Source organism: Carassius carassius, chromosome 31 (genome assembly GCF_963082965.1).
Source record: "Carassius carassius chromosome 31, fCarCar2.1, whole genome shotgun sequence".
Lineage (NCBI taxonomy): Eukaryota > Metazoa > Chordata > Actinopteri > Cypriniformes > Cyprinidae > Carassius > Carassius carassius.
Window position 1 is genome coordinate 21,155,186 of NC_081785.1, and position 144,179 is coordinate 21,299,364.

Sequence of the window (144,179 nt, forward strand, 5' to 3'; positions counted from 1 at the left end):
AGTTAGTAAGGTAGTTGTTAAGTTTAGGAATGGGATAGGATTCAGAGATATAATATATGTTCCTGCAAAATAAGGTATTAATATGTGCTTAACTAATATACAGCCCAAATGCTAGTAATATGCATGCTAAAAATCAACTATTCAATACTGAGAATTGGTGCCTAAACTAAAGTGTTACCCTATATTGATATTAAAATAGAATGTCTTGGAATAGAGTAATAGATCATCCACAATTTGCATGGGGTCAGAAGATTTGGAAAATAACGCACAGGGTGTTCCAAACTTCTAATGTTAGGACCCTCAGAGATGCAATCACAAGACCCACCAAAAACACTTTGAAGTGAAATATGACAAAAAGAATAACAAATCATTTTTTGTTGTGTCTCTGTTTTATATTCCTTTTCATACTTCATTGGGTAAGCCTACTTATCAATTTGCATTATCATGAGGATATGTTAAGCTAAAAATGAGAAAAAAAAACATGAGCTTGAAGTAAAGGATACAAATTAAGATAATAGCATACAATATATAGCTATGAAATTAAAATAATTTATAGATAGACAATATATTATTGTTTTCTTGATGGCACATCAAGTAAGAGCAGGCTAATGGCTTTTTTAAATAAACGATACAATGGCTTTAAACTTAAAATTATGTGAGTGAGTCATTTGTTGATTCAATAGATGCTCTGACTGATTCGGTACAGTTCATTCAAGTGAAGTATTCGTCAGAAAGATTCATCAGAGGTTTAAACAACAACGATATACCAAAAATGCTAATGTTTTTCATTGCTTTTGAAAAGGTTAGTGTACAGACAACAACGCTTTCAAATGATCCCTGTTCACACAGATCCACGCAAACAACTACATTTTCTGTTTGTATGCCAGGCCAGTAGTTGGCGCTGTCACTTTGTAAAGAAACACTAAGCCTGCTCACATAATGAGTGAAGTTTAAACGACCAAATTACATGAAACATTTTCCACTTTTAGTTGAAAATGGTGTCATGTGAACACCCCCTGATTCAATCCAGTGGCTGAATCCGAAACGGCATACTCTCTGAGCAGGTACTTCAATCTTTGAGTGAATAAGCTATTTATCACCTTGTGGTAACCGAGATCAAAGTTTGAATTTAAAACTGAACATTCCAACTTTCAAAAGCTAACTGTAACAGTTGTGGATTACTGTAGGTTCAGTTGCTGTGTGGTTCATTCGACACCTTCCACGAGGAGTTGGTGGCACCTTACTGTACCTGTCAGTCTCTGGTGTTGATGTTCCTTCTTCTAATGAGAGTCCTTCTGTGACACAGCCTCTGCCAAAGTCTTCACAACTCTCCTCGACATCTCCAATAGTTTCCCTCAGGATCCCACTAATGACAGGAAATACAAGACTGCACACAGTAAGCGCTCACATGGTTATCAAATACTCTCTGCACATTTAAAGTTGTCATGGTGTGTTTGCCAAGAAAATTGCAGCAGACTGTAACAGTAATTCCCAGAACGAGTTCACACCACACATTCATGCCAAAACTGAAAAGCAATGTGTTTTGACACATTTGGGACAAGTTGAAAATTACATTACTTTTATAGTTATAAAGGGCGACAAATCATGGGCGTTTCTTACTCTTTTTAAATAAAAATGTTTGATGTAGAAAACTTTGTGATGAAATATTCACAAAGCAAGGCTTTCTTCCTAGTCCATTTGTACCGTTTATGGAAATTAAGCTGCTAAAAAGGTTCATTCATAATAAATCATAATCAGCACAATTATGAAGTCACAACCATGACCGTGTTAACATGACCATCAATATTTACTTCATCACATTTTGTATTCAGCAACATGGCTCACACTATTAAAGGGATAGTTCATGTGAAAATGAAGATTTGGCCATCATTTACTCACCCTCAAGTTTTAACCAGTGTTGGTGACCAAACAGCTGACAGTAGCCATCAGTGTTGAGGGTAACGCATTACAAGTAATCTGAGTTATGTAATCAGATTACTTTTTTCAAGTAACTAGTAACGCATTAATTTAAAAGAAAATATCTTAAATAACTTTTTTCTAAACAGTAACCCCAGTTACTTCGTTTTCCCATTTATTGAATGACAAATCTGTGTTGTGTAAACATGATGTAGTTCTAGAATGAATGTGAATGTGCATTCATTCTTCCCACTCCCAAAAAATAAATAAATAAATAAATAAAAAGATTTAGTATTAATCAAAATTAATTTAAACAGTGAAACAAAAACTCAGAATAAGATGCAAACCTGCTATAATTAAATATGTTAAATAACACAAATGTATCTAATCCCATTTTATTAACTAATTTCTTTGCTGCTGACTTTTGATGATCCAGTTCAACCATACTAATAAGCAAAAATGACTTTTGATAAACTATCAATTGTGCTTCATTGTTTATTATTATTATTGCTGAAGAGTGTTTTATTCACACCTTCTTCTCCTGTGTTCTACTCTACAGACGTGAATTTCCTTTTCCTTCAGCTTAAGGTTTATTCATTACACTTTTTGGTGTGTAAGGGCTTTTACCTTTGCTATAAATATACATTCTTACAGTATATTAAACAATCAAGCCATGCTCATATTTAAAAAGTAACGCGAAAGTAACGCAAAAGTATGTAACACATTACTTTCCATACAAATTAACTAAGTAATGTAATTAGTTACTTTTTTAGGAAGTAACGCAATATTGTAATGCATTACTTTTAAAAGTAACTTTCCCCAACACTGGTAGTCGTTGACATCCATAGTGTCGAGAAAAAAATGTTCAACAGAAGACAAAACGTCATACAGGTTTGTAACAACATAAGGGTGAGTAAATTATGACAAAATTGTCAATTCTGGGTGAATTACCCCATTAAAAGATTAAAATTAGCCAATTATAAAATTATTTACAGTACATGCAGAAGCCTTAAAGGTACAATAGCAAAACAGTTTACTTAAAAGAGTAGTTAATCTAAAAATGAAAAATCTGTCATCATTTATGCATCCTCATGTCATTCAAAAACTTAACATATGTATATTTTTTGTTTTGTTTTTTGCCCATCCAATGGCAAAACTGTTTTCTTTCAAATTAATTCACCAAAATATAAGCGACATGAGGGTGTGTAAATAATGACTAATTTAAAACTGGTAACGAATGTTGAGTATAGTACATAATAGTGCAACAAGAAAGATGAACTTGATCAAGATTCATGTGCTGATAAAATGCAAACATTCTAACATAACAGCTTGGTTTATAACAAATCAAGCTGTTCAGATGCACATGCACAGCAGGGGAGACAAACACAGGTAGCAGTCAAATCGGGAAAACAGCAGCAGTTCTATTCCAAGCATATGGCACAGAGGAGAAGAAAGCAGCGTGTTCTGTTCCCAGAGGTATTCACCTTCTGAAGACTGCCTGCTCAGGAAGGTTGCTTAGGAGACAGAAGGAAAATATCAAGCAGATTTCTTTTTCTTAGTTTTTCTTTTTTTTCTCCTGTTCACTTGCAACTGTGGCAGGTGAATGAAAAATTGCATTCTCCACCGTTCCCATGAGCGGAGCACATCACTGATGAAACATATCTGTGCTTGGTCTTATTTTGCTACATGGTTTATACAACATTGATCATTTTTTTTATCATCATATAATGATAATGGAGGCATTTTGTTACTAGACACTGCCTATACATTGATGAGCTTTGTCACCTCTACATTACATACCTTCCCTATTTGTAATTCCATTGGTATCCGCTACTTGTTCGAAAAAAAAATTAAGGTCCGTTCACACCGGCAAAGATTTGCAGGGACAAAGTAACAGAAAGACCTTAATTTCAACAGGAGTTGAATGACTACAGCTGATAATGAAAATATAATGAAAGTTTAGCAGAGATTAACAACAAAAAGGAGCACATGAAACCTTAATGCCACCTCAGTGTTCCATTAACCAGTCTATGTAAATGAACATTTCATATATTTTTTGCTACTTCAGGTGCTGTTTTTGTGGCACATTTGCAGTGTAAAATGTAATATTTAGTATTCATACGTGACAGCTGAACCATAGTTCAAAACCATGACTCTTACTTTCATTTAAACTGGCCATTCTCCATCTCTCTATAGCAATACACACTCACACAATAATAATGAGGTTGACTGTGCAGGGCCAGGCCAAACTGCACTAATTAGTATGCAGACTCACTGTTCTTCACAGCCTGTCATTACAGAGGTGAGCCGAGGCATATACTCAGCCACATTTGATGCCTCCAACATATTAATCACTGCAACCATCAGGGAAGATGAGATCTATCTATCCATCTATCTATTTCTGTCGAACCATTTGGAATGCCATTTTTTTTATCTGAATGTGCATGGACACATGGTTGGGTCAGTGTCCTTGCATAAGCGCATCTCAGCACATACTGGCAGTGGCACAAACAAACAGCCCATAAAATCATACAATGTTTTCTGTCTCCCGGTTGTTACTTCTGGAAAAATGTTTAGAGATTTAGATGTATCCACATTTTGGCCTTGTGTCAGACATTCCTGCCAGTTCTGCAAAAGAACGGAAAATAATAGCCGAGACAAAAACCGCTGAATACCCTAAATAAACCAAAGACTGCTTGTGGATGGACATTCACAGCGATTCAAAGCGCAAATCAATTAAATATCAAAATAGCTTCTATTTTTATGGGTTTATTTCATATTTCCACAAGCATCTGATGGTGGGACACGTGTAATTCCATATAACTGCACTACTTAATCTATGGAAATTTCCATATAGAACTGTGATCCTGGAATGTACTGTAACTTGATTCCTTTCTAGTAACCTACTGTTGTGGTCTTTAAGGAACAGATATTTACAAAGGAATAAATCATGATTTTTTTTTTAAAAGGACGTATAGAAGCTATTATAAGAAGTTTATTCAGCTCTGTTATGATTAAGCATGCATGTCCTACTTTTTGGAACCATTTCACATGTGCAGCTTCACTTGTTTAGCTGCTGTGGGTTCACAGACACACAGACACACACACACACACACACACACACACACACACACACACACACAAACACATGGTAATGACATCTAGTGTGCAGGAAAAACATAATTGTTTTCAAGTGTTGACCAGCCAAGTGACCACTGGCTGTCTACTGGCATGACAAGAGATTTAATTAAGAGTCGACGTTTCATTTTCTGAGACAGAATCTGAAAAACACTTACATTTTCTTCTGAATAAAATAGTTTGAACTTGCCCATGCCAAAGTTGCCAGCAAGATTGCCAGGGCTAGTGACAAAACATCCAACCCCATGTCTCTATATCTCACTATTTCAGTCTTTCAAGTTTAATTCAATGTATAACTTGCTGTTTCTTGTAATTCACTTAAATTTATTAGCAGTTTCTGAGTAAAAATTGTTTCTACACCAAAAGTGTAGCACAAACAGTGCAGGGCAATTCGTTAAAATACATATAACGATTAAATAAAGACACTACTTGACACTGTAAAGGTTTTGTAAATGTAGTTTTTATACCCTTAAGAGCTGTGCTGCTGCAATGTAACAGGATGCAGCAATTTTCCGTGTCATAAGCGCCCCGTCACATGACACGGCACCTCAAGCCACTTTCCATTAACCAACACTAAATAACGAAAACACAGTTGTGTACACCAACAGCGAATACAAACGGAACAAAAGTAAATATCAAAAAGCATCTCACAAGAGCATTTTATCAGGTAGGTATTGAAGACATTGATGTAAGTGTGTTTGCATACGCTTGTGTGCATCTCATAGATAATGTGATACCAATGATAATTAGTGTGAATTAGATGCGATTGGGGTGCATTTGTTTTGTGTTGCTGTTGAACAGTAACACAAATACTTGGTCAATGCATTTGCTTTGTTGTAATATGTTTAGCACGCTAGCAATTAACATGTAACATGCCAACTGTTTACTTGCTCCGCCATGACAGTAGTTGACTTGAAAAAATAAAAATGACTGTAGAAGACAAAATGCAATGAAACAGATTTCAGCGGCATTATAAATAGTGGTCTAACACATTTCAACTAGAATCATTTACGTACTTGCACAGAGTATGTTGCGAGGCTAAGGCAGTTTAAAACTTGTTAGGAATCTCTCACCGGTTTGATTCATTGGTGGAATGCGCTTTAGAATTTAGCCTCTTTGTCTTATCTTGCTCTGTAGTCCATTGCAGGTCATGCTGGATTGTCAGACACAACATGTGTTTCTGTTTACTTCTTAAGATCTGTTTCTTCAAGGCACAGCAAGAAAGCACGGTACAAATCACAACTCATTTACATTCAGTTTGGCAAGAAAACCCTCCACCCACCCCTTCCCTTCCGGTCCTAGAACCACTAGACCAAGAATACAAAATTTACTAAGAAAAATTAAAGTGTTACAGAAGCCAACTTGACGGCTCTAAAGAGAGCTGCAGGCTGGTTTGAGCATGTGACAGAGTTAAACAACATGCAGTTGGAGACTCTGGAATTGAAGTCTTGTGTTTAGCATATTCAGTTTGTGTCATATATCATATAAAATGATTCATATATCATTTTACAAACATATTTCATGGATTTGATGATTCTTAAAGGAATTTCACTATAATTTTAATAATTTTAAACTCCATCGGCAATTATAAATGCAACTCATCCCTCAGTTTGTAAAACAAAACAAAACAAAACAATATTTATACAGTAATGCACTTAGAGTACAATAAAAGTCTATGGACACATGATGTTTCAGTTCTAAAACCACAACATTTTAATACAGTATGTGTTATCTTGAAACTATTGTGATAAAACCGCTTTAGATTGGAAAATTTAGATTGGAATTTTTCAACTGTTGGATCATGTAAACCTAAAATGACTTACAGTTCAAATAACACACTTTTATGTTAACATACAAGACTTTAGATTGTGACTAAAATCCGCAACAATAAGGTAAAATCAAGTTGTGAAAGTCTTTGCACTCATTAGAAGGCAAGCTAAATTGGATGGGTTCCTGTCCAGTTGGGTGGGTTTGAATTTGATTGTGCGGGTAAATTTAGGCTGATTGGGGGGTCCGTTTGCCAGTTTTTAAACATCTAAATCCTCCAAGACAGGTTTGAAAACCCCTGCGAAAAAAGGATCAGATTTTGAATGTATAGCTGTATGTTTAAGTGGTCACAATGCCAGAGTGGCAAAAATACTGTACAAGTCACATGCTAAAGAGTGGGAGAGTGACTCAACGCTCAAAATGTGAATTACACCTGAGGAGGGAGATGACACGAAGGCTCTAATGTCATTTTATCTCTTAAATCATAGCACAGGTGAATAATTTAATCAAAATCAAATCTGAATATGGGACTATATGTTCCTGTCCTGCATCAGGACATCTTATAAACTTTCCAGACTGTTATCCTTGAAAACTGCTGGACTTGATAGCTTTGACTGTGCAAAGTCATGTATTATGCACCACAGTATGTACTTCACGAAAGACTTCCTCTAGTTCTGTGTGAAGTTAAAGTGCGACACGAAGGTAAGCGCATTGTTGTTGTTAATTTTTTATCGTCGGATTATCGTACAGCATGCATCAACGGATAACGCAGTTTTGATTGAGATGGTGTGTGCACGAATGAGTGTGAAATACCAGCTAATTAAAATATCTGCTAGTTGCTTATTCCAATCACTTATATTAGGCACTTTTTTCATGTAAATCGGCTTATTCTGACTGTTGACAATGAAAATGATAGATTTGTTCTTTCAAGGGTATCGGTTGCCTGCATATTTTAGTCATGTTTGGTAATTCTCTTTATTTATTTGCCCTGATTTGATCCGTTTTCCTATCAGTTTCTAATTTTATATTATTTTTGTCACCATGATTTTGTTTTAAAGAGTTAAAAATGGTTCTTATCAACCTTGATTGACATGGCAATAAAATTCTATAGCATTATTTATTTATATATTACTGTTTTAGGTGAGTTTTTGAAATGGAAATCGTCCATCCAATATTAGTCTCAGTCTCAGACATCACACCCATGGACCACTAGCTGAACGTCTGATGCATTTGGGACACAAAAGTGGAAACACTTCAGGAGTGTCGAAGTCGTCATCTGATTGGTTGAATTCTATAGGATTTCCACGAGACGTTTGTGTCTTTAACATTCTGCCTGGAAACAAAGATTCTGTGACACCAAACCCACCTCATGAAAGAAAAAGCCATCATGTTTATAACTGTGACAATGAGCACTTATCAGGATCAACTAAACGCTGTTTCAAAAGTATGTGAAATATTTAAAGTTTGCGACATATAATCTTTAAAATATGTTTGAGAGTTTTACACACCGGCCTATTGTTGTGGCAACATTTCCACGCCCTGAAACGTTCCGCTGAATGAAGCTAACTGTGATTGGTTGTTTGAATTGTCGGTCAAACAGCCTCATGGGTGGGCCTTGACAAATGACAGCTGACATGAATTCCAGACCTTCAGCCATCAGTCTGAAGGTCCGGCTATGCAAGACTAATCCAATATGGCAACATTGGTGCTAATGGTTCATGCATGTGATGCAACACAGAGCAGGATATCTGATTCATAACAAAATGACTCTTGCGAATCAGTTCTTTAAGTCAAAAAGATTCACTTCAAGCTTGCGCTTGAATTTGAATCAGACTTGGTCGAAAATTGTTCAGAGCCTCTACTAAGTTCACAACTGACTCCCTCACTGAACCACAAGTCAGTAATACCAAAAATAACAAAGCGGAGTAATATTTATGGTACAAATTGAGTGAATATATATAACCGAAATAAATTTGTACTAAATATAGCTATTAAAAATCATAGTCTATATAAACTTAAATCGTTATAAACTGTATTCTGAAGCATCCCTTCCTCAAAGCACATAATATTGACTGATATTAAATGCTAAAGTGGGAAATTATGAACTCCATGACTGAGGTGAATCTGAACAACAATCAGCAGTTACTGTCACGCTTTTTTTAAGGTACATTCTCACTATTAACGAACCATTGCCTACGACTTTTGCCTCAAACTGCTTATTTACTGATTATTAATTGTAAGTAAGGTAGTTGTTAAGTTTACGTATTGGATATGGTTAGGGATGTAGAATATGGTATGCAGAATATGTGCTTTATAAATACTAATAAAAAGCCAAAATGTCAATAACAGGCATGCTAATAAGAAACTAGTTAATAGCGAGAATTGCTCCCTATACTAGTGTTACCACAATTACATAATTTGTTGGCCAAAAAAGACAAAAAGACTTAAGAAGCCAGTGGCTCCTAGTCTATTATTTTGCCTGGAGCTTTAAAATGAGTGATTTATTTAGAGCTGAAACCCTCTGGAATGCTCCATAGACCATACTCTCAATGCATTAATGTACAAACTAAGGTAGTCAAATATATGCTGCCAGTAGAGCTTAAGCCTTTTTGATCATTACTTTGATCATTACTAGGTCTTTTTAGTGTTTTTCCTGCAAACTGATTGTTTTTGCACTTTTTCTGCTAAATGTGACTGTATATTAGTCAGTGAAAAGGTTCACTTTCGAATGTCCTCTCACATCTCTTCCACAGACCAAACAACTGACTGAACTTCACAAGAAAGAAAAAGCAAACAAATTATGGAATGAGTGCCTCGTTGACTTTGAAATCTACTGAAGTGCCAATTGACTGCAGTATGCACAACACAACTGCTATTGTCACTGCAAAACAAACAATAATTGGGAGCGACTGACTGTGGCAAACACATCAATAAAGGTTGAGGGTGTTAATAACAGTAATAAAATCTAATATTAGGAAAAACGCCCTCTCACATAGTTGCACAATTACGTACAATAGCTAAAATACAAATACTGAATAAAAATAACAATAAGCACAAACAGCAAAAGGAGTAATATTAAAGCAAATAAGATTTGGATGTCTCAACTCTTTGGGGCTATACAATGTGACTATGCATATAAAATACATTGAAAAATCTGTCCAAATGCAATGTCCCAAGCTTCAGTCAAACAAACTGCCAGACACAAATTAACGCCATTTAAAGAGAAAAGAAAAATACAGAAGAAAGTAGAAAGCATAGACCGAGCAAGAGAATTGGCTGGTCTCGTTCTTCTAGATCTTTGCTTCTATCCACTTCAGATACTTCTTTGAAAGCTCATCAAAGTCCTCAGAACTAAAACTGCCATGTCAGTGAATTCCCAACTAGCTTTTTGAAGCAGTTTGCTTGCATGGCTGCAATTTGTTTTCTTTTACTCGTAAATGGAGGTTGTAGAGGACTAATTTTGCAGCATAGTGCCTCTTTATCAGCCACTAGCTAAGATGAGGCATGGAGCTTTAGCGTTAGGGAGTAGGAACGGGGGACAGCTTGGTCACTGGAAACCTACAGGACTATCCATGAGAGGGCTCGGGCAGCTGGTATTTGGATCATCCTTGAGTTCAGTTTCCAAAGTTTCTTCCAGATCCTTCTCCTCCACCCCTTCAGCGTCATGCACTGAACTCTGGCTGTTCCCCATGGTGCCGTAGCTCTGGTGGGCAGGAGAAGGCATGGGAGTCAGGCCCAGCTCTGGCTCCAGCAACACGGAGGCTATAAAAAGCTGAGGAGGGAAAGAACGAGAGGTAACTAGATGGACAGCAAGAGAGTCATTATCTTAAGAGCTTCTTTTTTTGTTTATGTAACATGTGATATGTGAAGTATATTTGACACTGTGAGTGGAAGCCGTAGAGGAGACGAGAGGAGAGAGACAAATTAAATTTCACAAGGGGGACTTGAAAAGAAAGTGGATGAATGAAATGAGATGTGACTGGGTGAACAGGTACATTAGCTGTGGTTGTGGTGGAAACTGTGCTTCTTTCTTCATCAGTAAAGCCTCCTTCTGTCGTCTGATCAGACATCTGCAACAAAACAAAATAACAGTCGGTTTTTACCACCTGAAGATATTATTTTCCTAAATAAATCATCTTTGACAGCTTATTTTCATAGCCCATCTAAAATAATTTCATCTCAGTGTTTTCAATGCTGCACCGTTGGATAAATGGATCTAGTTGTTAATATAACAAACATAAACTTTCCTGTTTTCCAAACACAACTAAGTCCAGGTTTATACATATTTGGGAGTATTTATGGATGAAACATAGATGGGCCAACTGCAAATACATAGTGACAATGCATTCAAGGTATAATTTTTTATAATTTTTAGTTAATACACTCCCTGGGAATCAAACTCTGGGTGATACATCTATATGAATGGGTCGTTGAATCATTCACTCGACCAGTTAATTAACAAAACACCACTGTGTGCTGTTTTGAAAAGCAAGTTTGGTCTGAGTTTGGTCTGAACCTATTCACTCATCAACTTACAGTTTTACCACCATATCCATCATTCTTCTACAAATCATCAAGATTGAGGTTTTATCACTGACCTGATAGCTTGTCGATCTGTCAGGTCGTAGTTTTTTCAGACAGAAGCCAAAGCAGGAGAAGGCAATACAGCACAAGAGAGTTATGAATGTGAACAGAGTGATAGGCTGCACTGGACCTGCACAAGAGATAAACCACAAGTTTTTGTTTTTATATGGGACAGAGCTGGAGACCTGATCTTTACGATCTTGGTCTTAAGATCTCTCAAGACCACATAAACATGGCCGTAGTATGGGTCTCATTATTAGTCTCGTGATTTGGGTCTGGTTCTGGAAATTTACTTTTTTAAATATACTTACAAGACCACAGTCTTGACTGCAATTTTCATGATTTTCATGGCTTTCATTAGCTTCTGTCAAAGTGGCTTAGTATTTGAAATTAATGCAGCAATAATTTGGGGGGGGGGGCATAAATGAAAATATGCTAGTCTCATGAGAGCCAACGTTTGTTTACAGGAGCAAAGGAAGCAAAGGTTCTTTACTTAAACAAAGGAAAAACAGTTTTCTCTTGGCTTATTTGGAGATCCTCAGACATTTTTCTTTATAAATCTTCATTTTGTACTTCAAATTTTGCTCTCTCCGCTGCACTTACGCATTCGTCAATTTTTCACCGGACCATACGCTATGTCCTACATGATCCACCGGAACAGTGTTCTATTGTGAATGCACATACAACATTTATCAGAATCTAGAGATTACCATTTATGAAGTTTTAAATATGAATATTTTTCTTACAAAAACGCATTGATTCTCTACAGGAGGTCTTTATTACCCCCCAGAGTCCTGTGGGACTCTTTTTATGGTGGATGGATGTGCTTTATCTGACTTTTTTTTTTTTGGACTATTGAAAAATAACACGCTTTCACTGCCATTATAAATCTCGGAAGAGCCAGGACATTTTTTAATATAACTCTGATTGGATTTATCTGAAAGAATAAAGTCATATACACCTAGGATGGCTCGAGGGTGAGTAAATTATGGGGTAATTTTCATTTTGGGGTAAACTATCCCTTTAACATTGTATGCATTTGGAAAGACATGAATGTGAATAAATAATCAAAGAATTATCCTTTTCTTGGGGAAACTATCCCATTAAGGGCTTTGGACTATTACTATCAATATCAGTTTAATATATATATATATATACTCACCTAAAGGATTATTAGGAACACCATACTAATACTGTGTTTGACACCCTTTCGTCTTAAGAACTGCCTTAATTCTATGTGGCATTGATTCAACAAGGTGCTGAAAGCATTCTTTAGAAATGTGAGCCCATATTGGTAGGATCACATCTTGCAATTGATGGAGATTTGTGGGATGCACATCCAGAGCACGAAGCTCCCGTTCCACCACATCCCAAAGATGCTCTATTGGGTTGAGATCTGGTGACTGTGGAGGCCATTTTAGTACAGTGAACTCATTGTCATGTTCAAGTAACCAATTTGAAATGATTCGAGCTTTGTGACATGGTGCATTATCCTGCTGGAAGTAACCATCAGAGGATGGGTACATGGTGGTCATAAAGGGATGGACATGGTCAGAAACAATGCTCAGGTAGGCAGTGGCATTTAAACAATGTCCAATTGGCACAAAAGGGGCTTAAAGTGTGCCAAGAATACATCCCCCACACCATTACACCACCACCATCAGCCTGCACAGTGGTAACAAGGCACGATGGATCCATGTTCTCATTCTGTTTACGCCAAATTCTGACTCTACCATCTGAATGTCTCAACAGAAATCGAGACTCATCAGACCAGGCAACATTTTTCCAGTCTTCAACTGTCCAATTTTGGTGAGCTTGTGCAAATTGTAGCCTCTTTTTCCTATTTGTAGTGGAGATGAGTGGTACCCGGTGGGGTCGTCTGCTGTTGTAGCCCATCCGCCTCAAGGTTGTGCGTGTTGTGGCTTCACAAATGCTTTGCTGCATACCTCGGTTGTAACGAGTGGTTATTTCAGTCAAAATTGCTCTTCTATCAGCTTGAATCAGTCGGCCCATTCTTCTCTGACCTCTAGCATCAACAAGGCATTTTCGCCCACAGGACTGCCGCATACTGGATGTTTTTCCCTTTTCACACCATTCTTTGTAAACCCTAGAAATGGTTGTGTGTGAAAATCCCAGTAACTGAGCAGATTGTGAAATACTCAGACCGGCCCGTCTGGCACCAACAACCATGCCACGCTCAAAATTGCTTAAATCACCTTTCTTTCCCATTCTGACATTCAGTTTGGAGTTCAGGAGATTGTCTCGACCAGGACCACACCCCTGAATGCATTGAAGCAACTGCCATGTGATTGGTTGATTAGATAATTGCATTAATAGGAAATTGAACAGGTGTTCCTAATAATCCTTTAGGTGAGTGTGTATATATATATATATATATATATATATATATATATATATATATATATATATATGTATGTATGTATGAAGCCATGACTGTCACACTGGACGGTCCCAAATTTGAGGCGGCATGTGCCCCATAAATTTGATAAGGCATGATGTGTAAACCTACCCAGTCTGAGCACAGAGAAGAACAGCAGCCAGAACATGCAGAGAATGGGCGCCACCACCACTTGACTGATGGCGGCTGAATGGATCCGCTGGCTGAGCTTTGTGGGTAAATAGGCGTAGTAGATATTATGGCGATCTACCATATGCTTCAGCACAAGGTACAGCAACCCTGCAAAATGAACAAATGAACTGAAGTTATCAAATAATCTTTGATCTTTCTAAATTACACTGACATTTTTAAAAGTGCTTTTCAGATGGCCCAGCAGCAATGCTTTGCAGGTAAAGTCATTTTGTATGTAGTGTCCCTGTCCTTGTATGCATCTTCTCAGGTATAATATTTATAAGTATACCTTTTTACATAGACCACACGTGAATGGAAGTTGCCAAATGAATTCAGAACTAAGTGAAAAATCATGATGATGGATGTGAGCCTATAGTAAATAAACAGTCATGGTCTGTATTGGTGACAGAACAGGAGTGGAGTGGGCGTCTGGATCTCGGCTAGACGGGTCGGAGCGTCTGGAAGCATACAGCGGGTTCACACCTAATGGCCATGTCACACTGTGATACTGAGATGCTGTTGGAGATACGGCTCAGACGCCCACACACTGAATGAGGATGGGAACAAGGTATTAGAGCACGCACTGAGGTAAAAATCAAGACTGACGGGAAGAATGAAAGAGAGCTGTGGGTAGAAAGGAACTGAGAAAATGAGAGGAAAAGAAAAAATATGACACAAACGATTCCAGTGGAGACGATAGACAATTGGATCTGAGTGCAAACTGGGGGGAAAAGAGGAATTAGGGAGCAGAAAAAGTAAAGAAAAGCCTGTTTGTTGTCAAATAATAAAGTCAAAACTACACAGACTCACCAAAAGGTACAATGATGGGGCAGGTGATGCTGTAGGTCATACTGACTGAAAATATGCACATGGTCCAGGCATACTCAAGACCAAACTGAAACTCATAGGCCTGACTCTGAGGATGAGAATGGAGAAACAGGTTGTTAGTGTTTTTTATTGCCATTTCTTGACAATGCCTATGAAGAGTCATTGTATGGAAAAGAGCAGTGTGAAGATTCTTCGTCTCTTTTAGTGTTCCACAGAAAAAGTAACACTGTATGCATCTGGAATGACCTGAATGTGAATAAATAATCAAAGAGTTATCCTTTCCTTGGGGAAACTATCCAATTAGGGACTTTGGACAATTACGATCAATATCAGTTTAATTATATATTCATATATACAGCTATATACAAATTTTTAAAACCTTTATTCATCAAGGATGTATTTCTTCTTTAGTTTCATAGTGTATGCATTTGGAGCAACATGAATGTGAATAAAGAATATTAATAAAGTGCTATTAATACAGATTATTTTATTTATTGTTTTTTTTTCCCTAGGTAAATACTATACACATTATTACTATACTTAAGTATAATTTTTACATATACATACAATAATGTTTACATTTTATTGATATTTTTTAAAAGAAATGAATACTTTTATTCAGTAAGTTTGTATTCGATTGATCAAAAGTGACAGTCAAGACTTTTACATGGTACAAAACTAAATCTATTTCAAATAAATGCTGGTGTTTTTAACTTTCAATTCATCATGGTTTCCAAAACAATATAAAGTACTGCAACTGTTTTCCACTTTTAAAATAAAACATTTTTCTTTAGAAGCAAATTAGCATCAGCTAATAGCTGATGCTAAGATTAGCATTAGCATCAGTAATAGCTGATGAAAATTCAGCTTTGCAATCACAGGGATAGACAACAAGAGTTATATTTAAATTGTAACTATTGTTGCTATATTTGATCAGGTACAATTGATCAAATAAATGAAGCCTTTAGCCATGAGATCCTTCAATCACAACTCACTCTTTTAACGTGGATGCGCTCAGCTTTAGATTTGGCAAAGCAAAGGCGAACAGAGTACACCAGTAGAGCCGGAATACGCAGAAGCTCCATGACCGTTCCGATCAGACTGGACGTGACCACGTAGTTCACAAAAAAAGCTCCGTTATCAGGCAAAAACACACATCTGAGGGAAAACAGATTGGTTGTAGGTCTCAACGAATTATGCAACTAAATAAACCAACCAACATCTGTAGATTTCAGCAACATTAAGAACTTACTGAAACTTCACATCTGTTTCATCCAGGAAGTGGATGTCAAAGAGCCACCTGAAGAACAAATCCAAGCTGGGGAGCAGACAAGAAGATATATAATGTATAATACTGTACATTATATATACAGTGGCTACCAAAAAATATATATGATGCCAGTTCTCCTCAAGGTCAAGCAGGTGTCCTAGCAGAGTTATTAACTATGAAAATTATCCACTAATGTTCGCTAGCCACAAAGTTTTTGGATACATACTCAAAGCCTTTATCTATTGTTTTATGTTGTGTGAGTTAAAACATATGCTTGATATAATTGAAACATATTTAAAATGAGGTTCGTAAAAAGGAATTTTCTATTATATAATATTAAGGTGATCTATCTGTCTGTGAACTGAAAAAAAAGAAAAGAAAATAGCCTCATTAAAAGACTGAAATTGGCATAAGTAGGACATACTTGTTTATCATTGACCCACATATGTCGTACTGTATCTAAGGGAAAATTTTATTCTGAGACAAAATGACATTTTTTTACTTGCTAATGAAATGTCAATTTTATTGAAATGCTTTTATTGATTGTTTTTTATAGCATATAATCACAGGTTTTCCGATTATAGGATGTTTACCTGGATAGACCCAGTGATGGCAGAATGATTACCATGAAGACTAGCAGTAGAAAGCATTTATGCATAGTGACCTGATTCTCACCGGACCTGAAAGAGACACACATTACACACATACATTACAACTGAACCAAGCAACTAGAATAAATATATGAAATAATAAATACATTTTAATCTTTACATGATTAATCGTTCCTTTCTTTTCCATTTTCACACCAGTTCTTCTACTAGACAGACTGTTTGTGGTTAAAGTCAACATAAAACTGCGTTGGCAACCCAATTAAGTGACATATTTCATAATAAAAAAAGGAAATGTATTAAGTTGATTTATGTTGTGCATATTAATCATCAGTGTTTCCACTGTAAAGACAACAGATCATCAAGTGTCGCAGGTTCTGCAGTTGCACAATATACATGAGGTTTTGATCCACATGAGCTATAATGTGACTCTGTGAAAGACGCCGCCGGTGTGCATATGATTATTCCCTTGTTATGATCACTATGACAACAAGCCTGGAGAGGCAAGCAGAGAGCTCAAGAGACAGGGACACCGTGTAAACGTGTTGTACATGGGTGGGTGGGAGACTGGTTTGGGGGTTGTTCTGCAGTTATGCAATATGTTTGTGCACAGATATGAACATGTTTATGCAATATATTGCAGCTGCACTGCAAATACAACTACCAACAGCACAAACTTACACTGGTCTTTGGGTCACTATACTTCTGCTAAACATCATATGTGTATAGGACTGTGTATGTGTATGATTGTATTGAATGGATCATTCACCCAAAAAATGCAATTTCTGTCATCATTTACTTACATTCATGCAGTTTCAAATCTGTGTGATTAATTTTGATGCTTAAACGTCTTAGTGTTTTTTTTCCCTCCATACAACGGAAGTCGATGTGAACCAAAACATTCTTCTTTTGCACATGCTTGGAATGACATGAGGGTGAGTAAATAATGACAGAATAATCATTTAATTAAATGTATGCGTGTATGTGTATCCCTTTAATAAATGTGTATGTGTGAGGAATGTTGGTACTGCGTTAGGAATTTAGGCCTGAGCCACTTCATGAATTTATTATTTGTGTGTGTGCAATGTTCACAGTTACAGTATGAATCAAGCAACACCTTCCCCAAATTCACATTATCACAATGCAAGAAAATCACATTCTCACTATTTTAATGTCAATTCTAATATATTTGTTAACTTAAAAGGTTTTTATGCATTATGGTAGTATTTGTACGGCCTTTAATTTATGCCAATTATCATGTTAAAACTATAGCTAAATTATGAAATATGAATAAAACAAGTATTTTGAATGAACTATTTTGAACTTTCTAAAATCCCCCAAAATAAAGAATCCCGAAAACTGTAGTAGACTTTCCACAAAAGTCTGATTTTGAAGTCAGATGATGGAAACAGCATCATACCTGGTCCAGTGGTGCTCAAAGAAAGATGAATAGTACACAATGAAGGGCAGGAGAATGGAAAAGGCCCACAGGAGCAGGGTGGGCAAGAACTGGGTAATAACTGGGTTCTAGACAGTAGAAGAAAGTAAAAGATCAGATTCAAAACATACAACTTCCGAAAACCACACACAAAAGCACTTTCAGTTTTATTTTACATTCTAATGTTGCGTGATACAGCAGGACAGTTGTAAAACTGCTTTGATGGTCACTGACCCTTAAGCTTTCTACTGGCCGGGTGACGTTGAACTTGTCCATAGTGTTTACGATGATAGCAGGGGTCGTGAGAAAGAAGAGCAGGAAGAAGAGCAGAATGTTGAGCAGGGCGCAGCGGAGCCACCAGCGAGAACCGCACACTGACAGATTTTCCCTGGACGAACATAGGCACTAATCAACACAACAAGGTCTCAACTACAGTTACAGGACAGACAGTGTGTGCTCTCCAAGAATAAGTGGGATGTTCAGCAACTATTACATAAAAAGAAAAAAAACGAAAACTTGGTCTCCAAAAACTGACCAAACTGATGTTCAGTTGTTTTAGCTGGCCATCTGGTCTTCCAGATCTACAACCCGAATTCCGGAAAAGTTGGGACGTTTTTTAAATTTTAATAAAATGAAAACTAAAAGACTTTCAAATCACATGAGCCAATATTTTATTCACAATAGAACATAGATAACATAGCAAATGTTTAAACTGAGAAAGTTTACAATTTCAGCACAAAATGAGCTCATTTCAATTTTGATTTCTGCTACAGGTCTCAAAATAGTTGGGACGGGGCATGTTTACCATGGTGTAGCATCTCCTTTTCTTTTCAAAACAGTTTGAAGACGTCTGGGCATTGAGGCTATGAGTTGCTGGAGTTTTGCTGTTGGAATTTGGTCCCATTCTTGCCTTATATAGATTTCCAGCTGCTGAAGAGTTCGTGGTCGTCTTTGACGTATTTTTCGTTTAATGATGCGCCAAATGTTCTCTATAGGTGAAAGATCTGGACTGCAGGCAGGCCAGGTTAGCACCCGGACTCTTCTACGACGAAGCCATGCTGTTGTTATAGCTGCAGTATGTGGTTTTGCATTGTCCTGCTGAAATAAACAAGGCCTTCCCTGAAATAGACGTTGTTTGGAGGGAAGCATATGTTGCTCTAAAACCTTTATATACCTTTCAGCATTCACAGAGCCTTCCAAAACATGCAAGCTGCCCATACCATATGCACTTATGCACCCCCATACCATCAGAGATGCTGGCTTTTGAACTGAACGCTGATAACATGCTGGAAGGTCTCCCTCCTCTTTAGCCCGGAGGACACGGCGTCCGTGATTTCCAACAAGAATGTCAAATTTGGACTCGTCTGACCATAAAACACTATTCCACTTTGAAATAGTCCATTTTAAATGAGCCTTGGCCCACAGGACACGACGGCGCTTCTGGACCATGTTCACATATGGCTTCCTTTTTTGCATGATAGAGCTTTAGTTGGCATCTGCTGATGGCACGGCGGATTGTGTTTACCAACAGTGGTTTCTGAAAGTATTCCTGGGCCCATTTAGTAATGTCATTGACACAATCATGCCGATGAGTGATGCAGTGTCGTCTGAGAGCCCGAAGACCACGGGCATTCAATAAAGGTCTCCGGCCTTGTCCCTTACGCACAGAGATTTCTCCAGTTTCTCTGAATCTTTTGATGATGTTATGCACTGTAGATGATGAGATTTGCAAAGCCTTTGCAATTTGACGTTGAGGAACATTGTTTTTAAAGTTTTCCACAATTTTTTTACGCAGTCTTTCACAGATTGGAGAGCCTCTGCCCATCTTTACTTCTGAGAGACTCTGCTTCTCTACGACAAAGCTTTTATAGCTAATCATGTTACAGACCTGATATCAATTAACTTAATTAATCACTAGATGTTCTCCCAGCTGAATCTTTTCAAAACTGCTTGCTTTTTTAGCCATTTGTTGCCCCTGTGCCAACTTTTTTGAGACCTGTAGCAGGCATTAAATTTTAAATGAGCTAATTAAGTGGATAAAAGTGTAAAATTTCTCAGTTTAAACATTTGCTACGTTATCTATGTTCTATTGTGGATAAAATATTGGCTCATGTGATTTGAAATTCCTTTAGTTTTCATTTTATTAAAATTTAAAAAACGTCCCAACTTTTCCGGAATTCGGGTTGTATATATATATACAGTACAGACCAAAAGTTTGGACACACCTTCTCATTCAAAGAGTTTTCTTTATTTTCATGACTATGAAAATTGTACACAGCAAAAAAATCTGACTGGGAGTACATGTGAGACCACACTCAAGAGTGTGAAAGTGTTAAAATAGGAGTGTTAAATTAACACTGAAGCTGAGTTAAAGTTAATGAGATAATTAAGTGATTAATTGAGGGATGATTGACCATTATTGACGAGACCTGATGTTAACATGCAGAATCAACAAAGATGAAAATCACTATTTTGTCACCATTATAGTGGTCAGTGTTTGCTTTAGTTGGTCTCTTGAGCCTTAACATTTTTAAAGTCAGATTTGGTTTGGCTGTTACAACTGAATTGTAACAAACAGACAAGAAAAAAATCAAAGCATGGGCATTTGACCTGAATCAACAAACTCATTTAAAGCCTAAACAGATTTGATTGACCTCAATGATTATAAAAACCCTGTTATTGTACAGTACCCACTAATTAAAATGATTTCTTGAAAGTTGTTCTGATCATAAGAAAAGCTTGCTTTAGGCACACAAATACATAAAAAATTAGTGTAGGAATCTCAACAACGGTGACAAACAGCATATTCAGAAAAATAGAACAACTCTAAACATTAGAAAACAAACTACTAAAAGAAACATAAAAAACAAAAATAGAATAATAAGAATAAAGGAAATTACTGAAGCAATTCAGCTAATAGTTTATTCATGCCGCAATGCATCATGGGAGCCATGGATGAATTTTGATAGGTGGCACCCAGAATGCACTGCAACATGCTTTTTGGATGTTCACCATTGTTGAGATTGACAGGTTAATTCTTGATGTTTGCATGTATAACTGAAAGACTCTTTTGAAAGATTTTTGAACAAACAACTTTTAAGAAATTCCTCAGATTGTATTTAAAATGCTGGAAATACTTTGTTGAACAACCATAGGGCTGCAATAATCAACAATGTAACTTTAACTCAGTAATTCAAGAATAACAATAGTCTTTGTAGTCAGCGGAGTTTTTGCTTGTCCATCAGTTTTAAAACTCCGTTATAACAGCCAATTAAAATCTGACTTTAACACTTTAGGGTTCAAGAGCCCAACTAAAGCAAACATTGACCACTATAATGGTGATACCATAAAAATAGTGATTTTCGTCTTTGTTGATTCTGCATGTTAACATCAGGTCTCGTCAATAATGGTCAATCATCACTCAATTAATCACTTAATTATCTCATTAACTTTAACTCAGCTTCAGTGTTAATTTAACACTCCTATTTTAACACTTTCACACTCTTGAGTGTGGTCTCACATGTACTCCCAGCAGAGTTAATTTCACTCAGATTTTTTTGCTGTGTAGAGTCACACTGAAGGCATCAAGGGCTATTTGACCAAGAAGGAGAGTGATGGGGTGCTGCGCCAGATGACCTGGCCTCCACAGTCACCGGACCTGAACCCAATCGAGATGGTTTAGGGGTGAGCTGGACTGCAGACAGAAGGCAAAAGGGCCAACAAGTGCTAAGCATCTCTCGGGGAACTCCTTCAAGACTGTTGGAAGACCATTTCAGGTGACTACCTCTTTAAGCTCATCAAGAGAATGCCAAGAGTGTGCAAAGCAGTAATCAAAGCAAAAGGTGCCTACTTTGAAGAACCTAGAATATGACATATTTTCAGTTGTTTCACACTTTTTTGTTATGTATATAATTCCATATATAATTCCATTTGTGTTAATTCATAGTTTTGATGCCTTCAGTGTGACTCTACAATTTTCATAGTCATGAAAATAAAGAAAACTCTTTGAATGAGAAAGTGTGTCCAAACTTTTGGTCTGTACTGTGTATATACATATATACATATGTATATATATATATTTCTATCTTATACTGTTTACCACAAAAGAAAATATAATTTTTTGTGAACTATTCTTTTAAGTAAAAACCAATGCACATGAAAAGTGTAACAACGTGAAATAGGAATAAACAAATTTCAGAAGTATTTGTTTCCACTGAGAAATTTTCCAAAATTGCAAAACCATTCATTCTATGAATGCACATTGAATGCACATTCACACTTCAATAAATTGCTTTAATAAGAAGCAAACATGCTAGAAGAGCTTATATCCATAAAAAAAGAAAGTTTTGAATTCAGACAAATGCGCGCACGCACACACACACACACATTTGTCCAGCAGAAAGACAGGTTGAAACTGCCCCCCCCCCACACGCACACCCACACACACTCACACTCGCTCAGTATATGATTCTCAACACATATTATGTAAGAGATATAATGGCTTTCACAGTGGCTGTCTAGGAACAAACTCAGATTGAGATTTAATTAATACAATTTCATCTCTCAAACCCAAGTGTAATGGTCTGGAACAAAGCATGTCATGAAAAATATATATGACTTCAGCTTGTAGATCACTATACTTAAAAAAAAAAAACCTTAAATAAAACATCATATAAAACATAGTAAATCCAGGTCATTGAAAAGGAATAACCTCACTGTGGTTATTTCTACGTATACTTTTTTTCTATTTCAAGATAAAGATGTGGCTATCGTTTCGACTCACCAGATGATGTCATTAGGGGCCGGGGCGTAAGAAACCCCCCACTGATGGGACCGGACCACCGTTGTAATGCTGGACTGCTGGGGTCTGTGGCGGCAGTGAGCTCGGCTGTAGTCTTTCACAATACTACACAAACATAAGCACAGACTGTAAAAGAGGTGCATGTATTTCAGCAATAAGGCACGTGAGTGTGAATATAGTCTACAGAGCAGACTACTGACTACTATAATGTGGTTTTTAACATACTGGATTGACCTATCAGAAGTCAGGACCAGAATTAACTGTTGTATAAACTTATATATAAAGCTGTTATAGGATGCAAAGGTTTGGTAAAAAGGAGTTTAAAATACTACATTTCCTTAGATTAATGCATTGATTTATGATTTTGATGTGCTCCATGTACAATATGTGCATTGATCAGTATTTATATATACTTGGATTAAACCACTCGTTTTATATGGATTCATTTTATGATTTACTTATTGAAGTTTAACACTTTTTTGGTGGACTGGACATTCAATGAAAGGACAGAAATCCTTAATTTTTAGACGTTTTGAAGATTAACAAAAATCGTATGGGTTTGGAACGCCATGAGGGTGAGTAAATGATGACATCATTTATTTTTGGGTGAACTTCCCCTTTTAAAGATAAGTTTTGCCTTATTTTCCCTGCTAATTAGCTCAGGATCCATCTATACTTTCTACTGGATATTCAAAATTATTTTGTAAACTAAATCAGAAAACACACACACACACACACACATATATATATATATATATATATATATATATATATATATATATATATATATATATATATATATATATATATATACAAAAACGTTTTTTTCTATTAGAAAAATATTCTACTATAACAGTAATAATAATAATATATGTTGGATTATTGAATGTATAAACCATGGTTTCCCAAACTAGTGTTCATGAGTTGATGAAAAGCTGATGAATACAACAACAATAACACATCTCTTGAAAGATGATGCTGATTTTCCGTAATGTAACCTCAATAATCAGCCATTTATCCACAAGACTTACACTGCAGTCATTCTCTCATCTCTGAAGGTAACAAAGGCAATGCCCAGCCTCTTCATAGAGATACGGTTCTTCTCTGCATTAAACTCATCTGTCAGCTTCTCCTCCAGTTCACTGTAATACTGCTCTGCATCCACCTGACGAAAAGGCAATGAGAGATGCGTATCACATCTCCTTGAAGAGCGGTTCATGATTGATAGTTGGTGTGTAGTGGTCTCCAGTGGCCAACATGAGGAGGTGCAGTACCAGCCACACTATAGGCATCATTTTTGCACAAAAAAATATATTAATTCTAATAACTATCATGAGTGTGTGAGGAACATTTACCTGTTCAAAGCCACATATATCACAGCAGAAGATCTGTGCACAGGGGTGAGTCTTTATCATGATCCTGCCTTCCTTCTGAGATTTGGTTGTGAAGTACAGCCTTCCTTTCATAGCTTTTCGCCTGATATATAGTTTTAATACGGTTTAATTATTTAATTATGCATTATTTGTGAGACTCAGCTCTATGACATGCAGGAGATATGCAAATGCAAATGACCTTTCGGAGTCCAGCTTCATCAGTTTTTGGACATCAAAGCAGAACCGGATGTCTGTGACGGTGCAGCTAGGGTAGGCTTCACTGTTTGGAGATAGAAGAGACACTGGCTTTTAAATAAGTGAGAAAATGAATGCCCTCGGTGGTGTTGACATTTAATATCTGATACGCTGAAGAATGGAGATCAAGCAGTAGTTGTAATCTGTGGATAACAGATCTGAACTCTTTACTCACTGCAGGTGTTTGGTGATCAGGCAGGGATCAGAGATTTCTCTGGGAACTGAAGTTATCATTAGAGTTCTGGCCACCTGCAGTAATAATAAATCAAAGTTGTTGTTTTTTTTTCCTGAATGGTGAACGCTACACATTTGTAGAAACAGGTTCTTTCTTTGCATGTATGTTTCTAATGAAGAACCTTTAAAATCCATGGAATACTCATTGTCCATAATACTCATTGTCCAGACATGTTGATTTTCATTATTGTATTAACTTATAGAGAATCTAATTAGAATCACTATAACAACAATAAGAACTGCAAACAAACAAACATTAAACCTCTTAACTAACTCTTAACTAAACCTCTTATTAAAAAATAAGAAATATGCTTAACTGTAATGAAAGCACATCAAACCCCCCCCCCCCCCCCCCCCCAAAAATGGCTTTATATATTTATATAAAAATAAATACATTCTAAATGATATGTAATTATAAAACAAATAAAGCATATTTTAGACCTGAAAATTTTTCATGGGATGCACTCACTCGGCTTGCAAGCACTGTTGAAAGCAGTGCCATTTATGGAGCAGAAATGAGGTGTGGTAACACATGAACATGAATACAGGTGTCCACCAACCTTCTCATCTTCTCTGTATTCCAGTCGTGAGGAATGATGGGCCATGCACAGCACTGTGATCACAAAATACAGCAGAGCAAAGATGCTGTGCAGCCACAGAAAGGCATTCCTAATGCACAAAGAAAAGAGAGTTATTAAAATCATGCCAACAACTTCATAAATATCTACATACTTAGCAAGGTTATGCTTTGCAGGTCTACATTCATCATAAGAAACAAACTTACTGTGCAGGAACATTAACCACTGTTGTTCGGCCGAAATTCTGTGGGTTATCTCCTGAAAAGCATAGAAATAAACAACGTGTGTAACATTTCATGCACTCCTCACATACCAGTGTCAAAAATAAAACTCTGAAAGTAATTTGAGGCCTGTGTGGTACAGTGCAAACTGAATGGGTAATAATAATAAAAAAAAACCTCTCTACACCATAATCATTATGCTTTGGGTTTGGTTGCTATGACAGATTTGTGAATGTGCCAATTTATTTCACAAATACAGTGTCAAATAGTTGCATAGAGATGACTGTAAGCGTCAAAACTCCCACCCTATTTTAACCAGCCGGCCCCGAAACTGCACCACAAACTGGTCTACCACACATCCACATTTAATGCTTTTAGAGAGCCACAGTAAACTTCTGCCACCAAGGTCGTATGAAAGTCACATGAAAAGCTTATTGCAGGTCTGAAAACAACATGAGGTAAAGCTTGTGGCTTTTTTAACAATGCTCTTCTTGTGGCGTGGACAGTCAAGGCCTTTCCCATATTTAACTTGGCCCTTCTAACCCTCCATCGTGCAACCCAGCCGTCTTCAAACACTGTAGGGTGGTCTGAATTACGCTTTTACACACGTCCACTAATGGAGGGTTAAGACTGAGCCCTTCTACATCTTCAAGAGTTTTCCCAGGCTTTTCCTAGAGTCATTCATCGACAGGCCCACACGGAATCTGCATCCGCAAAACCATACACAAATGTTAGACGTTCTCCAAGCTTTATTGTAGAGCTCTCAGCAACATTTAATGCATTTGAACTTGTTAAAATAGATTCTGCAGATTTCTCCAATTCCCATACAGAAAATGCACATGGCTGTCAAAAGTTTGGGGTGGGTCAGACTTCTTGTATTTGTTTCTTATGTTTCCTAAAAATAGATTAAAAAACATATACTGATATAATGAAGTATTATTATTAATTTAAAATAATGATTATTTCGATTTTGATACATTACACTAACCAGTAAGCCACCGTTGACACACAAGATTTTGGGGCTAAAAAAACATCTCACTGACTGATATATTTAAGGATAAGTGTGTTAATTATGGTTCATTTCTATATCAATAGCAGCAAACAAAAGAATTAGGTTTGGTTTCTGTAATTATTCAGTCAAACTCACACCACTGCTGAGTAAAAAGTACTGGACTGCTCAAACAAAAAGAGCAATGCATATGTTTGCAATAGCATGCTACCTACTATTCTACTCTTACCACAGTATACATTAAACTGGTAACACTTTAGTATAGGGTCCAAATCACACTAATAACTACTTGCGTATTAGCATGTCTATTAATAACATATTGGCTGTTTATTAGTGCTTATAAAGTACATATAATGCATGACATCCATAATCCTACCCAATACCATAAACTTAACAACTACCTTATAAACTATTAATAAGCAGCAAATAAGGGGTTAATTGAGGCAAAAGTCATAGTTAATGGTTAGTTAATAATGAGAATTGGACCCTAAAATAAAGTGTGACCATTAAACTTTACACAACATACTAGGTTTGCTAACAAGTATAAAGCATAGAACATTTCCAGTGTTAAGAATGAGCTACAATGCAGCCATATCAGACTTGATTTTTTCTGCCAAATGCTAAGATATTTTTGCACAAAACTGTATTTAAAATAACAATTTAGATAACAGATGTACACCTCTTGCTGAATTAAACATTTCACATAATAAAATGATGCGATAAAGATGTGCAATGAAACTGTTTAAACTGATTATATGTGATATTACTGTTGTAAATATTACTGTTTGATTATTATATACTATATACAGTATATACTGTGCAGTATGAACTACACTAGTACTCCAATCCAAACATTGTCAATATTTTAAAAGAACCACAGATCAATTTCTGACACTTAGGAAATCAACCTATGATGTCGTATTTAAAGGTTTTAAGAAAGTATTCCATTTTTACGTTTTATTTTCCTTTTAGTTTATGCTTTAGATAAATTTCAGAGTATGCCATTCATGCATTTAAGCATTTCAAGAGAGTCATTTCTAAGAGTGGAACTCTAATATTCCAACAATCGGTCAAAACTAATTCATGAGATTGTTCTATCAAGTTTTTTTTAAGGTGCAAGCACACTGATGAATTGAGATGTAATGATGATGTAATGTTGTTATGAAATGTACTGCCTTTTCCTGTATACCAAATGTGTTGTGTCTGTGGTCATGTATCCTCTATGGCTGAGCATTACTAGAGCAAACAGTAACCAAGCAGTTCTGGATCTGGTGGAGGTACCTAGGAGGTTTCCAGAAAGGTTGACAGGCAAGATGATGGTGAGCGACAGCAAACACACCACCGTCATGAGCAGGATAATGTGCCGCTGGAAAGACAGGTACGTGATCGCATCAATGCCACATTTACTGCGGATCTCCTCATCCCTATGGGAAGAATAAGGATAAAAGTTTTTATTAAGTAAATATTTACAATTGCATTTTTTTTTTTTTTGGCAGAAACTTTTATCCAAATTTATGTTGGATGAGTATACAGGTCAACAACTTAATGCACTTCTTTTTTTTCTTATTCATTTGTTTATATAACAATACAAACAACATGCAATTCAAACATGCAAATCATTTTAGAAATAATTTGTAACCTAATATTGTCCAATGTCCTAATATTGTAATGAAGAAAAAAAGCAAAGAAAAAAAACAAAAAACAAAACAAAAGACAAATTTCAAAACAAAACAAAATAGAAAAAAAAACAAAAAAAATAAATAAACAGACTCACATAACAAGTTCGATAAATCTCTTAAAATATCAGATTATTTGCCCTTTTCACACGCTTTATAAAAAGGTTTAGTTCAGGTTGTAAAATGTCATGTGGTGCAACTCTCTAAAAAGGTACAGATTTGGTTACTGTACATTACATGACATTTTAGAGTCATAACATTGAAGCTTTTCTTGAAAATCAGACTACTGTTCTAATATCTGCAGTCATGCTGTTCTTTTTAACTGTCTATTCATCAAAAAAATCCTGGAAAAAAGTTTCCACAAAAACAGCAAACAGCTGTTTCCAACATTATTATAAGATGAAATATTTCTTTAGCACCAAATCAGCATATAAAAACGATTTCAGAAGGATCATGCGACACTGAAAACTGGAGTAATGGCTGCTTAAAATTCAGCTTTACCAAATTATATTTTACAATGTTTCAAAATAGAAAGCAGTTGTTCCCTTTCGAGAGTACTCTCGTACTGCGTAAGCTAGCTTACGCTATGGGAAAAGGTCCCCTTTTCTCGAGAATATGAAGCCAAAAATTATCCTTAATTTTTAAATAATGTAAAACGCAGTGCTGCAGCACAGCAGACCTAAGCGAAGCGGCTCGCGCGCTTATTGGCTGTGCTGTGGCAACTGCAGCAACCTATGGTGAGGCGGCGGAGAGGAACGAACCAATGGGGGCGCTTCGCGCCCATTGGACGTCAGAGCGCGCCAAAATAGGCGTGGCTGGAACTATATAAGCCACCGCTTCGCCATAGGGATCAGATTTCATCTCCTTCAGCGATCTCACCTGCACTTCGCTGTCTTCTCCGGAGAAGCCTCTACACGCCGTCGAAAAAATCCTCTCAGCGGGATAGCACTGCAACGCAGATCTGAGGACGTCGGCTCGTGCTTCATCTCGACGCCGCCTTCAGCACTCGCTTCCTGCTGCGCCATCCGGCGTGACTATATCCTTTATAAAGCTAGTGTGTTTGCCGCTGCATCACACTTTTTTCTCCAAAATTCGAGGCGTTGTTTCAAATGCCTCGGGCCTGCGCTTCCTGCCGAGGCCCTCTGCCCAGCGAGGACCGCCACATCCTCTGTGTCTCCTGCCTGGGCCGCGAGCATGCTGAGAACGCACTCTCCAAGGGCGGCTGCCCTGAGTGCGACAACATGGCTATATCGACCCTGCGGGCTCGATTAGCTCAAACCAGCCACGATGCTCCACCCGCTCCCCCTCTTCTCTCTCAAGTGCCGCGTAAGAAACGCCGCGATCAGAGAATGCCTGAGCACACTGCTACACGCGAGCTCACGCCGGAACACTCCCCGCGTGCCTCGCCCGCTCTCTCTCCTTCGCCTGTCCTCTTAGTGGACGAGCAGCGCCAGTCTCTGCTCACCAGCGCCCCCTTCTCCTTCGGAGCGCCTGAGGCGGAAGAGGACAGACACGACAGCCTTTCTCTCGCCGCGTCCAGTAGTGAGGAATGGTCGGGCTCCATTGCGGACCCCCCCCCCTCTACAGCCCCCAGCTGCACCGGACAACGCGCTGATATCGACGCGGAGCTTACTCGCGTGCTTACAAGGGCTGTCAGCGACCTTCAGCTCGACTGGTCTCCTCCAGACGAGCCCGCTAAAAGCAGGCTGGACGAATGGTTCTTGCAGGGGCGCCCTTCGGCCCCTCCGCAAAGAAACGCCCCCTTCTTCCCGGAAGTTCACGATGAACTCACGAAGTCGTGGAAAGCCCCATTCTCCGCACGCTTGAAAACTTCTGTCTCGTCAGCGCTCTCCTCTGTCGACGGCGCCCGAGAGCATGGTTACGAGAGCCTCCCCCCTCTCGAGGAGGCAATTGCTGCACACCTCTGCCCGCCCTCAGCCGCAGGATGGCGGTCGAAGCCTGTGCATCCATCCAAACCGTGCCGCACCACCTCAGCTCTCGCTGGCCGAGCATACACCTCCGCTGGTCAAGCTGCTTCGGCTCTACACACCATGGCTGTGCTGCAGGTTTTTCAGGCCAGACTTCTCCGTAACCTGGACGAGTCTGCCCCAGATACCTATGACTTTAAAGATCTCCGCAGCGCTACTGATCTAGCCCTGCGTGCGACAAAGACCACAGCACAAGCGATCGGCCGAAGCATGGCAAGCCTCGCTGTTTTAGAGCGACACCTCTGGCTCACGCTCACGGAGATGAAAGACGCCGACAAATCCGCCTTTCTTGACTCTCCTATCTCGCCTTCCGGCCTCTTTGGCCAGTCGGTTAAGGGTTTCGCTGAATGCTTCACTGAGGCTCAGAAGACGTCACAAGCAATGAGACACTTCCTGCCGAAACGCTCTAGCTCTGCTGCGGGACGCCGTAGAAATGCGCCGCCCCCTCAGACCTCGAAGCCATCGCAGCCAGACTTACAGTCTCGCCCAGCGACCAAAACCCAGCACCGCTCTCGCTCTACGAGCCGCAAACCGCCAGAGAGACGGGGACCTCGGCCAAGGATTGTGCTGAACCCCGAGCCTCCGAAGCCCTCCTGACCTTCGTGCTGAAAAGATCGTGGTTAAGTCCCGCTGCGGCCGGACCACCACACAAGAAACCTCACATACTTCCTCCAATCCCCTCACTAAAGGCGGTTGGAGATGTCTATACTGCAGTAAACGAGCCTGTTACAATGCACGCACGCCTGCACACAAACGCTGTTTTCACGGCGACCTCAATAAAGCACAAAAAGAGCTTTTTCTATGTAGGCAGTGTGCCCACTACACAGTACGCACCCCTACATGTATACACACTCCCCCAAGTGTCACAAAAACACACTCGGGTCCCCTTTCATGCCCACCTTCCCGCTCGCGCCGGAGGTGCTCTAAATGTAGCGCGCGTGCCCACTTCGCAGTGCGCAACCCCTACAAATAAGCGCTGTCACCACAGTGTCCCAAGCACAGCATACTCGAGCTACTGGTCCCCTCATAACAGGCGGCCAGTGCCCGAAGCACATTCAACCCATAGCCGCACGAGCCGCTGCATGGCAGGCCATCCCCGGCATATCAAATTGGGTTTTGAATATAATAAAACGAGGTTACTCGCTCCAGTTCGCTCGCAGACCGCCGCGCTTTCGCGCCGTGGTCGAAACGAAAGTGAAAAGCGAAATGACAAACGTCCTTCGCGCCGAACTGATAAACCTTCTTGCAAAAGGGGCGATAGAAACTGTCCCCCCTGCGCAGCGCGAGTCAGGCTTTTACAGCCGCTACTTCCTCGTACCAAAAAAGGATGGCGGTCTCAGACCCATCCTAGATCTCAGACGTTTGAACAAAGCGCTTATGGCGTGATCGTTCAAAATGTTAACTACCAAACAAATACTCGCGCAAATTCGCCCGAGGGATTGGTTTTTCTCAGTGGATCTGAAAGACGCTTACTTTCACATTCAAATAGCACCTCATCACAGGCCATTCTTGAGATTCGCCTTCGAGGGGCAGACTTATCAGTACATGGTTCTTCCATTCGGCCTCTCCGTAGCGCCCCGTACGTTTACACGGTGCATGGATGCCGCTCTCGCACCCCTGAGAATGCGGGGAGTGCGAGTATTGAACTACCTCGACGACTGGCTAGTTTTAGCCCATTCCGAGGAACTACTGACGACACACAGATCCTGGATCCTCAGCCATTTAGAATGCCTGGGTCTCACGATCAACACTGTCAAGAGCGCTCTGTCTCCCAGCCAGAGGATTTCCTTTTTGGGGATAGACATAGACTCTGTGACGTGTACAGCGCGTCTGACGTCACAGCGCGCTCTCACTATTCAGCATCTAGCCGTGTCGTTCAAAGCCGGGTCTCTTTACCCGCTCAAACGATTTCAAGAAATGCTAGGTCTGATGGCATCAGCCTCTGCGGTTCTCAAACTGGGCCTGCTGCGCATGTGCCCACTACAACGCTGGCTGAGAGACCGTGTTCCAGCGCGCGCCTGGATTTCCGGCCGCGCGCGCATCAAGGTGACCCACGGCTGCATCACAGCTCTGGCCCCTTGGAAAATAGCCAACTGGTATCAGTTAGGCGTAAGCATGGGCGCTGTCTCGAAATGGAAAGTAGTCTCGACAGATGCATCCAACCTCGGTTGGGGCGCCCTGTACGAGGGCAGGTCTGCCTCCGGCCTCTGGTCGAGCCCGGAGCGACTGTTACACATAAACTGTCTGGAGATGATAGCGGTCGAACTATCCCTGAAAGCTTTCCTCCCATTTTTAAAGGGCCACCACGTTCTGGTCAGATCAGACAGCATGTCAGTGGTGGCCTACATAAATCGCCAGGGTGGTGTCAGGTCAAAAACCTTGCACACCCTGACCGAACGTCTTCTGACATGGGCACATTACAATCTGCGCTCGCTAAAGGCAGCGCATGTACCTGGCATCCTGAACCGGGGCCCGGACATGCTTTCCAGGGCGAATGTTCCCCCTGGGGAGTGGTCTCTTCACCCACAAACGGTTCAGTTGATGTGGAGCATCTTCGGCGGGGCAGAGGTCGACCTCTTCGCCTCAGAAGACAACGCTCATTGCCCAATATATTTTTCAAAGAGCAGGGACGCGCTGGCCCTCGATTGGCCCAGACGCCCGCTTTATGCCTTCCCACCGGTCGCGATGCTACCGCAGGTCATCGATCGGGTCAGGAAGAGCAGATGTGCTATGCTGCTAGTAGCCCCACTCTGGACGACCCAACCTTGGTTCTCCGAGCTGATGCAGCTGTCCAGTACAGCCCCATGGCCAATACCGCTGCGGAAAGATCTCCTCACGCAGCTGAAGGGCGCGCTCTGGCATCCCCACCCCGAACTTTGGGCCCTTCATGTATGGCCCCTCAACGGGTACCCGGGAACCTTCCTGAGGGAGTGTTAAAGACCATTACGGAAGCCAGAGCGCCCTCAACCAGGCGCCTTTACGCGCAGAAATGGTCAGTGTTCTCCACCTGGTGCGGGACACGGAACCTAGACCCTCACTTATGTGACGTGACGGAGATACTCTCCTTCCTACAGGAGCGTTTAGATGCGGGCAGATCCCCGTCTACGCTCAAAGTGTATGTGGCAGCCATTGCAGCTTCTCATGCTCCGGTGGCCGGCCTATCACTGGGAAAAAACGAACTGGTCATTCGTTTCCTTAAGGGAGCTCGTCGGATGAACCCTCCCCGACCCCCTTCAATCCCTTCCTGGGACCCGTCTACGGTCCTAGAGGCCTTAAAGGGCCCCCCTTTTGAACCGCTTCAGTCTGTCGATATGAAGCTTCTTTCGTTCAAAACCGCTTTTCTACTGGCTCTGGCCTCAGTCAAGCGAGTGGGGGATTTACATGCGCTATCTGTAAGCGCTGACTGTCTCGAGTTTGGGCCTAATGACTCCAGAGTCATTCTCAGACCAAGACACGGCTATGTCCCCAAGGTGCTCTCAACACCGTTCAGAGCACAGGTCATCTCGCTGTCAGCCCTTTCCTCGCAAAGCGACGAAAGCAACGCGAGCTTCATCTGCCCCGTCAGGGCTCTCAAAACCTATATTGCGCGCTCCGCCTCATTCAGGAGGTCAGACCAGCTCTTCATATGCTTTGGTGGGCGCACCCGAGGTCTCGCCACCACGAAGCAGAGCCTATCGCGATGGATAGTAGACACTATCTCGCTGGTTTACAAATCTAAAGGCCTTCACTGCCCGTTCGGCATCAGAGCCCATTCCACCCGAGGTATGGCCTCGTCATGGGCGTGGTCCTGCGGGATACCACTGGATGATATCTGTGCGGCGGCAGGCTGGGCCTCTCCGTCCACATTTATTAGATTCTATAATCTGCAAGTCCCTGCCCTGCAGGCCAGGGTACTTTCTATATAGACGTGCTAAGCCTTATCACGTCCCCCTTTTTTCGTTCCCTATATAAAGCTCACTAAGGTTGGCTGTTGGGACTGGGATTTCTCCTGCTATAAAGCCCCGGGCTCTCGCCTCGGGCTGTGACAGGTCGAAGTTCCCGAGCACGCACGGCGTTTTACATTGTGTTCCCATAGCGTAAGCTAGCTTACGCAGTACGAGAGTACTCTCGAAAGGGAACGTACTCGGTTACTAACGTAACCTCGGTTCCCTGAGATGAGGGAACGAGTACTGCGTAACCTGCCGTGCTATGTGCTCGGACCGGGTGATCGCTTCGGTCGATTTAAAACCTGATCCCTATGGCGAAGCGGTGGCTTATATAGTTCCAGCCACGCCTATTTTGGCGCGCTCTGACGTCCAATGGGCGCGAAGCGCCCCCATTGGTTCGTTCCTCTCCGCCGCCTCACCATAGGTTGCTGCAGTTGCCACAGCACAGCCAATAAGCGCGCGAGCCGCTTCGCTTAGGTCTGCTGTGCTGCAGCACTGCGTTTTACATTATTTAAAAATTAAGGATAATTTTTGGCTTCATATTCTCGAGAAAAGGGGACCTTTTCCCATAGCGTAAGCTAGCTTACGCAGTACTCGTTCCCTCATCTCAGGGAACCGAGGTTACGTTAGTAACCGAGTACGTTTTAAATTGTAATCATATTTCACAAAATGACTGTTTTCACTGTATTTCTGGTGAGCATATAAATCAAAAACATTTCGAAATCTTACCGACCCCAAACTTTTGATGTTAGTGTATATTCAAGTTTTTCAAAACCACATGAAACCAACATGAGAAAGACCACGTGGCACATATATATATATATATATATATATATATATATATATATATATATATATATATATATATATATATTTGACATATCTACATATTAATGACCCATGTGCATTCTGCAAGAAAAAACCAATGACTTTTGTTTTGATAGATCTGCACTAGTTGCACTAAATCAGCAAACACAGTCTCTGTGAGAGTTTTCAATGTGTTTCCAATGAATTATTGGCTTTGGTCAACATTATGTGTACAGGCCTTTTTAAAAGACCACACAAATACATAAAGGCGTTGGGGGCTTTTATGATTACAAGGCACCCTCATTCACACAAAAACACAAACACACACACACACCCCTCCGGCCTCGCCTCACACAGAGCGAGGAAACTCTCAGTTTTCAAGCTTTTAAGGAAACCAGCTAAATGTGGCACCAACACGCCATTCAAGTCGTCCAAATAACAAATAACTGTGGAGACTAGTCTGGTTAATACTTCTGAAAGGCCTTTGAGCATGCCCAGATGTTAAATGAACTGGTAAAGTGCCCGGTCTACCTTCACCCTGTGCTTTCCCTTCTTAATGAGATATAACATGAGCAAACAGGACACTGGTTGATGACATCACCACGCACTTCTTGCACACTTACTTCATGTGGTACAGGGATGTGAGCCAGGAGCAGAAGCCCTATAAAGAGAGGCAGGGAAGACAACGGTGTCATAAAAAGATCTGGCATATAAAAAATAGAGCGTGTCTGGCTAGCTTAGCATCTGTGAGAATCATTTGTCCTTTAAGTGAACATGGATAACGTAACAAGTGGAAAAAGCCATGCAAATGCATGCAGTATCTTTAACGTGGCTGTGATGTCTTGAACCGTCACTGCACATAAAATAAAAGGAGACAGAGTGAGGTCAGAATATAAATGGACAGATAGTGTGCATAAAATAAAATAGCATCTAAATGCACAGGCTCTTTTAAATGACATCAGCTCTGGGGCGACTTCTCCGTAACATCGGCTGACTAATCCACATCGACAGATTGAAATTTATTTTATGCCTCTGTATGTCTTTAAGTTACAGCAGTAGTAAATTCGCATCACCGTGAAGATGATTGTGACATTAAAAGACAATATATTAGTTGTACTCATGCTTTTATTCCTTTCTTAGCAGAGGAGTTGTTGATTAGGACAAGGCTCAGTAGGTTTTCTCACTGCCAAGTGTGGTAACTTCCAACAAAGATCCTGTCTCTGCTTGATCAAACCACAAAACATGTGTTTGATGTTCTCACCATGTCCTTGGTCTCTGAGTCTGATGGGCTGGATTCTGACGGGGTTTTCTCTTTCTCACTTTGTTCTCCATAGAATAGTGATGTCAAGCTACAGAACAAAGACAAACGATAAAATTGACAGGTTGAATGCATCTCGTTGTGGTTTTATATTTGTTAACATAGGTAACACTTTAGATTAGGGAACATGCTTATTAGCATGCATATTACTCGCATATTGGCTGTTTCTTAATACTTATAAAGCACATATTAATGCTTTATTCTGCATGGCCATATTCTAGATCCCTTAACCCTACCCTGTATCTAAACATAATTACTACAACAACTACCTTAGTTACCATCAGTAAGCAACAAATTAGGAGTTTACTGAGGAAAAACACTTATATAAGTTCCCTGATCTGAAATGTTAGCCACCCAGATAGCCACATATGAAGTAACCATTTGAGCTATGATTTTTGCATTCAAAACTATTCTGATATATATATATATAACAACTATCCCTAGTCCCATCACTGGATGAAGCCTGCTCTATTACAAATGTCCCTCTCCAGCACTAACTCAATGCCAGATCCAAAACTAGCCTCAAGATCAGAAAATTGCCAATATTTCCACCCAGGTCTATTACAGGAAATGAAAAGAAGCAGGTACATTACTAGTGTGTTTAGACGTAAAAATGTTATTACTGTGAGTGTAGACTGATGCAAATATACACACTGAGAATCAGCTGCACATTCACATTAACAAAGACTTTAATGCTACATGCTGATGCAGAATAAAGCAGTGCTTAAAACTTATGATCCAATTCCACCCACTGCTCTCATGGGGACTACAGTGTTTTTTTAATATATACAATGAGTTTCTTGAAAATGTAAGCAAAATTTAAATGAAATGGCGCTGACAATGAAATGCTGAAATAAATAAATAAATGCCACATATAATACATATATACAGTGGAGATAAAAATTATCAGAACAAAATTAGAGAACCTTTTTTCTAAATTTCAAGGTCACTGCTTAGTCCTATTTGAAGTTATCCTGACAGGAGTATATATAAGCATATTTCATAAATTAATTGTATTCAGAAACAAAGTAAAAAAAACATACATGAGATATTTGATAAAGAACTGATATAAATTTCAGCCACTGCACGAGAAGCTGGTCATTCCAAATCTGGAATTTCAAGAAATTGCAGTTTTACAATGACACTAACTCGTTCAAGTCCCCCAAAAAGACAGCTCGTCCACGTAAGACAAATGCATGAGAGGACAGGATAATACAGAGCTTCTCAGTTCAACACTGGAATTGCTTATGGCATGGATCGGTCTCTGCATGTTTAAGAGAAGTCGGTATATATATACTGTATAAAATTGATGACGGGAGGTTGAATTATTTGAAAATAATGGAACCAAGGCTGTTACCAAGGTGGTGATAAATATTGTTTATTTATATAAATTAAATGTATATATTACATTATATTATATATAATAATTTATATTTTATATATATCGGACCAAATAATCAGGCAAATAATATACCATCATGATCCAGCTTGTGTAAACCAGCAGGTGGCACCAGGATCTCACACTGACTGCTGAGCATTCAGTTCACTCAACCACCACACACAGTTGTTCAGTTATTTACATCTTAATGCATTCTTCAATCAGTTAACAGTTCTGAGATGATATACCTGTCATTTTCCATAAGCAGAGCCAGGCGGCCGTAGTCCCACGCTGCCTTCCTCAAACAGGAGAAAATCAGAAGCAGGAACTAGAATACAGAAACACCAAACCACAGTTATATCAGCACACATATCATGCTCAAGAGTTTTTAGAGTGGCCTTAATACAAAAAAAAAACTAATAATTTTTATGGAAACTGTTAGTAAATGATGTGCACAGCAAAATAAAACTTGATATAATGCTCATATAGAGAATGCAAATAATCAAGAATACACCCAGAATCCATTAAATCACTTTAAATGTGTGTCAAAGCTATTGATAAAAAAAAAAGAGTAAGAACAAGCCTATTTGTGTAAGCAAGCACTTGACTCACTAGACCCCTGGCCAGCAGTAATATTTAGCCATTTCTTTGGTCGGAGAGAGGCGGGGTTAATGGTTGTCTTGGAAACTAACAGGTGGTGATGTCTGTATGCACACTTGTGCTCATAATGACTCCGGAAGGAAGAGTCAATGACAAGACAACTTAAAACACGGACTGCTGGGAAGCTACAGGTCTCTACTGAGCTGGTTAGCAACTTGTTCTAAACTTAGTGGTTGAAGCATGTGGTTTCTGCCTCAGAAGCGTCACCAAAATGACTGCATTTTATTAAATTAAATTTAAACAATTCATTCTTTTGAGTCTGGTTTTCAATGTTTTGCTGGTTTTTAATATATCTCACAAACTGGCTCACAAAACCAGAAAATGTACAAACTGAACTGATTTGGTTGTTAAGTTTGACTTAAACATGCAATACCATACAAATGTTTGGGTTCAGTAAGAAAATACTTGTGTTAAGCAAGGATGTATTGAATTGACCAAAAGTGACAGTAAAGACTTTTACACTGTTACAATTCATATTGTATTTTTAAGTTACAATTGCAAAGTTAAAATTATGTAACAATTCTATTAAAAAAACTGTTCTTTTGAGTGTTCTGTTCATCAAAGAATACACAAATTTACTTTTTTTTTTACTTTTCTAAAAACATATTAAGCAGCACAACACTGATAATAATAATAATAATAATAATAAACCAAATAACCATATAAGAATTATTTTTGAAGGATCATGTCACAGACTTTAATAAACTTATACTTAAACTAGAAATATATATTTTACAATATATCAAATGGTACAATATTAAATTATAATAATATTTAAATATATAACTGTTTTTACTGTATTTTTAATCAAATAAGACTTCTTTCAAGAAACCATGACTAAAAACAGACCCCAAACTGTTGAACAATAGTGTAGTTTAGATTCTAAAGACATGCATACATGAGTTCAATGAAATAGAAAAACTTTTCTCTTTTATAGATCAGATGGGTGTCATGGGAAAGAGCCTGAGTCAAGTCTTATTCTAAAATCAAATAACAAGACAATAACTTTTGAATTTTTTTTACATTGTAACACTGTTTTGATGACAACTAAGCAAACGCCTCTCTCAAATTCTCATGAATGAAAAAAATCCAATATTTTGTAATAAAATAATATAAATATATTGTATATTTAATAATTGAAAATATTATTAGTAGTAGTAGTAACAAATATTATTATTATGCAAATACAGAGAAATACATTTTACTCAATATGGGGGGTAGGACATCCGAGCCCAATTTTATGAAAACTATTTATTTGTTCTTTTCATTTTTGGGTGAAACAAACATGTTATTGACAGGCGTTGTGAAATTCATTAGGTTCACATTCTCATAACGCTTAGAAGTAATAACCCTTAATCATAATACTAAAAGAAAATATGATAGATGCACTTGATATTAAATGCATGTCATGCAGTTGGAGCTAAACAATGCTGCAGAATGTTTTGAATATGTTGTACTGTACCAGCCACAGAACGACGTTGATGGCGAGGACGGTGGGGACTCCTCCGAAGGGCAGGCCTTGCAGGACGCTGCTGCGGGAGTGAGAGCGATAACATCTCTCCGCTGTGCTGTTCTCCTCCATCAGTGAGTCCAGGAAACTCCTGACGTCCAGCTCCTCCACAGAACTGCCACTGCCTGCAGGCCAGGACTCAAACGTACCCAATGGGTCAGAGCGCACCGCCATGCCTGTGGCACGAGTCTCAGGAAGCCCTTCAAACTGTCAAAGCATCACTGAGGTGGACAGACAACAAACTATAAAATTAGTCAGGTGAAACGTTCAAAAAGATAATACCACTTAATGTACTATAGTGACAAATGATGATGTCAACTACTCATTTATTTGGAAAAAATACAAAGTTAGTCAATCTATTAGTTACTGTTAACAAAAACTTTCAGTGCCTCGGCAACTCACTCAATTAACAGAATAAATACATCAAAATATATTCAAGTTAAAAAGAAATGTTTAAAAATTCAACAAAACGTCCTAAAATGTAAATTATGAAAATATGAAACAAAAGCTAATTCAAAGTATTAATATATAATATTCTAGTATATAAATAATACTAAAATAACAATCTCTGACTTTTGATGGCAGACATTTGGTATCTTGGGGCCAGTTGTGGCCTAATGGTTAGAGAGTCTAACTTGTCTAACCCAAAGGTCATGTGTTCGAGTCTCAGTAATGGCAGGGATTGTAGCTGGGGGTGAGTGAATGACCAGTGCTCTCTTCCCCCTTTAATAACTGTGTGTGTTTGTTCAGTACTCACTGCTGTGTGTGTGTGTGTGTGTGTGTGTGCATCTGGATGGGATAAATTCTTCTAAATTTCAAAATTACATCAGAAATGCATAAAAATATTAAGCAGCACAACTCAACATTTTTAATAATAAATTATTATTAATTATCAAATCAGCATATTAGAATAATTTCCGAAGGTTGAAGCATGTGGAATAACGGGAATAAATATGTTTTAAAATATATTAAAACAGATTTCTAATCAATTGAATTTACAAAATATATAAAATTTAATAATTTCTTACAAATGTAACAATAACAGTGCGCCTATTTTCTGTGTCTTCTGTGTCAGAAGATTTCTTTCTGGATTCTGATTTTTATGATTTAATGCAAATGTATTATCAAAAACACCGGTAATCACACGAATACAAAGAAATGCATTTTTAAAATGTAATCAAATTACATTAAGCAAACAAATTGCTACACAACAGAGGTTTACTGTTTAAATTAAACTGTACTTTAAATTGTATTGCTTTTGATAATATATTCTACTGAACAATAGTAATATATTTCTGTCACACTTTCTTAAAGTTATTCTTTTTTTTTTTTTGAAATGTTGTAGTGAAGATCTTTGTGTTTCTGTGTTGTGAGAGGAAGTTCATGTAGTGTCTTCATATAGTGAAATGATACACAAATGCAAAAAAAAAAGGGATTATGTGTGAAGTAGAAGTGAAGTTTTTTTTTTTTTTTGAATTATAGGCCCTGTTCAATTGTTATGGCTGGATTCTGTGATTTTGTCCACACATTTCTGAGGTGCTCAGGTTTGAGCAGTTAAAGCACTGTGCATTAAATTTGAAAACAAATCGGTGCTGACAACAGTAAAATTCGAACAAACATTTCTAAACCTTTAAACAAACACTTTGGTAGCACCACTTTCATTCAGTTTAACAGATGTTTCGTTTATCTTTATGAATATTGCCCTCAATTACATTAACAAGAACAAACAAACCCAGCTCACTAGTCTGTTGATATTACAGATAATGATGTGCCTTAAACTGCTGGTTACCATAATAAAAAACATCTCCCAACTCACACTTTTAGCCTTTACATCAGTCAGCATATCCCCATAAAATCACTTTAAGATGTCCATCATCCTCAAGTCATGCAGGAACACATTGACTTTAATAAATCTTATCTTTGAAATATTCTCATATTAAACATGCATTTTAACTACAACTAGTGCATGTGTTCCTATTACCTATCATCAACACAGTGTTAAGAGAAAGAGAGAGAGAGAAAGCAGAAGGTAATTTTAGTTATGATGATGATGTCATTTCTTGTTGTGTGTAATGTCAATCAGATGGCCATCTAAAATAAAACCTAAACACACAATGAATCAGAATCAGGAAAATTCCACACAACAAAACCTTATTATGTTGGCTTGAGATGATCTAGTACACTCTCAGAAGAAATAGTACAAAAGCTGTCACTGGGATGGTACATTTTCAAAATGTACACCTTTGTACCTAAAGTGTCCAAGGTACATAAAGTCAGTGTACACATTTGTTCCTAAAAGGTACAATTGTGTACAGTGTATCTTTTGAAAAGTTCATTTCATTGAGGGTATCAAAACTTTCAAACATCAACTCTTACAGATTATTTAACCAAGAACCAGTGTTCAAGAACTCCAGATCTTCATCTATCTAGCTATCTATCTATTTATAACTAGCAAAGCCTAGCAACTAGCCTACGGAATGCTACAACACGTTAAGTCATGCTAAGAAACATGCAAAATGTTAGCAACATGTTAGCTATGGGATGCTAAAAACATGTTAGCTGTTTCAAACATTGGCTTTCTCAATCCAACATAAAAGTTTGTCCTAACACATTTACTCTCTTGTTCTGTTATGGCACTGTGAAAATAAATTCATGAAAAAAATCCCATTATAATAACAAGATCATATAAATTCCGTCCCACAAAGAACAAGTTATTTATAATTGTATTCATAAAGATTTAATATTTTATCAGCACAATTAAAAATTAGAGCTGTCAATCAATTAGACATATTCACTGAATTAATTATATGAAAGTCTAGGGGTCACCAAACTCGGAGCGCTGGTGTCCTGCAGTGTTTAATAACCCTACTCAAACACATCTAAACAAGGTCTTTCAAGGTATACTTGAAACTTCAAGACAGGTGTGTTGAGGCAAGTTGGAGCTAAACTCTGCGGGACACCGGCCTACTGTTTTTGAGAATGTTGTTGTTTTAAGAGATTTTTAGGTGAGAATGTAGTTGTTTAGACTTCAAATATGCAGATTGTTAATAAAGATAATGTCTATTTGAAAATTTGCCTCAATGTTTTCAGAGATGTGAGCTCCAGAGCGTCCGCAGCTGTTCAGCGTTCATGAACCCGCCGAAAGCAGCTTCACCTCGGCCAGATCTTCTGGAACTTTCATTTTGGGTAAATCTAACGGGTAAATCTTTATTAATCTATAATTTGTTACAGAGAAAATATTTTTGTATATCAGAGTGCCTTTGTACTTTTGACGGAATTTTAATGATGACTGTTGTCGTTGCTTATTAAATATTAACTATTTGGTGACAAGAGGCTGTTTTTAAGTGTGAGTCAGCAGTAAATACTTCTATATTGAAAGAGACTGAAACAGAGTTGTAAACAAGGAAGACACTTTTCCTTTGAAAATAAACCTTGTAAGACAGCCAACAAATGCAGCGCTGTTATATGTAACAGATGAAAGGATAGTACTACAAAGATATCGCTTTCATCAGCGGACATTCAAACTGATGTTTTATTGTGAATATGAGATTGAGCTGAAGAATGAATGCTGTATCAGATAATGCTCCACTCTACATAATACAGTGAAATTTTAATACAGTGATAGCCTGCAATAAGCTTTTAATAAAGCAACTCATTGTTCCTTTGTTTCTAGTTCTAAAGTTATTCAAATTAGTAACGGAGGCTTGAGCTCAGCTGTCAAACTGTCAACTTGAGATTTGAATCCATGGATGAAAAAAGCATTCTGCACAAAAGAGGGTTTTTAAAAACACTCTGTTGTTGTTTCTTATGTATTTACAAATTTGTGTTGTCGAACTGTTGTATAAGTAGCAGTGCACTGTGGCTGCTGAATCCCAGCAGTGCTGATATACAGCCATATCGTACTGTTACTTGTGTGATATTGCACATATAATACAACATAGCACTAATATATTAAACCTATTAAAATTTTAATATCTTTACATCTATCTTACAGTTACAGATTAGCTCTTAAAATACAGTGATATTAGCAGTCAAGTATGCAACCAAGTTCACATGATAAAACTTGGTATCTAAATAGGGTCTTACAGTAATCAACCAGTATGTAAGATCTTGTTGATCTTGTTGAAAATAATGCAACACCCTACATAATTCACTTCTTTATTGCTGTCAGCTCAAACAAATAACCAATAGCACCCAAGGTCGCTGCACTGTCGCAGACAAAGAATTTGCTTTACAGTCTGACTCTCATCCTCTGGCCATAGGTTAGGATAAAATAAAATAAAAAAAAACCTAACAGCCTATGTGGCACACATTCTGTCACGGGTTAAGAAATTACTATTGTGACAAGTAAGCAATTTATTCCTCTAAATGTGCATTGTGACGCCCAGTTGCTTTTTTCTGTCTTGTGTGTGTTTGTGTTTTGATTGCTTGCAGGTGGAAGTTGATTATGGTGTAATTGGAGGCACCGGTTTCTGGGTGTTCGCTCCCTATAAAGACTGTTTCCTGTTGGTGGCGGAAAAAGACTGGATTTGGTGGCAGCCTGGCAGTTCTAGCACTTGGTCTTAATGTTGGTTAATGGCATGATTGTAAAATAAATGGAGAGGTTTTGGCAATGAATGTATTTCGTCTTCTCCTTATTTGTTGTGATCCTTTGTGTTCGCAACATGCATAGACAGATTTTATACTTTAAAGGCCTAATGCTGTACATAAACAACATGATGTCCTATTAAAATACATGATAACATTATTTATATCATATTATATCATATTCCTCAAAACGAAGTATTATCTCGCTCTGATAGGTGCTTGTTTTGTAGTTTACTTGAAAAGACAATGAGTAAAAGAAGAAATACATTAGCATCTTCAGTCCCATGGCTGTGGGGGTGAGCACCTAGAGATGCAAAGAGCCAAAGTCACCTGAGTGCCTGATGAAATGCTGAAAAAATGACACAAAGACACCTCTCATGTAGCAGAGAATCACTGTGTCTAAACCCAACAAGAGCTTTCTGCCAAGTGTCCAGTACAAACAGACCCTTCAATGCTGCTCAAGCTCAGTGCAGTGCAAATGAAATTAATGATGTGCTTCACACTAAATAACTAATTATATGCTGACATTTAAAAACAGCAAAATAAAAATCTCAATCATAAATTAATATCAATGTATCAAGATCACTATCTGGAAACATTTGGGATAAAAACTGTTGTCTAGCATTGTAAAATACATAGAGTGTATATGGTTCATACTGGAGTCTAATTTAATACTGTATACTAATAATAAAAAATATATATATATATATATGAGAAATATTATATTATATTTATATATATCTCAGCTTTTATTAATAATTTCTGAAAGATCATGTGACACTGAAGACTGGAGTAATGATGCTAATAAAAATTCATCTTTGCATCACAGGAATAAATAATATTTTAAAGTATATTAAAATAGAAAACTATTATTTATATATTTATATATATATATATTTATATATATATCAATAATATTTCACAATATTAAATATACTGGCATACATTTATTTTATTTTTTTAGAAAATGTTTTATTCTGCTCATGTACACAAATGTCTTTCAATTACTGAACTGACAACTAATAAACAACTAAAAATATGTCTATCACAACACCATGCATCCAGAATCATGTAATGCTATTTTTCTTCTGTGGAGGACAATAGAGCACATTATTGTAAATTGGTATTGTAATAACTTTGTTGAGAGTTTTCAGAAAGGATACACAATAAACTGCGTACACCAGTGTCATGATGACATGTAACCCAATACAAGTTTTTTTTTTTTTTTTGGGCCTAGAATTTAATATTTGTTTGCCCTAATTCTAAACCACATGAATCTACCTCAGTATTTGTCCACACAGTAAAACCATTTGTCAACTCAAATCTCATTACTTGCTTGAGCAAGCACATGATCTTGGATTATGTATGAAAAAAGGAGAAAGACCTAATACAGCAAAAGGCAAGACACAAATTACATTGTGAGCTCTAATCGACTTATTAAATGAAACTTGTCAAATCACAAGGATAAAGATAAAAATGTTATGCCCCCATGAAAATAACAATTCTGTTACGGATCACTCGGGAGACTGAGGATTAACAGAAAGAATGGTTTATTGAACAGACACAAGCAGAGGAGCAGGTAGTGTAGGGTGGAGTGAGGGATGGTTCCGTGCAGGCTGGGTGAAGACGTCAGAGGAGGAAGGTGAACCACACACATGCACACTGGGGATCTGGATCTTCGGAGAATCGCTGGAGAGAGGTAAGTAGAAGAAGAGTTAGTCCTTAGAGTTAGCATACAGGTAAAACCTTGTCGCGAACGAGACCGGACATCAATTGAGTGCGTGTGTGTGGTTTTTATGGTGCTGAGGTGATTGGGTGGTGATGAGGATCAGGTGCATGTGCTTAGTATTGGAACCTGGTGGAACCTGGCGTGTTTGTAACAGTACCCCCCTCCCCACGGCCCGCTCCTGAGGGCCGAGGACCCCGACGACGTGGTGGACGTCCTCTTCCCCTGGGAGCTGGTCGGTCAGGATGATTGGAATGGAAGGTGTCGAGTAAGTTAGGATCCAGGATGTCATTGCGTGGGACCCAGGAACGTTCCTCTGGACCATATCCTTCCCAGTCCACTAGATATTCAAGTTGTCCACCACGCCGCCGGGAGTCCAGGATGTAAAGGCCTCCTTAAGGATGTGGAAGGCCTCCGGCAGGAGTCCAGGACAGAGATTTGGGTTTGTTACGGAGGAGACTGGTGAGAGGGCTGGTGATGGTACTGAAGTTTTGTATAAACCGTCTATAGAAGTTGGCAAAGCCAAGGAACCGCTGTAACTCCTTGATGGTGGTTGGAGTGGGCCAATCTCTGACGGCGTTTACCTTCTCCTCGTCCATCCGGATGCCACTGCTGCTGATGTTGTAGCCAAGGAACTGCGCTGAGGGCTGATGGAAAGAGCACTTTTCGGCCAGGCTCCGGGAGTACATGAGAATATCATCAATGTAGACTAGGACGAACTTGTGGAGGAGCTCCCGACGCACCTAGTGGATGAAGTCCTGGAATACGGAGGGGGCGTTAACAAGTCCATACGGCATCAAGCAGTATTCATAGTGGCCTGTAGGGGTTATGAAGGCGGTCTTCCACTCGTCCCCCTCTCGTATCCGGATGAGGTTGTAGGCGCTGCGGAGGTCCAACTTGGTGAACACAGTGGCACCACGGAGATGTTCCAAGGCAGCTGGGACGAGGGGTAGTGTGTACCTGAACTTCACTGTTATATTGTTGAGAGCCCGATAATCAATGCATGGTCTTAAACCTCCGTCCTTTTTCTCCACAAAGAAGAAACTAGAAGCAGCAGGGGAGGGCGATGGACGAATATAACCCTGAGCCAGCACCTCCTTGATGTACTCCTCCATGGTCTTCTCCTCAGGAATGGATAGGGGGTATATCCTTCCTTTAGGCACTGGTTCACCCGGCAGCAGATCGATTGCCCAGTCCCATGGCCGGTGTGGAGGCAGCTTGGAGGCCCGTTTGGGGCAGAAGACATCACTGAAGGGGGCGTAGCACTGAGGGATGGCGATGGATTGGTTTTCCACTGGGCTCTCTATTGATGTTGAACAGACTGGAAGAGGTTCAGGGGAAGGTGTGGCTGGAACTGGACAACCTGAGATGCAAGTCTTGAAACAGGCGTCGCCCCACTTCAGGACTTCGCCCGTCTTCCAGGAGATTACTGGGTTGTGCTGCTCTAACCACGGGCGCCCTAGAATCACGTCAGCGGTGGATTCCTCCAGAACCAGCAGATGGATTTCCTCGTGATGGAGTTGTCCGGTTTGGAGGGATATGGGATCCACACTATGACGTCCGCATCTCCTGCTTAACGGCTTGCTGGTGATAGTGTGGACTTGGTAGGCTGACGCCGTTGCCGTGGTAGTGAGCTTGAGCTGACGGCAGACGGCGCCGGAGATGAAGTTGCCGGCTGACCCAGAATCGAGGAGGACGGAAACTGGAAGAGACATCTCAGCGGCAGTAAGTGTCACAACAGTGGTGAGTGGTTTCATTTGGTATCTTGAAGGGAGAATGGCACTCACCATGGGACGAGGAGGACGGATGGGGCATACACCAATGGCATGCCCCGGGGCTGCACAGTAGAGGCACAGATTTTGAGCCAGCCGTCTTTGTCGTTCAGCCATAGAAAGACGATAGGAATCTAGTAGCATGGGTTCACTGGCTGTTAGAGGAATACGCCTGGCCCTGGTGCTCTTCGAGAAAAAAAAAAAAAAGCTCCGCTCTCATTCGTCTCTTTTTCCGAGAAAAAAAGGGAAAAAGGCAGCCATCTGCTTCCCGCGGTTCAGGACCCACCGCTGCTGAGGCACAGAGGAGAATGAGCTTATGAGAATTACAGGTGGATCTGTCTGAGTGGTTTAGAGAGGGATTTTCCCATTCGGGCTCCTCGGCGGCGGACGAGAGAGAGCCTCTGGAGGATGATGTTATATCTTTAACACTTTCTGATACTGAGGCTAGTGCCCTGCCCTGCGTATGTAGAGCTGTTGGAGGTTATGGATTGCAATGAGCGTTATCTTTCTGACCATAGTCCTCCAGCTCAGGTGAGCCTTCCATTTCTGCCTTATCTCCATACAGAGATTGAAAAGAAATGGAAGAGGGCATTTTCTTCTCGCTTACATCGGTTTCGGCATAAGGATTGTGCCGACATTGAGGCAATGCGCAAAAGGAGCTATGAGAGAATGCCCCCTGTAGAAAGAGCTTTCTTTATGTGGGGGAGACATCCTCTCTTAAACTCCTTCCTTGCTATCTAAGCCCCTTCAAGAAATACATCTCGCTTAAATGGCAAGGCATATGCAGCAGCAGGTCAGGCTGTGGCTTCATTACACTACATGGTGGTGCTTCAACATATCAGACTGATCTGCTAAGAGACCTGGATAGAGGCATGGGCCTTTCTCCTGATCAGGTAGCCGAGCTGCGCTGCACCACGGATCTCTCTCCATGCTACGAAGTGGGTAGGCTTTCTTCTCGATGTACAGGTTTCACCTCCTGAACTTTTTGATATTTCCATTGAGACGGTAATCGAGAAGTTCAGGGAGACAAAGGCGCGCTCCGCTGCTTTCAGATCCTTCGTTCCATCTATAAGCTGCTCTATCAGAGTACCACAAGAGCCCCCTCCTTAGAACAGTATTTAAAATCCATGCTATGTGTCTTTGCAAACTTTCTGAAATCCACAATGTGGTAAGTTTGCATGCTAGTATTCTGCGTTCTTTCTAAAATCCTAAATGGTGAGGGCTTTGCGCGGTTGCTTCGTGCCCTTTCTTGAGTTGGTAAAAGCCTCATTCATCTTGGGCACCACTCCACCTATGTATTCTCGGATACCTATCTAAACAGGGTGTTGAACAGCTCCTTCAGTAAGCTTATACAAAAGCAAGCGGTAGCCCCTGTGTGACAGGCAAGACTTAGTATAAAATGCTAAGTTCTTAGCTGTATCCCTTTAAAGGAATCTTTCTTGATTCCATACCTTCAGTTCTACCCCGGGCAGAGGCCCTAACAATTAAGTTGGGTATGTAGCTTAGGCCTTTGGCCGTAAGAGGTTCTGTCACAGACAGCTGTCTAAACGTCCCAGGGGCAACTCCCATGGAAAGGTAGAGTTGGTAATTAGTGTTTGCCATGATTCTGGCCTGCACTCCACTCAGCATGGCGGCGTGGGTATACTGTTCTCCTAGAGGATGCAGTTTGACGTTCCTATGAAAGGGAACATCTCAGGTTATGAATGTAACCATGGTTCCCTGAGTAGGGCACAAGACACTGCATCCTCTAGCTCTCTGCCATGCTTCGGATGCAAGCTTCAGACGAAGAAGTGAATGACGTGTTCTCCCAGTGCCGATTTATAGTCACGCCGGTAGTGACGTCAGAGGCAGTAGCCGGCCAACAAGTTGGTGTTTTTTCAATGTATGCTTCAGACACGGGTCACGACCAGCGGGGCAGGGTTTCATATTTTATTGAAGCATCCCTGGGCTCCGCCATTGGTTAGCGGACCCCCACCTGCTGTTAGCATTCCTTTGACTCCCATTCATTTTGGTGTCACTTTGACAGCGAATAACTTTACATCTGAGGCGTTAAAGACTCCATTTGTCCATTAATTATTTCTAAAGAAACACGAAAATTTATAAAATATCCCATTACCTTGCATCTTACGTTATGGCCCCATAGAAGCAATTTTTGTAAAAATAGGCTAATGATTGCGTCATAACCTGCGACTCTCTGTCGCACAGTAGTGAGATTACCATGTGGACAGGAGGAGAAGCTCGCAGACATCTTTTACTGTCTATGAGGCTATCGGGGGGAATTGGAGGTATAAAGTCAAGGGAGAAGCCCATAGAGAGTCCATAAAAGCAACGGGACAAAATTGTTCAACAACGTCTGCAAGATTCGGTGGGTGATTCAGATTTCTCTTGGCACAGCGATTAGAAGACTTACAATTGTCAGACAGGTTGCTCACGCCACATATACGTCATCAAGCTCAGTTTGAGTCTGCGCAGTACGCTCGACCCCCAGGAAGTGCATGCTTCTAATTGACTTCACTTGTCAATTAATCACAATTTCTAAAATAAACAGTATGAAATAATCTAGTAATTTAGGGATGTAATATTTAACATTCAAAAATCCATAGCTTATCTATAGCTTATTCAAAATTGCATATAAGTGTGTAACCACTATTTTCTGTTTCAAACTTAAACATAGTATCTTTAGGTTATAATAACATTAAAAATTATAAACATTATAAAAACTAGGGGTGAAATGGCTTATGCTCTAAACTACAGTTAGCATTTTTAAATTAGGCCTACTATAAGGTTACAGTTAAATACAGAAATTTTAATTACTATTTATTTTTAAATATAACAAGCAACACTCAACTTCAAAAATAAGGCCTGTATTTCTGTCTTGTGTTGTGCTTTCTTTCCCCACGTGCTTCATGTTCATTTTATGTCCATGTTTGGTTCCCTTCCTGTTCCTTTCCTGATTGATTGTTCATTTGATCTCAGGTGTGTTTCCCTAATTACACCATAGCCACGTTTCCACCGCAGGAACTCTACCCAGGAACTAGGGACTTTGGCCTGGTACTCTGTGTGTTTCCACCGCAGGAACCAGGAACTAAATAAAATTCCGGGTAAAAAAATGCCCCTCAGAAAGTCCCTGCTGGCGAGGTAGTACTTTTTCAAAGTTCTGGAACTTTCAGGGGCGGAACTTGGGTGCTAAACATGCTGATTGGTTGAGTTCATGCAGCATTGTGATTTCTACCACCATTTATTCGGATCATTTTCAAAATATTACTGTTATTGTGTCATGAAATGTAATTTTAAAAGTATTTCAGGCGAGAATGTAGTAGTTTAAAACTCAAATCTGTGGTTTATTTATAAAGACAGTGCCTATTTATAAAAAAGTGTTTCGCTGATTTCGGAGACGTGAGCTCCACGTGATCAGCGGGAGCTCAGTCCTCATGTATCCGCCGAGAGCAGCCTCACCTTGGCTAGACATTCTGATATGTGCCGCTGGCTCTGATGTCTCTTTAGTGGTTAAACATAAAATATAATTTGTTTTGGGTAAATCTAACAGGTTATCTTTGGTCTGTATTCAATTCATCTATATGTTAAAATGAAAATAAAAAAGGCAAATTACCATAATATTTCGTTTCATTGTAATGGCTTTATATATACACATTTCCCTGAACTAAGTTCATTTCTGCGGCTATTATTATGTTCAAATGAAAACGAAAGGAGGCAGTTGTATTTGATTTCCTATTTCGTTTTATTGTAAATATACAGTGAGGAAAAGTGCAGTAGCCAAGGCGAGCTGACTGATGTTATCAAGTATGCTGCTGTTTGCAGAATTACCGGATTAAATGAACGCGGACATCAAACTCCCAAGTCGAATGCGCAAAGTCTGAACTACAGAGGATGCAAGTCCAAAATCAGCATACTTTGTATTGAGAAAAGCGCGCAGACCTACGTCACCAGACTATTTGCCTAATCTTCCCGGTACTTTAGACCGCAGTGAAAACACATAAAGCAACAGGTCTGGGGGGAAAAAAGTTCCTGGTACAAATGTTCTGGATAATTTCGGTGGAAACGCGGCACATGTATTTAATTCAATAAAAAAAAATGTGTTTATTGCATTTTGGAACAAAACTCCTAATATACAGGGCTGTCATCAGCTGACGCGGGGCCCCAGTGCGAGGTAGGGAGCATTCGCGATCATGTTACTGAGGAGAGGGGTCCCCCTCGGTCCATTTGCCGCAGCCCCGGTGCGATCGCACCAGTTGCACCCCCATAAGGACAGCCCTGTTCATATATTTATGTTTGTGTGCTATTAATATGTATTATTAAAAATATATCGAATATTAATTAGAGGTCGACAGATAGGGGATTTTGCCGATACCGATAGCTAGGTTGGACCACACTGGCCGATACGGATAAATTAACTGATAGTTCTTCAAATGCATACTGAACAAAAAACTAAAATAGTGCTTTATTTAAAAAAAAATAGTACTAAATCATACTAGAAGTAGAAGTAATAATAATAGTAATAGTAAATGTTGAAATTACCACAAAATCTGTTTTATTTTTTCCTAAATTCTGCTTTATTTTTTTCCAAAATGTGTTATTTCCGTTAGAATATTTTTTTTCAGATTAAATATTTTTCCACTCTGTTTTAATAGTTAAAGTTTATTAATCAAAAAGAAAGTCTAATTAATTAAAACCATTAAACTTATACATTTTCACGTAAATGTAATAAAAGTTTAACAAAAATGACATGTTTAGGGCCCTATGAAATGTTGTATTTTTTCTCACCATATACCTGTTTTAGCATGTTTAATTAAATTAAATTAAATTAAATTAAAGTTTAATATTAATATGATTGCATAGAACAACTTAATTTATTCCTTTTTTTTCTTAAAGAAGTATTTTTTATTCCTCAAAAATTCATTATTGTTTATTAATTTTTTCTGGTTATCAAATCAAGACATGAAACATTAATTTCATTTATCTTTTAATTACTGAAAATTAAGCAAACTTTTTGGCAAAAAATGCTCAGTATACAATTTATTATGTACATTAACAATGATTTGGGGCAAATATAATTTAATTTAAAAGAAAACTATGTGAATGGCGCTCTGTGGCAGGGCAGGATTTTCTGTCAGCTGCATTGAAATCAGGGTCTGAAGTTTCTCTCTATGTTCAGTGTGCAGCATCACGTGTGTAAACAAATAGCACATGCTGTCAGTGATTTCAAAAAATAGAGGCCGCTCTCACTGTATAATGAAAACCGACCCTTCTCAGCCGCTCCAGCAATGGACGCAACCCAGAAAACTACCGCCATGGATTTTTGCCGATAACTGATTGTTCCAGCAAGCAAAATCGATACATCAGTCGACCTCTAATATTAATGCTAATCTACTTAATTGGCCAATGTTTTCTTTCTATAATCTATGTTAAAAATAAGATTGTATATATGAAATTTCATTTATCTGTATTTTTGAACACATTTTAAGATAAAAAAAAATTCAACACTGACTTACTCCCTGCTAGGCTGGAAATACTGCATTAATTTGCAATTTTTGCTCTCATACTTCAGACGGGAATCCCTCGGCTTGATGCGCTGTGACTGAATGGATAGATTAGCCATAGAATTTCCAGGGAGCATCCTACCAAGATGAAAGAAGCCCTCTTCTAGACCCCCCCCCCCCCCCCCCCCCCCCCCCCATCCATAACCCACATCTCTCGGTCTGTAATCCAGAGCCCACAGTCCTGGAGCAGACTTGGTGATATAATGAATCTGCCACATGACAAAGCCTTGCTGGAATAAAATATGCTAATTTAATCAAAACAAACTTATAACAGCTGCTGTTATGCAATGAGGGATAAAAGTGGCAGATAATTATAGTTTTCTTAGGTTCTCTAAGGTGTTCTAAGTGTTTGTAGCATGTTGCTAAGTGGTTGCTAGGGTATTCTGGGTGGTTGCTAGGTTGCTTACTGGTGGCTTCTACTGTGAATTTCCTTTTGTTAAGCATAACAAAATAATTTATTTATTGTAAGCATGTTACAATAAATAAATTAAATTCAAAGTTTGAAATTTAAGTTTTTTTTAAGTATCTTCCTCACAATATAAATATGAATCAACAACATACATCACAAATCAACACAAATACAATGGCTGACGAAACATTTAGGTTGGATGATTGTAGTTTAAAAATATGTCTTAAAAAAAAAAAAACAACACTATTTAGACATCATATGAATGTTAAATAAATTTGTTGTTAGGACCAGACAATATTTGGACGAGATACAACTATTTAAAAATCTGGATTCAAAATACAAAGAAAACACTTTTAAATTTGTCCAAATGAATTCTTAGCAATGCATATTACTAATCAAAAATGTAATTTTGATATATTTATGGTAGGAAATTTACAAAATAACTTCATGGAACATGATCTTTACCGGTATTAATATCCTAATGATTTTTGCCATAAAAGAAAAATTTATAATTTTGACCCATAGTATGTACAATGTACAATGTTTTTGTGGCTGTTGCTAAAAATATACCCCAGCGACTTAAGACTGGTTTTATGGTCCAGGGTCACTCATCTAAATTTGGATCTCAGTTGTTTGAGTATTCAAATACAATGAAGTCCACTTTGGAGGACACTATTATAACACACCATAAAACTTATGTTTGGCATTTTTTTTAAATACCCCTAGGGACTTTAAGCAATAATACCAGGACTGTTTCTAGGGATAGATGAACTAGGAATCTTGTCTGTTAAGTTTGGTCCTTTGAGTCCAGTTTCATTACTTGTGTTTATGCTGCCTTCACATGCTACCGGAAATTTCCTGTTTCGTATTTCTGAAGTTGTAATTACGAGTTTGTCGTGTTCAAATGCTTTGTTGTTGGAATAAACAGGAATCAAGGAGGATGTCTCATTCATGAGTTCATTCTTGCCCATTAATTGTAGAAATCCTATAATTAAAGTGAAACTGTATAGGAAATCCTTTGTAAATATCCAGTGACTAAATACATAGGCATTTAACTCGGTGGCCATCTTTGAAACAACAAGAACAGCTCCTATCTCTGTGAATGGGGAAATTTCAAATTCTCCAAAACTGTTTGCCAAGCTTATGATTAAATGTAATATTTGAAATCACAAGTGAAACAACAACTGTCTCATAAATGTTCTTTCTTTTGCTGAAATAGCATAAAGAAAGCTTATTGTCCAGGCTAGACCAGCCAGTGTGCATGCACACTCCACACATCTTAGAATGCTGACTGTTTCTATAGCAACCGGTACTTTTAACGGCAGCTGCAGTGACGCGCTGACTTAACCGATTAGCAATTGGCTCTTTAACTCAAAGCATTTTTCCCTATTCAAAACTATATGAGTGATACATCTTTGGTATTCCATGGTCTTTGCTAAATATCAATATTTTTAAGAAAATAGTCCTACCAATATTTATAACTTAGATTTTTATGGATATTATTAGCCCAAATAAGCTAAAAAAAAAACAATCACTATATCTGTGAAAACATTATGCAAGTTTGCTAACTTTTACATTGTGACTTACGAAAATGAACCAAAAAACTAAACACTGTTACTATAGTTAAACCATGGTAACCACAAATTAACCTTGTTTTGCTACACTAACTAAACATAGTTTAACCATGATATCTGTACAACTGTGGTTTTACAAATGGTTATCAATATGCCAAAAAACATGGTTACTACACTTTTACTGTAACAAAACCATGGTTAATTTTTTTTGGCATCCACTTGAAACATTTCTGTAGTGGTCTGTGCTACTTGTAAAGCTTTTCTGTATTTGATTGTGTTGTGAATATTTGCAGTGCATTTCTGTATTTGCAGCATGTGTCGTCAAACTGTTGAAGATGTTTTCCTAATTTGCTGGTGCTTTTCTGTTTGTATGTGTTTTTTTTAGGCCTGGGACACATTAGACGATTTTCAAATCTTAACCAATTTTAAAACCATGGGAGACCACAGACATTAAGACAGTTTCAACCAATTTTTAGAATTGCTCTGAATGTGCACACTAAATGATTCAACCAGTCCGCGAGACCATACACTTGTTGATTGTAGGAACCAGAGGTGGAAAGAGTACAAAAATATTCTACTCAAGTAAAAGTACCATTACATTAATGAAATTTTACTTAAGTACAAGTAAAAGTACCAGTCTAAAAATCTACTCAAGTAAAAGTAAAAAGTAGCTCATTTAAAATTTACTCAGAGTAAAAATTACTTAGTTACATTTTAACAGTGGGAGGGAGTCAAAAATGGGACAGGCCAAGGTTGTCAAACTCAGTTCCTGGAGGGCCACAGTCCTGCACAGTTTAGATATAACCCTAATTAAACACACCTGATCCAGCTAATCTAATCATTTAGGTTTATTTGAAAACTACATGATATGTGTGCTGGAGCAGGGTTAGAACTAAACTCTGCAGGGCTACGGCCCTCCAGGAACTGAGTTTGACACTCCTGGGATAGGTCTATTAATCTCAAACTACTAGTTGTTTTTAATTAAAGGAATCAGTTATTTAGAATAATAATACATTTGGGCTGTTGCCAGGGAAATCAGTATCAACAAACTCATCTTTTAATGCAGAGGAAATGCAGAAGATTCATTGGAAGTGGCATTTAGATGTATTACACTGTTTAGTGCAGGACAAGAATGCATTTAACCTGCAGTTACAAATGCATGAATAATGTTTTGATATACAAGACATAAAATGTTGAATACTCATTTGAAATGATAAGAAATTAATTATTTAAAAAAATCAAAAGATAGCCTACTTTAAATGTGAAATTAAAATGGCCAGTATGTGTCAGCAAGTCACTGTTAATAAGTGAGTTATTGCGATTGAACCGAATCATTTAAACGTTTGATTCATTCAGAAACGAAACACTGTCACGTTGCTCAGAGACGCAAAACTGTGCTTTGGTGGCTGTGTTTGGAATTATTTTCTGTTGTAGAAATAGAGCTAAAAAAGGCAATATGGTGTCTAAAACGCAAGTCTCTTAATTAACTTGTTTACTGAACTGTTATATATATGTATGTATATATTCATGATGATTTTTGGAGGAAAAGATGGCATTCTTTGTGTGATTTTGATTTAATATATGAAATTATATAAATATGTGAATTTTCTGCCCCTATATGTTCAATTTTGTGATCATTCTAAATGCATTTTAGGAGACTGAATCACACTATGGAATGATATTGCGGACATTATTCAAAAGGCATTGCAAATTGTATTTGCAATTGCATTTTCAATTTGTGGACGCATAAAATGTGACATAATCCAAACGCAAATGCAAATCGCGCATTACCATTTTCATTTTCGATTAAGTGAACGCACAGTGTCTGCCAAATTTAAAATGGAAATGCAAAGTCCGTTTGCAATTGTGTTTTCCATATCTTACGAGCTATGAGCCTGTCATATTTAAATAGCAATATTAATTACCACATTTGCCTTTTCACTCTCTCTGCACTGTGCATGTAAACTGCCAAAACTCAAATGGAATCGCAATACCTTTTGCATTTGAATTTCCAACTTCTACACGGAAACCTGTCAATCAAGTGACAGGGGTGGGGCCATTTTATTGGGCGTGTTTGCATTGGGAAGTGAAGATCGTACTAAAATGTACCATGTTTTTACTAGGGTAAATATGAGTTAACGATAGTGTTTATAATTAAGCCACAGTAGCCACAAATGTACAGTTGTCTGAGACGTTATGAAATGTTCTTTAATATCATGAACCATAAAATGTAGTCAGTGTTCTGCTATTGTTTACTTTCATAATAGGTAAACACAGGCCACACGTTAAGATGGTCACAGATCTAGTGCTGATTCAGTGTAGCTTGGTAGCTCAGTGGTTAGTGACTGTCATCTTTAATGGATATACCATCTTTTAGCGCGTGTTCGAAACCCGGGCCAACACAGACGTTCTTTATTTTTTTGTTTATCCTACTAACTACAATTGCAAATACAATTTGCAATGCCTTTTGAATAATGTCCGCAATTTCATTCCATATTATGTCACACAGTGAAAGAACGCACTATAAATGTGCGCGCACATCATTAAAACAAAAATAGCACACTCCTCACCACTGTCTTTTTGGCTAATTTGTGCAAAACCTCTTGCTAAAATGTCAAAGCTTCATTTTAACCACCAATGCAACGATGCAATTATTTAGCTTATTTAGCTTGGTCTTCCTAGGAAAGTACAGATTACACTGCATAATAGAGCATACATATGGCCAGGGGTTCACTTCATTTCCTTCGGGTTCAACTTCAGAATATGACGGGGTTTCGTTTTCAGCGGTGTCTGCACCACTAACGCCTGTTTTGTCCGTCTACATCTTTCTTGTGATTTTAGCGCCAGTTTGCCCTCCTGCCCATTATTTACTGCCGTAGTTTCCAGGGAGCGATTTATTTTTTTTATTTTTATTTTTTTTAATTTTTATTTTATTTTTATACTTAAGTAAAAGTAAAATTAAAAATTAAAAAATTACTTTAAAAAGTATTAGTACACAAAAAAGCTACTCAATTACAGTAACGCGAGTAAATGTAATTAGTTACTTTCCACCTCTGGTAGGAACCATTTTACAGTGACACGAGATCTCATGGACATTCGTGAGATCAAACATGACTAGAGAAGACAAACATATGGAGGACATTTGTCCCTGTCAACTTTCTCTCCTGCCGCTTGTTACTGTATCTTGAACAGTGAAAAATAAAATAGAAAAAAAAGAGTTGAAAGAGTCAAAAGTTCAACTTTTTTTATTTTGTATTATTGATATTCTCCAAATAATTCTAGACTGATTTGGTTTCAATATAAAACCAAGGACTAGTTCGCATAAGTAGGTTTTTCAAAAAATCTAAAAATACCCAAATATTTCATCAGGGTGATGATCAAATCTGATCACATCCGTTTTGTCAGTTGTGAGCCAAGGATTCCAATGACATAAGACACTTGAACCAGCGACTAACAGTTTAGGAGTTTTGAGTGATTTTTTACTTTTGATTGTTGTAGCGCCTCCGTCAGGCCAATTGGGATGAACCATGGGGATGTTGTTCATGTCATCCCTCCATGTTTCAAGTCTCCATGACTTACAGTTTGGTCAGCCCAATCAGTTTTATGTGGAGGTTGCTGATCCTTGGCCATTCTAACAAATACAATAGGGTTTCAGCACTTGTAATGGCTGCTATTGTACTGTTTATGTAAAAGCTTATACTCATCACGAAGGACTTGAAAGATGTCTGTGTGTTTTTGGAGGGACATACGGCGCTATACGTTTGAACCTCTAATCAACAGAACTAAAGCTATGTTTCTCTCTTCCGTCATGTTTCAAATGTATGCCCACCCAGATCAGAAACTCTGGGCATCGAAATTAACTCTGAGTTTCATATTTGTAAATACGAGAGAGATCTGTACATGTCCAATTTCGATTTATGATAATTCTGATAGCACATGAAGCCAGCAGTGTCCTCGGTTGCCTTGGTTACTGATTTCTTAATTGATTAGTCCCACCTGTTCCTTGCTTTATAAAAGCCTCTGAATAACAGCATAAGAAATATAGATTTTTTGTTTCCAATGTTAGAAAACTGTTGATCATAAATACAAATCTTTAATGAATAAAATATTGTAATTATATATAATTTAAATAAAGGCGACGTTTGGAATATATAAGAATTTTACTTAGGAATGCCAAAACGGCACTGAATAACTACGCTACTTATGGTTTCCCATCATCCCATGCTGTTATCTTTTTGAGTGATGCACATTTACGTATATAGATTGTCTTCTTCCATAAACTGTGCAGTGTTAATATTTCAGTATGTTCTATTAAGATCTATTCTGCAAAATGACTAAATGTAAATGTATTCTTGACAGAAAGGATGTGACTCATAAATGCAGTAATGTGACATCTAAGCAGCAATCTGGCTTAATACTTACTTTCTTTCACACACACACATGCACACAAGCTGTATCAGCCAAGCAAATATTAAAGGTAAATGATGGCATTGTTATGATGATGCAATTCTGTCTTCTATCCCATCTTAATTTTAAACAACTTAATGTAAGCCATTCATAGGTTGATTCCCTTGACAATTGTAAACAGTAGCTCTGTGCCAATCAAAACGTTTCCTTGAGAATCTCAGAAGAAGTGGCATGCCTGTTTTATTTATTTATTTTTATTAACAATAGCAAATATAAAGAGGGTTCTAGAAACCAGTATGAAAATTATTTATTTGAATCACTTTGGGAACTGTTTGTTTCCTACTGAAACTATAAACTAAAACTCCTACTAAAAAGCTGGTGGAAGCTAAACCAATCAAAATTTTTAAAGGAAATTGTGACTTATCTCACAATTATTACTTTTTTTCTCAGAATTGCGTGACATAAACTCGCAATTCTGACTTTTTTTCTCAGAATTGTGAGATATAAACTCACTATTGCGAGTTATAAATAGTTAAAAAAGACTCCCTGCCTGGAAACATTCAAATTCTCCAAGGCTTACAACATGCTTACGATTATATTTTGAAATCTCTTATGACATCTGACAACAGTTGTCTCATGAATGTTGTTTCTTATACTCAAATAGCATTATAAATGTTAGTTTTCAGGCTAGATCACCCAATGTGCATGTGCAGTCCTAAGCATGCATCTCAGAACACTGTTTATAGAGCAACCGCAGCTTCTAATGACGTCTGCAGTGATGCAATGACTTTAGCAATTAGCGATTGGCTCTTTCATTCAGAAGGCGGGACTATTCCGCCATATAAGGTGCTGCACTTTCATGTTGTGTTCACCATCTTTTTATATCTAAAGTCTTTGACCTTCCAGGAGCAGGACTGGATACCGCTGACAAAAGCTTCTAGAAAATCAGCACCTGTGGTTTGTTTTCACCTATAAATCCAGGCAAAATGAACATTTGGTACAAGAAGGGAAAAGATCTGCTTGGTTTCCATAATGGTTTCATCAATGGTTTTAGAGCCATAATCTCTTTCATATTTATTTTTACAACTACAGCTTTAATAAGCAACCTTTGAGTTATGTTAACTGGCCCAGACACTGGTCATTCATATATCACAGTCAGATATCCTAACCTCACTCTGATACCAAGGACACCACTATTTCTTACTCACAACACACACACACACACACACACACATAATGTTACACTGTGTGAAGGCCTCAGGTGCCAGCATCAATCTTTCTGTGTATGTGTGTGGGAGTATGAACGAGACAATATTACACCAACGATAATATTAGAAACAAACCCGTATGTGGTCCTTACGCAACAAATCACGCAGATGATGACAAAGTACTGACAAACAACAAGGCCAGAAACTGTCTATGTGCCAGCTGTTGGTTGTCATGATGCAAAAGGGAATCTATGGAAGACGAAAAGCTCCATCTAATCATATCCAACCACTACATATGTGAACTTTCTATAGCTCACTCTCCAGCCTCTGTGGCTCTTGGTGGACTGCAGCGGGATATATCAACTTTCAACCTCAGCCAAGTGCACCATTAAATATTCATGCCTGTGCTGCGTAGAGATAGCAAATACACATTTTACTGAGGATTATTTGTTGTGTGTTCTCACGTCTCAGGAATGTATTACAAGCTTTTGATCACTGAACCACTGGAGAGAAAGCAGCAGTTTCAGAAAATGACTAAGCAGCATGTCTCCAAACTCTGAGAAAGCACATTATGAATTAAAATTCAGGGTTGTTTAAAGTCTCTCATGATGTAGTCACACCTGCAGGATAAATGAATGGTTTAAGCACAATTCCTAACAGCTTTTGTTTTTGATGAAGTATTCGTTTGTGAACGTCTACTCACATGTGCCTCTTCCCTCACATTGTAAATATTCTTACGATTCATATTTGTACCTGATGTGGAATGAAGTCCAGAATTTGAGATGGTAGTTCCATGCTGTTTAGACCATTAGTAAGATGCTTAATCATGGAAGTAAATGCTTTTACTAATTTAAAACACATTATAGATTTTACTGAGCTATTTTAAAGTTAGTTGATGTATGATGTTTTATAAATTGCTATTACAGTTTTTGACAACCATCATAAACATATTACTGTTTATATGTTATGTAAGCTTTATGGAAACAGCAGAAATGCATATTTTTGGATTGGTTTTTCCAACCAATATTAAAAATGCCAGAAACTTGATGAAACTGTAATGGACTTGGTTTAAATACATAGCATGTTAATATGAACATTACAAATATAGTATTTGTTGATAAAGTAGAAACCATACAAGCATGAAACGTAACTGGAACATGAAATTAAAGCACATGAAGGAGACTTTAAGAGATTCACTACACACTACTGTGCATAAGAGTCTCGAAGTTTTCTCTAATTCTAGCAAGGTGTCAATAATATTTCTACTTTAATAAGATTAGTAAGTACTAGGAGCAGAAAGAAGCATCAGCCAAGAGCAGGTGTTCGTTCTGATGATTTATTCATGATCCAATTATGAGCTTCAACCAACATTATGTCACAAGTGCAGTGACATTTCAACTTGCTTTATACAGTCAGTTTGGTAATCATGCATCGCTGAGTATCATTCAAAGATGCTCCATTTATATGTAAAGCTGATGAAAAATCTAAATGGTGACTTGAAAACTGGTGCCATAACCGTGTCTTTATAGTCAGATGGCATTTGATGAAGATCTCTCACTCGTTGGGAGAACCATTCATCTACAGATTACCTGCTGCTGGTCCATTGGCACTTTGGTCAAACAGCTTTTTCATCTTATGTTTGCTGGTATCAAGCATGGTTCTGGTTTGTCCTTTTAGATTAGCAGATTTGTATCCAAGGATGCAGGTAGGCGGTACAAGGCAAAGAAGACCTTGTTGTATTTAAGTTTACTAAGAAAAGCCAGTGTTAGCATACATTAGTCAAGTCTGAACAGAGCACAAACGTTACTCTTCACCACACTAAACCCTAAAATTCTGCAGTAGCAAACTAAAAAAAATTATAAAAAACTGAATCCTTTCTAAATGGCAGCATTAAGCAGTTACATATTTCCCCCTGCTCATATTGCTCAAAAACACATAAAATAACACTCAGCTGTCTACTTTTATTCATCCCCTTTAGACTTACACAAAGCATGCTGGGTACTGAAAAACCTCTTGATAACACAATGTTACAATATGTTATTATTCATCCATGAATCCTTTATGGTTGCACGGATGCAGTTGAAATGAACAAAATGTAAAGAAAAAAGAAAAAAAATCACATAAATAAATACATACATGAATACATAAATGGATGTAGAAAATGTAGACTATTTTAGAAACATTAAAAGGTGTTGGGCATTTTAACATAATTTTCAAAAACTATTAACACATATCCTCCCCCAAATTTTCATTCTCGTTTGGATGGTTTATTGCATTTGGTTATTTTATTTAGGTATTTGTAATGCATGTCTTTTAATCAGTTATTGTTCTCAGTAGATTTTCATGAATCTAATGCAGTGTTTTTGTTACTGTATCTCTTTTTTTTTTTTTTTTTTTTACAGTGGTTTAAATTAAAGGGGGCACACAACAATACTACCCTATGTTTAAATCTAATACATTTCTGCAGGGTGAATTCTGGTTGATTGGGACACTTCCTAGTTATTTCATTTGCAAAACTGACCTGAATTCACCTACATAAACCACTTTTAATTGTATTAAAATGTAAATAATTATTATATATAAAAATCGTTATATAATATAATATTATATAAATAAAATAGATTACAATCATTTAAAATATTACTAATTATTATTTTTTTTTATTTAATCACTTTGCATAATTATTTTTTGGATTTTGTGTTGATATGACCAGTTTCAATCCTCTACCTGTATAATGTTTAATTCTCAAAGGGATGATTAGAGACTACGTTTCTAATCGTTTAAGTTATTATGATTATCTGCTTGAGCATCATCACAGCTTCTTGGCAACAGCGTGGAGAAATCTATCCGCCCACATCCTCTGATTTGTAACGCGCAGCTTTGACTTATTCCCCATTCAATACATTATCCAGACATTAAACTCCCTGCTGTCAGCATGTGAGGACTAATACAGCCATTATCAGGAGCAGCAGAGCAGCCATAACTTTAAAAAGATAATATTAGGATGTCACAATGAATGCACAGCGTGCGCACTCCCTTGGCACAATAAAACAGCGGGGCTCCTGGAGATGTTGTACATGAGACGGTAAACAAACAAGCCAAAGCAAACCATTCATATGCCATCAATATGCCCATAGTATTTCCAGACACCTCGAGCAGTTCAATTATTTAAGGATCACCCCTCCTCTGTGTTTAGCACCCAAGCATAGGTCTCTGCTGCAATAGCGTGTTAAACTGTCAAAGCGCCTACTTTTAAAAGCAGTTGAAGTTCATAATAAACCACTGAGCTGTTTGTCGAATCACTTGTACGATATAATTATGAATAGTTCATCAGAAGCGAGGTGAATACAACAATAATGCGGCTTACCTTTGAAACACCTCCTGTGGTTTATGTCCGGTTAGATGCTTCTGTCTGTCTGCATCAGCACCAGCGCACACGGGGAGCGCCCATCCGCCCAGGGACCGTGTGGAAAGAGACAAGCCACCGACAAACACGAAAACGAAAAAATGTCATTGTATGTTTCTGATTATTACAGATATCCGCTTGTGGGCACGCCCCACGTCATGGAATGCTGACATTATCTTAAGGGATGATTTTATATGTATAAAACGCAGCAAAAATTAAATCAACGTATCTGATCAAATAAGCGTTGATTTGCACAGCCATCTGCTGGTGAAAGTTGTAAGTGCGTGTAATCCGTCCTTATTAACGAGTCAACGTGCACATTGTGTGGAAAACAGTATGATTCAGCGGCACACGTGTACAATATGGATATAAAATCACATAGCCACACATAATAATAAATGAACACACAAACATATCCATATAAAAACTGTAGATATATATAGGCTTTTTCTTATTTCTAGTGGAGCTGGATGCTGTATCCACACCAACAGGCGGTGCTAAACTACTGAGACACATAGCGAGCAGATGCGCTCAGTATTTCGAAATTAAAACTGATTTGCTTTTTGAGTGATTTATTTGTGGTTTATCTCCTAGCACCGTGGGCGAGGGATGCGCTTCTGTGTGGATACAGCGGCTCTTTTGGTCTAACGTCAGGTAATAACCCAGCAATGTCCTCATCCTGTTCAACAATAAGCCTCTGTTTCAAACAGATATGATGCTTCAGGCTTTATAGTTCCTCAACCTATTCATCACGAAACCTGTCTGATGTTACTGTGTTTCAGAATTTAAGGTTTAATATGTATTAGACCTCTGCGATTTTTTAGGGTATATACTGAAATGCACTCATACGGTTCATCACATTTTTTTCTCACTCCATTGTCTGCAAACATGATGCATCGTAGCGTCATTATTACTAATAAAAAAAATGCCATTTATATTTAAATCCTAAAGGATGCCAATTCTGTTCTTTGTAACAATTGGTGGAAAGTTCTGTATAAAATTGTTATTTCTAAGCAACAGGGTTATGTTTTCTGATTGATGTACAGTAGGTATGAATACACACACACATAGGCCTATATATATATATATATATATATATATATATATATATATATATATGTGTGTGTGTGTGTGTGTATGTGTGTGTGTGTGTGTGTGTGTGTGTGTCAGTGGTGAGTGCCGTGTTCTGAAATAAAGAGGCAAAATATTTTTTTTCTTTTTTTTATCAGATGTAAATTCCTGTCCAGTCACATGTTCTCTGTTAAATAAACATTACTTTCACTACCAGAAAAAAATATATTTTTAAATTAACAATGTAATAAATATTCTGTTTATTAAAGCCAAGTACGAATATCACCTAGTTAGTGTTTTCAAGCATTTTACATCTATTCCAAAATTATTTTTAATAGTTAACTATATTTTTAATTATTCAGTTCATTAGTCATCAAAGCTTGGTAAATATTGTTCACAGACACTGATATTTAATTACAATTTTACCAAGCTGATTACTAACTAAAAACTCCCACAGATCATGTTTTCAGGCCATTTCAAGTCTTATTTTGACGTAACAAAGTGGTTATATCTAAATGTTTGAATTTTTTACTTATTTTTTAATGAGTCTTTCCATTATATTGTTCATTCAGACTGATTTACGAACGTGGAACACACAAGAGGCTGGAATTATCACATAAACCAATCACAGCCAACCATAACCAGTCAGTTTACAGTGTGTCAATAAATTTCATCATTTTCATTCAAGTTATTTTTCATAGGGATAAACTGCTGATGCTAAAGTGTATGATTTTATCATCTTCAGTTAAATACATTTTCTGAATGAAGACATTTTTTTATCAATCTAACACAGGCATGGTGTTCAGGATGGTAAAACTCAGACTACTCAATGCGATTGCACCTGCATACTTCTACACTGCAACCGTGGTCACATTCACCCTTCACTTCCTCCTCTTCATGCCCACTGTTTTCCGAAGTCCAGATGTGGCTCTAAATCCCACCATGCTGGTCCACATTGCCGTTTTTCTCTTCCTCATGGGGAACGCTCTGGGTAATTACATGATGACTATATGGTACCCATCTGAGAGTGCCAACGAGACAGCAATTCCAGTCTGTTCCCCCGACTGCCCGGACCGAATTGACGCCCACTACCTCCTGAATGGACGCCACTTCTGCAAAGTGTGTAAGAAAGTGATTCTAAAACGGGACCACCACTGCTTTTTCACAGGAAACTGTATTGGGAATAGGAACATGCGCTACTTTATCATGTTCAGCATCTATACGTCCTGCTGTTGTCTGTATTCTTTGGTAATTGGGGTGGCGTATCTTACCATGGAATACTCCGTTTCCTTTGAGAACCCACTGACGTTCCTCACGCTCCTACCACTCTCGACAGGTTACTTCTTCCTTGGTAAGTTTAATTCAGTCTTTCTTGAGGATTTCCTGCTTCAAATATCCTGGATAAGAACATTCTTTCTTTTTCTCCCCTCAGGTTTGATTTCCGGTCTCCAGTTCTTTCTGGTTATAATGCTGTACGTCTGGCTGGGTATCGGACTTGTGAGCGCCGGTTTCTGCTGTCAACAGCTTCTATTAGTAGCCCGAGGGCAAACATGGTGTGAGCTACAAAAAGGGCAGTTGTCAGAGGGTCGCGGGACCTGGCGTGTCAACCTGATTGATGTTTTCGGTTCCCGGTGGGCTCTGGGCCTTTTCCTGCCAGTTCAGACTGTTGAGACCATACCTGGGAACTGGCAGGTCTACCATGATCACAAACATGACTGAGAAGCCAAGAACTTGCCCTGTCAGTGTGTTTATCATAAGCTGGCCTGTGTGGAACAGTTATTAAATATGTTAAGGGCTTCTTCAGTTCACTCAAGTTGTAATAACCCACACAGCTGATCTACATTTTTAGTGTATTTCTGTCATCGCTACACAAATTAGGAGAGCGTTACTGTATGTCACAAAGGTGTGGTAAAACCCATATCTATGTCTGTCATCTCCTAGTTTGGGGCAGCAGACATCAGAGAAGGAGGCCAGGATTAAAGGATGGATGGGTATTTACAAAACAACGCACACTAGTTAATCAGCACACTAATACACAAGTGGCCTGCTAAAATGAGGGTAACATTTAGGTTAGTTAGAAATTCAATTGCCACATGCCACAGGAAGTTTAAATCTAATTTAAATTGAAATTTACTGAACTGCAATTTAAAAAAAATAAGTAAAAATCAACATGCATAAATTATACATGAAATAAATACTTTTGGCTGAGTTTCTTTTATTACTTTTAGTATGCATGCAAAAAAATATATAAATGACTGCTGTTCATTTAAACTTTATATTCATCATCCTATTGGTTTACACAAATATTAAGCATCACAGCTATTTTCAACATTGATAATTTTAAGTTATTTTAAATTGTACTTAGAGAATTTGTATGTTTAGTTAGCATAAGAGACTTTGAACGGTAGTGTATGTCTTCACATACTTTGCATTTCTGTTTAAAACATTACAGTTATATTAACTTTTTGATACCACTTTCATTCAATACAATTTCAGTTTATCCTGCTTCAGTTAATTTCAACACATTTCTGTTAATAGACCAGGATTTAATTTTCAGTTCATTTCTGAATAGCACACATGTACTTGATATCATATATTTATTAAGCCATGACAAAGATCAAGAATTAATACTAATTTATTAGTTATAACAAATTATAAAACATTATTTTATTACACTTGATTGCATTTTGTGTTACTTTAATGACAGGTATCTTGTAGTTTTGACATTTTGAGTTTGGGGCTACAGTTGCAATCAAAATTATTCAACCCCCTTGACCTGCAAGAAGTTTTGTTGCAGAGAACAACATTTTATGAAACCAGTTCAACAAAGGCATCAGTAAAGTATCATCTTGAAAGTCTTTGACTGTACATTGCAGGTTTTTTCAGTTGCTCTAATTAAACATTTTTTATGATATTGTGCTTTTTCCTCAACACCCTCAAAGGTTTTCTGGTAAAACACACTTTAAGCTAAGGAATAAGGCTGAGAGCTGTGTCTCTAGGAACTTTCAATGTCTTGGAAATCTTCATATAGCCTTAGCCTTTCTAAAGTAATACAATATTTATTCTCTTTAGCTTTTATGAGATCTCTGTTGACATTTTTGCTACTCAACTTTAACACATGCATGGGCTAACTGTATGTGTAACAGCTCAAGCTAATTCTGTTTTTAATAGAGTTTCTAAAGGCTTAATTGTGTTTTGAGACTGTTTCATTCCCCACCATGCAAATAAGTGATTTAAAAACAGCAATGTTGAATAGGGGTTGAATAATTATGGCAGTATTATAAAAAAAATCTTATAACTCAAAAAAATTACATTATATATTGACAATATCACTTTTAATACGCCAGTGAACTGTTATAGATGCAATTTTTATTTTATCCTGGATCTTCAGAAAAGCTTGTATTTGTAAAGTACTGCAGTCTCTGAGGGGTTGAGTAATTTTGATTGCAACTGTATATTAAAATTTATTTTTACATTTCCACTGGAGTAGATTAGCTAAAGAAATATGCTGATTTACAGCATGATCAAACCAAGCAGTAAATGTGTGCTTATGTTTCTGAGCACTGTGTCCCACATGGTCAAAATAATTAGTAATAATGGAGGGTCACATTATTCTGTAACTCAAACCCTCTTATAAAACAGCAATCCGCTATTAAGTTTCATGTCAGTGTTTCAATTATTATAAGTGCACGCTTACAATTGCTCCGCTATTGGTCCTGCTTGAGGTTTTGAAACATGGCCCTTGATATCCTTTAGCTGCAGCTGAATTGAGCATATTATCTTAATCAAAACATCTTAACTCTTCACGTCCATCTTGACTGGATCAGTTGTTTATGATTGGTTTAGAGGCTTGAATTTCCATTTGCATTGCCAATTACACGATCACAGCTAAAATTTTATTTTCATGTCATTTTTCTACCACCTATTTAATTGTTATATACTGTTGTGAATTTAATACATTTCTCTATTAATAAATCTCTGATGAAAAATATGGCATGCAACGATAATAAACATGCATTTTCTGTTGAAGAATATAGTATTTTCTGTGCTTTATTTATTTGTAACTAATTAGGTTACCACCAAATCTCCTTGTATAAAATGACTTCAACCAAAACCCAACTTTAAGGGCTTTTTCTGTCTTAAAACACATTAAACAATGATTTACTGAACAGATTATTGTTCAAACTTTAACTAACAACCAGGGCATAGTTTTTAAATATCGGACATTTTATATTTAAAAAGCCTTTATTTTTGAAGGCACATAAAAAAAAAGTCAAATTTCACCCACAGAATACAAAACAGCACTTCAGTACAATGCTAATACTAAACAAGACTGTTGCATAGATTTCTACAGCAAAATATGTCGTTCTGATAAATCAACACCATGTGTACAGCAAAGTACACTTGCACAATGTACATGCTATAACATAGTGCATTCATTACTCCACTAAACCTGACCTCTGTCATTACAGCTCTCCCAAACACAATGAACAGTCTGTTTGCATGCAGTATAATAGATAAAAAAAAAAAAAATCTACCAGTACATTTGCCAATTCGATCATTCACATCCAAATCTTTGTTAAGAATGTAAACAACTCAATGATATGACACAAGGCATTACAAATAACGACCACATTTGAAATGCTACTTTGAAAACACTACGACCAGCACAAATGGTTATTAGTATTCTTACTCTTAACGTCCATTGGTCTTTCTCATAGATAACAAGAACATTTACTTGGAGATTCATTTCAGAAGACATTATACACACACAAATGTTTATTTTTACAAATTTTCAAAAAGATGATCCTGAATTTCAAATTTTCAACGGAATAAAAAAAAAGGGAATTGTGCACTTAAGTTTAAGTACTCAAATCTTTGTCAATGGCATTTGTGAAACTTTAATGCTTGTTATCTCATAATTAGATTCAGAGACTTTAGCCTGGATTTCACAGATAGGGTCACAATTATTAGATGAAGAGATTAGAAATGAAATTTATTCATTCTGGGCAGAAACTATTTTTGCATTCCAGTGTTCCAAGGCCTTTTTTCCAAATAGTAACCGATTAGATTGAGATAAAAGAATGGTTAATAGCATTCTTTTTTTAAATAGAGACTACACGGCTAATGAATTCTGAATCACTGAGTCAGTTTATTCTGAAAAAGATGCAGTTTAAGTCTAAACATTGTCTTTATATACTTAGGACAAAACCAAAAGAATAAGAATGATGCTGGATGGATAACACTTGGAGTGATAACTAGATTTCTGGACTCTACTGAAGACTTAAATCTTTGACGTTTCCAACTGATATTATGACAAGACGTTGAAAATTTGCTAAGCAACTGATTACAAATGTGCCAAACTTTAAAAGGTCTAAGCAAAGGTGACAAAAACTGCAGAATACAACAGCTGAAATATTAAGATCTGAACCTGCTACTACACCATACAACCCACATCGGTCATATCCTACTCTGCACCCCTTAAAGTGTAACTAAACCCCTGCTCAGAGCCTGACTCCACCCACTGACAATATTTGAAAAATGCTGAAAAGTGGGCAGATCACAGCGGAGATAGAGGGGACGAACCAAGGGTGGGGCTGAGTGCGTGGGGCGTGATCCTGAGACCCGCAGTGACGGATTGATTGACAGCTGCTGTCAGAGACGCTAAAATGGAGAGTGACTGTAATGACGCAACCCTGCAGCTTTGCAACAGAGCGATTATTTGAAGTAGAGGACTTTTCTCCCCCACTTTCACCTGAAGTGGAGGATGTCGAGGTGTCTTATCATATCAATTCGAGCCGCTGGCTCAAACTGCGGTCTTAACTCCCTCACCGCCGCACCGCGTCGATTTTCAGCGCGAGCTGTGTGGAGAAGCCCATTTCCACCTCCATTGCGTTGGAGAAGCAATCCTGTGTAAAATGCAGTTTGCACACTCGAGCTCTAGGCGGGAACTTGCGGTCTTCCAGGCCAAGTGCATGCAACCACTGGCGCCTAATTTTAAAGTCTGCTGGTAAACTATGCAGTCCAGCAGTGCAGTCGCAACCAGCAACACACAACGTACCATCCTGACCACTGTACTAAATACAGATAAATCTACGCTAACTTGAAGATCTAAATAACTATATAATTGCTATGCTGAAAGATGCTATAATAGTCTATCCTGGTCGTTAACAATACTCGCAATTCCAGCTCCTGAATCACTACAGTGATTTTGATGGTTTTATACTGCCAAGGGCGTGGTAGCTCGTAGGCCTACCAAGGGGCGTGGTGAGCTGGAAACTGCTTACGTCACCTGCCACCGCTTGCGTCACTTGCCACCGCAACATCCAATAGGAAAAATCAACTGCAGTAGCCACCGTTCAACCTGAAGAGGGCAGCACTCACACGTTTTTACACCATATATTGTAGAATTAAAACACTTTATACTCAAATGTCAAAAAAGTTACTTGAATCAATGAACAGCACTAATAAAGCCCCATTCTTATAGATCAGTAACTAAAAAAAGTTGGTTTAGGGTTTAGTTACTCTTTAAAGAATCCACCAGTGTGTCTGTTGCCGTCTCTTCACCGTTTCTGGATTTCTGGAGGATAAGCTGCAATCTCGTCCAGACTTTGGGATCTCCACTACATATGGCCTCCAAGAAGAGGTCAGTCTGAGCCTGCAGACTCTGAAGTTGAGCCTGGGATCGCTTATTTTTTCGAATAAGTTCCTTTGTGCGCAGTGTGATGCCCAGCAGGCCTGAACGATTCAAAATGTTATACGTGTTGCAGAAGCGTTCCCGTTTGCTAGAGCTTGGAGAAAGGGCCTCTGGGATATTCTCCATATCACTGCTCTGGGTGACTGAAGCTTTGGGACTCTTCTGAGGGAAGGAAGCAAGGAAGGAGTCAGTGCAAAGTGAGATGGGTGAAGTGGTGGTGTGGGGCTCCTGAAGGTCAGAAAGCCTGGATGGGCTTGTGTTTTCCACACCCATGTCTTCAACAGAGTGGCCAGTTTCTCCCAGTGCAGCAATGTTGGGGTCTACACCATAACCTTTAAATGTCTCAGACACATCCTGCTTCAAAGAGGAACCGTGGAAAAGTTTATCATCGTAACGGCGTTGTTGATGTCTTCCACCATGACTGTGGTTTGACCTCTTATTGATAGCACTGGGACCCTCGTCAACTGTAGACCCTTGTGCAAGATGTGGGGCAGTTTTCTGAAAGACGTTTTGCATGGGAACATGCTTTCTGGAATGTTTCTGCTTCTCAGAACTTCGGCTGGTACGGTCACCAGCAGACATGACTGGCTGTAGGAAAAGCAATGGGTTCACATTTAGTGTCAGAGTTAGGCTGAATTTTGAAAAACAGATACAATACATTTATAGTGTATGACTAGATTCTTCCTTTTCTTCATTACGGATACCCTTATGTCATTGACCCAGCTGCCATATTTATAGTAATCACCTCATTCATTTATGCAGCATGTTTCGCCTGCTAGCGCTGATAAGAAGCAGCAGCAGGCAAACGCATTTATCACACATCTTGTGTGTATGGAAACGACTGTACACACAAAGAGGCAATAAGAGCCTAAGCAAAGCCTGTCTACTTTTGCGTACATTTAATTATCCACACCAATAAATTAATTAGGTTCAGTAAAGAAACAGTGTTGTGAAATATCTCCCCTTTTATCAATATCTCAGCTTTATCCAAACCCATTTCTGAAATGGTAGGTAAACTTGCTTTTAAAAGGGCAATTCAGATGCCTTTTAATATTAACAAAAATGTAGTTTTTGATATATATTTAATGTACAATATTGGAAGAAATTCACATTTTCTTGCCTACTTCTGTTAACTGAATTACTTTGAGTAATTTAAAGTGCATAAAAACACGCTGATCAGTTTAAATGATTTAAAACATTGTATTCAGCTTACTGTTAGTTAATGCTTAGTGATCTGAAGATGCTGGGCAGCAAGCATTGGAAAGTATTCAATCCAAGAATCAAAAAGCAAAGGGCAGTAATGAGCAGTAACTACCAACATATTAAAAAATATATCGCTTTGAGACCAAAACAACACCGTAACTGCAACAAACAGGTATGTGCTTTCCTATGATTCAACATACGGAGAGAAGGACACTTACAGAATGGTATTAATGTGTCATACCTGCTTGAGGACAAGGTTGTTCATTACGATCATGGGAGAGACACCTGGATGTGAGCCAGGAATGAAAGGAACCCGAGGAGCTGTTGGCATGCTTTGTGCTGCAGTACTGTTTGGACCCATGTCTTCAAAGTCAGTCTGGTCCAAAGCACTAATATATCCTGAACTGGCATCTACAGTGAGAAAATGTTGTAATGGTAAAACCCCGTAATTATGTGCAGTTATACACCTATAAAAACATAATTATACACAATATTGTATAAATATAATACGTAATTGAGGATCAGTTATAATTATACTGCAGCATTTGAAAAAAAAACAAGAGCTGTGAAATCTACTTTCTCATGCAAGCTGAGAAATTAATACAAAACTAGAAAATCTACAAAAGACAAACCTGAGTCTCTGTCGAGCTCACTTGAGGCTTTGCGTTTGTTGCCCATGTTGGATCTTCTCTGGGTGGTCCGATTTGTTTGATTTCAGTCCATCTGTACAGCCCTGATCCAGGCAATGACTGAGAGCAGGACAGAGGCATGGATTAAAATAAGAAAAGTCAAAATCCTGAAAGATGATAGTCGAGTGTAACATGAGCACATTTATGATTCAAGCCAATGAACTGCAGCACTTAAACTCACTAAAGACTAAATACAGGGTTTAAAAAAAAAAAAAATAATAATAATAATAAAAAAGGTCATAAATTACCAACTATTACTCCACAAAGTTTCCCATGGTAAATAAACCCATGAAACAATCAGAGAAGCAGAGACTAAGAGAGAGCCTTGAAAACAAGTCCACGAATATAAGCGATGACCTTAATGCAACCTCATACAGAATAAAAAGAAATCTCAACATCGTAAAAAACATTTGACAGCCAGAGCAGCAGCTTGATTTAGATCTTGTATTGAGTAGTTTATACACGCAGTATGAACGGAGTCTGAATCAGCACCTGATAACGTTACACGATGCCAAACACGAGACTCTCCCAAAAACACACAATACAGCACAAAATGCACGTTTTTCAATACTCACCGAGAACAGTTTTCCTGAAGCTCTCTGTCTTGTTAAGGCTTGTGTGTAAAACGACGCTAAACGAGTGAAAACTAAGCTTATATTTCTGTTGTTGTGGAAACTGGATTGACCGGAGAGCAACGTGAGTTTACAAACAGCTCCGCCTTCGCGACTGGCTTAAATGGCTGTTGCCAGGGGAACCGACGAATCGTCACCTGCTTGACAATGCAAGACACGCCCTTATATTTCCATATGGACTTCTGATTGGTGCAGAGTCGAACCCTTGCGACTGTAAACGTGACACTGAAGTGTGCTGTGAGTGTGAAATCTGCTCCTCAACTTCAAGCGTGATCTAGCACGCGCTGCAGCGTCATCTGCCATGATTTTCAATACATAAAAATGTAATGCTGTTTACAATTAACTAACTACAATTAAGTAACTGTTTACAATTAATCATTTAGCAGAATCATTTTCCACGCAATTCAAACGTCAATGACACCAAAAAGTTTGCTTAGCACAATTCAAATAAATAAATAAAGGCAAATTATTATTATTATTATTATGTTCACAGAGGCTATAAAATGTCAAACTTATATATATTAGGTGTTCCTTCTTTTTTGATGGTGATTATGTGTCCAGGTGGCCCTGAATTCACCTCTACATATCTTAACCCGATCCTTAAGATCTTTCTTCTAAGATCTTTCTAAGATCTTAAGATCTTTTCTTTCTAAGTCAATGGAAATATTAAACACAAATGTATTTCCACATGGTCATGCCCTAAAGTACATGGCTTTTGGCCAGTTGCAGCAACCACAGAATTGCCCATCCAAATTCCCAACAGGCCCAGAAAAGTGTCTTGGGTAACTTCACTAACTCCAACCTCGGGAATAGTCATGCTCCAAAAACGACATCAATTTTATTACTCGGTGCAAAATATTGCATTAAAACAGAAATCAGATACATCAAATCAACTGGAATGTGAATATTGAATAGCCACATGAAAAGATTAAAACCCAAGAAACACAAACATCATTCTAAAAATCTTTTATCGCATATACTGACTATTTTATTAAATTTCTGGACTATATGAAGATCATAGCACTAGACTAGATCCAGTTCCTCTTGAAATAAACACATATGCTTTACTGTCAGGATCCTGCCCTGACAGTCTTGTCTGTCCTATCTTTGTTTAATGTGTCTCTGTTCATTTTGTGCCTGAGCACATGGTTGTGTCTTTGTTTATGTTGGCCGTGTGCTCCCCTTGTCCTGCCTCCTTGTTTCTAATCACCACGCCCCCTTGTTTAGTCCTTTGTTTGTCTAATTGTTCACCTGATCCTTGTGTGATCTGCTCCCTTTATATTGTGCTCATTTCCCTCTGGTCCTTGCTGGTTCGTTTTTGTGTGTGCCTTGTGTACAGTCTCTAGCTTGGATATTTAGTCTTGTTAGAACTCTTTAATCAGTATTTTGCATCTTATTTGGTTCCCTCTTATTTTTTAGTTTTCATTTGTTTCCATGTGTAGTCTAGTTCTAGCCTTTGTAGTTTAGTGTTTTTGTTCTTTAACCTTTTGGGGTTTTTCCCACCTTTTTCTTTTTCTTTCTAGTTTTCAGCAAGGTTGCTGTTTTCTTTATTTTGGTTTGTAGTTCTAGTTAATTATTCCTAGCTTTTTCCAATTGTTATCCTTTTGTTTTCAGTTAATTCCAGTTATTTCTAGTATTACTTTTTGTTTTTCCTTTTTAGTTTTCTTTTCTCCCTAGGCATTGGTTTGCAAGTTTACTTTTATCTGTCAAATTCTTGTCTCCCCTGTTTTGTCTTTGTGTCTGTGTTGGTTCCTGCCCTGCTTCCTGAATCCTCCCTGGTCGCTGGTTCTTCTGACCTGACAGACATTGGGGCGCTACAAGGGGTTCCTTCAACCGGGTCAGGCCCTTCCTACTTGAGTTGCTACAAGGTCTCCTTTTGCCACAGAGTCTGGAGCCATCTCCTTCTGATCCGCCTGTTCTCCTGTCGTGAGCCCTGCCCTATTGTGGACTGTCTTAGTGCATCATCTGTGTTCCACACTTGTTAATAAACTGTTTCCCCTGTTAATTCTGCATCTGGGTCCTCCCTTGCCAAACCCTGACAGAACGAACCAGCCATTCTAGGACCCAGCAGAATGAGTATTAAAATTGTTCCACCTGCCACTGCGGAAGGGAGATTGGCGCTCCAACAGGCACTGGCATCGCTTCGTCAGCAGGGCCAGGAACCACGGTCCTATGCCCAATTCTTTTGGACTATGGCTAGGGGCCTTGAATATGATGATGCAACCCTGAAGGAGGCCTTCAACCTCACTCTGGATGACCCCTTACCTCGATGGGAGATGGAGCAGCTGCGTATTCTGAATTTCTGGGACTTCTCTAATTATGTGCATCACCGCAAGGACTGGCAAATCCTTAATCCTCCAGAGGATATCAGCAGTGACCATCAACCTGCCCTCCTTCCCTCTTCGAGTCAAGTCCACGATCATCATCTGACTCCCACTGAGAAACGAAGGAACCGCAGGAAGAGGGCAGCCCAAGTTGCTGCAGCTGCCATGGACTCCTCTGTGCTGGCTCCAGCCTCTGAGAGTAGCTCAGTGCCAGCTCCTGCTTCTGAGTCAATAAAGCCTTCTGAAGTCATCAAGGTAGCTTTAAGAGAAGTTTCCCAGTCAACCTCTGTTCCGGAGTCTGTCCCAGTTAAGTCAAAGCCAGTCATGCCGAGTCTTGATAATTCTTTGTTTATGTCAGTCCAAGTCACTCAAGAAGTGGGCAAGATGACAAATTCCGGTCCTGGGGGACGTAAGGGTAGGAGGTCCCGCACAAGGATGGCTAGAACCCTTTGTTCAGAGACCCCTCATATACTTACCCTGGATCCCAAGTTGCCTGATGCTTCAGTTATGGCCATGGAGGCAGGTTCTGAGCAGCATGTTTTTCCTGTTATAGAAACCGATGTCACTCCTGAGCAGCCCCCTCGCTCTGTCACCAACACTCATGTCAGGCCTGAGATGGAGACCACTCCTAAACGGCCCACTATTTCGGTCATATCCTTGGAGGGCATTCTCAAGACGTCAGCCCCCTCAGGCACTGAATATGCTTCCGCCCTGGAGCCTCCAGAATCTTCACAAGCCCCTCACCAGAGTCTAGAGTCTTCATCCCAGTTCATTCCAAAGTCTGCTTCAGAATCCGCTTCAGTACCAGTCCAGGAGTTTGTTCCTGAAGACCCAGTCCCTGCAGCCCCAGAGGCCAGTCAAGCGTCAGCATCAGTAACCCAAGAATCCGTTCATGAGTCTGTTCCTGCAGCCCCCAAGGGTACTCGAGAATCCATCCCAGAGCCTGTTGCTATGGCCCCAGAGGACCGTTTAGAAGCCACAGGATGTGTTCCTGAGACCGTCTTTGTGCCAGTTCCAGCTCTGGAGAGTAGTTTAGCAGCCCCCGAGGGCTGTCAAGAGCCAGTTCAATGGTCAATCTTCATAGCCCCAGAGGGCAGTTCGTCATCCCCCAGCAGGAGTCAAGAGTCGGTTCCTGAGCCTATTCCTGCAGCCCAGGAGGGCATTTCAACAAATCCCAAGGGCTGTCCAGTGTCAGTATTTGAACTTGGTCCAGTGGCCCCTAAGAGCATCCCTGTTATATCCCCAGAGCCCACTCCAGACTCTCCCCCTACTACAGAAGAAGTTCTTGTCGCATCCTTGGAGGCCAACCCTGAAAGTCTTGTCAGTCATGTAAAGCCCACAGAAGATGACTTTATCTCTCATGCTGTACCTTCAAAAACTGTCCATGTTCTGTCCAAGGAGGCCCTTCCAGAGAGCCCTAAACCTCTCGTTGATGCCACCTCCGAATCCCTTGTTAGTCATGTCTTGCCTACCAAGAATACCCTGGAGTTTGGCTGTAATACCCAGTCCAGTAGGAGACCTTCACCTGTGAAATGTGCTGGTAGAGGTGCCACTAACTATGCCCCCACCCTTAACCCACCCTCTGTCTGTCCTGGTCTGCAAAGTTTCCCTAAGATGGCACCACCCTGGTCAGCCTTAAACCATTCCCCTGGAACATTTTCCGCCTCTCCCGTCCCACCCCCTGTGTTTCCTTACAGGCCTGGACATCCATGGGTCCCTTCCCACCCACCACCCAAGTCAGTACCATTTTGGCTCCCTACCAACCCTGTGGCCCATTTGACTCCACCCAGGATGGACGCCAGGAGGCGTCCTTTGGAGGGGGGGTACTGTCAGGATCCTGCCCTGACAGTCTTGTCTGTCCTATCTTTGTTTAATGTGTCTGTTCATTTTGTGCCTGAGCACATGGTTGTGTCTTTGTTTATGTTGGCCGTGTGCTCCCCTTGTCCTGCCTCCTTGTTTCTAATCACCACGCCCCCTTGTTTAGTCCTTTGTTTGTCTAATTGTTCACCTGATCCTTGTGTGATCTGCTCCCTTTATATTGTGCTCATTTCCCTCTGGTCCTTGCTGGTTCGTTTTTGTGTGTGCCTTGTGTACAGTCTCTAGCTTGGATATTTAGTCTTGTTAGAACTCTTTAATCAGTATTTTGCATCTTATTTGGTTCCCTCTTATTTTTTAGTTTTCATTTGTTTCCATGTGTAGTCTAGTTCTAGCCTTTGTAGTTTAGTGTTTTTGTTCTTTAACCTTTTGGGGTTTTTCCCACCTTTTTCTTTTTCTTTCTAGTTTTCAGCAAGGTTGCTGTTTTCTTTATTTTGGTTTGTAGTTCTAGTTAATTATTCCTAGCTTTTTCCAATTGTTATCCTTTTGTTTTCAGTTAATTCCAGTTATTTCTAGTATTACTTTTTGTTTTTCCTTTTTAGTTTTCTTTTCTCCCTAGGCATTGGTTTGCAAGTTTACTTTTATCTGTCAAATTCTTGTCTCCCCTGTTTTGTCTTTGTGTCTGTGTTGGTTCCTGCCCTGCTTCCTGAATCCTCCCTGGTCGCTGGTTCTTCTGACCTGACAGACATTGGGGCGCTACAAGGGGTTCCTTCAACCGGGTCAGGCCCTTCCTACTTGAGTTGCTACAAGGTCTCCTTTTGCCACAGAGTCTGGAGCCATCTCCTTCTGATCCGCCTGTTCTCCTGTCGTGAGCCCTGCCCTATTGTGGACTGTCTTAGTGCATCATCTGTGTTCCACACTTGTTAATAAACTGTTTCCCCTGTTAATTCTGCATCTGGGTCCTCCCTTGCCAAACCCTGACACTTTACTGTATGTAACTGAAACCAAATTATATACTGAATTATAAAAATTTTAAACCTAATTTTAAATCAGATTTATGTTCACTTTAATATTTATTATTTATGTTAATTGTATGACATCAAGCAATTAATAAAGTGAAACTTTAGTAAGTTAATACATACTTAGTATATATCTAAATATATATAACAACAACCCATTCCATTCTTTGATCAAAATCACACACACACACACACACACACGCACACACTAGCCAACTGTTTTACATTTTTTTTAATAATAATCAGAAATAACAAATAATAGTCACTCTATTATGAAAAGGTACTCTTAAAGCTGTCTAATATTAATACATATTAACTATATTTTGAAAAAACATAAATTTTATACATTTGGAATTAAATAGCCCTTTGGTGAAAACTATTGTATTTATATTTAGGGCCAGCAGCATAGATAATAATGCTTCTTTGGTTTAATTATGGCACTTTAGAGACCTGAATCCAAAGTGTGGAAATTCAGTCATTTTCATTGACAAAACATTACAAAGCACCAACATTCACTCATATCGTGATGAACGTCTGTCTCCGTTCCTCTTAACAGGCCCTTTCTGAGCAAAGTCTTCGTCCTTACACAGTGCACACATCAAACCTTTAAGTTTTGCCAAAGTTGAAATATTATAATGATATGTATATTAGAATGGGATGGCTTTCAGATCACTATTATTTCGAAGAAAAACATTATGAAAATAATGATTTTATTATTACCACTAGAGGTCAGTATGTCAATTTAATGCTCAAGTCGAGAGCTAAAGCCACAGAGAAGCTTTAGAACACAAACAGAAAATACTATGAAAAGATTGTCTAACATGGTTTTCAGATATATAAGTGTAATATAGTCTTAGCATAGCAGTAACATAATCTACAGAGATGACCTTTGCCATTTTGTTCTCTGCTTCCTTCTGGATTTATAAAACAAATACACACACAATGGCTTTGTTAATATATCGATTCATGGAATGCACCAGTTTTACTTCAGTGGATTTTAATAAATAAAAGAGGAAGAGTCGGAAAAGCTGGTAGTGAAACCAGTACCACTACTATTACTATATTACTTTCACTACAACTAATATAAAACAATAAAATAACAATCTTATTATATTATAATATTTTAAGTCCATAGGGTTTCATTCAACCTCAGATTTTAGGTTTGGTCTTCGGTAGTTTTTCTTCTGTAGAGAGCTGTACGACAGGAGTTCCCTGTATAGATGACTGGAAGGCCCCCATGTGCTGACAGAAGCCCCATCATCATGACAACTCTGCATCGGGGATGGTGGGGTGCAGAGCAGTGGCAGTATCCATAAGTTAACCATGATGACGGTGAGGGTCGCACAGAAGGGGCGAATGTGCACGATTGGCTGGCATCACGGCAAGACAGCGTTTACCTACGGGGAGACTGACACCTGTAAGAGAGCACACATTATGCTCAGAGAACAATGCACTCTTTGTACTTGTGTCCTTAAAGTACATTTAAAAAAAAGCTGCACTTATCACTGAAATGAAAATAACTGGTTTTCAGTGCAACAGTTATTATTATCAACCTGACTACATTAGTGGTTCTTAATCCGGGGGCGGGGCCTCAAGATGACTTGATATAATTTAAAACAAAGACAAAACAAACATTAAAATAAGCTAAAACAAAAATCAAGATATTTCTTACTTCACCCACTCTTAGTTTCAACAGCTGTTTTTCTTAGTACAGAATCCAATTCGATCAGACTTGTAACGTCAACTGATATCATGCTATGGATGCACCAAATGATTCACTGATTAACCATTAAGAAGAGTTATACGAAATAATAGACAAATATTTTAAACTAAATGAGAAGAAATGCGAAATAAAGGTTTGATAGTAAGAGCTTTATGAAAGGCAGCTACTGTGAAAGAAACATTTATATACATGAAACACTTATTTTGTGTAGTGAAAAGGATGCTCAGATTGTGTATATTGTACTTAGACAATTGAAAAACATGCAGAAATGTTTGAAAAAACGTGCACTTTTGATGATCATTTGTCATATTAGTTTTAACAGTTTTGAAAATGTAACAGTTGCTTGTGAAAATAGTAACCGAAGCAAATAAAAAATATTTAATGCTCCATTAAATCACATGGAGCCTTCAAATATTATTGTCGATGATAGTGGGTTAGGGTGAGAACCACTGGTTTTGATCAATGAAAGTGATTTTCAAGGGTCAAGCCAAGTAGAAATTCATTTTCATTGAAAAAAAAAAAAATCAATCAATTAAAGGGGTGATGTTGATAAGAAATATATTTAGATTTTTTTTTGTACAGGAAAATATAGCGAAAAATTAGTTCAGTCCAATTAAAAATGTTATTAAGTTACTAAATTTCAGAGTGTACTCTGTATTTTGTGATTATACAGGTGCATCTCAATAAATTAGAATGTTGAGGAAAAGTTCATTTATTTCAGTAATTCAAATCAAATTGTGAAACTCGTGTATTAAATAAATTCAGTGCACACAGACTGAAGTAGTTTAAATCGTTGGTTCTTTTAAGTGATGATTTTGGCTCACATTTAACAAATTGTGATTCTAATTTATTGAGATGCAACTGTTAGCTTAGCAACATGCTAATGTAAAACCAACAATCAACATTTAACTTACTTGTCACAATCTTTCGCTCTCTTTTTCTCCTTCCTTTTTCTCCCTCTGTTTCTGGGTTTCCATCTACAGCAAAACGAAGAATCACTGTAATTCCACTTTGTGAGTAAGTTTTATAAAAAGTGTTATAACTTGATACCTGTCTTGTTTTGTTGTAGATTTTTTTGGTCTTGGCATCACAATTTTAGAGAAATCATGGAATGACAGAGACAAGCGGAGGGATTATTACAAACATATTTCATACTTGATAAATTCAGCACACAAAACAAATTCTCAACATTTGTGTTTATTTGTATCTAAGACAACAATACAAAGCTGTATCGCAATGGCAAATGTGGTTACATAAAATTGATCTTTTCCTTACCTACATTCACAGGCTTTGTGCTCCACAAAGGTCATCTCCACATATTCCTGGCCCTGCTCCGCTGGCTTGATCTTTAACAACTGAAAAAGTCTTAATATTAATATCAATCCCAAACATGTGCCTGATACAGACAAAACAAAGGCTCCTATATAGATATCATTGATATCAGTGAAAAAGCATACAAAGTCCAAATAAAGTTCAATATATGAAAGTATGAGCTAGTATTCACAATTATTGGTACCATCTTCTGTGCTACGTTTGAAACACTAAATATCGCCGGCCTTGTCAAAAGAAAAATCCTTACTTGCATGGTGGTGTTAGAAGTGAGCGTAGGGTGACACTCCAGATTCTCATCTCCACAGCAACCAGCGCAGCGGACCAATGGCAGGCAGGCGGGGCTGAAAATGTGCTCCACCTCCCCAGGGTACTCCTGAACCACTTCCACTAGCTTCTCTATGGTGCGGCAGAAGCTTTTCCCCCAGACCTCTTGAAACAGCATCACTGCAACGCAGCACAGAAATACAAGACAATGACCTTTACATGTGTGCATGCATATACAAATACAAGAAGAAATTCCTAAGCATTTAGAAGCAATCACTGAGCAAACTATGACTGATTAGAAATTTTGGGATTTGAGAAAATGTGATTAGTATACTGTATATATATATATATATATATATATATATATATATATATATATATATATATATGCCACATGATCCACATTCCAACACAATTTGCAGTAATTCTGTCATGACAAATGTCAGAGAGTTTAGCATGGTACAGTAATACACATGGCAATATTAAAGAGTTTGGTCTTGGTGGAACAGATCTGCTTGGCTCCTGCTGCGGCAGAGCAAGTACTGAGTCTTGCTACATCCAAAGACATGCTGCGGTGAGCATGTAGGAAATGCTGTTGTTGCAGGTATAACATATATGAAATAACCCCCATTAATAACATACATTAAGTTACCCAAGTATACAGGTGGAGCTGGGGAAGGTGGAGGGGTTCTGAAGCGCGGTGCAAATGCTACAGCGAGCACTAGCCGAGCATTTGAATGTTGAGCTGTAAGCTCATTGGCTGCTGATGTGAAAGAAAGCATCAGCTTTGCCATGTGAATAATGATTGAGTTAGAGTCCATGCTCTGGTTCATCCAACTACAGTTCCTAAAATACCTTTGTGTCCTAATTTCTCAAGACTAATGTATGTATATTAACCATATTTACATATGCAGAAATGTAAATATAATACAGATTTCATTTACATTGATAGTTTGAGTTACTGTACAAAATCTCTGGGAAAAGGCAACAAGAAAAAAACTCTGCAGTGCGTGTGAGCATGCACTGCGTTTCATTTATCAGGGTTTCTCAAAAGAGAATGTCCTTTGGGATCTTGCAAAGAATGGTTCTTTATTAACAATTTTGACTTTTTACTGCCATATTACTCTTGTTATTAATGTTATTTAGAGAGTTATTGTACGTTTCTCACTTACACTTGAAATAAAAAGACTAAAATATTTATCTGACAGAACATTTGTTTAAAAAAATATCCCAAAGGGCTCTGCTTAATAAATAACACATGGCAAGTAAAGGGACTTTAAAACGGTTTTAATATAATGTGTCTTGGTTGTTTTTTTTTTGTTGTTTTTTTTTTTTTTTTTACAGTGAATGCTGTAAAAGTTCAATTTCTCACGTGTCTGATCCTCAAAACAAAGAGAAATATATAAAACAGAGAAAAAATATATGTATATGAGACTGTATTTGAAATGTTTTTATGTCATGATATTTGAAATGTTTTATGTCATGAGGTGATTCTCTTACCTTTAGCAGTGCTGTTTATGTTTACTAAGGAAGAACTCTGCAAAAAAGGGTGTAAAAAGAGAAAGATTATAATATAAATTCTATAAAAAAGTATTTACAACGGGAGTTGTTACATGTGACATCTTCCCCTTTAAGAATACTATATAGTTAAATTAGGCCTAATTTACATTAAGGTAAATTAACATTTACATTACATAATTTCTGGTGTAGAAACACAGACTTTGCATAGTTGACGTCATTCTGATGTCTGGAGAACATGACATTTTTCAAAATAAGAAAACAACCTAATATACCCATAAAGCAGTGCTTTCCAGTTTTTTTTTGTCTTCCAACAGTCCCATCAAACAGTCCCACCTTTTCAGTCACACTGGCATCAAAAGGGATCATGTATTCTTCAACAACCAAGTATCCCCTGGTTGGGAATCACTGCCTTAAATGAAAGGGCCTTTAAACAACAGCACTTGCTTGTGGCAAGAAACAATAGTGCATGTGCCCTTTTTTTTTTTTATTGAGCCTATGATAAACAGCATGTTTTTCTTTTTCTATCAACCAGAAAAATGCAGGAATCAGTGTGGTTTTACATCAGCACCTTAAGTCAGAAACTGCATTCAATACTTTGGATTGGGAGATGGATACATCCACCAATAATGCAGAACTTTATAGTCAATAAACAATGGCCTATATAAATTAGAAAAACTAGAATCATGATTAAGCAATAAAAAGATCTGAGCCCTTCTCCATTTTTATAGCCTTTCACACATTGAAGCAGGTAAATTACTGAAAAAAACTATATATTTTGTACACACAAAAAATAATGCTCCTGTTCTTTTGAGTGTGAGTTTTTTTTTAACAAATAAGAATTTAAAGTTAAAAATTTCTGACAACACAGCAAGACTAGTTTGTGAAAGTGGAAGGGAAATGCTGTAGGGTCAATGTGGTCATTGCGTTCTGAAAAGCAGGAATTTACTGAGACATTTTCAGTAAAGAGAAAGAACTTCCATTAACCCCATGCTATTAAACACAATTGGCAGTGCAAAACTTTTAACTTCTTGTTCCCTGTTGAAAAAAATTAAACAAGGTTAAGTGGCCATTCAAACAGAATACATTTCTTAGATATTAAAATCAAAAGATGCAGGTGGAATGAAAACACATACAAGGTCCAAAGACACGTTTTATGAAAAATCTTTATTATATATACAATGTCTACCGCTGAGCTTGTGACATTGCATTCTAGGATTGCCTGCATATGCTGCATACAGTCTTAAATATGCTTATAAGGCATAATAATTTTGCTGCCGACTTTGTATTATTCTTATGTTGCCTTAAATGCTGTCTAGGTATGCAGCAAGTGTTCAGTGATAGTCAGGGATAAAGATAGGCCTATCCACATTAGGTTTTTACATTGCAGGACTTTTAGACACGAGAAGTCAGGCAGTTGGCATCTCCATGCTCCTTTTCTCAAAAGCTTTGCACATCAACTCAGCTATGTGAGGGACCTCACGTAGCACCTCTTTGTCCTTGTGTGTGTTACCAGATGGACTGTGTGAAAGTAAAGTACTCCTGAAGGTTCAATACGGGTCATAAATAGCTGTGAATAGGAATGTTGAGAGAACCTCCCTAATGTTACCACCAGAAGCTTCTGTAAACAATATCAATGCTTAAAGGTGCTGTGTGTATTTTTAACAGCATAAGCAACACCAAATGCTATTGGTGTTTTTATGTATAGTCACTCTAACTAATAAAATCGGAGAGAGAGTAAAATTAAAACCAATATCAATATTTTTTTTATAGTTGGATCACAAATAAATCACAAAGCTAATAAACACTATAAATTGTAATAATGTATGCCTACTTCAATTCCTATCATGCACAGCTGTGCCAATTACTATATACTGTTCTATTGTATTATATCTATTGTCATTTGTTTGTGGTCATTTTTTGGTGTTCATTTTAACTTGTCACCATTATTGTGGTAAGTGTTGACATCCATCTGTGTCTAATGTTTTAATTGCTCCTCAGTCGATTCATATTATTTTGATGAGACCATGATGTCAGTGCTTTAGGCCAAATGCTTAAATTGCCAACAGGACAGACTGTGCTGGAAAACACTGAGATGTGGGAACATAAAGTTGAGAAATTAACTGACTATGAACACACTGAAGCAACAAAATAAGACAAGTACATGCTAGTCTTACAAAATAAAAGTTATTTTATTATCTATCTATCTATCTATCTATCTATCTATCTATCTATCTATCTATTTATCTATCTATCTATCTATCTATCCCCAGGTGAAAAAGAAGTACTCTAAAAATAAACTAAAAACGTACTTGAAATTCACATAGTACATTTATAGTATAATTGTACTCCTAACATGCTTATTTGAAGTGCATTAAACTGTATTGAATTGCATTTATATATATTTTTAAAAAGGATATTAAAAGTATGTTGGTAATTAATATATGCTTAGTTACACTTTTAAGAAATATGTTAAAACATGTATATATTTTGTGATATTTTAGCGTGTTTACAAAAAACATGCTTATTTTAATCTTACTTAAAGTATATTTTATATTTACTTTGTATAAGAACGTCCGTTCTACTTTAAGTTGAGTTGTGTACTGTATGTCTTGTGGATTTTTTAATAAAAATATGATTATTGGTTCTCCAACCGTTTGCCTTCATCTATCTTCCTTTGACACAACTGTAACAGAAGAACGGCTCCTTCCGCCTGCCTAACCCCGAAATGCCTGCAGGCGTCCGAGCAGTCAAGATGGCCGGCTGCTCGGAGGTCAAGCCTGCTGGACATCAAGCACCAGTGCCACCTCGTAAGCGCTTCCCTGATCCCCAGTTAAGCCCAGGAAGAGCTCCTGATCCCCAGTTAAGCCCAGGAAGAGCTCCTGATCCCCAGTTAAGCACAGGAAGAGCTCCTGATCCCCAGTTAAGCCCAGGAAGAGCTCCTGATCCCCAGTTAAGCCCAGGAAGAGCTCCTGATCCCCAGTTAAGCACAGGAAGAGCTCCTGATCCCCAGTTAAAACCCAGGAAGAGCTCCTGATCCCCAGTTAAGCCCAGGAAGAGCTCCTGATCCCCAGTTAAGCCCAGGAAGAGCTCCTGATCCCCAGTTAAGCACAGGAAGAGCTCCTGATCCCCAGTTAAGCACAGGAAGAGCTCCTGATCCCCAGTTAAGCCCAGGAAGAGCTCCTGATCCCCAGTTAAGCACAGGAAGAGCTCCTGATCCCCAGTTAAAACCCAGGAAGAGCTCCTGATCCCCAGTTAAGCCCAGGAAGAGCTCCTGATCCCCAGTTAAGCCCAGGAAGAGCTCCTGATCCCCAGATAAGCCCAGGAAGAGCTCCTGATCCCCAGTTAAGCCCAGGAAGAGCTCCTTATCCCCAGTTAAGCCCAGAAAGAGCTCCTGATCCCCAGTTAAGCCCAGGAAGAGCTCCTGATCCCCAGTTAAGCACAGGAAGAGCTCCTGATCCCCAGTTAAGCACAGGAAGAGCTCCTGATTCCAAGTTAAGCCCAGAAAGAGCTCCTGATCCCCAGTTAAGCCCAGGAAGAGCTCCTGATCCCCAGTTAAGCCCAGTATTGACTCCAGCCGCAGAGCCTGTTCAAGAGTCCATTCCAGTGTGTCTCTCGGTGATAATGGACATGGCGCTACTCTCAGGGTTCTTCCATGAGCCTCCTTCATCTCCCAAATCTCCTTCGCTTCCGCTGGTCCTGGCCAGCCCTCTTGAGTCTCCTGAGTCTCCTTTGCCTCCTCTGGTCCTGTCCAACCCTCCTTTGTCTCCTTCGCCTCCGCTGGTCCCATCCAGCCCTCCATCGCCTCTGTTGGTCCCGCCCAGCCCTCCTTCATCTCCTGATCAATGTTAGCCAGCCCTGCTCCTCCAGAGCGTCCATCAGAGCCCGCTCCTCCTGAGTGACCCACAGGATTCCTAGATTTGCCCAAGAAAATTTTGGTGGGGGGCCATCAGCCCGACACCGAGCCAGTCAGGGCAATGGAAGATTCGCAATGGCTCCCAATGATCCCTGATCCGCCATGGCTGCCTGAATCTCCTGATCCGCCCTGGAGGCTCTCCTTGTCTCTACCCTGTTCCAATCCTGCACCAGCCTCCAGGGCGCCCACCCTCCCTCCCCAATGGTACTGTTATGGGTGTGTCTTACAGGAGGGGGGAGTTATGTTAGGGTTATGTTTAGTTTTTGTTCCGTTTTCTTTGTGTTTTCAGTTCACCTGTTTCCCAGTGAACTAGTTTTACTCCTAATTACCATTTCATTTACCTGTGTTTGATTAAATAACTCATTAGTTATTTTGTTTGCTCCCCTTCAAATACTCTCAGTTCTCCCCATAGCTTTTGTCCATTCTACTTTAAGTTGAGTTGTGTGTCTTGTGGTTTTTTTAATTAAAATACGATAATTGGTTCTGCAACCGTTTGCCTTCATCTACATTACTTTGACACGACCGTAACAATATAAAGGTCTTACATTGTACCAATTTATAATCTATTATAAATATAATTTTGTCAACTATACCTTAGTAATAAGCATACTTAAAATCAATATGTTGTTGGGTTTTACTTGTTTGTACTCATAAAAGAATACAAGGTGTTTTTGTAATACAATTGAAAATACATTTTAATTTTCCCTTTTAAATGCATGACATGACACATTAATTGTAATAGGCTATTAATTATACTTTCCACAAGCATTTCAGTATAGAATCATTATAAGTGTATCATAAATCTATGATATGTGATATATTTACTTGTTTATGTTCCTAAATTCAAACAAGCTCAACCTGTCAGGTGATGCACGAAAAACAAACCTCACTGGCTTTTGTGGAAGATCAGGCTGTTGAGGCTCTGAGTGTCATGCTAACTTCAGATTCAGCACTTCTGTTGTAGAGATGTTGGGCCTCTTCTAACCTTATGTTCAGTGTTAGACAGTTACAGTATTGTATGGTGATGATGACAGACAAGAGGATAAAAACCAACACTCATGTCAAGGCAAGCTTGATGAGGATTTAGTCCAAGTTTTGAAAAGTAAAATCTGTCTGTCTGTCCATCTATCCATTCATTTATTCATTCAGGACTTTAAGTGTCTACTGAACTTTAGGGTTTCCTACAACCAGAAACATCAGGTTTGATAACCGCAAATCATCCAGCACCGAGGATGCAAGGCAGGAAGTTTTGAACAAAATAGGAAAGCAAACAAAATGGTAACCTAACATTTCTGCAGACTTGTGGCTCCTCTAAAAAATGTGGGCTATGATAGAAACTGAATGCATTACACTTGCAAATGGGAAAATATGAGAGGCTGTTTGAGAAAGTGTGCTGGCTCCAGCGATGGAGGATTTTAGTGGTTGTCATGCGCTCCATTACTGGCATTGCAAACCGACACTGCAGAAATGATTCTTCTTTTCCTGTTTTCATTAATAATTTCACTCCGGAATGATTAAAGAAGTCAAAACAAATAGTTAAAGGTGCTGTATGTAGGATTGACACCAAGAGGTTGAACTAGGTATTGCAGTCCAAATTCAAAATATTGGAGAGGGTTTTTTTCACCTAGCACCTCCTCCTCAGACTTTAGCACACACAAGTTCACAGTTTGATGGCACCAAAAGGAACGAGCGCACTTGACAATTAATGAAATGAAACATGCTGTGTTTTTGACCAACTGGCAACCCAGGGTGCTGAAATACAGTTGGGTAAAATGGCAGTGGGCGGGTTTCACAAACCAAACCAGAGACTGACATTCCGGCCTGTAACGAACATTTTCAAAAAAGAATAACTGACTGTAGCATCGTTTTTCAGATTAACACGTATGGTAACTTAGCATGTTTTTTCAAATATCTGCAAACATACTATGGTACTTCTATGGTTTAGTAGAGTCAAAAACGTACATACAGCACCTATAAACCTTTTTTATGTTAAAATGCAGAGACATCTATCAGCAATCAGTTCGATAAATAACTCACGCAATCTTTTTCACTCCCAACGGTAATGCTAAGGTCAGCACATCTATGAGAAAGACCTGTCTCTTAAATAATAATCCACAGTGACCTGAAGTCATGCAGAAAGAGTATCCTTCCACCTTGTCTTTTCCAATTGATCCAGCAGTGTGGGATAGGGCCGGCCTGCTTCAACAGGAAGAGTCTGAGTAAACTGAAAAAGAGACTTCAAGCAGACATGAAGTCTATGGGAACATTTACTTCAACATCACAAATTAGAACAAAAAATCTATAAATCTGGTGCCAGGCTGCACGCCTTTATTGGCAAAACTAAGTGAGACAGGGAGGATCACTGAATATTTCAATGATGTGTAATAACCACAAGCTCTTTTATATTTAATAATGAGAACATGATCCTGTGATCATGGTTTCATGCAGGCTGTTGCTTGAGGTTATATTAATTCATTCTTCTATGAACACAATAAAAAGGCACATTCAAAATGAATAAGCAATAAAAAAGTCATTCTCCAGACAACTCTTGCAATTTTCACAAATAACTAAGCTACCCGACAAAAGCACAGCATGTCTAACAGGCCGTCTTTACTGCCTTTACTGCATTACTCCAAGAAAACATCCAACAAGCATTTTTTTCTCCAACAGAAACATTTCACATTCAATTGCTATCCAGCATTCACAACACAATCGTGAGTTACATAATACAAAATAAGATTTAGAAGAAATTGTGTTCTCGAACTATAAGAATTTAAATGTTTTTACAGTAGAGTTACAGAACAGATCTGGTCTAATATCCTGGCTAATATATTACTACTGCTATTAACATGATGATAATATTGAAATTATTAAAGCAGTAATCTCCCTGCATGGTAAAAAATCACTGTAACACACAGAAGCAAAGTGATTTACTACTTTTGAAAACAGCCCCAACAACAATACAATAAAAGACACTGATGTTCAACATATACAACTGTTTCCAGTTGCTAAGCCACAAAATAACTTGGCACACTAACACAGAATGTATATCATAATAAACATTTGTATAAAGTGGGATTCCTATTAGTCAGATTCTAGTGAGTAAAATCCTGGAGGACACAACACAAACAATATTTGCTTGTTCAAAAACATCTCCACATAAACTTGAAATTGGCCAACCATGGATAATTGTGCTCCTTATTACAGTAAGCCCTGTTGTGGCTATGTAAATGGGAGCAAATTGCCTCCAGATGAGAGATTAAAGGCTACAGAGTTGGATGGCAGTCCCCTGAGTGCCACAGAAGGAAGGACAGATCCATCTTTTCCTGATTGTGATTGCGCCTCGTCCCCTGGGCCATAACCAGGCCTGTACAGGAAAGAGCCAGGGTCCTGTCACCACAACAACTCGCTCTGACTGAGACGTCTGGAAGCGTATGCCTAAATTCGATTTGGCGGGATATTTTTGGGAGGTGTTGCTGTGTGCATGTTGACTCATGTTTTCTACCGACACAAAAGGTGATACCTGCGGAGATGAATGGACATGTTTCTTGTAGTAAGTGGAGGGCCCTTTTAAACCAGTTAGAAAGCACAACAATACTCGCACACAGTGCAGATAAATAACTATGCAGAAATGCAATATGCACTGAATGTGCTGTCACTAGAAACACTCTCTGGCTAGTAGATCAAGAACAGGTGTGGTTAGGGGTTTCTTCAACAGTTTAAAGAAGGAACACTTCGTACTCATCACATAATCTAAGGTTAGCCTAAGCAAGATCAGTTAAAAGTGTTTGCTCATGTGTTTACTTTGCCAGCAAGTCCGTCAGTGGAGCTTGAATAAATAGCTACTGCTTCACATTATGGAGGCAGAGGAATGCCGAGCAGACAGATGGTCAGCCTCAAGTATTATTTGGCTGCAAGTGTTGACGAGAGGAAGCACCTGCGCTGGATGCCGTCCCAAACCGGCACATAACAGACACGTGTGCTGTCACTCCTGTCACTCTCTGTTGCCTCTCATCCCTTATTTGGCGGGTTTTTCCCAACTTGATTCTTCAGCTATTTTCTCTGTCATATGTCTTTATGTTATATACTTCTCTGTGCTGTCTGAATCACATCCTCTTTTCTTTTCATCATGATTCTTTCATCATGACAACTCTGGAGCATTTTCCGTGATCTTGCCTTTCAAACTTTTGATCTTCATCGTTTTTTTTTTCATTTAATTCTATATAATATAAAAGAAAAAAATAGATATATACATACATACATACATACATACACACACACACACACACACACACATATATATATATATATATATATATAAAATTATTTTTTTCTTTTTTTTATAACTCTTTTATTTGAATATATTTTAACATGTAATTTATTCCTGTGATATCTAAACTGAGTTTTCAGCATGATCCTTCAGAAATCATTCTAAAATGCAGATTTTTTAGCTAAAAATATTGTTATTTATAGGCATATATTGATTAAATATTGTATTGTAATATTATACCACTTTATGTACTATTTAATAAAAATGTAATACATTAAATTATATCATATATTGCAAATATTTAGATAAACTATGCCAAGTTAGTCTGTCTTGGGTTTGGAAACTTGGTTTCCTGCATTTTGTACTGAATTCTTTGCGCTGTTTTATAATCTTTCCTTTCTCTCAGATTGCTCAAAGCTTCCATCCACACTGTCTATTCGTTTATTTCTGGTTTATGAATCTCAAGCCCATTTATGTGTCTGCCCTCTACATGGAATTTGTATTTTTTGGATCTCCGCAACATCAAATGCGCTTAGAGGGAACATTGCCAATAACATCTTCTGGCATAAGATCAGATGACCGAAATATCCAACAAAGCTGGCATGATTCTCCCTTTTAAAAACAGAACCAGGTAGCTAGAATCTGTGAAATAACACAAGAGCTTTTAATATTCAGCCCCACTGTCCTGTCCAGAGGGACTAAGATCTAACACAAACATGTAGAACGCCAAACTATGAAGTTACATGAAGGGAGAAAGATAATGTGGTAAGATACAATGAGGAAGGAAATGAAATATGGCACGTCGCATGACCCCCCAAAAAGAAAATATACTAACACTTGGAGGAAAGACTATGGAAGTGCACAGTGCAGATGAAACCGGAGACAGGAAGGTAAAATAAGACAGGAAACGAAAAAAATAGAATGGCCGCAAAAAATTCGCAATGAATGAATGAAGTTGCACATTTGGTAAAGTAATAAAGTAATCTGTCATGAACTGACTGTGGATGTATTTAACAGCATGACCCTGCTGTTCAGCCCATCACTCAAACTAACTACAAGGCTACAAATACAGACTTATTAAAGAGTCTATAATACTTCTAAACTTTGATCAAATCAGAAGTATGCAAAAGAAACGTTTTAGACAAAGCTAGGAAACAAATTTAAGTTATAAAAACCTTGTAGGAACATTGTTTTGAAATGTTTCTAAAATTTTGAAAGATTTTTGCAATCTTGTTGTGGCTATAATGTTAAAAAAATAAAACAATTTCACCCAAACTATAATAATAAGTTTATTTTTGAATGTTTATTTTAAATGTTTCTAAGAACATTTTCTCTCAACATTCTAAGAACACTGATCAAGTAAATACAAATATTATGGGATTGTTCCAAGAATGTTGTTCTAAAAATGGTTTGTCTTAGCGTTATGTAAACATATATCAAAGTTATAAGAACTTACATAAACATTACTTTAATAATGTTTTGTCCTAACATTTATAAACTCTTAAAAAAAAACATTTTGATGTTTTCAGAATGTTTTCTGTTAGTTGGGAAATTCAGGCAAAATATCAGAACGTTACACTTAAAACAGGCAAATAAAAGAACAGCAATGCGCTATGGATGTGTAGTCTCTAATTTCACTTTTAAATTAATTTCAGTGTTTTGTTTCTAATAAACATACTGTTTAAGTGTTTGGGGTCGGAAAGAGTTTGTAATGTTTTTTAAAGTCTCTTCTGCGCACCAGAGCAAAATGTATTAAAGTAAAAACAGTAATAGTGCAAAATATTATAAAAAAATCACTGTTTTCTATCTTAATATATTTTAAAATGTAATTTTTTCCTGTGATGGCAAAAGGTGAATTTTCAGCATCATAACTTCAGTCTTCAGTGTCGCGATTCTTTGAAAATCATTCTAACATGCTGATTTGCTGCACAAGTAACATTTCTCATAATTGTTGAAATTATTTCTTATTATCATTGTTGACCATACACACACACACACACACATACACAAAACTCGGAAATAAACTATTAGATTATGTATTGTAAATTTGTGTCATGTACAACTTGTGAATATGTGATTTATAATGCCTGCCACATTGCATTGTATATTACACCAAACAATCAATTATTATTTATTCATCTGACACTTTCCTATTCAGAGCTTTTACAGTTCCACTAGTACAACATGACTAAGCTCCTTGAACAACATGCTGATGATTCAGTAGCTCATATATCAATATCAAATCGGTTGGGTAACCAGCCTGGATTTTACCACTTAACCAAACCACTGACATTAAAGCTCAACCACCCACTAACTTTTCAGTTCCCGGATAATTATTTTTTAGAAAAGCACCCACATAAACCAAAATAAAAAGTTCCTGTTTTTACGTCAAATACAAATGATGTTAAAAAAAGGTTAGGTAGCCCTTTAAACCTCAGCTGCCTTTACAGACACATCACCACGGGTGACACATAAGCTTATGCTGAGGTCAGCATATACAACAATGACACATGGAAGAATTTCTCCCAGTGCCTGACTCAACATATTTCTGGAATGCTCCACCCAGCACGAGAGGGCAGGAGAAGACATTTATAAATGCTCTTCACAACCACATGGACAATATTTATTTTCTCATTCTGTTTGCCTTTCTCCAGAGATGGTTAACAGTGGCAGAGCAGATGAAAGAGAAGGGACGGGCGAGGCAGACAGCACAAAGGAGACATCTCTCCCTTGAGAAGAAGAAAAAAAAACTCATGGGAGGGAGCTCATATTATTAAGAACAGACTCTGTCCTAGTCCATTGGGAACTGCATTTCATTCAACCCAGGGGAAAAGGTGATGCGAATGCATAGCACTGCACCGGTTAACGTTAGGTGGCCAGTCTGGAAGGCAATCAGGGCCAAAATAGCTTCAGCTGGCACCAAATGGTGCTAAACCCTTGGCCTTACCCAAGCGAGACAGCACCCTTGCGTGTGTGCATTGGTTAATTAAAATTCACAAACTGAAGACTAATGCTTTATATTTTTGCACTGGAAGAGTGCAGCTGGAATACTGGAATAAGAGCATGTCTTTTTAGGTCCATCGAATGATCTTCTCATTTTTTCCATCAACGCAGCTTGCACATAAGTAAACCATTTAAAGGGGAATTCACGCTTGATCCGCTGAATTCAATGTATGTATTAAATACAAGCTCTCTTCATGGAGGTTTTTAAGACTATAATGTAAAGCATCTGTGCATTTTGGCACTAGATTGTCTCCAAATAACAATTTAAAATAGAAAAAAAGTGCTTTATTTAATAGCACCGTTTGACTGGCCACAAAAATGTTGTGTTCCTCAGTGCTCAAGTGCCATATGTGTTATTGTGCAAGCATCTATAAGATCAGCAAAATTCTCTTCAAAATAGGGTTGTCGTAATCAGTGTTGGGGAGTATATGTATGTGTGTGTGTGTGTGTGTGTGTGTGTGTGTGTGTGTGTGTGTGTGTGTGTGTACCGGTATTATGTAATTTAATTACAAAATAAATGTAATTGTAATCAGTTACAGTTACTTACAGTTACAGTTTCTGAAAATGTTAATGATTACAAAGGGGGTTACATCAGAATATGTTCACACACACACACACACACACTTTATATTTGGTTTTATGTATAAGCTTTATTTTTTTATATTTACAGTTTTTTTTTTGTCAAGTCATTGTTAGATGCCAGTGTTTCCTGTCAGATTTGTTACAAATTTTGAAAAGGAATCAAAGGTAATCAGTTACATTACTTAATAAAGTAATTGAAACTGTTTTATTTTAATATATTTTAAATAGGGTAATTTGTAATTTGAATGTATTGCATTTCCAAAGTGACCTTCCCAACACTGGTCTTCACAATTACTTCATACTTCCCTGGAAAGAGTAGGCCCAATATGTCTGAATGCTCATAAAACTGAAGTCAAAAAGTACCCAGATGACCTACTACTTGCTACAGAATCTGATGTGTACATCCAGTGGACACTTTACAATCCCATGAGGCCCTGGGAGATGAATGTCAGTGGAGCGATGCAGGTCATATGACAATGACCACAATGACAACATGGCGAATGTAGTAAGTTCTGATTAATTTCATACTACACACATTCATTATATATAAAACATACTTTTTTAACTGTCACAAGGTAATTACTTTTTAAAAAGAAGTACCTATTCAGAAAGTATACAATTTTGGACATTGTAAATAATCTCAAGCAACATTAACTATGTATGTCATTGGTTACCAACCAAGTTCCTGGAGTACCCCAAAACTGCACAAATGTTTCCTTTGTGCTGTCCCATTTCAGATCTCAGAGCATATCTGACTAGAGAAAGTGTAACATTCAACTTCAACCGATCGCATCACAACCTTGATGTAATTAAGTTTCTGTCAGAGTTGTGTGACAGTTAAAGGTACAATTTGTAAGATATTTGCAGTAAAATATCCAAAAAAAATATTGTCCAGCTGATTACTAACAATATCTCTAATGTTTTCAACTACTTGTAAATCATGAGAAAATTCCCATTCTAAACAGTGACACGGGGCAGTGCAGTCACCTGTCAATGATGTTAGTTACCATTTTTTACTGCCTTTACTGACGTAGAAACCACATGACAACAGTTTCATGGACAAATGCGGAAGTAGTGCCTAGCATCCAGCAAACACTAGCTTGCTTCAAGCAGTTCCTTATTTACTTCTTCTTGCACATTTTATGGTAGATTGTGTTACTTATATATGGAACATAATTACTGTTTATCGTCTGCCGCTGGTTCTCCCGTAAACTTGTTTTGATTCGTATCTTTACAGAGAACGTATGCTATTATAACGATCAACAAGATTAGTATTATGGGGCATACACGCCAAACGCGGGGCATCGCGTCTCTAGACCAACGCGAGGATGTGTCTGATCCATAGTCTGATCGTGTCTTTGCATTGACTTTGTAAGTAATCTACTCACGCAAATCGTTGAACTCGAGTTAGAAAATTATGACATCAAGCACAACATTTATAAAAACTTAACCTCATCCGTTAAATCTTTGATTTATATTTCCGTCTGATTGATGGCCATCGGCGGTTGGGTAGAAGACAACAAATCCCATCATCCCACGCTCCTTCTTAGCCTCATAAAACCACGCGATTGATATTGTTTTGGTAGTGCGCCCTCTTGTGGCGGGTCCTACAAACTGTACCTTTAATCACTGTTTGCGGTATACCATACCATACCATACCATACCATACCATGTTGTGGGCGGAGCTAAAGATTCACGAGCATGTGAAGCTTTCACGTAGCAATTGTCTGCAAAAAAAACATAAACTTTATAACTTTACTGACTTAAATTTTATTTCATCTGTTTTATAAAACTTTTGTCACCGAAATGCCAGGAACAAACAAATACACTTGCACAACTATGTTGCTGCGCATGAGAAATAAACTGCATCCACTGTTCCCTTAACACTGGGTTCTTTGGGAGGCTGAACAAGGTTATCTTTCCCTCACAACCAAAAACCCACTACTTTGGTGACTGTTGATTTTGTGGTCTAAAAACAAAAGGACAAATCCTTCTCGAGCAAGTCCTGTGCTGCACTGCTGATGACTTCCATCATATAGGGTCATATTTGAAAAAAAAAATTATTATAATAATAATAACAAATAACAAATTCCCGAAACTTAAACGAACCTTTTAGGGGTGTATTTGGCACAGAAAAACTGTCACATGTCCAACTCATTTTTTAAAATTTGTCCATGTTTAGCAAGAAAATCTTTAACAGTGTAAGTCAGAATGCATGAAATAGCATTAGACCTTCCCTTTAAATAAGACGTTGTTTTCCGACAAATTAGTTTATTCAGCATAGGGAACTACTGATCTAGGTGCCACTCCAACACAGTAGATAGTGGACACTTCATATTGCACCTTAAGGCTGGTTGTCATCCATCATAAAACAGAAAAAAGAAGATGCAGATGTCAGAGGAGATGATAGACGAAAAAAAAAGTTTCTTTATTATTATTTTTTATTTTGTAAAAAGGCATACGCCACACTTGTATTTTAAGTGTGTTTCATTGGCCAAATATGAGAAACCCCAAAATAAAGTTTGAGATTAATTTGATTGAGACAAATTAAATTGCAAGGAAATGCAAGATTATTGTAATTGTGAATTTTTTTGGTCACAGTAACTGTGTAGTAAAAATCCGATGTTGTGACAGATCATAAAGATTACCGCTTATGCAATTACCTGCTAGCACCCTTTGTTGCAAGCCTGAGATTGTGACACATTTTTTTATTTCAGGATGACACATTATGTATTGCAACATAGCATGAAATCAAATTTGTGTGGTTAAAATTATTGCATCTATATACTTATGTATAATCATATGTATACCCATACTGAAGAGTTATATGCTGTGTCTAGTATTTTAACCTCTGTCACTAAAACACTAGATTCCCTGACAGAGTTCACTTAAGTTTAAAGAAACCATCTGCAAGATAATTATCCAACTTTGGAAATGATACAGCAACTCCCTTCCTTACAAAAGTGATCATTACAAAACTGCTTCATACAGATCCCCCTGAAATCAGGAACGAGATTCAAAGAAGGAATAGATTATATAAAAGCACAAAAAAAAAAAAGTCAAGGTCTCAAGGAAGGTGAAAAGTACTGTTAATTTTGTTACACCTTTTGTCAAGAAGCTCTTAGAAAGTGCTCTTAAATTTAATCAAGTTATCAGTCATTAAAGTTCTATGTGAGCAAACACTATAATCATTATTTTAAAAAGTATTATTTTTAAAACTACCCTTGTCGAGGTCAAATCTTTATGATATTTAAAAGGACTTATTAATTTTTTGACTTTATGCCCACAAAAAAATACAAACATTAATTTTAATAACAATATTATTACAGTTACAAACAATAATAATATCAAAATCCATATCATGAAACAGCTGCATTCAATGAATAATAGATCCACAAAAAATGGTGTCATGTCATTGAACCATTAACAGAATGAATGATACTTTGTTGAGCATTTAGAGTGAAAGATTCCCATTGATATTTATAGAGGAAGTACTCAACTGAACCTTTTCTTTTGAATAATCACCAGCATTAGTAACAGCAGGTGCTTGCCAACTTCTTGTAACTCCTGAAATAAAATAAATCTAAGTTTGGCTGCAAGCACAAGAAAGAGACAAGAGGAGACAGAAGCCAACTCTGGCGCACCCACACCTGGTCTATGGCCAGTGATATGACAGATGCTATGTGTTTTTTGGTAAAAGTGAATGGAGGCGTAAGTCATTTGTGGGCTCCGGAAGAAGTGTGTTGTTTTTGGTTTTACTATGCCCGATAAACCTTGTTCTGACCTGCCAGAAGCAGGATTAATATTGAATGAAAAATGAACATATTTACATTCTTTTAATGTCTGTCTCTGTTCTTTTTAAGCTTCTGCGAGTAGAGAATAGTAGATTTGCAGCAAACCATTATCCCAGAAAAGAAGTGGGTGTGAGGTTTTATATAGTCAGGTGCATCGGTGCATAGATTGTGACATATCAAAGCCCATTAGTGAACACAATGAAAATGTTCAAAGCGTGCTAATTTATGTTATAGAGGAAAAGATAAGAATATTGAGGTGGACACTCATGCCAAAGCTCAACTTAGCCATCTCACATAACATGAGGTGCGAGATTTTACCTAGAGCTGTGGGACAATGATCTTCTTGTTCAACATTTTGACATTTCATTGTGAATAGTTTAAATGGATATGGACAGTATGTCATTTTTGTTTATATCTTGGAGTAGTTAAAAGCACATGCTTGTTCAGATCTGAGACTAACTTTGACATACTTACATTGCCTAATTGGTCTCTCATTAGACAACAGTAGAAGGCATATAAAGATAGACTCTGACTGTCTGCTGATTCTGGCATTGGTTCATCACTAGTGAGTAAGGAGAACTGTGTCACACATGCCTGTGGGATAAAGGGAGTGATGCAGTTCGTCACGTTTCCTTTCATGACTGGACACTTTCTCTTGGAATACTTCAAAAAGGGATCAAGTTATAGAGAGTGTTATAAAAACAGCCGTCTGGAGGCTTTACTGGAAGCCTTGTCAAAAGTAAACTGGTTCCATTCATTCAGCCAGGTCTGACTGACAACTGCACGTAGACACGGTCAAACCCTAATCATTCTATTTTATTTTATTTATTTATTTATAAAGGTGACACAGCTTTCCATTCTATTCTTAGGGTATTTCTATTCTTAACACGTTAGCTAACAGCAACTTTCAAGAACGTTTTAAACATACAGGCTTTTACACAAAGGGTCATTACGGGACATCATCACTGGACGCGTTCTTCTGTTCAAATGCAGAGCAATTGCATTGCTTTAAAGTAAAATAATTACTTTTAATCTGACACGATTATTTAAAAACTCCAAGCCTAGAAAGGCGATAGAGCTATAACACTAGGATCAAGTCGTCTCGTTCCATGGTTTAAAACAGCGTTCTCGTTTTGTAGCGTAGAATCAATACGTGGTGTATAATTTCTGCAGGTTACCTGTGAAAAAGGACGGCCCATATGCTCACCTGTGCAGGTAAAAGGCTCAACTGGACCGCGACGAGTTGTAACAGTGATGTCAAATAGCCCATCTCGAATGCCAAGGCAGGTCTAAGCGTAGAAAAATCAAACAGTAGTCCGTCCACCATAAATTCCACAGAACGGTTCTAGGTGGCCAGTTCGCGTCTTGCTTGTCCGTAGTAAAGTGTGCGTTGCTTTCTCCAAGCTACCAAATACAATTAAGCAATCCGGTAAATGTGCTAAACATAGCCTATCCTCAATGTTTTTATATTTCTGTTTTCCTAAAATGTCAGTGGTGACACGTCACTTAATTGAATCCAATACATGGAAGATGCAGGCGAATACCACCTGTAAAATGTTTAAAATAGGTCCTTTTGGAGTAAACAGTGTTTGGAGGTTTTTATCGTCCTCACGCGCAACTGATCCAGCGTCGGTTTTCTAGTGCAAGATTCGTGCTCGCGCATTTCCCAAATAGAGTGGCACACTTCCATATGAGCGCCTTGACTACCTTTCAACAAGTTGATCATTTAAATCTCCTCCTCCTGAAGCCTTTCTCATGTTCATACTGTCCTCCCACTGCCCTCCCCTCCATGAACTCACATCTCACATTTTATTTCGCTTTTCTCACTGATTCAGTAAAAAAAGTGGTGACCTACAACCGTTATACTGAGGACTTATTTCTACCTGGTCTGATCTCAAGATTTAGTTCTATTCAGTTATGTTAAATAATAAATTTAGATTTTTTTTACCTGTGTGGTAACATCTAAACTTTATTCACAAATGATTTTAAGCACATTCTTTCAGTGTTTTAATCCTTTATAATTATTCTAAAATCTCTAATTATATATATATATATATATATATATATATATATATATATATATATATATATATATATACACACACACACACACACACACACACACACACTGTATATATGCTCTCCTTACATATATTGTAAGTAATCTTTACAACAAGATCTCATTTGTTAACAATAGTTAATGCATCAACACAAACTTACAAGGAGCAAAATCTTTTACCCACTCATTAACCTTTGTTATTGATGGTTAATAAACATGTTAAAGTTTATGTTCACAGTGCATTAACTAATGTTAATAGATCTCCAAATGGTTTAGTAAATGTTGAGATTAACATTATATAAGATTAATAAATTGTATGTTAAATGTTAACTCATATTAAATACAGTACATTTGTAAGACAAAGTGTTACAAAACACATGAATGAAGCATCATTACTTTTTTTTTTAAACAATGTAGACAATTGTAAGAACAATGTTCTTAATTTTTAGAAAGTTGCACATCTACTTAACAAACAGAAGATAACAGTAAATATGCTGCATATAAATTTGTATAAATAAGTTGCAGTTATAAAACTGTAGTAATATTCAGGCAATTATAATTTGATACATGATTTGAGACTTTTTCAGTTGTGAATGGTAGGTTTTTATTCTATGACTTATATAAAGTCATTATTATTATTATTTTATTATTGTTATATTAATTGCTGCTGCAGTTTCAGTAATATCCATTTATGTACGTATATATGTAACTGTTTGCATATTGTGCATTTTTATAAAACAATAAAAGAGCATATTGCACAAAATTCCATTATTATCCTTCATGTTTTCTAATCTCTCCAGCCATAAAGCGCTTGAATGTGACAGCCATTCTTCCAGCAAACAGATGAAGGCACCAATATTCCACAATCCAGAGGTACACCTTCATCAATTCCTTGAATTCATGTTGTCATAAATAAATAAAGGGGACAATTACATAGAATAAGGTCCAAGTTAAAAACCTATGGTGGTTTAATTGCAACATTGCACCCTCAGTGTTTAAAAAGATTAGCATTTCCCATTTCAGTCTCTTCTCTTCATGCTGGTACTTCCATGCTACAGGGTTGGCACTTATCACTTCTTAAGACGACACAAAACTTTAAAGTATGCATATTGATGTTGGTCCATTCAGCTATGGTTTTTGCGGTCAAAAGTTTCAAAATTCATCTAGTGTTCTGAGCAAAGCTCTATGGAGTCCAACAGTCAGTCAGTCGGACCAGAAAAAGCACATGCTCAGAATAGACACCCTGAGAAACAAACAAAATCTTTCGCTGAGTACACTGTAGTATTATGAAGTCAACAGGGATGCACACTCATGTGTGGTTTAGAGCTGTGGTATGGGTTGATCTGTAAGGATTCTTTCCTTACTCACACAATGTTTATATACAAGAATGTGTTATGTGTTTGCAGTAGCGCTGGAATGCACAGGCTGGAGATTCTTCAGTTTCACTGCATACTTCACGCCATGTTGACTGACAAGGCCTCTATGTGCTATTGTAAAGAGCACGCGTTGGTGGATGGTGTCAGCAAACAGTGAGTTCCGCTGCCTCAGATTACCCCCCATTCTCACAGCACTTTCTCTTTAGCGCCTACCAAATCGAGGAAGTCAGCGAGCTTTCAGCCTGGAAGGGCTTTGAAACAAATTATGCTATTTAACATATTTCAACATGACCATTATATTGAGTAGTGCCTGTATGTTTTAGTTTAGTTTTAGTGCTTACTAAGGTTTGGAATACTTAAGAAACTGATGGAATCGTAGTATGGTTGTAATCAAAAGAGCATATGATATTCTAGCACTTATATGGCTTTGATGTATTTGCCTGTTTTAACTGTCTTCCGGGTGAAAATCAAAATCTAACTTAGAAAAAGTAATAACTCAAAAAGCTGCACAATTTGAGGTACCATTCAAGTTTGATGCTGTTATGCATTTAGTACAAATGAGTTTACCCAAATATGAAAATTGTGTCATCGTTTGTTCAACTTCATGTTGTTCCAGACACTTTAAATTAAGATATTTGTAATGAATCCTGAGAGCATATCTTTTTTTTAATACTCTCCATTGGAAGAGACAACAAGCAGGCACAGTCTATCAAATAATGGGCTCATGAACATCAGCTCTCACATTTCTGTTATTATCAGAAGTGTTTTAAGAGGTGATCTCGGCATAATGGATGGGCTGACTGTACATTCCCCTCGAATCTTCATGTTCTCAGATTGTAAATGAGAATGCACAATCTACATTAAAGTTATCCATTCATTATTGTTTAGAAGGTCTGATTTCTGAGGAAGGTTCATTTTACACATGGGAACACTAATCTGAGTTGACAAGATGAAATTAGCGGATATCATGAAGCTTAAAGGTATTTGCCAGTCTCCATTACTGCAGTGTGTCATTACTGTAAACCATCTGGCCAGCACCTCATCCGGATATTACATGAATCAACTTCCTGCAATTGCCCGATCTCAGTTATGTAGATGTCTGCACTCCGTCTCTCCACCTGTTGTTTCTGACGTAATCACGGCAGCCCTTGGAAGTGGCCCAGTGTTCAGAAAAATCCCCTTTGCATTGTTGCTAAAAATGGGTTTGATGTTATGCAATGATTTCCGTATTGTATTATAGTCTTCCTATTTTCAAGACTAAGGTGACAGTTTCCCTCACACGTCTTTAAGGCCGACAGGTGTTGAACAGTTTCCTCAGGCATTCCACTCTATTGTATGGGCTTGGGATTTTTGTGTTCATTTAGGAAGTCCCCCTCAACACGTGCAAAGTGTCTGACAATGATCTGTCACATGGCATTAGATTTGTTTACACAACATCTTTCAGGTGCTCATTAGTCATTTGCTACTGTTTTTGACACCTTTTGTCATTTCCTTGAAATCTTTATTTTAGTTTTATTGAGTATCTCAAGTAAATACAGAAGGTTATGGATTAAGTGAATGTGAACAGGTGGGTGAAAACTGAACGTGTGTCAGTATTTCATGCATGCCTTCCGTCTTAAAAAGACAGCATTCCAAATTAAATACCTATCTGTCATTAATTTTAACCAACAAAATATGTTAAATAAATGTATACATGTTAAGTTAAACCTACTGTATCTGAAAAATTAGTTTAATTGTTGTATCTCTATTGTACTTGTCTCTTATTGTGCTTCTTAAAAAAAAAAAAAAAAACCTAGACTAAAACTATGAAAGACTCAAATGACTAAAATGTGACTAAGACTATTAAGCATTTTTGTCTCAAGATAAAGACTAAGACTAAATCAAACATACAAAAACATTGTGGTCTTAAAGACTTCTGCTCTCCTGGATCAGCACTGTTTATTATTGCATTACAATAATATTTCTTCTCTCTGCTAATAAGTTTATTCTTCCCCAGGGTGAAATGCATGCTTTATAAAAAATTTTACAACCACACACACACACACACACACACACACACACATTCTGGCTAAAATACAACGTATGCTCAAAACAGTATGAGGCATGCTGCCAGTTATTATGTAAAAAAAAAAGTTCATAAAAAATAAAACATGCATGTACAGTTTAAATGCGTGTTAAGGGTTTCAAATTCAGACATGTGAAGCTCATATTATTGACTTCGGCCCTTAGACTCCCATTATTGCATTAATGTAAATGAGAATACATTTTAAGTAAACTGAGGGATGAGTCAAAATAATTTTAGTTTAACCCCAAATACCCCCTCCCCCTTTTGTCATATTTGTACTTTGTGGTACTACAATGTTGTTATTTCCTGTAAGGGCTTGTGGTCCACTTTAAACCTTATGATATAATTTTTCTTCTGGATGACGAAACCCAAAGAAATTCAGTCTCTCCTCACAGGAAGTTGGTCTAATTATTCCATGAACACTTAGGTTAATCTTTATCAACACAATGTAAGGTTAAGGGAGGGCTGTCAGGCTGAGAGCCTCAGCGTATCCCATTACAAGAGTTTAAAGTAGGACATGCCAGAGGCGAATGCAAGGTGAAATCCATCCGCTGGAGTTGTGTTTATATGAATTGCTGCCAAGCTAAATTATTTATTTCAAGATTATTTTTGTGTAGGGAAAGACAACTACCTAAATAGTTATTACCACTGTCTTCTAGTTGTGGAACAAGAATGGGGGCGGTTGGGGGGTTGGAGATGGGGGAGGTGGCGATCTGTCGTGGGTCTAAGGGAAAAAATGCAAAACTGAAGGGAAAGGAGGGGTGTATAGGATAATGGGTTTAGGGCTGTGGAAAGTTAATATCTTAAAACAATACACAGCGCAACCGGACGATGAGAATTTGGCAGCGGCGTAACTCCTCACCTTGGCTGATCTGGCTATTAACGGAGATAAGAGCTCCAGGGCCGCTGTGCACTTGCTGAAACACTGGATTTGATTTCCTCTGATATTGCCTGTTTGTTGTTCTACTTTTGTCTCATAATGGACTGGTCTGGTGTCATATGTTCTAGAGGCCTGGTAAAGAGGCCTGGTCCCAGATGGATGTACACCCTCTGGGAACCACAGTTAAAGACCACCTCTGTAGAACAAGAACTTGCTTTTGGCATGGAACATGGTGGGAGGCTCGGTTTTGGAACTGATGTAGAAATGAGTACAGAGATTAATGTTATTACTTGTTCCTATTAGTTATATCAAGAAATCCAGAGCACAACTTGACTGGGTGTGTAGCTCATTAGCAGGCCGGAATTGGCTGGAATTCCAGAACTGAAATGCTAGAGCTGAATGTTCTACACATCTTCTGCCTTTTACATGTGTGTTATTATGAAATAATAACACATTTTATTGCATTTAAATATTTTCTCCATTCACAATTCCACAGATTGTGCCTGCCACCAGCATGTCTATTAACATATGTCAGTTGGACATCTCAGTTGCATCGCCCTGAATGTGATGTTTGATTTTCCATGACCGTTTCCCTCACATTGTATAAACAAATAAACAGAGAAGCTCCAGGATGGCGCGAGCAGGATTGTGAGAACGGAGAGGCCTGACCTGTCTCTTAGCGACATAAAGGTTACAAATGTTTGGTTGTACAAACCCAGCCTCTCTGTGTTTGCTGAAACTTGTATAATTTTCCTGACTATGGTTGAGTATCGAAAATTGATTCCAATTCCAGAATTAGATACTTAAAGCTGCAGTCCGTAACTTTTGGGTAAAAAATTATCCAAAATCAATATCTGAGCAAGTACATGACCAGCCAGTGTTCAAAACTATGGCTTTACTTTAGCCCTATTCACAACAGTAAGCTTTTAATTATGTTTTCTCATTTGAGTGGTACGGGTAGGTTTTTGTGGGAAATTCAAGCATGGCGCCAGAGGCGTCATGCCCATTCGAAGTGAGGGGGCACGTGCCCCCTCAGATTTCTGAGCCAAGTGGATTTTAAATGCAGCTTCCAAACGACAACAAAAAAAAAATTGCAGAATATTATTTTTTATATATTTGATACAATCACAGCGGTGAGATTAGATCGTTCAGTGCACAGCATCAGCTGCTAAATTCAAATCTGCGTTCGCTGGCTGGCGCTGAGCCAGAGACAGACGCGTTCGTACAACGCTTCATGATAACCAATCAGAAACTATTCTGTTGCGCTTATGGATGCAATGGCCAATCAGAGACGTCCAGAAGAGACATCACTGAAACGCAGTGTTTTGTTTACTTGCTTGCTGACTGAATTATTTAGAGAATTCTCTCATCAAAAAGTGCAGATGTGCGTACGAATGTAAGTAAGATATTCGTTTCATAATGTAAAGTGCTTCAGTGATTTTAATGGGAGTTTAAAGTGCCTGAACTCTGGCTAGACTGAATGAAAATGTTTTTTGATAATGTAAATGTTCTTTACTCTGTGTAAAATGAAAGTGTTAAAATAAGTAACTTACAATATTGTTATAAAAATTTACATTAAATGCAAATTCAGTCGTATTAAAAATATTTTATGGCATTATATGGCACTTAAGTAAAAAGTCGGGTTTTTATGTGTAGTTAATAGATAACACTACATTTCCATATATTGATCAAATAGCAATCTATAAAGGTGCAAAACGCGTTTACCTACACATATTTGAGAAACGAGATATTTCCTGATATATTAAGCATGTTTGGAATTGTTTTGAATAAAAAGGAAAAAAAAAACAGAAACAAACATAAGCCTATATCAGTTATACAACGCCCCCCCCCCCCCCCCCCCAAATGTGCCCCCTCAAAAATCATGAATGCATGACGCCCCTGCATGGCGCTGCGTCATTAAGTCCCGTCTGTAAACATAAAGAAGTTGTCCCGGCTGCTAGGCTATCGCATGTGAGGATCCTGCAGGTAATGGATCGTTTATAGCCTTTTCTCACAGCAGAGCTAGAATAATTAAATATATAATTTTGATTGCGGATTGTAATCCAGAAAGGATTATGCTTATGAAATACATATAAATTAAATTTAATTATATTTCAGTTTCAAATGTGCATCTGAAATTCGAATGGTATGACAATTAGAGATTATACTGTACAGAAACTGAAATAACACGCCGTTACACAATATACACACAGTTGCGCAATGCAGATGTTAACAATAAGAATTTGAGCATAAAGTTTGAAAATGAGCTAACTGATCATTACACGTAATCACCATTGGTTGCGCAATTAATTGTAATGCTTTTTTCCTCAGTTGGTCAGAACAAACGTGGCAGATTTGTTACTTGTTCAGATGACAATATTCTTATTTGGGTCATATCTTCCAAGACGAAGACGTATCTTCCAAGATGCAGAAACACCTCAAAACATTAGATTCATCCATGCTGGAGTTATGCCGCAGCTGCAATTGCAGGTTTTCAAACAGAGATGGCGACAAAGAGGCAAAACTTACAGACTGCAGCTTTAACGTCAGGAATCTGATACTTTTTGTAAAATTAAAATTTTGATTCCACCTGTCGATTCATGTGTCCGTATCTTTTATTTTTTTCCATCTGTCAGGACCTGACTCTGCCAAGACCTTCCTCAATATTCTAAGCACTCCAGTGTTTGGCTACACTTGTGATCAGCAAGTAACTGCTAGTTATAAAGCTGCATTCATACTAGGGGGCTGGCGATGAGGTTGCTAGTGGGCGTTCTCAATACTGGATGCCTTGACAGCGAATCAGGTTTCTTGCCACAAAGTACAACCATTTTGGAGGCAAAAGACTTAAAGGGATAGTTCACCCAAAAATCTAAATTATGTCATTAATAACTTCCAAACCCGTGAGACCTCCGTTTATCTTTGGAACACAGTTTAAGATATTTTAGATTTAGTCAGATAGCTGCACGGTATACTGTCCATGCCCAGAGAGGTAAGAAAGTAGTCCATGTGACATCAGAGGGTCAGTTTCGTTCATTATCTGGCTCAGCTCGGTGTTCATCTTCAGTTCTCTCTTCACAGCAGTTCAGTCAGTGTACTGTTTGAGTAAATGAATTACTCCGGGATATGTTTGTTTTAACTCAGAGAGAGTGTCAGCCACATTAAAAAAGTTAACAGCTTAAGTCATTTGTGGATTAATGCGTATTGGAGACGCGAACCGTTTAAAACGATTCAGTTCGATTTGGTGAACTGGTTCAAAAAGATCCGGTTACATCAAATGATTCGTACGCGAACCGGATATCAGAAACTGCTTTGTTTTGAACTCTCTCACAACAGACACGGAAGAGAAGACAATGCTGAATAAAGTCGTAGTTTTTGCTATTTTTGGACCAAAATGTATTTTCGATGCTTCAAAAAATTCTAACTGACCCTCTGATGTCACATGGACTACTTTGATGATGTTTTTCTTGCCTTTCTGGACATGGACAGTATACCGTACACACAGCTTCAATGGAGGGACTGAGAGCTCTCGGACTAAATCTAAAATATCTTAAACTGTGTTCCAAAGATAAACGGAGGTCTCACGGGTTTGGAACGACATGAGGGTGAGTTATTAATGACATAATTTAGATTTTTCGATGAACTAACCCTTTAATATAATCTAAATCAAAATGAAATCCATACATACAAACAAAAATGATTGAGAAACACTGCCTACTTTCTTCCATTGCGTATGTTTATCTATCGCTGAGATGAGAATGATCACATGAGCTCTACCCTCTTCTTTACTATTGGCTGTTTCTCCCGAATGTCGCTCTTCAGTTGCATAAAGTTGAAGGTTTCTGAACTTTGTTGCATCGCTGGACATGCCCCATCCAGCCGCCAACAGTCGCTGTTACTCATGTTGCCGGAATTTGCCAGCTCTCCGTTGAAAAGAATGGAATTTTGTCGCTTTGTTGTTGTGTGATGCTTGTAGTGTGAACAGGGCTTAATATTTGTGATAAGCTAACAAGCTGCAAGAGTGGTGTCACCATCAACATGACAATGCACTTAAACAGATCTTTAGAGATATGTTTCTTTCCTAAATTACAACGATTCAGCTGTTAAAGTGTGCGGTCACAACAGTGTGCTCATCATTCTCTCTTCGTCCCTGTTAGATTTGAACACTTAAATCAGTGTTGCCAGATTGTAAATGTCCAAGTATCGTACAAGAAGTTCAAAATTATCGTATTTGTAAGAAAATTATCGTACACGAGTCAAAAGAGTTATCTATTCTAAACCAACTACATTTTAACACGGCCTGCAAATTTCCAATAAGCGATAAGCCGTATGGTTGGATGGAAGCAGTACAACAAAATACTATCCCATTATTTTCAGTGACTGTCTGCGTCACGGCGCATATTAAAACATATTAAAATGATTTTAACATTTGCTTTGTCAAGTCCAGTGTAGGCGGAATTTAGCTGTTGCGGTGTGGCGCAGTTAACTCATAACTACACATCTGAGCCGCTTTCATTGGAAGACTGCGTGTTGCCAGATGTTGAAGGATTTCTTGCTGTCATGGACCGCAACATAGTGCTCGTTGGCTTTAAAGCAGGGCACCCACTCTCCCTGAGGTGCACACGAATGCATTTAGAGTGTCTGTAATGAGCCGATTAAGTGTGTGAGTAAAGAAGCTCTATGACTGCAACTGTCATCATTTAACATTTCATAAAATTCTGAAATTATCGTACATTACGGTATTTTTTTCATTATTGATCGTACATCGTACAGAGGTAAAGATTATCATACAAATAAGATAATTATCGTACATCTGGCAACACTGACTTAAATCTGCATTCGCGCCTGCTGCTAACCTGAAGAGAGCAGTTGTCATGCATAGTCATGAAACAGCTTCACGAAGAGTCTTTTCAACCACACAATATCATTATTTGTGTGTTACAATCATTCAAATAATCACAGAAGTACGGGGATAAAAGTTTATAGTTCCGATGTAAACACTGATGGGTAAGGTAGTGATTAAAATAGAATAAATCACCTTTTGAAAGTAATTTGACTTTCAAATAAAGATTTATTGATTATGTTTTTATGCCATTAGGTGGTGAAAAGCTGTTAAAAATGTATTTGTTTTTTAATCATTAATTCAAGAGATTCATTCAAAAACACTGATTCATCCAATAATGAAATTTTAAAGGCAGGGTAGGTAAAAAAATGTATAAAAAACTTTTTTTCCAAATTTGTTTAAACTTTATTTATATATCAATACATAATTAAAATGTAAGTACTCTGAAAAAGAAAGTATAAAAATCGAGTGACTGTAGACCTTTCACGACTGTTTTAAAGACAGCTCATTATTTCCATTCACTCCACCCCCTCCCTTCTGGGCTCCTATAGATTATTTATCGTCTCTACTACGGCTCGCTAAGTAATGTTATGTTAGCTATATTACGCAGCTACGTGTGCTAATGACACATGCTTCATGAAAAAAATATGTATGATCAAAATACAAAAAGAAAGATTTACCTGTCCAGCAGAAATAAAGCCATCAAGGAGTCACTTTTCAGCCCCTTGAGTTCCCTCAGTTCTCGCCATCGCTGGAAAGCCACGCCGATATTAACTCGCGTTTTATTTCTTTGTTTCATTGCCTTTTCTTGTACTAGGCTACTAGGGGCCATGATTTCCACGATGCAGAAAACGCGGACAGAATCGTGGAATCCAGTCATAAAAACTGAATTTTAAATAAGTGACATGACATACAGCCAAGTATGGTGACCCATACTCAGAATTCATGCTCTGCATTTAACCCATCCAAAGTGCACACACACAAACCGTGAACACAGAGCAGTGGGCAGCCATTTTATGCTGCGACGCCCAGGGAGCAGTTGGGGGTTCAGTGCCTTACTCAAGGGCACCTAAGTCATGTTATTGCCAGCCCGAGACTCACACCCACACCCCTAGGGTTAGGAGTTAAACTCTCTAACCACTAGGCCACGACTTCCCCACTTATTTACTAGGGGCTATGATTTCCGTGATGCAGAAAACACGGACGGAATCGCGGAATCCAGTCATAAAAACAGAATTTACAGTATAACACGGAATGTCACAGAATTTGTCCAATTTTGAATTAATTAATCAAAAGTAGGTCATTGCACTAAAATTATGATATGGACTAGTACCTGTAAACATTATGCCGGAAAAGTCTATTTTAACATGAATCATGCATGCTCTGCATGTCTGTGTTAATGAATGGCGCAGAAGAGCGTTTTTTACACACACGGAAGCAAGCGTGGCGCTTGCGGTGATTTCAGCGTCTGTCGTCTCACTAAATGAGGAAGTGAACACATGAACAACATCTCCAGAACTGCACTGAGAGTCTCTTCATGAGCATTTGACTGTTTGATTTGAGTAAAACTAGTGTCACATCACATACACAGAACTGTAAAGGTATTCACGGTAACCCATCAAAATAAAAATCCGGTTTAATTTAAAGACAAGTATTTGCCAGAAATGTATTACTATTGTTCAGCAGAATGTACATAGCTTACTACTACTACTACTAAAATGAAACAAACATTATTTTTTAAGGAATAATCACACAACATTTCTTCCATGTTTTATTTTTAATAGTAAATTCAATTCAATTAAAAAAAATCATTTGAAGTTTATTTGTATAGCACTTTTTACAATACAAATCGTTACAAAGCAACTTTACAGAAAATTAAGTTTCTACAGTATTTAGTAGTAGCTTATAAGTGGTGACTGTCAGTTTATGTGCATTTTACAGGATTTTTCAGAAAAATTAATACAAGACGTAGTCAGCCAGACGATGAACATTATTAACAGCAATTATTATATGATGCAATCACACTTGTAGCAGTATTTGTTAGTTCTGTTTGTTGTTTCAGGGTTAGCATCATCTGGGGTCCTCTGAGGGGGGTCAGCATCATCTCTTCTCAGGTGTTCTGGATCCAGACTGGAGCTTGTGTAAATCCTAGTTACCACGGGATGTAAATACCGTGGCAAAACAGAGAAACAAATAGAGATGTAATTAGCGTAGCTGCTGTTCCAACAAAGTAAAATTAATTAGTTTAATCAAAGATAAAGAGTAAGAATGCACATTTGATCAGATATAACCGCAGTCACAATTTATGAGATGCATTATTCAAATGCTTGGAGAAAGAGATTTTTTTTAATCTAGATTTAAACAGAGAGAGTGTGTCTGAACCCCAAACATTATCAGGAAGGCTATTCCAGAGTTTGGGAGCCAAATGTGAAAAAGCTCTACCTCCTTTAGTGGACTTTGCTATCCTAGGAACTACTAAAAGTCCAAACTACCATTTTGTGACCTTAGGGAGCGTAATGGTTTGTAACGTGGTAGAAGACTAGTTAGGTACGCATGAGCTAAACCATTTAGGACCTTATAGGTAAGTAATGATAATTTGTAACTGATATGGAACTTAATAGGTAGCCAGTGCAGAGACTGTAGAATTGGGGTAATATTATCATATTTTCTTGACATGGTAAGGACTCTAGCTGCTGCATTTTGGACTACCTGTAACTTTTTTACTGAAGATGCAAGACAACCACCTAGAAGTGCATTACAATAGTTGAGTCTAGAGGCATGAATCCATTAACTAGCTTTTCTGCATCAGAAACAGGTAACGTGTTTCGTAGCTTGGCAATGTTTCTAAGATGGAAGAATGCTGTTTTTGTAACATGGGAAATATGGTTTTCAAAAGACAAGTTGCTGTCTATTATAACACCCAGATTTTTGACTGTAGAGGAAGTAACAGTACATCCGTCTAGTTGCAAACTGTTACAACAGGTAACAAATCTTTCAGTAATGTAGTGGGTACAGGATCTAATAAACATGTTGTTGGTTTAGATACAATGATAAGTTTATTTAGCTCTTCCTGTCCTATATTTGTAAAGCACTGCAGTTTATCTTTGGGTGCAATGGATGAAACTGAAGTATTAGATGCTGTAGAATCTACATTCGCTTTTGTATTTCTAATGTTATCTATTTTATCAATGAAGAAATTCATGAAGCCATTACTATTAAACATTGATGGAATATTTGAATCAGGTGGCGTCTGGTAATTTGTTAATTTAGCCACTGTGCTAAATAAAAACCTTGGATTGTTTTGGTTATTCTCAGTGAGTTTGTGGATATGCTTGGCCCTGGCTGATTTTAGAGCCTGTCTATAGCAGGACATGATGTTTTTCCATGCAATTTTAAAAACTTCCAAGTTATTTTTTCTCCATTTGCGTTCAAGACTACGAGTTACTTTCTTGAGAGAGTGACTATTACTGTTATACCATGACACAGTACGTTTTTCTCTAACCTTTTTCAATTTGATGGGGGCAACAGCTTCTAATGTATTGGAGAAAATAGTGCCCATTTTTCAGTCATTTTGTCTAGTTCATGTTTATTTTTGGGTACAAATAGCAGTTGAGATAAATCAGGTAGGTTATTTGCGAATATGTCTTTGGTGGCTGGAACAATAGTTCTGCCCAGACGGTAATGCTGAGACATATAGTTAATATCAGTTATACGCAGCATGCACGATACAAGGAAATGGTCTGTAACATCATCACTTTGAGGTACGATATCTATATCAGTAAGATCGATTCCATGCGATATAATTAGATCTAGTGTATGATTAAAACAATGAGTGGGCCCATTGACATTATGCTTAACTCCAAAAGAGTTTATTAGGTCAGTAAACGCAAGTCCTAATGCATCATTTGTATTATCAACGTGAATATTAAAATCTCCCATGATTAGCGCTTTATCAACTGTAACCAGAAGGTCTGAGAGGAAATCTGCAAATTCTTTTTGGAATTCTGTATACGGCCCTGGTCTATACACAGTAGCCAGAGCAAGAGATACATTAGATTTATTTTGCATATCTGACAGTGTAACATTAAGCAGAAGTATTTTGAATGAGTTAAACCTGTATCCTGTTTTCTGGGTAACATTGAGAATATCACTATATATTGTTGCAACACCTCCACCATGACCAGTCTGACGGGACTCATGCTTATAACAGTAGTTTGGTGGCGTAGACTCATTTACACCAATATAATCATTTGGTTTTAGCCAGGTTTCAGTCAAGCAGAGTATATCAAAACTATAATCTGTTATCATTTCAATTACAATAACTGCTTTGGGTGAATAAAAACACAGTTGTGCAGCTCTATTTTGCACACAAATAGCTCTTTATCAAGTGCAGTTTTTATGTAGTCTTCTGATTTTTTTTCATGGTATTCAATTGCAACTAAATGTTTTGCAAAAACAGACACAGAATAAATATGTGTGATATCTAAATGTTTGAATTCTTTCTCTCTTTTTATTGATACAAGACACAGGTGCAAATAAAACAAATATGTAAGTGCATACTGTCTGTCTACACCCGGTTTTGTATCTTTGTATTGTCTTTATCTGTTTTCTTTGTATAAGTCTATCTCTGTCATTCTTCTGTTACACTACACCAAATGCTACATACAGTAGCCTTGGACAATTAAGCTTCGAGCCAGCTGTATTACACTCACTCTAGTGAGACTTAGAAGTCGTCTCTCTTTGAGACTCATTATAAAGAATGACAGCCGTCTTATCAGAGAAACAGGACATGCCCCAGGGCATAAATCATCATACAACCACACACACACCCTGCCTCCTTCTGAGTGTAGCACATAACTGTTCATACACTGCCACTTGTGATTCTTCAGAATAAAGTCTTGAAATACACATGTAGGCTAAGAAAAAATCCTTTTAATTAACAGACAAAAGTATATTTTGAAAAACACTGAAATATCTTTTGTGACATATTATAAAAGTGTATTAATGATTACAATTGGTTTTTGGCTGAAATGTTTACTTAAGCAGTCTAATGCCCCCCTTTATTAAATGTGATACTACTTCTTTTTATTTAAAATATGCATTTGGCCAGTGGAAAAAAAAATATGCTAACTCTGAGAAGACATATGTTTCCACTTATTATTAAGGGGAATATTTGGCAAAGTAGAGCTCTAAGAGATTTTTAGAAAGGTTAAGATTGCGCTTCTGAAGGGTTTATGAGATAATCGACAGCACAACATATTTATCAAGCAGGCATAACAAAGAAGTGGATTGGAGGGCTGAATTTTGCTTAATTACTTCTAAGGAATAGGGGGGAATTTCAGTCAAATGTATTTATCCTGCTCCCTCAAATCAATCCTACACCACCACTACAGAACATGAATAAATGAATAATATCAGAAGAAAACAACACACCTCCCCTATGAAAAACCACAAAAACTTACTAGACAAATTTTTGACATCTTTATTTTCTTTACCTCACCCATCACGGAATTGAAAGCACAGAATAGTGGGATATCAAAGGCATCGAAGGACACATCTATGCTGCCTTCAAAAATCGATCAGATGAAGGGATCTCAGGAGACAGGAAGTGAAACTGACATTGGATTCGGACGTGACATGATGCTGCCTTCCCAACTTGGTATGCATCCTTCGAACGCAGCATTTTTTATCTTTTGGACGCTGCCTAAGTCGGGGCAATCAATTCAGCTCCTGGAGGGCCACCTTTGGCTCCAGCTGTAATAAACAGGTCTGTTGGATCTAAACTTGGCAGGAAAGGGGTCCTGGCTGGATTGGATACCCCTGCACCGTGTGTCATTGTTACGCTGTCTAGTCTCTGTTTCCCTGGGTGTAGGCACTAGAATTCCTCTAGTCTTTCCTGTCATCACAGTAATTGCACTCCTGTTAATTGCACCAGGTGCAGTCACTTTATTGTCATTAGCCTCCCTATAAATACCAGTCTTTTCCTGTTGTTTGTATGGAGTCCTTACCCTTCATGTATCCAGCATTCTCGTTCCCCGAGATTCTTCCCAGTCTGCTCGTCCTCCGAGTCCTCTCGTTTTCCGATTTTCCTTTCCTGTCCCTTTCCCTTGTTTGTTTATTTTGGACTGTCTTTTTGGTTTTGACCTTTCTATTTTTTGACCACGATTTGGATTATCCCTGAATAAAGACATCTGCTATTGGATCTCTCACTCTCCCTGTGTCTCTCTAGGTACACGATCGTCACAGAAGGACTCCATCCAAAAGATCCAGCGGTATGTCTGTTCATATTTCCTCCCCAGTCACCGAGCGGAAGAGGAATGGTTTCGAGGGTACTCACCTGGTCATGTTTCGTGGGACCAGGGGAGGTCGCTCAGGAGTGAGTGGTCGAGAGGAGGTCCGGCATCACTCTCCACTATGGCCCCCTGTCGACCCTGGGTTCAGGAGAAACGGATGGGAGCCGCCGTCTCACCCTTGTGGACGGAGAGGGGAAAGGAGGCGCAAGTCTGCCGAGACAGCGCCAATGCACAAGATGGCCGCCAGCCCAGTGCCACTGCCCAAGATGGCTGCCAACCCAGCGCCGCTGCGCAGAATGGCCGTCGACCCAGCAGCATTGCACCGGATGGCTGCCAATCCAGCACCACGAGGCAAGATGGAAGCCAGGCCAACACCACAGCACAAGATGGCCGCCAGCTCAGCGCCACGAGGCAAGATGGACACCAGCCCAGCGCCACAGCACAAGATGGCTGCCAGCCCAGAGCCACTGCGCAGAATGGCCTCCGGCCCAGCATTACTGCCCATGATGGCCGCAGGCCCAGCGACACTGCACAAGATGGCCGTCAGCACAGCGCCACAAGGCAAGATGGACGCCAGCACAGCGCCACAGCACAAAGTGGCCACCAGCCCAGCGCCACGGTGCAAGATGGCCGCCAGCTCAGCGCCAACGCCCAAGATGGCCACTGAGACGTTTTTGGATTATTTCTCCATGCTGTCAAAGATCCTAGAGATTCCCAGGAGTGTTCACGTCACGTCTGCTGATCCAGAGACTGTTCACGTCACGTCTGCTGAGTCAGCACCACAGTACAAAATGGCCACCAACCAAGCGCCACCGCACAATGTGGCCGCCAGCCCGGAGCCACTGCAGAGGATGGTAGCTACAGTGGGCTTTCCTGAGTTGAGTCAAGTTCCCGTTGACTCTCCAGAGTTGAGTCAGGTTCCGGTTGACCTTCCAGAGTCGAGTCATATTCCCGTTGACCCTCCAGAGTTGAGTCAGGGTTAGTCACCGTTGACCTTCCAGAGTCAGGGCTAGTTCCTGTTGACCTTCCAGAGTAGAGTCAGGTGCCCGTTGAATTTCCAGAGTTGAGTCAGTTTCCGGTTGACCCTCCAGAGTCGAGTCAGATGCTCGTGGACACTCCAGAGTCGAGTCAGATGCTCGTGGACCCTCCAGAGTCGAGTCAGGTGCTCGTGGACCCTCCAGAGTCAGGGCTAGTCACCATCGACTTTCCAGAGTCAGGGTCAGTCACCATCGACTTTCCAGAGTCAGGGTCAGTCACTGTTGACCTTCCAGAGTCAGGGTTAGTTCCTGTTGACCTTCCAGAGTCGAGTCAGGTGCTCGTGGACCCTCCAGAGTCGATTCAGGTGCTCGTGGACCCTCCAGAGTCAGGGCTAGTCACCGTTGACCTTCCAGAGTCAGGACTAGTCACCATTGACCTTCCAGAGTCAGGGCTAGTTACTGTGGACTTTCCAGAGTCAAGGCTAGTCACCGTTGACCTTCCAGAGTTAAGTCAAGTCAATGGTGATCTTCAAGGACAGAGCCAAGTCACTGGTGATCTTCAAGGACAGAGTCAAGTCACTGGTGATCTTCAAGGACAGAGTCAAGTCACCGGTGATCTTCAAGGACAGAGTCAAGTCACCGGTGATCTTCAAGGACAGAGTCAAGTCACCGGTGATCTTCAGGGACAGAGTCCAGTCACCGGTGATCTTCAAGGACCGAGTCAAGTCACCGGTGATCGTCATGAACAAAGGCAAGTCACCGTTGATCTTCATGAACAAGGAAACACCATGGGAGTACCAGAGTCTTGTCATTTCCCTGTGGAACTACCAGAGCCTTTCCACGTCTCTGATGAACTACCAGAGTCTCTCCACGTATCTGGTGATCTACCAGAGTCTCTCCTCGCTTCTGCGGAACTTCCTGACCCTAGTCACGTCTCAGTTGAACTCTCTGAGCACCCGGCTGATCCTGCTGTGGCCACGGAGGCTACCCTTAACTTGTTCATGTTTTTTGTTTCAGACTTGCCCAATCAGACTTGTCCTCCTGTTTGTCCGGCCGCACGGATGTGGTGGTCTTCCGCACCGCCCTGGGGGTCTTCCGTCCTGACCACACGGTTGTGGTGGTCTTCTGCTCCGCCCTAGGGGGCGTCGGGTTCGGCCGCACGTATGTGGTGGTCTTCTGCTCCGCCCTGGGGGCCTTCTACCTCAACCACACGGATGTGGTGGTCTTCTGCTCCGCCCTGGGGGGCTTTCGTCCCGGCCACACAGTTGTGGTGGTCTTCTGCTCCGCCCTGGGGGCCTTCTACCTCAACCACACGGATGTGGTGGTCTTCTGCTCCGCCCTGGGGGGCGTCGGGTTCGGCCGCACGTATGTGGTGGTCTTCTGCTCCGCCCTGGGGGGCGTCGGGTTCGGCCGCACGTATGTGGTGGTCTTCTGCTCCGCCCTGGGGGGCGTCTGGTTTGGCCGCACGGATGTGGTGGTCTTCTGCTCCGCCCTGCGGGGCGTCTGGTTCGGACGCACGGATGTGGTGGTTTTCTGCTCCGCCCTGATGGGAGTCATGTGATGTCCTTCTTGGACTTGTGTTTTTGTGTTTATTTTTTTTTGTTCTTCTGTCTGTGTCTTTTTTTCTGTTTCCTCCTATGGACCTGGCCCTCCGTCCCTCCCCCTGATCCTCCACCGGTCCACCTCCCTCCTGGGTTTCTTGTCTGTGTCTTTCGTTCTGTTTCCCTCTAAGGACCTGGGCCTCCGTCCCTCCCCCTGATCCTCCGCCGGTCCACCACCCTCCTGGACTCCTTGTTTTGTGTTGCACTTCTCTTGTCTCTGTTTTTCCCATTTTACCTGGTCGTCTAGTCTCTGTTTCCCCATTGTACCTGGTCCTCTTGTCTCTGTTTTCCCCATTTTACCTGGCCCTCCGTCCCTTCCCCTGGTCTTCTGCTGCTCCACCTCCCTCCTGGTTTCTCTGTGTTTTTTGTTTTCCCTTGGGTTCGGGTGGAGCATCTGGCAGCTGCTCCGTGGAGGAGGGGATAATGTCACGCTGTCTAGTCTCTGTTTCCCTGGGTGTCCACTAGTGGTCACTTCCCCTTAGGCACTTCACCGTAGGCACTAGAATTCCTCTAGTCTTGTCCTGTCATCACAGTAATTGCACTCCTGTTAATTGCACCAGGTGCAGTCACTTTATTGTCATTAGCCTCCCTATAAATACCAGTCTTTTCCTGTTGTTTGTATGGAGTCCTTACCCTTCATGTATCCAGCATTCTCGTTCCCTGAGATTCTTCCCAGTCTGCTCGTCCTCCGACTCCTCTCGTTTTTTGAGTTTCCTTCCTGTCCCTTTCCCTTGTTTGTTTATTTTGGACTGTCTTTTTGGTTTTGATCTTTGCTTGTTTTTTGACCACGATTTGGATTATCCCTGAATAAAGACATCTGCTATTGGATCTCTCGCTCTCCCTGTGTCTCTCTGGGTACACGATCGTCACAGTCATGGACATGAATGGTAACTTGAATCAAGCAACTTATTAAGTTCTAGTCTAAAATCTAGTCTAGTTCTAAAATCTAGTCTAGTGGACCATAAAGTGAAAAGTAAGTGAAATACTACCAAGCACTTGCACTGAAGGAGAGATCCAGGCCAGGTAAGCATCGAATAATCCTAGAAACCAACCAGAACACATGCATAACAATGGCCCTGGCAACCACACAGAACACCTTGGCCTTTTTAAAAGCGATGCTTGCATTGGTACGGTAAGTACAAATCTGACAATTTGTTTAGATTATGTGAATACCTGGTTTAATATTATTCTTGAATATAGACTGAACACAGAGAGACTAGAAGCATCTTTCAGTGCTGATTAACAATCTGAGAATATCCAACTGACTGGGCAACCTCATTCGAGGGATCCCAGCCTAATCCTCATGGATTTGGGGGATTTTCCCATACCAGATGAGAAGCAGATGTCGCCATCTCTCCCTCCCTCCATATACTTCTCTTTATCTTGCTCCCAGTTAACTTCCCTCACTTTGTCAATTGTCAGCTTGTGTTGACGTCAAAGCATGTCCCTCTCTCTTTTGGTTTCTGGCTGTCCTTTACCCTATTTCCTTCACTCACCCCTACACATTTCCCTTAATTTCCCCTCTTCCCTGCATCTCAGTGCCTCTCCCACTAGCTCAGTCTCTCAGGCCCCCTCCTGAAACAAGTCCTTCAGCCTCCTCATTCCCTGGGGTACACAGAAAGAACACAGGAACCATGGGAAGGCCCAAAGTCCCCAGAAACTTTGTCACATGACCGGAGCACCCGCCTTTCAGTGGGAGGCATGCAGTGCTGATGTAAGGTGGAACTGTACTTCATGGACTGCATCCAACAGCTCCTGTACTTTCTCATGGAGAGCAACAAAAAACAAGGCAATTCGGTGAAATGGTCTGTTTTGGACAATTCCCAGTTGACTATATTCTGGCAGACACTAGGTAAAAAAAGATCTCTGTATTTAACCCTAGTTAATTATTTTTTTGTAACTATTGCTTTGTTTTTGTTTTTTTGGAGGTGAACTGTGACATTCCTTAAAGAGGGGTTTTGAAAATGTATCTCCAAATATCACCACCTCTTCAATTGCCTACTTTTCAACACCACTCCAATTCTGTGCGGACTCTTATGGACTGTAGCTCTGTGAATCCTTTTGTTGAGGTCTTTGGGCTAATACTCTTGGTAATGGCCTCAGTATAAACATATCTGTTTTCTGTGGGTTTGCACATTCTGAGTGGTCACAGGACTGCTGGACAAGCTGTCTGTAAACAAGGGCCTGGAAGAGGGAACAGGAACTCCCTATAGGAGTACTTTAACAAAGATGGAGGGAAGTTTTCTGTTTGTGTATGTTTATGTATAAAGGGAAGATATATCAGTCACAACTGGGAAGAATTACACTCTACAAAAAGAATGTGTTAGTTCAACAATAAACAAAATAGTTACGCAACAATATGCATTTTTTTGTTTTGTTTTTGAGTTATGAAAACTTCTAATGAAATTATGTTCAACCTACAAACTACACTGAGTTAGAAGAACTTTATAATATATAACATAAACATATTTTAAGTTGATTACTCAAAAAGCAAAATTAATTTGCTCCAACTAATGTATTTGTGGGCCTGGAACCGATTTAAATGAACTTTTTTTTTTTTTATTCAAATCCACAGATATCATAGCACATGCTATTTGTAACTTATTTAGCATGTATATTTACTGAACAAGTTGTCACTGGCATTAGTGCAATCATTGCTAATAGAATCAATGTAGAGTTTACCTTCATTGGATCAACTCTTCAGCACAGCAGTGACCACAAAAACTTTAACATAGCAGAAACTCATTAAAATGTCAAACATTACATCATTAAACACTAACAATTCTTTCCCTTCTCTAAAAAAACTCATAAAATAACACTTAATTTCAACATTTACTCTCCTTATCCAGTCGTATGCAAAGCATTCTGGAAACTAGAAATCCACTACCCAATCTCCAAAGTTAACAAATTAATTCAATTAATGCAGAAATTTGAGTTTAAATTACTCACAATATTAAGTAAATGTAATGATCAACATCAACAAAATAAATTTTGCATCTTAAAAGGTTTAATTTAGTTATTAAATTGAAATTTTAACTTGCAACAATACATTTATTTAAGTTGAGGTCACAGGTCGCCTGAAATTTTTTTTAGGGTGTATAGGTATACATCTTGCTGAAAAAAAAAAATATATATATTCCTTTATAATAGAATCATATTTTTATGACTGGGGGGGAAATGTAATACAGTAATTTTGGAATACACATTTGAAAACCCATGGTGGTTCACCTCTAATTTGAATAATGGGAAAGTATCATTGTCTTGTTTTCATATTTTTTTTTATCCATTTAATGAGGTTCATACATTCTTAAATTAGGTCCCCAAATATGCGTTTGCATGTATGTCTTGATGTTTGGGAAAATAAAAGATGTATAAAGCTTCCAGCTAATAATAGAGATGTACATTAGCTTGAACAAACAGCTTTGGATTTTGTTTGCTAATGTTCTAATCCCACGAGTTCACACAGTGGCAAAGATTCAATGATACAGGGCAACCAGAGAATATTTCAGTTGGACCTTGAAACCACATCACTCCCTTACAATGAGCTGAGGGACTGGGATCCTAAACCAGGAGAACTTGCGAGGATGCGTTTGGAAACTTCTTGGCAAAACATCTGGCTCACAGCTGCATCAGAAATGAAAGCTTTAGCCTAAGTTCTGCCAGGAAGACTCAATTACTTCGTCACTTATTACCTTCATCATTATCCAATCACGTCTTTATACTTCAGTATAAAAGATCGTACTCACACATGTTTGAGTTCGCAGATGCCGACGTGATAGCAACCTCCACCCTCCCCACCACCACCAAGATGGTCCTGTCCTTACCTTCCGGTGGGGTCGGCTGCGCCCCTGCCGCTACCCTCGGATTACGAACCATGGATGGGGCCTTCCACCAAAGAAATTTATAATTATGCTTGCTGAGTTGTCAATAAATGTATGCTTCGTACATCATTTTATCTCCCGAGTCTTTCTGGTAGAAATAGCAAGATAGCATGGAACTGTTCACAGTCAGAACAGGTTTACCTACCTTTAAGATAGCACTGCTCACGGGGAATTCAAGTTTTGGGAGGTCATTCAGAAAGCCAGGTAATCCTCTCTTAAACACACAGTTTTCCTAAAAGCAATATTTAATGTTCTAATGCTTTTTAATGAAGCAGGATGCATTGGCAAAATAAAGGTTAAATGTGCAGTGTTATGACATCATGGTTTAGGTGAAGGCACTTAAAATGCTGGTCAAAAGAAACACTCAGTGCTACACTTTTGAACCAGTATTACTGATACTTTCTAAATGGCAAAGTTCTTCTCATAATAGCAAGATTGTCAGATATGGTAAGGAAAGGCCGCATACAATGGCCCGTCAAAGGGGACCGATAGAAAGAGAAGATCAGGGCACTTCCAAGGATGAAGAAAGTTCTTTCAGACAAAGTGAACTTTAGTGGCTGCCTGCACATTAATTTAAACAAAACCATAAATTATGTTACTGCTACTTTGAAAAATCCTGTAATTTCCAGTCGTTCCCAGCTAGAAAAAGTTATAAAGTGTGGTGGTGGTGGTGGTGTTGGCGCAGTGGATAAGACACATGCCATTGGTGTGAGAGACCCGGGTTTGAATCCACTGTGAGACACCAATGTGTCCCTGAGCAAGACCCTTAACCCCTAGTTGCTCCAGAGGCGTGCGACCTCTGACATATATAGCAATTGTAAGTCGCTTAGCGTCAGCTAAATGAATAAATGTAAATGAAGTGAATAACTAAATAAAGAGTAGATAAGCTTCATTTTTTGGTTGCAAAACAACAAAGCTTTGTGTAGCAAAAAACACCACATATCTTGACCATCAGATTTTAAGCCGGAAAACAACTAATCATTTCACAATTTCAGATAAGTGGGCTCAGTCTCATATGTTTTAAGGCAACCACGTGCACAATTTGGCACCTAAACGTGTACTGCATGTAAATGTAAAGTGAGGGAGAAAAAACAAACTGTGTGTGATACCAATCTGAGAGTGATAACAGCTTACGTCAAACACTAAACACTCATGCACTCATGGACATCTGTGATCTGTGGGCAAGCTGCTAAAACTTTATCATTCACAATCTTCAATAGCACAGAAAAAAACAAGACTAGCATCTGTATTGGGATGTTTTAAATTAGAGTAACTAGCTACAGTAGTTAGCAATGCTCACTTAGATATGCATCAATATTGTTACTGATTATAAACCCCTTGCCAAAGTACCAACTTGGATATGTAACTAACTCATGAATAAATTATATTGCAAAGCCATTCTGCAGTTTTCATTTATCTACCTAGTATATAATTTATCAGGGAAAAGGGGAATTTATCAGCACACGTGCACTTTGCTGTATCATGAAACTTACAGTCGTATCACCCTCTATTTTACTTCCACACCTGCAACCTTAATTACTCAAGGCATTGTTCACCTCACCTGTAAACCCACCTGTAGTTTTAACCTGTCTCTGAAGTAATATACCAATTCAGCAGAGCACATCACACCTGGCATGCACAGGCCTTCAACTGAATCAGAACTTTACATCTCTGGAAGCATTTAATGTTGTTGATGTGGGTGAGAAGATGATGTATGTACTGAGGAGATGGGATGGTCATAACACCACAACAACAAAGATGAATGTTCACAGGGAGAGAACCCTTACAACACATCCCCTTCCTCCCCAATTTCTCATCTCATTTTCTCTGCTCCTCTTGTCATGCACATTTACGAACGTGGCTGCTTTTCCCACACTTGCAGCCTGGTGCTAGGACCTCACTGTGTCGTGACTGCCTTCATTTCCAGTGTAAAGATAACCCAATAAGTCCCAACAGGCTCACGATCCCCCCTCCATGGCCCTCAAATCCAACTTAGCCATCTTAAGACATTAGTAGTGACAAATGATACTGCCGCTGAAGTGCTGGCTGCAAGCTGGTGGAACTTTGCTCTTCCTTTGCTGTTATCTTTGTGGGATAAACAGTCGGGAGCCGGAGAGTGTGCAGGCACTCAAGGAAATGCCTCCTTAACAAGAACACCGATGTTTGTACATTGTCGCTCTCTTTTTACTCTCTCCCCCACTAATCCAGCTGCTCTTTCTATTCGCCATCTCTTAACCTCCATTACTCTTCCAGTGCAATCATTTTATTCACTGTTCGATTACACATTAAATTCTCTCATGTTCTCTCGCTCATCTTTCTCGTCACAAAGGATTAGAGTGATAAGGAGCAGCAATTACTTTCTTGGAATCATTAGCTTGATTCGCCCAGCCTAAGGCTAAATTGTGCCAGTGTGGCGGACATCGGTTGATACAGGAAATCGACTGCATGACAAGAAAAAAGTAGATGCAGAAGCACACTAGCTCTTCGCCAGAGGTGGAAAGTAACGAATTACATTTACTCGCGTTACTGTAATTGAGTAGCTTTTTTGTGTACTTCTACTTTTTTAAGTATTTTTTTTAATCTGTAATTTTACTTTTACTTAAGTATATTTTGTTTGAAGTATTGTACTTCGCTACATTTTAAAACACATTAATTACTGAGTAAAAAAAAAAAATCGCTCCCTGGAAGGTATGTCAGTAAATAATGGGCAGGAGGGCAAACTGGCGCTAAAATCACAAGAAAGATGCAGACGGACAAAACAGGCGTTAGTGGTGCAGACACCGCTGAAAACGAAACCCCGTCATATTCTGAAGTTGAACTCAAGGAAATGAAGTGAACCCCTGGCCATATGTATGCTCTATTATGCTGTGTATGCTGTGCTTGCCTAGGGAGACCAAACTAGCAGTTTATAAAATCTCGACAAGACATCAACCCCACGTAAGCATATAGAGGTGAGCTAAATAATTGCATCATTGCATTGGTGGTTAAAATGATGCTTTGACATTTTAGCAAGAGGTTTTGCACAAATTAGCCAAAAAGACTGGTGCGGAGTGTGCGATATATATTGTCTGCGATAATATCATAATTGTTGTTTTAATGATGTACGCGCGCATTTAGAGTGTTCTTTCACTGTGTGATTCAGTCTGTTGAAATGCATTTAGAATGAAATCAATCAAAATCATTTAGAATCAAAATCACACAAAGAATGCTGTCTTTTCCTCTAAAAATCATAATCACACACACACACACACACACACACACACATATATATATATATATATATATATATATATATATATATATATATATATATATATATATATATATATATATATATATAGATCAGTGGGGATTTCTTTAAGACTGCAAGGGAAGCTCAGCTTCCCCTCTAATGTAAAAAAAAACCCAACGGTCAAATATGTACTATTGTGTATTATGTATTGTGTTAATCAGCTACATGTCGGCTGACTCGATTTTCTTCTCATACATTCCCGTAGCGTCACAGTGCATTTCCCTGTTGAAGCCGAGCGTTTATTGACTTCAATGGGGCTGCTTTGAACAGTTTTTTTCAGTGCTCCGAAGCTAGACGGTCATTGGATAAATGCTGCGATTATGTCCCGCCCACGGACGCTCATCGTCTCTGGAGGTGAATGAAGACTGGGCTTCCGCGTGATGATTGGAGGATCTGTCGATCTCCTTTTGACTGACAGCGGTCTGCACCATAAGAAGTCGGCGAAGCTGTTTCACGCTCAGTCCCATGATTGCGGATTTCTCAAGTGTATTCGAAAGACAAACTGCGGCAATATTTCTTGATATTTGTAAAATGCAGAACCACCACAAAATTAAATTGGTAACTAAGACAGATTGAAAATGTGCGCGCGCACACACACACACACACACACACACACACACACACACACACACACACTATAGCCATCTAGTGGTTAAAGTGATTTATTACAATTTTTAAACTGAATTTCCCCAAAAATGGGCAAAAATCTTACATTAAACCTTATAAAATTATCCATGGTATCCCCATGTATGAAAGTTAGAAATCTGGGTCTTTTATGAAGTGAATTTTACCTGAAATGCTTTTTTCTTTTTTTGTACAAAAAAAAAGCCTATTTAAATAAATATTTATTTATTTATAGAAATGTAAAAGATTTAAATCCTCCAAAAACTGTACAAAGTTTAGTAAAAACATAAATGAACAGAGTAAAATTATATTTGTAAAAAATTTAAATATTTTACTATTACAAAATGAAATGTTATTGTCTGGGGTCAAAAAGACCCCGAGTGTCACTACAAATGAAGACCATCAGAGGGTTATAATGTAGGCCGAAAATGAGCTTCCCCTCTTTGAAAGACCAGCAGCCGCCACTGATATATATATATATATATATATTTTTTTTTTTTACAACAGGACAGTAAACTAAGAGACTTGCGTTTTAGACACCATATTGCCATTGTTTTTGCTCTATTTCTACAACAAAAATTTATTCCAAACACAGCCACCAAAGCAAAATTTTGCATCTCTGAGCAACATGACAGTGTTTCGTTTCTGAATGAATCAACTGTTTAAATGATTTGGTTCAATCGCAATGACTCACTTATTAACAGTGACTTGCTGACACATACTGGCCATTTTAATTTCACATTTAAAGTATCTTTTGATTTTTTTTTTTTTTTATAATTAAGTTTTTATAATTTCAAATGAGTATTCAACATTTTATGTCTGGCATATCAAAACATTATTCATGCATTTGTAACTGCAGGTTAAATGCATTCTTGTCCTGCACTAAACAGTGTAATACATCTAAATGCCACGTCCGATGAAGCTTTTGCATTTCCTCTGTATTGAAAAGATGAGTTTGTTGATACTGATTTGCCTGGTAACAGCCCAAATGTTTTATTATTCTAAATAACTGATTCCTTTAATTAAAAACAACTAGTTTGAGATTAATAGACCTATCCCAGGGGTGTCAAACTCAGTTCCTGGAGGGCCATAGCCCTAACCCTGCTCCAGCACACATATCATGTAGTTTTCAAATAAACCTAAATGATTAGATTAGCTGGATCAGGTGTGTTTAATTAGGGTTAAATCTAAACTGTGCAGGACTGTGGCCCTCCAGGAACTGAGTTTGACACCCTTGGTCTGTCCCATTTTTGACTCCCTCCCACTGGTTAAAATGTAACTAAGTAATTTTTACTCTGAGTAAATTTTAAATGAGCTACTTTTTACTTTTACTTGAGTGGATTTTTTAGACTGGTACTTTTACTTGTACTTAAGTAAAATTTCATTAATGTAATGGTACTTTTACTTGAGTAGAATATTTTTGTACTCTTTCCACCTCTGCTCTTCGCTTACTGTCTAACATGCAAACTCATGAGAAATATGAGGTCGGTCTGGCCTGTTGAATGGACAAATCAGCAGTTGTGCAATGAACAGCTGGAAAATGTCTTGAAATGTTGCCATGAGAAATTAAATTATATACAATGAGAAATGTCAAAAAAAAAAGAAAAAAAAATTCTCAAGGGAGTTTAGCATTGCATATGTGACATTAGGTTGAAAATGGATGAAAACATTGGAAAAAAGGCCAAATATTCTACAGTTTTAAATTAAAGGAGAGACACAAACCATATCTAGAGATTTGGGGGTGAGCAACTTTGACTTGTGACAGTAAGCAACACAAAATATCAGAGACATCACTCTAGAAAAACACTAAGCACACTTCGCAACTTAGCAAAACGAGGGTCCACTTTACTTGGTAAAGAAAAGCAGGTCCTTTGGTTGAATTGTTACCTGATCAGAATAAAACTCAGTAACTGAGGTGAGGTCTGAAACATAAGCATGTGAAATGAAGCTATTCTTCAAAGAAAAATGTTCACTTGTTTTGACTGCTGTAGTTTTGTTTGTATGCAAACTTTGTTTTTGGCAAAGCAAAGCACAAACCAATCAAGACATTCAAACAGCTCTTTTAATCTTTACAGAGGTCAAGAACTTTAGGACCAGAAGATGTTGACACTTCTTACTCTTTTAAATACTTTAGGAATACTTTAGATCTATTTGGACCATAAAGCCATGTTTACATTGCAGTCATCAAAGTATTTCAATTAGGGTTTGTGTCTTACTTGAGCGGGTTAGTCAGATTTGGAACTGTATTGGAGTCCAGAAGAACTGTACCTTAGACCATGTTCAAGTGGATGAGTTCAGACATCAACCAAACAAACCAAACTCTGATGTCAAACAGTCTCGAGTCTGTACCAAAAATTCCAATGTGAAAGCACGCTTAAAGAGGTCATGGGATGCCCATTTGATATAAGTTGATATAGTCTATAGGGTCTTAATGAAAAGTCTATAACATACTTTGGCTAAAATTTTTCAATGGTAGTGTAAAAACACCTTTTTTATCCGCAAAACTTCCTAACTAGCACATATTAGGAAAGGCGATTTGCAAAGATTTAAAATAAAAAAAACGTATCCTCACTTCTTGTGTATGAAGCTCTATCACAAATTACTTGCGCGGACATAGAACCATTTACGCAGATCGGGGATTGCTCCTCCAAACACTTTTACAGCTTTACCTTTTCATTACCAGGAATAGAGGAAACAGAGGCATGATTGGAAGTGGCCGTGCAGACGTGGCTATTCACAAGGCACATCTTTCAAACCACTCATCCAAACCTGATGTTGGCTCATCATAAACAAGACAAGGGCCGAGAAGAATGAACAATATTGGCTAAACCGGGTGAATTATTTCCACAAGCACTACTCAGAACGGTCAAATTTCCTCTGTCTTTGTTTAAACTGAATGACCTTCTGCCCTCCTGAATGCTCTGCACGTCTAACACATCACTATCAGTTCATTCGTTTTGAAGGTTACCAGACATTGCAGCTTTCATTTCCTGCAAGTAAACCATGTGACCATCTTGTAGCTGCTGTGAGGAATGGATTTGTCTATAATAGTGACAAATGGGGCAGTGCACACTAAGGCCAATCAGTGTTGATGGAAAGGACACATTGTTTGGTCTTTTGTTTGTTCAAGCACCAAAATGACAAATATATTGAAAAAAAAATAGAGCTTCAGAAGTACGGAAAAGTTGTATGGACAACTTTTATGATAATTTATATTGCTCATTCATTGTTACTATACTTAGAGATTGGCTAGGATGAACTATGACAATATATATATATATATATATATATATATATATATATATATATATATATATATATATGATACACAGTATACTGGGGTGAACTACTTAATTAAAACAAAAGCAAGAAGATGATTTTTTTTTTTTTTTGCAGTGGGAATGTCTGTACTACGGAAGCGTATTGCATTCACTTGAGAAAAAAAAATCTACTCTGTTTTTCTGAATTAACGAGTTAATTATCTCAGAATTACGAGATAATTTTTCATGAAAAAAAGTTTTTGCTCTGTTTTTCTGAATTAACGAGTTAATTATCTCAGAATTACGAGATAATTTTTCATGAAAAAAAAAGTTTTTGCTCTGTTTTTCTGAATTAACGAGTTAATTATCTCAGAATTATTTTTCTTGAAAAATATTTTTTCACTCAGTTTTTATGAATTAATGAGTTAATTATCTCAGAATTATGAAAATAATATTCATGAAACATTTTTTTTTCTGAATTAACGAGATCCCTCAAAATCCTGCCAGAAGCTTTCACCTGCACGTAGTAACGTCAGGCCACAGTTGCTGTTGCAAATCAGCCTGACCCTCCGATAACAAACAGTGCCAGGCCTACATGTACATGGGTTCAGTGCAGGTAAGATAGCTAAGTTATTATAGTTACATGTAAGGCTGAACGATTTGGGAAAATAATCTAATTGCGATTTTTTTCCCCAATATTGCGATTGCGATTTAATATGCGATTTGTTTTGTAAAGATTTTTTTATCCTCTTTTTTCCCCAACAAAACGTAATGAATTATTTAAATATGACCAACACAATATTAGATGCATTTAGTGTGAAATGTTCTTTCCCATAGGCTGGGCCTATTTGTTATAATTAAATTAAAACATGTATGACTTGAAATAAATGACATTTTTATTGAACTGCTCGTTGCAGAAACATCTATGGCTTTGCCACTGTGCATTTCAATAATTTAAACAAAGGTATGCGCACTTTGTAAACACTGTGTGCAAAATTTACAGTCTGAAGAAAAAAATAATTAAAAATAATAATTATCTTACTGCTCCAAAGTCAGTAACATTTCACACAACTGCAACAGCATTTGCTTTGAAAATATTTAGTAAAATCAAAATAAATAAAGTTATAAATAAAAAAATGGAGAAATGCACTTTTAAATTAGACAAAAACTATTTGAATATTATAATTTGGAATAGATCAACCTCACTTATCAAGTACACAACAATAACACACCACACAGACTAAAGTTCACTACGAGTATGGCACTGCCAGCTATAATGATCCAACAGTTTTGTTCTCAGTGGCTCACAGGTTTTTTGCTAAGAAAACCAGAATATTGACTTTTGCTGGCTTCAAGGATGAGCGAGTGCAAGTCACAATATTCCCTCCTGTGCTAAAAAGACGCTCTGAGGGAGCGCTTGTGGCAGGTACACAAAGATACTTGCGGGCCATGATGCACAACTGTGGGTAGCTGATCTTGTGCACCCTCCACCAAGCCAAGGGATCATCTTCTCCATCAATGGTAGGAGTCATCAGGTAATTGTTTAACTCTGCCTCTGCGACATCTTCAACAGGCAAAGAAGGAGAGGCTGCACTGGTCTTGAAAAAACTGCCAAGAGACCTCTTCGCCTTTTCCCCCAAGGGCTGTGCACTTTGAGGCATCTGAACAGTTTCAGTACGAGACCTCTTCTCCTATTAGATAAAAACAACAGCCATTAGTTTTCCAGTTAGATTTTACAGAAAAATTGTGTTTTTGTGAAATACATAATTATCATTTACCCGATGATATGTACGCTGTGCTAAGTCTACCATCTCTGTCTTCAGTCGGGTCTTGATAGCAGGGATGTTGTCAGTACTGATGTACTGTATTTTGAACCTAGGGTCCAGGAAACAGGCAACATCCAAAAGCTCCTGGATGTTTGGGTCTCCATATTTATTATTGAGGTATGCTAGGACTTTGGTTTTTATTGATTTAGTCAGGTCAGTGTCCTCAGCATCTTCAGCCAGGACTGATGTGGCAAAAAGGTGAAGAACTGGCTTGAGGTAGGAGATGCTCACATACTCCTCTCCAGAAAGAGCATCAGTAAATTCCAGTAGAGGATGCAGTGCCTTGTGAATCGACTCCAACACATCAATATCTTGCCAGGTTGGGATGAGGGAGCGTGCATATCGATCTCCAGACAATACCTGAGAAATGGCTTTGGCCTGTTCAAGCACTCTAGCAATCATCATTTCTTTAGATCCCCATCTTGTTGGGCACTCCGTTATGAGGTTGTGCTCAGGGAGTTTGAGCTCCCTCTGTGCCTCCATCAGTGCTGCCTTCTTCTTCCAACTGTGGGAAAAGTGTCCCACCAGCTTCCTGCACAGTGCTGTTGCCCTTGACACTCTGTCATCTTTGAGTGCATTTTCTGAAAGAAATAGAAAGTAGTGTATTACACACAATTAAATTTGAGTTTTGTGATTCAAGGCTATCACTATTACACACTCACATTCTCTGTCATTCTAAAATGCACACATCCACACCCCTGTCCTCTCTCTCTCTCTCTCTCTCTCTCTCACACACACACACACACACACACACACACACACACACACACACTTTTTGTGTTTATTTAGAACATGTAAAAAAACAAAAACAAACAAAAAAACAAAAATGCAGGTGGCCATTCCACAACAGACATAAAATCAAAACATAATATTTCAATTTACATATTAGAAAAGGAGTGGGAGGAAATATTAATTTAATGAATCCCCAACTACACATAATTTATATATTTGTATCCAGCTTATTACTAATCGACGCATCTCTCTCTTTTGCGCGCACGCACACACACACACACACACACACACACACACGCGCGACATAACTTACCAATGGCAAGATGTAATCTGTGCCCAAAACACTGGAGCCTCGTCCATTCATTAAGCCGCGCAGCCAGAACCATATTTGACGCGTTGTCCGTCGTGATGCAGACGTGATTCTCCTCGTGGAGATCCCAGCTGGCAAGCCCTTCTCTCAGGCCGGCTGCAATATTTTCCCCTGTGTGGTCGTCTGGGAAGTAGGTAGTTTGTAGGCAGCGAGCTCTGAGGTTGAAATCTTCATCAATAAAATGGACTGTAAGACTCTGGTAAGGCTCAGCTGTGCGGCTTGACCACATATCTGTAGTGCTAGCAAAAAACTCCACCGTTTTAACCTCCGCGGCGACTTTCTCTTTACACTTTTTGTACAGCTCCGGTATGGCAGTCTGACTGAAGTATGTACGGGAGGGTATATTGTACCGTTTATCAAGCGTATATGTCAATGCCACGAATCCAGGCTTGGTCATCGTGCTGAGAGGCATCATATCTTTGGCTATGAACTCGGTTATTGCCCGAGTGATTTCCCCGTGCCGTTTTGAATTACGTTCATACGGAGTGACACTTTCGAACATTTCGGTCAGTGATCCCTGTCTTGAGGTATTTGGCCTGTCTGGCGCACTGGTGCTCGGTATTTTGGTCATACAACTGTCATACATTGATTTGTGGTATTTTTTTAAGTGCTGAAACAAGTTTGTAGTGTTACCCCGTGAAGTCGCAACGGGAGCACGGCATGCTCTGCATAACACCTGAAGCTGTGCAGCATCTTCTTTTTTGAAACCAAAATAGTTCCACACCACCGACGTGCTGTTCCTCTTTGAGATTAAAGTCGCAGCTGTGTCAGTTACTGACTGTTCCGTCGAGGCAGAGGCCATTGCGCTACAGGTTAAAGATGAACTGACAGGATGAAAAGTTGTTGCAGCCGAGTTCTCCGCTCTTTCGCTCGCGTCACGTGCCCACCTCAAATCGCGCACGTAGCGATTAGAAAATCGCATTTTCTCATATCGCGATATTATCGCAAATGCAATTAATCGTTCAGCCTTAGTTACATGTTAATGCCAAATTATGTCTGCTAACTGTTCGCTTGACAACATGTAGGCCTACAACGAGGTTAGAATAGCTGTTTATAAACATTTAACGTTAAAGTTACGGGCATATTTTTTTACTAACTACGTTAACTTAAGTTACACCATCAACTGCAGTTGGTATGCTAACTTATGTAATGTTAAGCTATTTGTACCGTTAGTCTGCAAAAGGAACCTTAACTTTTAAGGTCGAGGGGATAATTACGTGTGATTTTTTTAGAGATATTACGTTAACCACCTTCCTTTCAGTTTGTCGGCTAGGATAAGTAAACCACGCTATTTGCTGTAACTTTAGTGCTTAAGTTGTAAATCAAGAGGTCCTTGAACACAGAGAGGCTGCTGACAGGGGGAGGGAAAAGTCACATCAGAAATCCCCAGTGCATGCAGCACGTTGAACATCGCGACATTACATAACAGTAAACAAACATTCAGAACTTTGCCAGTTTCAGAGCCAGCAGGGATACTATTTCGATTAAGTTTTGCACGGACGTTTAGTATAGTGTTAAGTGTGCTACACCAATAATAATGTTGAATATATTCTGACATTGCTTCGGTTTCTTTAGTTTTGCCTTCTCTTTTGGTTTGTCACTATGCATATGTGTCCTGTTATTGTTTTATTTGTTGATATTTTTCAAAACTGTTTACTTGATGCATTTAATAATTTGGAAACAAAGCCAGCTTGTTGAAGCTTTCCAAAGCAAGTTATATATTTTTCAGAAACTAGATTCCGGTTGTGCAGTGAATCACAAATAAATGAGTACATATAGCCTTTGTCTTAACAGTATTTACCTTGAGTTCTTGAGTCTAGCCTTCTCTATGATTTGAGTAATGTTATTGTTAAAGGTGAGCACATTCAAATGCTTAAGACAGTTTGACTTCCAAGTGATAAGAAAGGCCAATAGTTGCCTACCTATACAGTTGATACATGAAACATCCATTTTTAGCAACGTTATCACACTCTTGGCCTTTATTAATGTTCTCTTAAAAAATGCCGAAATACATTTTTGAGATATTTAAAGCAATTACAATTTTGAGGGTACAGTCCCAAATCTGTTTATATTTGTGGTGCAACACATATTTACATAAATGCTGCCTTTTTCCGACATTTGTTCAGGGCCAGCTATGGCTACATCTTCAAATACCCACCTCCCACAAGATGATGGTCTGTGGATGTTTCTTCAGAGCCGAGGGATTCCTGAGGAATATATACAGAAAATGCAGCAAGATCATGTAGGTGACCGCACATTCATTCCTGCAATATATTAATTTTAATTGTTTTACATTTTATTGAATCTCAGCAGATTATCAAAGTAATCATCATAAATTGTAACCCTATCACATTTAGTGCCAGTGCTTCCGATTTCTTTTTTATGACAAGCACACCTGCCTCTCCCAACAATGCATTCATGTCTTCCCTATTCTAGCCCTGACTTGAAATAATAAATGACAAACACATTGCTGGTTGAAATAATAAATAAATACACAAAATAAAATATTGTGCCCTTACAATTACTGCTTTCCATTTTGTTGTGATTTGATACTGTTTTAAAAGGATGGAGTAACATAAAAATTATGGTGTACATAATAGCAGTAATATATGGGAGAAGTGCTTTTCTTGTAATTGAGGTAAATGGTTATATAATTAAAGAGGAATACATGAAAGTAATCAGTCCCCTGCCTAACTTTGATGTCAAGGGTTTTCACTGTTAATACACTGTACTTTCAGCATCATTATGTCACTCAAACTTCATTGTTATGGTTACAAACATTTTTTTAGACGGCAGTTTTTGTTTTAAATTACTTAATATTTTAGCTCCTTTTTATTCCCATGCGAAAAAAGAAACAAGCAAGGGAAGAAAAATAGAAATAAATTGCTGATTTGTAGCTACTGCTAAGAAATTAATTTTCACTCATATGGAAATATAGCCATCTCTTAGATTTAAGATAACCAATATGTCTTACTGTATTGTTTTGTTTTCATTACAGATTGACAGCTCGGTAGTTGGAGAAATAGATGATGCCACTATGACTGCTTACATTCCAGCATATGGTGATAGGATTGCTACAAGGCGTTTATGTATGGAAAAACAGAGAAAAGGTGGTGATGATCTAAAAAGACTGTCCTTATTTGAAAAACTTAGAAGAAAGATGGGCACATTGACAAGCAATAAAGACACAGATCAAGATTTTGAGGAGGAGCATTCTATGCAGCCAACAAAGATACATCTGAGAAATAACAAAAGGGCCATGAAGATGACAAGGAAAATAGAACTAGGATGGATACACAACAAGAAACAAGTGAGAAAACGCAATGGTGGAGGAACCAGAGTTCTTGATATTTCCAAGAAAGCCACAAAAACAGAGATTCTATCACAAGCTAAAAAGCTATTTTCCCCCAATGAGAAATCGAGAAAGGGAAAGTGGGAAGAGTTCAGTCACAGCATTGTTGACTTTCAGGAAGCATATCTTGATGATAGTGTTAGTGTGGGAGAGCTCTATGAAACACATAAATTGGGGATTTTAAGATTTTACTTGTTCACAGAGCACCTGACAAATGGAGATGAAGTATTCACAGAGATGACAGAAGGAACTGATGAACAGACAGATGCAGCGAGGGTAAATGAGCGACAGAAAATCACAACAGAAGATAATCAGCAGTTGACACAAAAAACACATGACAGTGAACAGCAGACACACACTGTGGAAGCTTTTGTCTCTACTGCTGTAGAGATTGTTGATCTTACATCTTTGTGTGATACATTGGAGGTCATTTTTGGCCCTTTGCAAGGTGGACCATTTTTAGAAGATCTTGATGACAAAATCTTACATGAGCCTATAGAAGAGGCACAGATAAACATCAACGCCAACAGCTCAACTCCTGTCCATTCTGACACAGTGTCTGCTGGCCCATTAAGTCCTCCTTATGAACTGTTGCATGTGACAGTGAAACTCCACAGAGTCAATCTCTTGGAGGAACTGATTACCCAATTCAAGGATGAAGCGATGATGTCCTACACTGTGAAATACAGCTTCATTCATGAAATGGGGGCAGATGCTGATGGCGTGTCCAGGGATGTATATGCTGCCTTCTGGACAGAGTTTTTAGACTGTGCAGCAGAGGGTGCAGATGTGAGGGTGCCATCACTATCCCCAAAATGGCAAGAGGAAGAATGGAAATCTGTTGGTAGGATAATGGTCAAGGGATTAAAGGACCATGGATATTTTCCTTCTCGGCTGGCTCAAGCTTTTACAGCAGCAATCACATTTGGCGAACACACTGTCTCACCTGATTTATTGTTTGACTCACTAATGTTGTATCTTAGTCAGTCTGAGCGGGATCTCTTGTCCACTGCTTTGCAAGACGCCCTTGATGGTGATGATAAAGATGAACTTCTTGATCTTATGGATCGCATGGGAGTAAGAACAGTACCAACACAAGAGAACTTGAAAGCTGTGCTTCTCCAAGTTGCCCACAAGCAAATAATCCAGCAACCAAAATATGCACTGGATAACATTGCAGCAGTCGCAGGACCAACTCTCAGGGATTTCTTCCCCAGTGTGATGGATATGCAGAAGATGTATGAGGATCTTAAACCATCAACTCGAAAGGTATTAAAGTTGATCACGGCCTCTCCAGCTACTCCAGCAGAGAACCAAAGTTTGCGATTTTTACATCAATACATCAGGGGATTGGATGAGATAGGCCTCCGGAAGATGTTGAGATTCGTGACAGGGTCTGATGTCATCTGCGTTAAAGACATTCAAGTCATATTCACCCCTTTGGAAGGGTTATCAAGGCGGCCTATTGCACATACTTGTGGCCCAACTTTAGAGCTGCCATCAACTTACAACAGCTATCCTGACCTCCGAGCTGAAAGGGAGGCTATACTGTCCAGCAACTTCTATGCAATGGACATTGCATAGAAGTGTCTCACTCACTCACATGTACACACTCTTCCCTCTTGCCCAGTTATAGCCTTATCAGTGCCATCTGTTGACCTTTAAATAGTGTGTGAATGTGAGACAGAGCACATAGGGGAAGTAATTAACTTAGGTGGTGCATTATGAGCGCAGGGTGATTTATTTTTTATTTTATGTTTTTCAGTTTCAGTTTTGTCCAGAATGTCATTACCAAACTTACTGTGGAAACATGTTTACTGGCTGAAGAACATTTTGTTGATGGACTCCGAATATATCCAGCCCTTAGAAACATTTACACTTGATAACCTGACAATAATCAGTTTGATTTATTGATAATGATACAGGACCATTCAAATGCCATTTAGGTTGCCCTGTTTGCAGTGGGCCCAAAGTGTGTCAAATCACATTTGGTCATGCTGAATAGTTCCACCATAAGGAAAAATTTTCCATTTTGACAATGGGAACATGTTTTGCAACGTTTCATATGCAGTTGCTGTTATTGCCAGACTTAAACTGTCTGTAGAAACATATTGAGTGGCTGAACATTTTGTTAATATACTTTAAGGTCCACTTAACCAAAAAACAATTATAAGCATTTTACGCAATGTATGTTATAAATGCATGTGGAGACATTTTAATTTTTAAGTGATTTAGATACATGTTCCAATATTTCAAATGTACTTTTATGTAAGCCATCATTTCTGTTAGCAGTTTAGGAGCATACTTTTTGGGACAATTTAAAAGAAATTTTCTTGTAAAGTTGCATTTTCATTGAGAAATTAACTTGGACCCTGAGGTAATGTCAGCTTATGTTAAATCTTATTATTGGCAGTGTTTGGAAATATGTTCTAACATACAGCACTGTACATTAGAAGGTGTTCTGCTTTTTACAAATAAAAAGCACAGGTTTCTCTCTTTTGTACAGATGTTTTCAAACAAATCAAGTCTTTACTGCAGATAACACACATGGATCTTGTCTCACACAGTAGAATTACTGAGTTTTGACAACTGCACTTCAGTTCCTGCATTCACCAGCACTCTTTAGACAACATATTTAAACAGTCATGTCTACATTACCAAATTTACCAAATAGGCCTATTTCCTACATGCACAGTAAATCACACGGGGGGGGAAATGTTGCACTGCACTGGTTTATTTATATGATGCCAAATAATTGTGTAAAAAAAAAGTGCTTTATGTGCAGCCCAGAGACACATGATTACAAGATACAATAATATGTTTGATTTAAAGGCCATCCAAACATCATGTAGGTTTCCCTGTTTACTATGAGCCCAAAGTGTGTCAGATCAAAATCTGGTGATACAAAATAGTTCCACCATAAGGACAAATGTGCAATTTTTGACAGTGGCAACATGTGATACTTTTCATTTGCAGGTACAGGATTGTTCCCAGTTCTGTGGTTGAGATGTACTTTTTACATAATGATGAATAAAAAGAGATGGTATAGAGCTCAGTTGTGAGATGTCAATTATAAAAGAGTTTATTAGTGATTGCTTAAACATAGTACTTCTGTCAAACATTTACAGTGAATGTCATGGTATATAACCTTTTCCGTCCAAACTGCAAATCTTTTTTTTATTTTTTTTGGCTATGAGAAGGTGCTCACATTCAGTCATTTGATCCAGTAGAACAACTTTTTAAATCTGGGTACGTATGTAAGCACGTAAGAACATGTAAAGATCAATGGCTTCCTCTGGAGAGGTTGGTGGATGAAGACTGTTTTCTGCCATGGCAAGGCAACAAATGTCAAACACTGTATTATCACAAGGATATGGTCCTCTCTCCCGACATTCCTCCCTACAAGCCTGTATCTTCTGTTGGGAAGCCTCTTTAAGGTACTCCCTACCACCAAAAAGTTGGGGTAGGGTGTACATCATCTCTGGACGTCCACCTGGAGACACAGCATTTCTGGATGGGCGAATTCTGTGAGTGTTCCAGAGGTGGACAACATCCTGCAGTTCTCTCTAAATATAAAGAAAAAGAGTGGGAAAGTAAGAAAATTAGTCCACAATACCACCTGCAGGCAAAATAAATGCTTATGGTCCAGTATGATACAGTAGAGCCATTTCTCAGTTTCATGCATGTTAAATTCTATATTTGAAAACAATAAATCTCTGTATGTTAAGATTTGTGTTATATGATCAGGGTTATATGTGTCCCACTAATGCAGAGAAACAATTTTCTTTCACCAAAATGTACATAAAAGTACCAGAATGATATGAACAAAAGTGGGCTACTCATAGAACGGTAAATTTTCCTTGTGTTTTACTATTATGATGTTTTTAAGTTGATATTAGATAGCAGTTTGTGCAACATCCATATAACAGGATTAATATTACAGCTGCATTAATGTTTGTGTTGCACTTTATTGTTGTAGATGTAGGCTGCTGCTAAATCTAACTACTTATACTTAGATTCACTTATCTCTTTAAAAGTCAACTATATGTAGAAAAAATTGTAATCTACAAATTAATTTAATAATCTAATTAAATAACTAATGCTTATCGCCCATTTGCTTCTGTTATTGAACAGTTGTTAGACCTATGAAATTAGATAATTAAACTGCATGTCACAACATTTTGGCGTATTGACAAAATCTATAGCTGACTAGCATATCACAATTTACATGTCTAAAGCACATTTCTTACCTCTATTATTTCAAGACATGTGAACTGTATTAGACTTTTGTCTAGGAAGTCACCGGAGAAGTCGTCAGAATCTTTTAGATCTTGAAATAGGTTGATCCAGAACTGTGCATGCTGCTTCCTCAAAAATCCCCACCAATGATCTATCCGTTGGTTATGATTGCTGGAGCCATACAAATAGCAATTTCTCGAATAGTCCGTATGATCATGTCTCAAGAACATCTGCATCTGTTCCATGTAACAATTCTCTGTCCCTAAGTCTGAGCGAATTCGGGTGGCTGTCCCATTCCTTGATGACACCGCATCAATAAAGTATCCAGCGATGACCTTGGGATCACTACTTGTAGAGTATGCATGTAGCCATATCATCATTCGTGAAAACCCGTCAATTGCACCCTTGATGCAGATCCCATATGGTTTGAGTTTATCATATGAATCAACATGCCATAAAAAGTTCGGGCCTGGATTATGATACAAACGTCGCCGAAGACGTTTCCGGTGCCTCAGTTGCACTCCATGGGGATCCAGTATTTTCAACAATTGCCTGATTGTCTCTTGTGTCACCACGTAGCCAGCCTGAATGCATTTCAGATGCATCATCTTATATCCGTGAAGCATACCATATCGGTTCAACTGGTCCTGGAGAAACACAGCAATGTCAAGCAGATCAGAATGTTCTTTTCGTCTGAACAGGCGCAAAGTCTTGAGTTGTCTGCGCAAAGTTGACGCACTTATAACAATACCATTTATATTGCTTAAAGACAGCAGTATCTCCCAATGTCTCAAACCCAAAGTAAAATAAAACCGTATTAAACTTGAAAGGCGGGACATGTTTACTTCCATGCAATCTAGCTAAAATAGAGCCCCTGGCAGGTTTTTGAGGGATCTCATTAATTCAGAAAAACAGATCAAAATATATATATATTTTTTAATGAAAAATGTATCTCATAATTCTGAGATAATTAACTCATTAATTCATAAAAACAGAGTGAAAAAAAATGTTTTTCAAGAAAAATGTATCTCATAATTCTGAGATAATTAACTCGTTAATTCAGAAAAACAGAGCAAAAACTTTTTTTTCATGAAAAATTATCTCGTAATTCTGAGATAATTAACTCGTTAATTCAGAAAAACAGAGTAGATTTTTTTTTCTCAAGTGAATGCAATACGCTTCCGTACTTTTCAGATGCACATTGGAGGGTATTTTTCTTTCAAGCTGCATTCCTTACCCTTTTCTCACACAGAAGTGATTTACACAGAGAAATTTCCCATTAAATCAAGGCACAACTTTTGGAGAGTTTTAAATTCATGATCTGTAGTGTATTTCTGAACGTGATCTGGAAAATATATATATTGATCAAAACTCAAGATTTAAAAAGCTGACAAATTGCCAACTCATGAAATACAAATAATTTTATTCCCATTAACTTTGTTTTGGCAAGCTGCTGAGCATCCTTGGATTTAAATGCATGGGGTGCAGGCATCTGTTAAGTTAAAAAAATCCTTGTGTTCCTCTCAGAGGAACTGCAAGTTTAGCTGCATATTTTAGTCAAAATTCCACATCCTTATAAAATATAATTGCAAATATAGATATATATATATATATATATATATATATATATATATATATATATATATATATATATATATATATATGTGTGTGTGTGTGTGTGTGTGTGTGTATGTATGTATGTATATATTATAAATAACTTAGTTTCCTTAGTAACCATTACAGCAATGTATTGTATATAAGTAAAAAGTATTTAATTAAAAAAAATTATGGTTTATTGTTGTAACAATTCATTTTGAATGGGCTTTTAATAAAAGCAGACTCACTAAATTTAAAGTGTGTTTAGGTCTAAAGTTTTTAACTGATGGGTAGCGATCCAAAAAATTATTTCTGTTCTGCACTAATAGGGTCAGATGGTTGATTGAACTGCATCACCCTGAACTAAAACCATGATCTACTCAAAGAACATAAGATCCAATCAAGTCATCCACTTGATTTGTATGGTGAATTACTGATAGCAGAGACCATAAAACTTTGAAAAAGTTATTGTTGGGCCTTTGCAATTTATAGTGATATTTTATTCAATTCAACAGTTTTTGCTGTTTTGTTGGGATGCCACTT

The 144,179-nt window shown here is 38.4% G+C and overlaps 5 protein-coding genes and 1 long non-coding RNA gene across 8 annotated transcripts; 2 read left to right on the top strand and 4 right to left on the bottom strand.

Moving 5' to 3' along the window:
• Positions 1 to 9,508: 9,508 nt before the first annotated feature.
• Positions 9,509 to 64,596, bottom strand: LOC132111726 (calcium permeable stress-gated cation channel 1). The gene is made up of 23 exons (XM_059519297.1): positions 64,483 to 64,596; positions 39,827 to 40,095; positions 37,953 to 38,032; positions 36,270 to 36,357; positions 35,632 to 35,669; positions 27,893 to 28,035; positions 25,588 to 25,639; positions 25,364 to 25,472; positions 24,745 to 24,818; positions 24,514 to 24,594; positions 24,297 to 24,417; positions 23,973 to 24,106; positions 22,924 to 23,046; positions 18,375 to 18,528; positions 18,123 to 18,229; positions 16,688 to 16,774; positions 16,077 to 16,142; positions 15,820 to 15,982; positions 14,807 to 14,912; positions 13,937 to 14,104; positions 11,421 to 11,536; positions 10,818 to 10,892; positions 9,509 to 10,594 (listed from the first exon to the last, which is right to left on the bottom strand). The coding sequence occupies exons 2-23, from the start codon at positions 40,046 to 40,048 to the stop codon at positions 10,370 to 10,372; spliced, it is 2,532 nt and encodes an 843-aa protein (XP_059375280.1). The 5' UTR covers positions 40,049 to 40,095; positions 64,483 to 64,596; the 3' UTR covers positions 9,509 to 10,369.
• A 416-nt stretch (positions 64,597 to 65,012) lies between these two features.
• Positions 65,013 to 67,781, top strand: LOC132111747 (palmitoyltransferase ZDHHC22). 3 transcript variants are annotated; one of them, XM_059519334.1, is made up of 4 exons: positions 65,013 to 65,175; positions 66,165 to 66,247; positions 66,386 to 66,943; positions 67,025 to 67,781. In XM_059519334.1, exons 3-4 carry the CDS (start codon positions 66,388 to 66,390, stop codon positions 67,309 to 67,311), a joined length of 843 nt encoding a protein of 280 aa, XP_059375317.1. In that variant the 5' UTR covers positions 65,013 to 65,175; positions 66,165 to 66,247; positions 66,386 to 66,387; the 3' UTR covers positions 67,312 to 67,781. The 3 variants fall into 3 exon arrangements, with proteins under 3 accessions (XP_059375317.1, XP_059375319.1, XP_059375318.1); XM_059519336.1 differs by having other exon boundaries at positions 66,165 to 66,236; XM_059519335.1 differs by lacking the exon at positions 66,165 to 66,247.
• Positions 67,782 to 72,109: 4,328 nt separating this feature from the next.
• LOC132111944 (CLOCK-interacting pacemaker-like) lies at positions 72,110 to 74,917 on the bottom strand. The gene is made up of 4 exons (XM_059519551.1): positions 74,757 to 74,917; positions 74,125 to 74,241; positions 73,734 to 73,903; positions 72,110 to 72,877 (listed from the first exon to the last, which is right to left on the bottom strand). Exons 2-4 carry the CDS (start codon positions 74,168 to 74,170, stop codon positions 72,110 to 72,112), a joined length of 984 nt encoding a protein of 327 aa, XP_059375534.1. The 5' UTR covers positions 74,171 to 74,241; positions 74,757 to 74,917.
• A 6,370-nt stretch (positions 74,918 to 81,287) lies between these two features.
• Positions 81,288 to 102,090, bottom strand: LOC132111750 (placenta growth factor-like). The gene is made up of 7 exons (XM_059519341.1): positions 101,581 to 102,090; positions 84,791 to 84,827; positions 83,274 to 83,470; positions 82,970 to 83,049; positions 82,745 to 82,774; positions 82,609 to 82,671; positions 81,288 to 81,386 (listed from the first exon to the last, which is right to left on the bottom strand). Exons 1-7 carry the CDS (start codon positions 101,698 to 101,700, stop codon positions 81,365 to 81,367), a joined length of 549 nt encoding a protein of 182 aa, XP_059375324.1. The 5' UTR covers positions 101,701 to 102,090; the 3' UTR covers positions 81,288 to 81,364.
• Positions 102,091 to 132,012: 29,922 nt separating this feature from the next.
• LOC132111757 (uncharacterized) lies at positions 132,013 to 137,907 on the top strand. The gene is made up of 3 exons (XR_009424849.1): positions 132,013 to 132,137; positions 136,576 to 136,691; positions 137,448 to 137,907. It is a non-coding gene; the product is annotated as an uncharacterized LOC132111757 (long non-coding RNA).
• Positions 132,169 to 135,369, bottom strand: LOC132111728 (E3 SUMO-protein ligase ZBED1-like). The gene is made up of 3 exons (XM_059519306.1): positions 134,393 to 135,369; positions 133,300 to 133,928; positions 132,169 to 133,212 (listed from the first exon to the last, which is right to left on the bottom strand). The coding sequence occupies exons 1-3, from the start codon at positions 135,249 to 135,251 to the stop codon at positions 132,826 to 132,828; spliced, it is 1,875 nt and encodes a 624-aa protein (XP_059375289.1). The 5' UTR covers positions 135,252 to 135,369; the 3' UTR covers positions 132,169 to 132,825.
• Positions 137,908 to 144,179: the final 6,272 nt, after the last annotated feature.

Bases quoted from the DNA above. Each gene is read 5' to 3' on its own strand.
- LOC132111728 (XM_059519306.1), bottom strand. From the start codon at position 135,251: ATGGCCTCTGCCTCGACGGAACAGTCAGTAACTGACACAGCTGCGACT. The intron at 133,929-134,392 runs GTAAGTTATGTC...TATTTCTTTCAG, and splicing joins CAGATTACATCTTGCCATTG to AAAATGCACTCAAAGATGAC. The intron at 133,213-133,299 runs GTAAATGATAAT...TTTATCTAATAG, and splicing joins CACAGCGTACATATCATCGG to GAGAAGAGGTCTCGTACTGA.
- LOC132111944 (XM_059519551.1), bottom strand. From the start codon at position 74,170: ATGGGCAACAAACGCAAAGCCTCAAGTGAGCTCGACAGAGACTCAG. The intron at 73,904-74,124 runs GTTTGTCTTTTG...TTCTCACTGTAG, and splicing joins TGAGCTCGACAGAGACTCAG to ATGCCAGTTCAGGATATATT. The intron at 72,878-73,733 runs GTATGACACATT...CTTTTCCTACAG, and splicing joins ACAACCTTGTCCTCAAGCAG to CCAGTCATGTCTGCTGGTGA.
- LOC132111726 (XM_059519297.1), bottom strand. From the start codon at position 40,048: ATGGCGGTGCGCTCTGACCCATTGGGTACGTTTGAGTCCTGGCCTGCA. The intron at 38,033-39,826 runs GTACAGTACAAC...TCTGTATTCTAG, and splicing joins TCAACGTCGTTCTGTGGCTG to TTCCTGCTTCTGATTTTCTC. The intron at 18,230-18,374 runs GTCAGTGACCAT...TCTACTGTCTAG, and splicing joins GGCCAGTAGAAAGCTTAAGG to AACCCAGTTATTACCCAGTT.
- LOC132111750 (XM_059519341.1), bottom strand. From the start codon at position 101,700: ATGGTGGACGGACTACTGTTTGATTTTTCTACGCTTAGACCTGCCTTG. The intron at 84,828-101,580 runs GTGAGCATATGG...CCTTTTTTGCAG, and splicing joins TGAGCCTTTTACCTGCACAG to AGTTCTTCCTTAGTAAACAT. The intron at 82,775-82,969 runs GTAAGGAAAAGA...TGTGATGCCAAG, and splicing joins CACAAAGCCTGTGAATGTAG to ACCAAAAAAATCTACAACAA.
- LOC132111747 (XM_059519334.1), top strand. From the start codon at position 66,388: ATGGTGTTCAGGATGGTAAAACTCAGACTACTCAATGCGATTGCACCT. The intron at 66,944-67,024 runs GTAAGTTTAATT...TTCTCCCCTCAG, and splicing joins GACAGGTTACTTCTTCCTTG to GTTTGATTTCCGGTCTCCAG.